This window comes from Alternaria infectoria (assembly GCF_024043175.1).
Source record: "Alternaria infectoria strain BMP 0036 chromosome Unknown scaffold_31, whole genome shotgun sequence".
Lineage (NCBI taxonomy): Eukaryota > Fungi > Ascomycota > Dothideomycetes > Pleosporales > Pleosporaceae > Alternaria > Alternaria infectoria.
The window spans coordinates 104,922-243,652 of record NW_026250720.1 but is presented as its reverse complement, the minus strand read 5'-3'; the positions used below and the strand labels follow the sequence as shown (position 1 = coordinate 243,652).

Genomic DNA, 138,731 nt, shown 5'->3' with positions numbered 1-138,731 from the left:
ACTTTTATAGTATTAATATTATAGTATAGATTATAGAATACTTAAAATATATAGTAAGTTTATATTTTCTATGTATATAGACTTTTATTTATATAAACCTTGCTATTACTACTTATATAATTACTATAGAGTAGCTTTTATAACTCTAAAGACTATATAATAATCTAGTAGCTAAATAAAATAAAATACTAGTAATATTAAATAAGTAGATATATATAAACTAAATAGTATATAGTAGTTTAAATAAGTTAAAGTAAGTAGTACTTTAGTTACTTTAGAAGACGCTAAAAATATAGAAAGTATAGTATTAAGATACAAAGCTTATTTAATATAGTAACTAATATAGCTAGACTAATAGATAATTATATATTAGATATAAGTTACTAGTAATTATAAACATAGTTGTATATATATTATAGTAGAGCCTACGCTATTATTAGAGAAGTTCTAGAAGTAGTTATTATAGAGAAATATATAGTCTTTTATAATTCGCTAGTTCTTATTTTTAAAGTCTAGTATAAACTTATTCTTCTTACATAGATTATTATAGAGTAAAAGAGTAGACTATGTATTCTATAGAACTAGAAACTTAAGTTTAGACTTATTTATAAACTAAATCTTAATATAGATAGCTATATTAATTAGTTATAATAAATAGAAGTAGAGAAAGTATAATAATATAGAAAAGAGATAAGTAAGAAGATTAAAAGCTATTAAGTAAAAGTTATTAGCTACTTCTTAACTATTTATTAAAAGAATAATAAGTTTTATACTCTTACAAAATATATTATTTTATTAGACTTTATTAAGTATAGAGTATCTAAAATTTATAGTTCTAGATCTTTATAACTCTTATAACTCTATTAAAAATTAAAAGAAATATATACTATTAAACTTTTAAGACTCTTTATTAAGACTAAAAAAAATATTAACTTCTAAACTTTTTTAATTTTACATTCTATTAAAATATAAAAAAATCTAGTACTTTTAGACTCTTTAGCACTCTATAAAGAATAAAGAGAAATAGAGTATAATAGCTTAAACTAGGTATTTATATAAGAGTATAATATTATAAATACTTCTTAGGCTATATAGAGTTATATACCTTACTAATTTTCTTATACTTTAGTATAAAGCTTATAGACTAAGTAAGAACAGCTTAGCTACTTTAGTCTATTTCTTTATACTTCTAGTATAGACTTATAGAACGCTAGAAGCTTAGCTATTTTTACTCTTTTATTCTAGAAATAGCTTATAGATACTATAAACTCTATAGCTTACTTTTAATAACTAAATTCTATTATAAATATATTCTACTATATACTATAAATAAAGATATCTAGATATTATACTTATATTATAATTATATACTATATTACTTAGCTATACTATATCTCTGTTATAGAGCTAGTATATTTAATATATAATAGATAGGTATAAACATAATTATATAACTAATATTTAAATATCTTAGATTAATTTAGAAGCTCTATACTAGTATTAGACTTACTAGATTACTTTTTAGTATTAGTAGTTACGTAAAGCGCGCTTAAAGACTACTAGTTTATAAGCTAAATAGCTATTTATAATATATTATAAATATACGCCTAGTAACTATTATAATAGTAGTATAGTAAGAAGTGTTATACGTTAAAGATCTAGGCGTATATTAGAGATATTTAAGTTTAGATTTAAAGTAAAATAGTAATACGTTATTACTTAATTAGGAAATTATATAATTTTAAAAAAGGTACACTATAGACTCTATCTCTTAAACCTAGAGAGGTAGCTTAGGTAATAGATAATTATAATAAGAATAAAGATACGTATTTAGTATAAATTTATCTTATATATAATATCTACTTTGTAAAGCTTTTATAAAGTATATTTATAATAGAATTAGTAGCTTTAGACGCTATACTAGCTAGCTATCTAAGTATATACTTATATAAAGACTAGAATCTTAACTTATAATTATAAGCTTATAAATCTCTTTACTATTACTTTACTATATTTATATCTTATATAAATAGAAATATATAGCTTTTAATGTAAAAGTTTATAAACTAGAAAATCTCTTTAACTAAGGTACTATTTTATTAATATATCTATATAAATATACTCTAGATAGAGATATTAACTTTACTTAAGATATTACTTAAGTAAACTTATCTTTTTTATTATTACTTTAGTAAACCTCTACTTTTATACTTAGACTTCTAGTAAGTAATTATAATAAAAGTATATAACTTACTTTTTAACTTTACTTATAGCTTAATATACTAATATAAAAGTTTTATTTAGAGTTATTATAATATATTATATATATTATAGATTAAGTAGCTCTTTTTAGACTAGTAAGAATAATTTTAGACTTTTAAAACCTTACGCTTAGTGTTATATTTTTTTAGCTAGTACAACGTAAACTAAATTACTATTAGAAATAGCTTATTATTATATTTTTATTCTACTTATTTCTTAGAGATCTAGTACTACGTTATTTATTTCTAGATAGTAAAAGATATATATTATATAAAGCTTAATAAGATTAAGTAAGATAACTTATATTTTTCTTAGCTAGATAGTCTTATTAGCGTTAAAGATTAAGCTTTAAGCTTATTACTTTATTAAGTATACTAGTATAGAAATATAAGCACAACGCAGTTAAGTAATATAGTATATAGTTATAATATAAGTATATTTTTTAAATATCTTATTTTATAGTAAGTAGTAGTATATATTTTTTTAAAAGTTCTAGTAATTAAAACTAAGCTATAGAGAATAAAGCTTCTAAGCTCTATTAGCTTAGATTCTATAAAAAAAGAAAAATAAAAGAGTATTTATACGTTCTATATACTCTAATTCTAAAAGTATAAAAACTTTTAAAAAAGTATTTAGAAGTTATATATATATCTTATTACTCTATAGAAGCTCTATATAAAAGTAAGAAGTAAAAAAAGCTATAACTATAGAGAAATAGTAATAAATATCTAAGAACTTAAGTATTTAAAGCTATTTCTAAAATAAGGCTATAAAATAAAAAAGTAGTAAAGTATAATAGTTTATAACTCTTAGTTAGTAACAACTCTAAATTTATTACGTAATAGCTATTTTAAGATAGTAGAAGAGTCTTATATATATAATTATACTAGACTCTTTAGCTATAGTTATAAAAAGTAAAATTCTCTACTTACTTCTTGCTTTTTTCTTTTATTTTTCTTATCTTTCTTATCTTCTATATCTTCTATATCTTTTATATCTTCTTTCTTTCTACTTATTAATATAGTAACTATATTATTTAAAAAAGCTTTTATTATCTCTAAAATATATATAGACTATTTTATAACTACTATAACTAAGACTACTATAGTTATTACTAAGTATAAGTATAGTAAATTTAAGCTTATAAGCTATGTTATTAAAAACTAGTAGTTTAAAAAGATAATAAATTAAGTATACTACTATACTAAGCTAGCTTCTAAATTTAATATAAATTTTATATTAGTACGCTATATATCTAATAAATTTAGAGATATTAATATTTACTACTAAAACTTTATCTTTATTATACTTATAAGTAATTTTATAGCGCTTAAAGCCTATACTAAAGTATAGTATATATACTAGTAAAACTTTATTACTACTAGTAGAAGTTTTAAGTAAACTAATTTTTAGAAGAACTTTATATACTATAAAGTACTTATTTATTAGCGCTAGAATTAAATACTATATATTTTAACTATAGTAGAGAAGCTTTTTAAGATAAAAATAGAGATATTTCTTACTCTCTCTACTATTATACTACTTATCTCTATATTTTAAGTAGTTTATATATAGACTAGTAATTAATAATAATAATAATAATAATTATAAACTTATAATTAGGCTAATAATATAAGTAAGATAGATAATTTAGATAGTAAAGTAATACTAATAGCTTATTAATAAGCTTATAGTAGAATATGCAACTAGCCTAATAGACTATAAGTATATTTAAGATCTTTTTAGAGTATTTAGCTAGCGTATTAGACTATAAAGAATATATAGCTCTTTTATAGTAGTATAAATATATTACTACTACTACTAATTTTAGATCTTCTTAAGTCTTTAGGTAATTATAACTATAATAAAAGTAGTAGTAGTACTTATCTTTAAGAGAGATTATATATAATATAGTAGTACTACTAGATATTATCTATATAATATTAGTAGTAATAAATAAGTTAATATAGATTATAAGTCTTTATTATAAAAGTGTAAGAAAAAAAAGTATAGGTATATAGTAAGAGGCGTTTAATTCTATTAGGCTTAGTTTTATTAGCTTAAAAGTTTATTTATTTATTTTTTATAATATAGTATAATATTCTAAGATATAACGTACTAGGCTCTATCTCTAAGGCCTAGAGAGAAGCTTTAAGCTTATATTCTAGCTATAAGATATATACTTTCTAGTAAAAGATCTAAGTTTATAATAATAATTAGTATATTAATATATCTATCTTATATATTTTTAGTAGTATTCTTTTTACAATTAAAAGACTAGCTTATTTATCTAGAATATCTCTATAGTTCTATTACTAGAAGTAATATTAGTATTATAATTTATAGTATAAAAAGCTTTAAGTAATTATTAAACTATTTAAAACGTATATAACTCTAAAGTTCTTACTTAATTTTAGAAGTTATAAGTTTAAATTATATCTAGAGCCTATATAATATAGTAGTTATAGAGATAGAATTATATCCTTTATAGTACTTATTCTTTAACTAGCTAATAACTATTATATAACTATAATTCTACTAGATTCTAATAGAACTCTACGTTATCTATTATAGTTACTTTAAAATAAATTATATATAACTATAGAAAGTGTTTTATAATTTCTATTTTAAAACTACTATAGCTTTTATTACTTTAATAAAGTCTTTTAGCTAGAGTATAATAATTCTTAAGTTTAGCTAGAGTATTATTATTCTTAAGTTAAGTATTACAAAAGTTAGGTATTACAAAAATCTAGAGAGAGAAGTAGATTTACTAAACTTTTAATTTTATATATATTATTATAAACAAGAATAATTTATAAATTTTAATTTCTTTTATTAATTCTCTTACTAGAAGACACTTTCTAATTATATAGAAAAAGATTTAAGTACTAAAAAGCTTATATATTATACTAGAAAGTCTTTTTAAAGTAAAGCTATAATAATACATTACTTAAGACTCTACGCTACTTATATATTTTTTATAAGAGTAAAAAAAGATATAATAAAAAAATAGAATAAAGTATAAGAAATAGGTTTAGTATATAGCTTTTTTTTTTTTTTTTTTTTTTTTTTTTTTAGAGTCTTAAGCTTTTACTTACTAGAGTATATTACTATTCTATTATAATTCTATATTTTAGTAATAATAAGTGCTTTACCTTATACTTATAGACTATAATAAAGTAATTAAAAAAATCTATTTTTTTAGTATATAGTAAATAGTGTAATTTAAACTTATACTCTTAAAACTTTATATTTCTAATACTAAAGCTTTTCTATCTTAAATACTAATTAGATCTTTACTAGAGTTTTACTAACTAGAGCTAAATACTAACTTAGTAATTAGAGCTAAGCGTACTAGTACGCGCTACTTTAGAATAGTATCTTTAGCTAGTAAGAAACTTTATATATTTTATTATCTATAAGAGAATATTTATATAAAACCTAAGTATAACTTTATATATATTACGTATATTATATTTATCTAGTAGTAACATAATTTATTATATATACGTTATTTAACTTAAGTAGTAAAATTATAGAACTTTAGATAACTATAGAAAAATAAACTATAGAAATAGATAACTTTATAAGCTAATACTATAATATAGCTATAGATATTTCTATAGTTATAGAGAGTATAATTATAGAGCTTATTTATATATAAAAAGTAATATTTTACTATAAAGTTTTATTTAGTAGTAAAACCTTAACGCTATATATTAAAATAGTCTCTAATATACGTATCTAATATAAGAGAACTAAGAGATATATAACCTATATAAGTATTTTAGTAAGTACTATTATCTAGTCTATACTCTAACTTAAAGAGGTCTACTATTATCTAGGCTTTTAGAATATTTTCTAGCTAAACCTAAGTTATTTTAACTTAGTATATTATCTTATAGTATATATTATTATAGGTATTTAGTATATTAAGCTCTTATAATACTTAGAATAAAGTATAAGTAAAAGAAGCCTTTTATAATAGAAGCTAAAGAACTTATATACTATAAAGTAGCGCCTTACTAATAGCTTTAATTTAAAGCCTTAGTAGTAGTAGTAGCTAATTAAGTCTACTATAGCTTACTAAAGTACTCTATTTATAAACTTTTTAAGCTTTTACGCTTAAGTAAAGGCTATTATTCTATAAATATATAAGACTATCTATAAACTTTCTCTTTTAGAATACTTTCTTTAGATTAAATTAGTTAACTAATATAGACGCGCGTGCGTACTTATAATAAGTAATTTTAATAATATATAGTAAAGAATAATAATAAAGAATTAGAGAAATAGATATAGTAGATATTAATATAGAAGAGTAGATTAGTAGAGTCTATTAGTAAGAAAGAGAAAGAGATAACTAGTATTATTATTATTATTAGTATTTACGTAGTTATACCTATATTATAATAATATAATTAAACTATAAACCTAAATACTAAGTACTAAGTACTAAGTAATAAGTAAATACTACTACTTCTATATACCTAAAACTATAGTAATAAAGCTGTAGTAGTAGTATATAGCTTTATACTAGTAGAGTAGCTCTTTTAGATACTTATAATAGCTTCTAGAAAAATAGGTATTAAATAATCTTAGACGTAAAAGTAGCGCGTTAAAGTAGATAGTAAATTATTTATAAATTATAGAAAAGTCTAATTTATTTAAAGTAAGTAAGCTTATATAAAATAAATAGAAAATTATCTTAAGACTTACTAATAGAAAAAGAGTATAGAGAAAGATATAAAGAATAAAAGTAAGAATTAAAAGCTTATTTAGAACACTAGACAAGTAAGAAAAATAGGTTTAACTTACTATTTACTAATAATAGTTTCTAGTAGTTTAATCTAAATAAGCTATAAGATAAAAGATAAAGATAAGAGTATAAATATATAAGAGCAGAGTATTACTTACTAGATATAGTAGTATTTAATTTATCTATTATCTATAGCCTATCTTATTATTTATTATTACATATATAAAATAAAATAATTATTCTTTCTTTCTAACGTAGATTTTAGTATATATAAGATTATTATCTTACTAGTCTAATTAGAAGATACCTTAATAATACTATAAGTAGAAGTAATTATAGATTTAATTCTTAGTCTACTTAATAGTATTCTTTTACTAATTATAGAGCTACGCCTTTTTATATACTAGTAATAGATCTAACTTTCTTTTAAAGTAGCTAGCGCTATAGAACACTTAGTAAACTAGTTAATCTCTTCTAGTAGTATAATATCTTATATATTATCTATAGTTATATATTTTCTAGAAGAAATGTTAATTTTAATCGTATTTACTTTTTTAATTCTAGTTCTAGCTACTTCTATCTTAGCTATAGCAATAATAATGTTTTATAGTAGTTACTAAATTATTAGTATTTATTTTAATCTTATTAGTAGATTTATATAAAAAATGTTTACGCGCTTTTTACTAGCGTAGATACTACTTTAAATTTAATTAATAGATAAGCTTATATAAACTTATAAGCTTAATCTTTAGTATTATAAATAGTAAGACCTATAACTATAGAGATTTTAAAATAAGAGAAATAAGATAAAAGTAAGAATATCTAGATAGAGTTTAATTACTTTTATTCTAAAATTAAGAAAAAAGGTTATAATACTAATAAGGCTTAATAAATAAAGAGTATATAATCTTAAGAAATAGTTAAGCTAGAAGTAAGAAGTATAAGTAGTAAGCTAGTATTTATTATCTTATAAGTATGTTTTAGATTAAACTTTAGGTATTATATCTTAGAACTTATATTACTTATTTTATTTATATTACTAACTAGACTCTTTTAAGAAGCTTTTTCTTTTTTAAATACTAAATAATATTAGATAAAGTATAAAAGATATATTCTACACCTTTATTAATAGCTTTTAGATATTAATAGAATTACTTTAGAAAAAGGTATTAAAGGTTCTAGATACTAGATACTATATTTAGTTAAGGTATAATTATTAATAACAATATTTAGCTTACTACCTTTTAGTTTTATTAAAGTTAAAGCTTAATTTCTTTTTAAGTATCTTTACTAGACTTAAGTAATAGTAAAGATATTTATAGAAAATCTTACTTTTGTATTAAGATCTTTAAGTATCTTTCTTATTAATATAGAAAAAAAAAAGTTTAGAAAAAAGTTTAGAATTATATTAAAACTAGATAACTACTTTATACTTTTCTAAACCTAGATTTTATATCTTCTAAAAGTTTCTTAATCTAAAGCTTTTATAAAACCTTTATATTTATAAAGTAGAGTTTAAAAGTCTTAGTAAAGAAAAAAAGAGTTTAAGTGTTTAATTTTTAGATAAAAACAAGTTATAGCTTATCTTAGATAGCTATAATAATACTAACGTTAGTAGCTTCTACATTTTCTTACATAGTACTATTAGTAAATATTTATTATAGTCTTAGAGTTTTTCTTAGCTATATATATAATTCTAGCTTTCTAACTCTATTTAATGTTTAAAAACTAGAAATTCTTTAATTATAAAATTTACTTTTAGAAATACTTCTCTAATAATAACTACTTAATCTTAGAATTTTTTATTATATTGTTATAATAATAGTATTAAGAAGCTTTAATGTAAGTATTACTATCTAATTTAAGTTACTTTAGTTTTTTTTTTTAGTAATTACTAAATACTCTAACTTTAGTTTTCTATTTAAAAGAATAGCAATTTTAATTATATTTATATATTTTTATTACTTCTATAAAAGTAGCTAATATCTAACTTTTAATAAATAGACTTTTTGTTTAAGTCTTTTTCTAAGATTAATACTTAAGAGATAGAACAGTAATAAACATCTTAACTATATTAACTCTAATTATCTAATTATAATCTATAAATTATAGAATAGTATTTCTATAGAACTTTTAAAAACTAAGATTAAGAATAGAACTAAGAATTAATTCTCTACTAGTATATATAGAGCTAGTTACTTAATTTACGTTTAGAAACTAAGAGAAATAGATAATTTTAAGCTTCTTATACTAATTATAATAAGATAAAAAGTAGTAGCTTCTACTATTTCTTCTATTTTTTTAAAAATAAAACTTAATTATTACTTAATTATTACCTAAGTAGACTTTAACCTTTATAATTAGAATTTATAATAGTTAAGATTATATAGATTTTAAGCTAGTACTAGAAGAGAGTAACTTATACTTAATTATTAGTCTTTTAGAGTAAAATAATTTTTAACTATATTACTAGAGTCTATAGCTAGTATACTAATTGTAGTAATATATTTATCTAGAGTAGACTAAAACTCTAAATCTAGAATTTCTATATAGTAATCTTAGTATATATAAACTATTTTAATACTATATTTACTAAGTTATACTATTAAAAAAAGATATTTTTATTCTTTATTTACTATATATATACTACTTTAGTAGTAAATATAATCTACTTAAACTAAGTAATAGTAATAGAACTCTCTTTAGTAAAGCTTAAAAACGTATTAAAAGTAGTAATAACTTAGCTATAAGACTACAAAGCTATATAAATTATAAATAAAGTAAAGTTTATAGTATATAGAATTAAAGTAAAAAAATACTTTCTAGAATAGATACTAGTATAAATAATAGATAGCTCTTAGTAAATATCTTTAATAAAATTTTAGAGCGTAGAATAATATATACCTAGCTAGTAGTCTTCTCTTTAAGTTTAAGTATATAGAGTTTTTATACTAGCTACTTTACTTCTTTAAACAAATATATAATTAGATATCTTAACTTTTTTCTTAAAATACTTATATATTCTTTCTAATAGTAATACCTATATTTACTAAACTACTCTAGTTATAATAGCTATAAATAAGCCTTTACTCTAATTTTATAATTAATTATAAAGTAGTACTTATATATTATGTATTTCTTATTCTTAAACGCTTATAGCTAAATAAAATATCTAAAAAAAGCTTTATTTTTAGTACTAAAAGACTCTATAAGGCTAGCGCAGAATCTTATTAGCTATATACTTACTTACGTAAGTAATTGTATTACACCTTACGCTATATATATAATTATTTTACTTCTATCTAATTATTCTACTTCTATCTAGAGTATTACGCGTTTAAGAGTAATAGATTAATATAATATTTTATATAAGGTTACTATAGTAAGCTTACAAAACGCTAACTCTCTAGGCTATTTAAAGTTTTAATATTCTTTAGTAGTAAGCACTACTACGCTAAAATACTAACTTCTATAATTATATTATTATAAATAGCTAATTAGATTTTATAAGCTTAACTAATTAGCTCTAATACTTCTATTCTAAATTCTTTAGATATAAAACTCTATTATAGAGAATTATACTAGTAGTATAAGTTAGTAGATAAGACGCTATTAGAGCTTTTTAAATAGCTAAAATAGCTTTTTATAACTACTTAAAGTAGTAAAAAAGTATAGTAAGTAAGTATAGTAAGTAGTTCTAGCTTTTAACTATAGCTTATAATAATTAATTTAGTATAAGTATTATTTATAAAGCTACTAAAAAAGGCATAGTACTAAAATAGTAAAGAGTAAAACTTTTAATATATTTTATAATTTCTTATTTCTTATCTACTATTACTTTCTAATTATATTCTTAATTATTCTATTAATAATATTTTCTATAAAGAAACTATCTTAACTATTTATAGAATATCTAAGATACTCTATAATACTACTAAAAGTATACTAGTACTATGTAATCTTATAGATATTTTAGAAGACTATATTAAGATATTTTATTTTAGTTTAAAGAAGGTCTAACTTTATAAGTAGATTAGACCTATACTTTTTACTTTTATTTTACTTCTTCTTTTAAACAACCTTTATAGTTGTTAAAAATATAAAAAATCTAGCTATAAATTATAAGTATTAAAGAATTTAAAGTTTTTAATATAATAGAAAAAAAAATTAAGATCTATTATAATTAAACTCTAGAAGTAAGCCTTAAAGAGTAATCTATGTTCTCTAAAGATATAAAGAAGTATAATTTTATATACTCTAAGAGTTAACTTAAAATAGCTAGACTTAAAGAGTAGACTAGTTAGATTTATTTAATAATTTATACTTTATATAGTAATAAAAAAGCTTAGAAAAAGCTATATATATAAAACTAACTAAGAACTTAAGAATAACTTTAGAACTAAATAGGTTACTCTTATAAAATAGTTCTAGAGGTTCTTATAGATTAATATAAATATAATAGTAATTTTTAATCTTAAGTTATAATAGGTAATAATAGTTAATATAATAGTAAATAAAACTAATAATATTAAAGTAGGTCTTTTATTTATATATAGTTAGTATCTACTATAGTTTTATTACTATTAATATATATATATTACGCGCTTATAGCGCTTTATTATACTTATAGCTATAAATATACGCGTAAGTAAATATATAGTTAACTTAGAAAGTAATAATATTATTTAAAGTCTTAGCTAATTACTTACTTTATTTACTAATAATAATAATAATAATAAAAATAGTAGTAGTAATACTATAATAACTTTGCTTTATCTTACGTAGTAATTACAAAGTCTATAGTAGTAGTAATATTATAATAATCTAGCTATCTTATATAGTACTTATATATACGCTATAGCCTAGTATATCTTATATTACTTAGCTTTTCTTTTTAGTATTATATATGTACGCGCGCACTCTATCTAAATTACTTTTTTTCTTATATTATTCTTATATTCTTTATTATATTATCTATTATATTATCTATTAATATATATTATAGACTACTATAAGCTATTACTATAGCTTTTAAGTTTACTAGGTAATACTAGTAACTTATAAAATTTTATAACACTAGCTATATTTAACTTTAAGTTACTAGTAAAGCTTACTACTACTAATTTCTTTATAAAGTAGTAATAAACTTCTAAAGCTTACTTATTTATATTTTAAGTTTAGTTTCTATATTATAAAAAAAAGTATTCTTTTACTACCTTCTAAACTTTAGTTTTTTTTTATTAAAGTTTTTAAGATAGTTATATTAAGTATAAAGTTACTTTTTACGCTAATAACTTTTTTACTTTAAGTATATTACTTAACTACTAATAATAAAAAAGAATACTAAACTTTATAGTAGTAATTATTATAGTTATACTATTTTATATAATAACTTATATAATAAGCTTATATATTCTAAAATAGTATATAGTTTCTTTTTTATACTTTACTATAGTATTATAAAGTAGTATAACTTATTTAGTTTAGTATATAGCTTTTCTTTATACGCTTAGTAAAGAGTATAAAATACTAGTCTTAGAGACTAGTTTAATATTAGCTAGTACTACGCTATATATATTAAGAGAGTAAGATATTCTTAAATATTAGCGTTAATTAAAGGTCTTTTTAATAAAGAGTTTACTACTAAATTAGTACTAGTATATATAAAAGAGTTTGTATATAAGTTAAGAAAGTAAAGTTTTATATATAAAAAGATATTTTATATACTATTTTACTACTATACCTTTTATAGTAGCTTTATAAAGCTTTAACTATAGCTATAAGTATATACTATAGTTATAAGCTATAGTTATAAGTTATAGTAACTAGCTATACTTTCTTATTACTATTATTATCTATATAGAGCTAACTTATCTATCTTAAAAGCTATAGAAGTATTTAGTACACTATTTTACTACTACTAATAGTCTAGAGTATAGTAGTAGGTAGAATAATAGTATAAAAAGGTAGATATCTTTTAGCTTTAAACTTAAATAGCTTATCTACTATAGCTAATTTATACTATATTTAATTCTTATATAGTAAGATACTTACATTATAGTCTATAACGTTTTTAAAATTAATAGTTTTTTTAGAACTTCTACTAGTAGTAATAAAGTCTAGCTAGCGTATATACTATACTTTACTATACTTTTTTATAGACTAATCTATTAGTAAAATAAAAATAAAGCTTAAATAGTAAGTATTAGTACTTTTAGATATATTAGATATAGAGTATTATACTTTATTATATATAAATTAAACTTAAAAAATAACCTAGTATAATAGTATACTTTATATATTACTTCTTTAAACTAGTAAACCTTTATAAAATAGTTTATAAGATTACACTTTCTTATTTTATACTTAGAAATACCTTTAGTAGTTTTAGTTATAGTTAATATAAACTAGTTTATATTTATTATACTAATAATAAAAGCTTCTATAGTTAATTTAATAATATAAATAAATTAATAAAAGATATAAAAAGTATAAAAGAATATAAAAGCTATAGAAGATATAGAATATAAAAAAGAGAAGAGAAAGATTAAAGAGAATAACTAGGTACTTTTACTTTTCTATAACTATAGCTAAAAGGTCTAGTATTATTATATATATAAGACTTTTTTACTATCTTAGAATAGCTAATATATAGTAGATTAAAAGTAATTTTACGTAGAGCTAAAAGCTTTAAATTACTATACTTTACTACCTTATTAATCTTTAACTCTATATTAGAAATAGCTTTAAATACTTAAGTTTTTAGAGATTTATTACTATTTCTCTTAAGTTATAGCTATCTTTACTCTTTACTTTAATATAAAGTTTCTAAAAAGTAATAAGATATATATATAACTTATAGATAAACTTCTAAAGAAATCTAGTATATATATTTGTTTATACTACCCTCTCTATTATTCTAAGTTTAATATTTAGCTTTTTACTTTAATACTTATATATTAAATTATTATGTTTTAAACTTTAGAGCTTAGTTTAAATTTAGAAAACTTTTAAAAATAATACACTACTATATACTATAAAATAAGATATTTATAAAATATATATATATTATACTTAAGTGCTATATTACTTTATTGTGTTATACCTATATTTCTATACTAGTATATCTAATAGAGTAGCTAGTATTCTACCTAGTATTTCTTAAGTAATAAAGTAGTTTTACTATAGTAAATACTATATTAAAAATTTACTTAATTATTATAGTTATATACAGAAGGTATAAAGTATTTTAAATAATAGGTTTACATTAAAACTACTATATAGATCTACTAACTAAGTTATATTACTTTAATATTATAGTAGAATATTAATATAGAGTAGAGTAATAAAATATAGTATAGTAACTCTAAATAGTAATTTTAATATTTAAACATTGTTTAAATACTTTACATTTATAATAATATAGTAGTAAGTATTATTAGTAAAACTTTCTCTATACTATTTTCTATAGATTTAGTACTTTAATACTAATAATAATATACTTATAAAAAGTAATATTAAGGAAAAGCTTCTTTAAAGAACTTAGAAGTAAACTTAAAGCTATAAAGCTCTAGAAAAATTAGATAGTTTAAATTTTAAATCTAAATAAGCTTTAAAAGCTAAGTAAATATTAATAGTAATAGTAAGTAGCGTTTATTAGTGAAAAAGCTAAAAGCTAGAAAGTAGTATAGTACTAAATAGAAGTTCTTATATTAGCTATAAAACTAAGTAGATAAATATATAGTTATAACACTTAAATATAAAGGTTAAACTCTTTATAAAGGTTAATACTATAGTTTAAAGAATAGCTACTAAATACAACCTTTTATATAAAAGGCTATAGACTTAAATTTTCTTTTTTAGAAAAAATGTATTTTTCTAACTTCTTACTTTAATTACTTTAATTTAAATTACAATCTTAACTAAATAAAAATAATATAAAGTTTTAGTTTTAATAATTTAAAAGAGAATAAAAAAAATAAGAAAAGAGATAGAATAGAGAAAGATTAAGCTAAAAAAGAGGATAGTATATAGAATTAGATTAGAAGAGACTTAAATAGTTTTAGTATTTAAAAATAGTTTATATCTTAATTTCTTTATAATTTTAAGTTATTAAAATAGAAATCTATAGGTAACATTATTTTTTCTAAATATTATCTACTCTAGTATTATAAAGACCTTTTTAGAATTCTTTAATATAAAGATTAAAGATTTTTATTAAAGTTTATCTTAGCTTTTATTTTTTCTTTATATTCTATTATATATATAATTATTCTTATCTACTTACTAAGTAGCGCTAAGGCTCTAAGCCTTAGCTTACTTAACGCTATACCTCTAAAAGTAGATAAAACTCTTAGTTATACGTTTCTTAGTACTAGTAATAGACTTTACGTTTTTAGAACTAGTTTATAAACCTATAGAATAAATAGTTTACTAATAAATTAATAAATAAAGTCTACTTACTAAGTAAGATTTAAACTACTAGAGCTTTGTTGCTATAAATTTAGATATATAGAAGTAGTAGTATTTTAATAGTAGTATTTTAATAATAATAATAATAATAATAATAATAATAATAATAATAATAATAATAATAATAATAATAATAATAATAATAGTAACTTATCTCTTTCTCTTTCTTTTTAATACGCTCTACTAGTTACTTTACTTATCTAAGCCTAAACTATATATTAAACTCTTAATTTCTACTTATTAATATATTCTTTTTTAGCTTTAGCTAGTTATTATTATAAGCGTACGCTTTAGTTAGTTAATTTAATTTATATATAAAGATATAAAAAAGCTATTTATTAGATTATTTTAAATAGGCTAGAAAGAAAAAAAGCTACTTTAGCTATATACTAGTAATACTAGTATTAGCTATATACTTAAGAAAACTTCTTCTTCTAGTCTAGAAACTTTTAGCTCTTAATGTCTACTTTTATAAGTATACTATAAAAATTACTTTTTTATTTATAAAAGTATACTAATTTTAACTAGTCTTAACTACTATAAACTAGAAGCCTAGCTTATTTTTTTAATAACTAGTAGTATTTATAAACGCTTGTTTCTAGTAATATAGCTAATAATTAACTTTTAGAGATTACTTATAGTACTAAAGTAGTAAAGGTTTAGTATTAACTTATTATAAAAGCTAAGATTAAAAAATAGCTATACTAGCTAAGTGCGTATTATATATATTATTATTAACTAAGTTCTTAAAGTATATTATAAAGAGTAGTAGTGTATATATATACTTATTATAGTAAATTATTATTAATACTTAGAGTTATTACGTTATTATTTTTAAATAATAAAAGAAAAAAAAAGAAAAAGAAAAAGAGTTATATAGAATTTAGAAAAGATAGAAAGTAGTATAAAAAAGAGAAGTAGTATAGAAAAGCTAAAAAATAGTTTAAAATATATAGATTTTATTTCTTATAAATACTTATTTACCTAGTAAACTATTATATACTTTTGTAATATATACTAATAATTATCTTCTAGTACTACTATATTATAACTTTAAGACTTTTACTTACTACTTTTTCTCTATTTTTATTTACCTTTACGCGTTCTATTATAATACTACTAATTCTACTTTTATCTACTATACTTTAAAAGTATTTTATATAATAGTTTTTATATAATATTTTATAGCTAAATTAAAAATTAAGATAATTATATATAAGTAGTATAAAGCTATTTATAAAATTAAGGTATAGCTCTATATATAGTGCTAAAATTCTCTATAAAACTTAGGTTAAGTGTAGGCTCTAAAGGTCTACGCTACTAGCTAGCTAGCGTAAGCTTTTATAAGCTATACGCTTACTTATATAAGTAATTATATTATATCTTATACTATATATAATATATTTACTTCTATCTTATATTATAGATACTCTATCTTATACTATATATAATATATTTACTTCTATCTAATTTACGTAATAGATTATATATACTTACTACTATAGCGCGCGTATAATTATTCTAAGTTTTAATATTTCTTACTTACTTATAGTAGTAAGCGTACGTAATATATTATATTAATCTACTATAGTAAGCTTATAAAACGCTAACTCTCTAAACTATCTAAAGTTTTAATATTTTTTAGCAGCTTACGCTACTACACTAAAATACTAATCTTTATAATTACCTTATTTTAAATAGCTAATTAGCACTTATACTTCTATCTTATATTAACTACCTATTAAACTCTACTTTATAGAGAATAATTACTAGGTTATTAAGATTATCTAAAATTAAGTAGAATAACCTATAAAGTATATATAGGCTTTTTTACCTATATTACTACTATAGTTACTAATTAATATTTTAAAGTATTTTATTAACTTATAGCTTTTCTAAACTAGCTTAGAAGTTTAAATTACTAATATTACTATATAAAATACTAATCTTTTTTACTATACCTTTATTAATTAATAAGTATATAGTAAAGTACTAATTATAGCTATAAATATATAAAATAATTATAAAATAGTAGTATACTTAGAAGAGTAAAAGCTTAGAACTCTAACTAGAAAAGGAAAAAACGTAAGAATTTAGAATTATTTTCTTTAAGATTAACGTTCTAGCTTTTTAGAAAACTATAGACTTTAGTTTTAGGTAGTATAGCTATTTCTATTTTTTACTTTAAAATAGATTACTATACTTATAATAATTTATTTTATACTCTTTTATATTAAATATATAAAAAGTAGTTATATTTCTTATTTTAATAATCTCTAGCTTTTAGTATTAGAATTATTTCTTTTAGATAAATTATGTATATTTAAAATTCTAGATCTAGTTATATAATATTTACAAGTACTTTCTAAAATCTAGTACTAAACTTAAAATATTCTATATTAATCTAGCTATATAAAGCTTAGAGATTAGATTTTTATTCTTCTTTTAGAAATATATGTAGAAAGTCTAAACTATATTTATAAATTATCTTTTTAGATAAGACTTAGATAGAGTTATTTAATATTTTAGTAATTAAAACTATATAGATATTCTACTTTAAAGATATTTCTATAATTTAATACTATAATTATTAAGTTAAGTATTAAATTATAAATCTTACTAAAAGTATTAATACTAACTTTAGATTTTTCTTTCTAGTCTATTAAGTAGTTTTTTCTAATTCTTAATTAGTTTTAAATATATTTTAAGCTTTATTAAAATATTTAATCTTGTTTTTTTAATATATTAAGTATTTTAAGCTTTCTATAAAGTTTTTAAAAATCTATTAAAATTAAAATTTTAACTTATAATTATTTTTAAGAAAGTATTTTTCTAATTTTTATTTAAAAGATAAAGCAAAAAGTATTTTTAGTTTTAGCTAGCTTAAAGATTCTTTTTTTTTAAAAATAAAAAAAAATTCTTATTTACTAAGAAACTAGTATAATTAAGTAGGTAATAGTAAATAGATATAGAACTAGTACCTAAGAAGTTCTAATAATTAGACTTATTTAAGTTCTATAAAGAGATAGTAATCTATTAGTAAACTAATAATTTTATAGTCTATAAACTAGTTCTAGAAAAGTAAAGTCTATTACTAGTATACTAAAAAATATATAACTAAAAGTTTAAGTACTCTAAAAGTAATTAAGCTAAGGCTTAAGGCCTTAGTACTACTATCTCTAAGATAGTTAAAGCTTCTAAATTTAGACTAGCTATAGAGCTATTCTAACTCTAAATACTTTATAAAAGAATTATAATATAATTATATATACTTATTAGCTTTTAACTAATAGAGTAATATATTCTAAAGCTTTATAGTTAGAATATATATACTATAATCTTTCTTAATAAAAGCGCGCTTCTTCTATTTTATAAGTTACTACTTTTAGAAATCTAAAGATATATAACTATACTTATACGTATATTAAATAATTTATAAGTCTTTTTAGTAATAATAAGAATAAAACTAATCTTTTACTAGTTATATTACTTTACTACCTTACTAGAGCTCTACTAAGTTACTTTATTATTATTTAATTACTTTTCTCTAAATTATATTACTATTACTTTATAAGTTGTTTTAAGATTATTATAAAAGATAGTATTATAGTAAATCTTATAACCTTTTTTATTATTTTTATAACTACTACTATTATATATACTATTAAGATCTACTTTACTTATAATATAGTATTTACTAAAACTATTAATAGTTATTATTTTATAAGTATTTTATAAAAGTATATAAAATAGATTAGTTTTACTATTATTTCTTACTAGAACTTTACTTTTAATAATCTTATTAATAAGATATAGTACTTATTTTATAACTTAGATTTTAATATTATAAATTATTTAGTAGCTAAAGCTCTATATATTACTAGAATTCTAGAGAATTCTAGTAATACACTAATAATTAAGTACTCTTTACTATATATATAGTTAAAATAGAGTTAAAGCTATATCTTAGCTATATAATATAAAGTTATATTTACTTATAATAGTACGCTTTAAAGCAGATTCTTAAGAAAAGTAATAAAATATAAAATAATAAGAATAAAGCGTTTTTAAGTTATCTCTAGTAGATAGATATTATTATATAGATAGTAGTAGTATTAAAGTTTTACTAAAGCTATTAAGAGTATAACTATAAGAAAATTATTATTATATTATAGTTATTAGCTACTTAAAGAATAAAGATAATATTATAGTTATAGTTAATAAAGAATAAATATAGTAAGTTTTATTAGTAGTCTACTTATTACTATATATTATATTATTTCTAGTTATTTCTAGTTATAGTATAAACTAGAAAGTTATATAGATAAGTATAGAGTTAGTCTATAGACTAGTAATAACTTTATTACTATAGTAATATCTAAATTAATATTAGAATTATCTAGTAGTGTAAGGCCTAAGGCCTAATATAGCTTAGTAGAACGTACTAGAGCTTATTAGACTTAGATCTTACTATCTATATATATATTATCTTAGACTAAGAATACTATCTTAGTTATTTTTACTTTTTTAGGTTATATTAGTTTAGTAGTCTAAGACTAAGTTCTTATATAATAACTAAGATAAACCTTTTCTAAGTTTAGAGTTTAAATCTCTACTCTAAAAGAGTAAAGTCTAGTATTCTTTTTAGAGATTTATATATAGCCTAAAGTAAAAGCTACTTAGAACTAAATTAGTAGTTCTAGCTAATAGATAAGCTTCTATTTATATATATAAAGCTGCTTTAAGGCTAGTATATATATATCTAGCTAGAGATTTAGCTAGAATCTAAAAGAGAAGATAGTATAAAGCCTAAGACCTAATATAGCTTAGTAGAATATACTAGAGCTTATTAGGCTTAAATCTTACTATCTATATATATATTATCTTAGACTAAGAATACTATTTTAGTTATTCTTACTTTTTTAGATTATATTAGTCTAGTAGTCTAAGACTAGGTTCTTATAAGTAGCTTTAAAAGAGCTAGTTTAAAGTCTTTTAATATCTTTTAATATATTTTTATATCTTTTTACTATAAAAATAACTCTAAATTAGACTTAAGATACTAAAAGAGATAGTAATATATATTTTATTATTTTATAATTACTCTACTTATAAAGCTATATATACTTAACTTATACTAGATAAAAGTCTAGCTACTAATTAGCTAATAGAAGTAGGTGTTCTATTAGCTATAAAATATAATTATAGTAATTATTACTATAATTATAAAGATTAGCGTTTTAGATAAAGCCTAGACTAAGTCTTAGTAAGAAATACTAAAACTTAATATAATTATATAAGCTAATATAACGTATTATATTAACTTACTATATATACTATAAAGTATATTATTTATAATATAAAATAGAAGTAAATACTTTAAATAAAAGTAGTATAATAAGTGTATAGTATAAAGTATAGTCTAAAAAAATAACTAGTGTAAGCTTTAAGACTTATATAATAACTAAGCTTTACTAAAATCTAGTTACTACTTTTTAGTATAGCTAGAAAGTAGAGTAGCTTAATTCTATCTAGAATAACTTTAGATTTTAGATTTTTATTACTCTACTTATAGAGCTTTTAAAATTATTATAGATAGAATAAAAGTATATATATTAATTAGCCTAACTAGAAACGTATATAATTAGTTATATAATTCTATAATTATAGAGGTTAGCGTTTTACACGCGTATAGAGTAGATTAATATAGTATCTTATATTAGACTACTTTAATACTTTAGATAGAAGTTAAAACTTTAGATAGAAGTAGTGTAATAAGTGTATAGCGTAAGGTATAGCTTAAAAGATTAGGCTAGCGTAGACTTTAAGGTCTACGTAGTCTTATACTTAAAAAAAAAATCTAAATACTACCTACTAGCAAAGCTAGAAAGTAGAGTAGCTTAGCTTTATCTAAAGCTACATAGAATTTTATAATAAAGAGATAGACTCTAAAAGTTTAAGGTTATATACTACTATATATCTACTTACTTATGCTTTGAGATCTCTCTACAGTGTGTAGCAGAACGAGTACAAGCCGTCGACGACCGCAAGACCACCGCTCGAGTTGTTGCTACCTAGCAGGTGTCTTTCTTCCCTCTCGCGTAGCTCTGTCTGTCTATAAAGCGGTTCGCTTAGCGTAGGCGACACCGTAAACCTATCCTCGACATGTTCTAGCCAAGCCACAACTGAATCTGACACAATGAAATCCAGAACGGAAATAACGCTATCGCGGCGATACAACGCCTCATCGTCTGCCTCGTTGCCCTCGTCTTCCATATTTTCACCAGCCTCCTCTTCTCTATCCTTGCCCTCATCTTCATCCTCGTCTTCTTCGGTCGAAGCGACAGGTGACACGAGCTCTTCCTCGACACCCACCTCCACCACACTCCATACCCGATCATCATCCCTCGTCCACGCCTCAGTCCCATTCAACGGACTGAACGGCGTTTGGCCATATTCCTTCAAGCAATCGATCGTAGCCAGTTTAACCGAAAGCTTCACGCCAGGTTCGCTACGCACGGGTGGAACACTTGGTATCTCGCCACTAGGCCATAGCTTTGGCAATGCTGCGGCGAAGGTCTGCCAGGCACGTTGTTTCCCATTTGCAGCCCACTTGTGACGGTAGCGCGTGAGGGTTCCGGTTAGGCCGTTTCGGTAGATTTGGTGCTCGATTAGTGAGATGGTTTCGGTGATGGTTGTTGGATTCGGGAATGGTGGACAGGATGGAAGGTCAATAGATGACCTGCGGACGCGCACCAACTGCGTTCCAGCAGGCCGACTTCTTCTCGATCCTTCCCCTTTCTTCCCGTTCTCTTCCATGCCCATAGTGCCCTTCTCTTTCCACTGTTGAGCACTCCACGCCGGATTCACCACCGTAGGATCGCCCCACTCCCCCTCCCTCGCCCAGAAGTAATAATGTGGTACATCGCACCCAGGAAACCTAACGAAGAACAAGTTCTCCAAACACTTCTTCGCCACACCGTCTCCAGCCAGCTCACCATACCCCAAATAAGCAGGCACATAGCACATAGCCAACGGCCGATACTGCGACGCTTCATACACCTCCGCCGTCATCTTCGCCTTATTCCTCTGCCGTTGCGCGTGGCGTGCAGCGCGATCGCTAGGGTCACCATTGCCTTTCCCTTTGACGCGCAGCAGCTTTCTGTTTTCCAGATACCACTTGTTGTATGTATCGGCCAGGACTTTCGTTTCGTTTCGAGAGCCAAGGTGAAAGTACATGTGGCCGTTGCAGCCCTGAATGAGCGTGCGTTGAGCCCAATCCGTACCTCTCTCGACAACGGCTTTGCGGAGCGGGCCAAGGAGATGGCCGTTACGCGCTGCGGATCGGACCAAGGGGTTAAGGATGGGGACGAAGTCTGGGGTGACGTTTGGCGGGTACTTCGCTCCTGGCAATATGAGCTTTTGCTTGCTGTACATCGTAGTAATCTTCAGAGGTGCATAAGGAACGGGACAGGGCAAGGGCAGCGGGCACCATCTTTTGTAATCCCAACCCCCGGGTTTGACGGATGGCATGGTCTGGTTGGGCCATTCGGAGAGGCGGAGTCTGCATCCAGGCTCGTAGATCAGGTCTACTGGTGCAGCACTAGACTCTGAAGAACTGCTATCCCATGACTCCTCACTGAGCGCCTCACCGAATCTCTCGCGGTTGTACTCGTTCCCTGCGTCTTCACCGTCTTCAGTGTCGGGATCACTCACAGTGTCGTCACTGACGCTTTCGTCGCGCTCTCTCCTCTCCTCTTTCTCTCTTCTTTTCTTTTGCTTAGCAATGAGCTGGGCCTTCTTCTCCGCAGCCTTTCTCTCCTCTTCCTTCTTTGCCTCCTCCAGCTTCCTTTGCCGAGCAATACGGGCGTCCTGTTCAGCACGCTTTCGATTCTCGTCGTCGTGTTTCAAGGCCCAAGCCATCTCTACCTTCTTCATATCCTTGCGGTAGATACTGCGCTCCTTTGCTGTTTCGACTAGCTCTTTGTAGTTCAAGTTGTCGTAGACGGAGTCAGTCTTGTTCTCATCGCGTACTTTGTGCGTACCGCCACGTCTGTGTGATGAGCCTTGGTGAGTCTCGTACGGCTCTGCAGAGCCGTGGTACGGTAGCGGGTTACGCCTCTTGGCTTTGCCTTTTGGCATCGTGGTGGCGGTCGTGTAGTGTTCAGTGGAAAATGTACAAACGGGTAAATGCTAGTAATCCTAGAAAAGAGCATGGGTTACTAAAAGCGCACACCATGGGAGAAGAATGCCAAAGTGATGCTCGAGACATTGCTGCGAGTGCAACTTCAAGAGATCACATGTATTAGCCAAGCTAGTGTCTTTAACGAGTCACGGGTCAAAGACATGCGAGAGGTCTGCTTTGTGAACATGACTTGGCTTTGTCTCTGTAAGCATCACCAAGCATGGTGTCGAGTCGTTCAAAAAGTGTCACAATGCGCTGCACAGCTCGATTATACATTCGAAACAATTCATTCGTAGGGTCTAGGGTATCTCACTACAGTATGTTAACTTACATGCTTTCAAGTTGATGGGAAGATGCTTACAGTTCCGACTTCTCGCCATCCTGCTTCCGTTTCTCTGCCTTGAAGTCGAAAAAGCCCTCTAGCTCCATCCACTCCGCAGTGAAGGCCATGACCAGCTTCGTCCAGTCCTCTACCGTATCCATATCCAAGTGCTCTCCGTCGTCTTCGATAGTGTGCCACACATGCGGGAAGGGCGTAGGGATCATATGCAGAATCTCGACGCCGCGAGCCATGAACGGAACATGGTCGTCCTGTACGAAGCCGCCCATGAACTGATCATTTCCCTTGTTCGCGTCGGGCAGAAACGGACGTTCGTCGCGAGGCTTCTTGTTCTCGCGCTTTGCCATCTTCGACTCGTGGTTTGGGGACGACTTCATTAAGCCTAGCTTGCGCAGGCGTGCCTCAGCAGTCGCCATGTGCTTATATGCCCAATGTGTCGTCTTGAAGTATGAGGGGACCTTTGGGCCTTTGGAGCCAAGGAGGTCAAGTAGTAGGAACAGATCGATCGAGTCGAGCGGGGTGCGATATATCGATGATGCGACATGGAAAGTCGACTCCCAGTCCTCAGCGAGGGCTCTGTTGTGCGTCAGTAATCGATCGCCAAGAAAGATTCGGTGAAGCATACCGCGCGCCATAAAGACTGTCGCTGTCGGTCCAGCTCTTGAACGCCTCCTCGCCGTCCAGCAAGAGTATTTGCACACCCTTGTGCTCCACGTCGAAATCGTCGGGGTCGGCCGCCGCCCACTTCTTCGTCAGCGCCGCATCGATGCTGCGCGCTATATGCAGGATCATGGCGCATGGGGCCGCGCTGTCGGTCGCCCCAATGAAGCCTGTCGGCGTGTACTTGCTGTCGTAGTGGGCCACGAGAGCCAATCTCGAGACATCTCCCTCGGAGCTACCCGGCGGATCGCGTGTCGCAATAATGTTCACGAAAGGCACCTCCTTGCCCTTGCTCACCGGCGTCGTCGACGTCGAGTTGTGCATTTCCAGCCTCCATTCCGGCAATTGCGACTTGAAGAAGTCTAGGAAATGTTGGCGCACGGCGACATTGCCTTCTGTTCCAGAGACTCTGGGTACCAGGATTGGCGCCAGCAAAGAGCCTTTCTTTATGTCGAAGTCATCGCCCGGTCCCGGCAGGTGCTTGAGTGTATGGTCGCTGAGGCCCTGGTAGGCGTATCCGAGGGACAAGAAGGAAACGAGCGACAGCAGCGCGAATGCGAACAACATGCTCGCGACTGGTCACATGAAGAACCTCGACAAAGTTAAAACACTGCAACAGATAGCTCACGACCGAGAAAGGAGCATGACGGCGCCGGTCGTTGAGTGGGCCGCTTGTAGCTGGTCGAGGGAACCGTGGCATCTCTCCGGACATGAGCTTGACCCGCTTCGGCTAGAGTTGCCGCGGCAAGCCGATCATCGCACGTGACACCGTGACATTTCGACAAGCACCATCGCAGCCCATCCACGTCCCTACACGTCCGTACGGCTTCATTGCTGAGTAAGCCTCCCGCTACGTCGGACATCCAGCGACCCAATTTCGCGGTCGCGCAGCGAAGGGATCCAGCGCATCGAGGCCCGACGAAGCCCACACACGTGTGCAATTTTCTTCACAGCCGTTGACCGCAGAAGGCATGCAGCCACGGCTTCTCGCCTTTGCGGCTGCTTTTCGAAGCACAGCGCCCACACTTAGAGGCACACGACCAGCCGCTCAAGCTCGCCTCAATGGATACATCTGCCGGAGTTGCCAGCGAAAATTTACCACGATACGCAGAGATCCCACATTACCATTACAACGGGGAAAGAAGCCCAAGTCGGCACCCGAACCAGTCGGAAAAGAGAATGAGAAGAGTATGTTATGACTCGAACGTAGTCGGACGACGAACAAGAAGCGACCATCGTTAACGAAGATTTCCAGTGTATGCGTCAAGACTGCTGATCTACGATGCGGGCGACGCCAGAACGACATGGATATCCTTCTGGAAAGCAATGGCCTTATTGCAGTTTGGCACAACTCTTGTCTTCGGTGTGCCTCCACTATGGAACAACGAGAATCAACCTGATGAGAGAGTACGGAAGATGCAGGCCATAACCGGTAAGTGAACTTTGTCAATGCCTGGTCAACTATCATGATTCGAATCTCTTCATCTACACCACTTTTCTTGCCAAATGCACCGAACCTATTCCGCTCTCTCGTCACATCGATGCGCTCCGGATCTGGCCTCATCACATTTTGGGATATATCATCCACCTCCTTGAATTGTCCGACCGATTCTGCGCAGGTCCGAAACAGCACTCATCACGTGGTGGCGGCATGATGTTCCCTTACATACCCCTTCAACCACAACCTCGTCTCGGAACCAAAACAACCAAAAGCCACACGTATTCTGTGTTCATCTAGTTGGTGTTGCAAGAGATCTAACAACCTCCAGTCGGCATCCTCGGCACCATCCCCACCCTAACCCTCGCCTACCTAACCGCCCCCTTCGTCCACCAAGTCTTCCTCCAGATCCCCGCCACCGCCAACTACGCCCGCCGCTCCCGGCCCGAACTCCTCCGTTTCGCCAGGAGCCTGCGTCAAAACACCGCCGCCACCGCAAACACAAAGCTTGAATTCGTTACTTTGCGAATCTTCCCCTTCCGCAAACACACCACCGCTTTCCTGCACGAACTCCGCGCTTTGCCACCCAAAAAATTGCGTTTAGCAAACATCGAGTTACCGAAGAGCGAGGCGTGGGTTAAGAGGCAGAGGGAAAAGGGAATCTTTAAGCGTATGCTGGAAGTCATGAGTGAACCACGGTTCAAGTTCTACGTTAAAGAGGGGCGGTTGTACACGATGAAGACGGGTGTACCGGGCGTGTGGGAAGAGGTAGCGGTGAGGATCCAGGAGCAGACCGTTGAAGAAGCGGAGAGGGAGAGAATAGAGCGGGAGAATGGGAAGCGGGGTGTTGGGGCGAGGAAGGAGGTGCCGAAGAAACCGGTGGTCACGACTGTTGCGAGGCGTAGTGGGGGTGAGGCCAAGGTCGCGAGGCAAACTACGAGGAGGAGAGATTTCATGTCAGAGTGAATATCAACCTTGAGGCTTGCGATCCAATATGTCAAGATAGAACGATTTGCTAAGCGAAAGAGTATATACAAGTCGTCCGTTCCCGATAGCCCCTCACCCAACTGGTTTGCTCATTTCAACAGGTCTACTGAAGCATGAATTATGCCTGCTCGAGAACCTCTGGCTTCTCCTTCTCCATGCTACCCTTGTGGAAGTCGGCGACGCCGTCGTCATGCACGAGGCCAGAGCGCGCGAGAAGGTCGGTAAGTCCGACTTCGCGGTGAACCTCGGCCCAGCGCTCCTTCTCGCGCTCTGCGGTACCGGCAGAGCCGAAGAGGGTGTCCATTTCTTCCTGGGAGGGTCGTTAGCAGAAGCTTTGCATGCAAGAGGTGAATTGGGAACTTACGAGAGAAACGCCCTTAGTCTCCGGGAAGAAGAAAAAGATGAACGCAGCGCCCATGGCAGTGAAGATACCGAAGAAAATATAGGTGCCATAGCGAAGATGCGTAAGCATATCCGGGGTGACTTGACCGACAATGAAGTTGTTCATCCAGTTGGACGAAGCACCGAGGGCGATACCATATGGACGGTTGGACATGGGCCAGATCTCCGCAATGACAATCCAAGCACACGGACCCCATGAGTAGCCGAAGAAGATTACAAAGAGCCACACGAAGACACAGGCAGCCCAACCAGCACCCTGGTGGCTGGCCCAGCTGTCCTCGTAGCTGGCAGAGATACCGGCGATGATGAAGTGGCAGGCTGCCATGCCGATGGCACCGCTGACGAGTACGGGCTTACGACCCAGTTTGTCGACGTACATGACCGCAGGGACTGTGAACTCGTTAGCGCGAGGAAGTCATGTGGTATCTCATGGTGAGAACTTACTTGTTGCGAGGAACATGACAATACCAACAACACCTGTGGCGAGAAGGTTGATCGAGTTGCCCGATAGCCCAAGGTCTTGGAAAATGCTTGGAGCATAGTACAGAATGGCGTTGATACCCGTCTAAACGTTGGTTCATCAGTCAGTACATATCTTATATGCAGTCCGCACGTAGTCACTTACCCATTGTTGGAAGAACATGGTGAGCGTGGAGATCAGGACACGCTTAAACATGCCCCTAGTAGTGAAGAGACTGCCGATAGCAACAAACTGCAGCTTGAAGACCGACAACGCGCTCATGTCCTGGAGATGGGGGAATCGCTCAGCCAAAGACTTCTTTTCGAAGAGACTTTGAGCGCGGATCTCGGCATACTCAAGCTCGATGAGTTCGTGCTCCTGAGGGAGGCTACGAAGATTGGCGAGTACACGGCGCGCCTCTGCTTCACGGCCGTGATGGACGAGCCAACGGGGAGAGAAAGGCATGAAGATCATACCAGCACCGAGAAGCACAGCGGGAGCCAGTTGCAGAGCGAGAGGGAGAAGCCAAGCAGCCTCCTTCTGTCCATCTCTCCCGGTGCCACCGATGTAGTTGGTGCCGTAGTCGATCCAGAAACTGATCATGATACCCAGGGTAATGCTCAATTGCTGAAGACCCACAAGCGCACCTCGAACTTCGGGAGGTGCGATCTCGGCGTTGTACATGGGGACAATCATGGACAAGGCACCTACACCCATACCGGTAACGAAACGACCACCGAGAATAGCATTGTGGCCTTGACCGGCGGAAGCCGTGCATTGAACGACGACACCGACCATGAAGACGGCGACGCTGACGAGGATGGCGTATTTGCGGGAGAGGATCTCAGCGATGAATCCAGAGTACATTGTTCCGAACCATGCACCGAGTTCGAGGATGGATACGAGCCAGCCCTGCTTGGAGGAGTTCCATTCGAGTGTTTCTTGATTCGCGATGTAGTCACCCATGTCTGAGCATATGTAAGTGACTTGCCTGCAGTTGTAGTGGCGAGACGTTACTTACGTTCCTTGAAGGAGGGCATGGTCAGAACACCAGAGAAGACACCCTGGTTGTAACCATACAACAGTCCTCCCAGGCAGGCAAAGCATGCGATACCAAACACTCTTGCGTTTTTGACCAGGGCCATGGGCCCCGATGCGCCTGCGAGCGCTTGACGGCGAGCCAGAGCGGCCACCTCAAAGTCGCCGGCACCACCACCGACTGGAGCCATGATGACGACTCGAGTGCGTTCGTGGGTGAAAGATCGAAGTAAAGATCGTCAAAGAATGGGATAAGGCACAAAAGTGCAGGGTTAGTCAGTAAGCTCTTCGCGAAGCCCTTGACAGTTGAATCCCAAGATCAGGGAAGACATGGGGAATGCAGTCCTACATATGCATTTCCATTTCGCTCGGGCGGCCACCCAAGTCAGCATACCATTGTCTCGGGTAACAGGCCTACACGCTGAGTGGTTGATGTTGCGAAGCTTTCCCATGGCGGATAAAGAGACGGTTAAGCTCCATGGCACCAACGCTTATTTCGGGCTGCGGCAGCGATTCAAGCATTGGTGGCTGTCCTGGCATTGGCGCTCCATTGCTTGTAACGTCCCGCGAGGAAGTAGGCTAGAAGCCACTGACGGCTGGGCGCACTATTGACAAGAGTCGCGGAGGGTGGAGGCGACGCGGGGAGAACGCGTTTGGGCGCACAGATGCTGAGCAATCACGGCTGAATCGACCGTTTTGTGAGATCGTTACGTGTTGGAGCTGGCACGAGACCGACCGCCTTTTCAATCTGATGCCTCTGTCTTGCGATGGGCTGCTTAAGATGAATGCTATTTAGATCCGAACTTCTGGTAGAGTAACAAGCTCTATCGTCGAGCTTGCATGCCCAGAGGCATACTGAGCAGCCACCGCGCGTCGTATAGATTAACAGCGCGTATCTGCCGGTCCGCGGACGCCCATGCCGCCAGCCCCCGCCTCTTCAAGTTGGCAGCCCATGAGTGTGGAGACTCCACAGCGGGATGTTAGCGCATCGTTTGCATTTTGCCTAAATGCTCTTCCCTCGGCGTTCACATGGTGCGAAGGATCACGGCGCTGCGGCACTGCGGTAAGATCGGAGCCTTTGTCGCCAGGTCAGTCACGGGACGCGATCGAAGGGTCGGTTCCGACCTTCATTTCCGTGACGATTGGATGAGCGAGATTTGGCCGTGGTTTAGAGCGGGCGTGTAGAGCTGACGACGCGGAGATGGCCACATAGATTGTGGGTTGAAGCGTTCGGGCCCACTGGCTGAGGATGCAGCCAATCACCATGAGGTCAGTAGAGACGTCATGCACTTGCCGACCTCCGATGCCATCGCCATCGTCGAGAGTGCACAGCTTCCCGTTCACATGCCCCAACGCCACCTCATCGCTAAGCTACTTCCAGGATTTTGACCACATTCTGGAACTGAGACACGCAGCACCAAGGACAACAATGTTGTGCGATGCTGCAGATTGATTGCGGCGGTGCGCTAGCCCGAATGCACGTCTGTGGCTCAGCAGTCTGCCTTCCCGCGCCTTCCTGCTTTCTCATACTCATCATCCTTTCCATCGCACTGGTTGGGGCTTTCTTGTACGTTTAAGATCCTTCGCCCCATCATTCGTCGACTACAGTCTAGGTCTTGTTGTGTGGCATATACAGTCACGAGCTCTATCCCCATCTCTGGCATACTCGCCTTAGCTGGTCTTGGGGCTTCAGCTTTGTTGTTTACCAGATTCCGGAGTTCGGCACGTGTAAATTGAAGAGCAGCCTTGTTGAAGGCGAGTGGGGCAGCTTTAGCGATCTTGAACAAGTGTCTTTCGAGGCTCTGCTTACCCGTTTTGTGAAGAGCTTGGCCGTCTCTGTATCGGGTTACATCGCCCCCAACGACGCCGCAGGTCTGAAGGCGCGCCAATCTTGGAGCAATACAACCAGGCTCTAGCCAGCACTCACAGTTGAGGCCATCTCCTGTTTTCAAGGTCCTTCGCCCCATCTTCTGGCGACTGTAGGCAGGGTCTCATCTGGTTGCATGGTTACGTCGCTGATATCGCATCCGAAGGATTCTCCTATACATGTGCAGAGTCACGGCGCTTAAGCAACTCACTGGTAACACAGAGACACTGTCGAGTGGTGACAAATACACCGAATGGCCCCCTCGCCGCACGATCGCATCAATTGAATCATCGGTTCGTCAAGAAGGAGGCGGCAGAGCTCTTGTAACACTCTCGGAAATGAAGACAGTCGACATATTCGACCCATTCTGACACAATCGTTCAATCCACATTGGCGCATATTGCTCATTTTCTCGCCTTCGAAGACGCGGCAAAACCTTCTGTGTGAGACCTTCGACCAAAACCGCGACGGTGTCGGTCCTCCGTCTCCATATCTAGTTGCATCGCCCCCAGAAACGCTACAGTCCTGACGTAGCGCCCTCATTGAACCCTTACGATCGGCCTACCATTGTTAATTAACGGCGGCGGCGAGGGTCTCGGGTTGAGACCTGTACAGCTTCTGACGTGGAAACCCTCAGTGGCCCCGATCGAAGTGCTTTCATCTTGGTGAAGGGGTGCAGTAGACCGGTAAGCATACGTCCAGTTCTCAGATATAAGAGCCATGTTTGGCAATGTATCTCTCGCATCCTCAGAAACATCATACTTTACAATCCACACTACAATCATCAGCACCCATAGATCACACTCACGACCTGAAGACGGAGATGAAGCTACTTCAAGCACTATCTCTCGTACTGATTCTTCGCAGGGTTCACGCATCCTTACCCTACGGCCTTCCTGATCTTGGTCAGTGGGGCCTGATGAATTGCTGGATGACTGATGACTAATGAATGTGCAGACGAAGACCATTTGGTACCCAGGGATCTTCAACCACCTGCTTCTAATCCTTCCAGCACCGGTATCGTTCCCTCTGGAGCACCTGTATCTTCGCTAGGAACCGTCTTTTCGACTTTTCTTGGCACATCGACGACGTCTTCCACCAGAGTTCACCCGTCTTCAGGCACAGCGCCGGTACTTGTGAGCTCTCTCGTCATCCCATCGACAGCAACCTCTTCCAACTCTTCGAGCGCTTCTAGTCGCCCTAGCTTGAACAGTTCTAGCGTCGTATACGCCAGCACGATCAACCTGACTGCAACGAGCCAGCTTCCCACTGTCGCACCAACCACAGGTGGGATAGCTCCCAATTCCTCCTCTACAACTCTATCAATTGGTCCTCAGCCATCATCGTTTGCCTCGTCCGCTGCTCGATCATCCGCTTCTCAAAGCTCACAAGGTCTCCAAAGCTCGCAATCCTCGAATTCGCTCTCCACCTCTTCAACACTAGCGCCATCATCGTCGAACTTTGCGCTACCTTCGTCACTTACATCTGCCACGCCCACCCCGAGTCTTGTAACGACCACTATCACGGCTTCCAACGGTGCACCAAGCACAGTTGTCATCACTGCCAGTCAGCAACCTCAGACCAGCAACGTTGGGACCATGTCTTCGAACCAGCCATCGCAAGCTTCTACTGCCCCTGCATCTCTTCCATCTGGTACTAGTCTCGAAGCTGTCATTGGTGGCATTGGCTACAGTCTTCCCTCCTCGGATGAAGACTCAATCGAAGTAATGCTGCTTGATGGCTCCGTTGCACAGCTCTTTGCCGGCAAAATCATCATCGGAGATCAGACTGTGACCTTACCCTCGGACTTGAGCAGCGAGACCACGCTCCCTGGGGGTATCAGCGCCAAGCCTGCCGAAGCTACAACACCTGATGACGACGATAACAACGACGGCGGTGGTGGTGGGGTCGGCGGCCTTTTCGGTGCACTTGGAGGCATTGCAAGGGGTGCGACATCCGCGCTCGGCGGAGCTATCGGCGGTGTGGATGCCGTCACGTCAGGTGCCCTGGCATTTGCTGGAGGGACAGCTGGTGCTATCTCCGGTCCACTTACAGGAGCCATTGGTGACACCGGCAAGTTCGTTTCCTCTTTGAACGGTATTCAGAAGTCGTTCCCCGGAAACGAGCTCACGAAAGGTGCTTTCGACACCTTCACCAGTGCCCATCAACTCGCTCGTCAGTCTTTGAACTGGATGAAGTCGACGCAGAACTTAGCTCAGAACTTTGACGACTTATCATCCGACGTCCAATCCAAAGTCATGTCGGGCGCGGGCGAGTTCGTAAAGGCTGGTGGTACTTTAGCTCGGTGCAAAACCGCCATGGAGGCCTTTCAGGACTTTCCTTGGGAAGACGCCGAAGTACCTAGTCAGACAGCGCAGCCTAGTGCGACAGACAAGCATACCGAAACTGCCTCGACGCAGAGTACCAAAGGGACTTCCACCACGCAGATCACCTCTCTGCAGTCGACTACAGACATGGCCTCCACGACACAGAGCACGAGCTCTACTGTTACTTCGAGCCAGACATCGTCATCTAGTAGTGAGACGCCGACACCCACAGCTGATCTCAAACGAGAGTACATGATTTCTTCCAAACATGGCACGCCTTGGACAAGTTTCAAAACCCTCATTGACAACCTTGACGGAGGTGAGGGATTCTTGGCCAGATTCGACAGTATTGAAAGTTACATGTACGTCACCATGCTCAACAGTACGCAAGCAGCAGAGATAGCTGATACGAATGACTGGATTGAATGGATCGGCCTCAACACGGGCGGAGTGCCGGAAGAAGAGCTAGAGGACTTCGCAGAGGAAAGACGAGATTCCAGTGTTGAACCTGTACAGTGGTACCATATCGCTAGCAAGCACGATACGCCTTGGGAGAAGTTTAAAGCCTTGATCGACACAATTGACGGGGTCGAGAACTCACTGGTTAGATGGGACTATATCGGAAGTTATATGTACGTTGCAAAAATGACAGCCACGCGAGCAAAAGAAATTTCTGAATCCCATGACTTCATCAAGTGGATTGGTATCAACGATGGCGGAGTGCCGGAAGAAGAGCTAGAGAATCTTGCAAAGGAAAGACGAGCTGTCGGTGTAGCGCAGACTGGACAAAGGTCGCTATCAGATACGCCAAAGCCGCTCAGAATCCCTGCATCGACGATCTTGCATCCCGAAACCACATCTGGAGATGACCACCATATTCCGCCGAATGACGTGGTTTCGTCGAAAATAACTGAACATTGCGGGAATGAACTACCAGCAAGTATCGAACTTAGCGAGAGCTCTACTGCCACTTTCAATCGGACTTTATCATCCAGTAGTGAGACGCCGATCGCGACTGCAACAACCGAGCAAGAGTATGCGATACACAGCAAGGATGATACCCCTCCCGATGTATTCAAGAGTTTCATCGACGAGCTCGACGGAGGGAAAGGACACCTATATATCTGGGAGGCTCTTGGTGGGCAGCTGTACATAACTTTACTCAACGCTGCACAAGCGAAAGAGCTGCCCGAGAATCACGACTTCATCGAACATGTCTTTCGCAACACGATTGCGGAGGCTTTCGAGGGTGACGAAGCATCTCAAGTGGCGCAATCTGTACAAGCCGGAAATAATGCTGACTCAGTAAGTGGTCCACCAATGTTATCTCGTTTGCTCACATAGTCAGGATGAACGCACTGTCGCTCGTACAGTCGTCACTGTGGCCACGCCGAACCTGCTGACATTGGGCGACTTCGACTTTGAGCGGCATAGAGACGAGAACTTCTGGATCGGCGAGCATGGAACGATGTAAAATGGCCATGCGTTGTTCATTGTCACTCTAGCTTCACTTTGGTAGTTGCTTCCCCACGAGATCATTGGTCATATACTGTCTCATAGCAGGCACTCTTTCAATTCCATCCTACAATACCCTCCGCCAAAGTCAAAGGTTGCTGTGCTGACCCTGTCATGACCGAGATCCTTCTTCCGATAATACCTTTGTCGCCAACGCCGAGGTGCAATTTCTCTGGTAGTTGCATGAAACCTCTTTGTGGCGACTCTATTTCAAAAGAGTACAAAGCATCCAATGTACCTTGTTGCGTTGACGAGCAGAGATCACCGTCACAACTAATAGCATCGTCAGCATTGTGCTAGCCCTTTGGATGGACGCAACCGTGACGGACTGAACTCACTGTATGACCAGCCGGTGGCTATCCTGTTGCAAAACGTCGTCAAGCCCTTGGCATTCAACGTTGGTCCCGCATTTTGAGAGTGAGTTGGTAAAGAATAGAACCATCTCTTGGTCTTGATGTGTGCGTGCTAGGTGGGATGTTGGTCGCAGTACTGCTATCGAGCCTCCTTGACTGACGCGCGTTGAGCTGCCGTTGCACATTGCTAGACTCTGGTGAAGGAGACCTGAAGGATACAGAGAAATAACCTCGGCCTTTCAACAGTAGAAGAGTGACGATGGAAGAGCGTAGTTGGGTGAATGGACAGTGTGTAAGTATACGAGTGTAGGAAGTCAAGCCTGAGATCGATCGGCGCCGAGGGGTAGGAAATTGCGAGCGAATGATTGTCGATGGTAGCAGAGGTGCAAAGGCTTTGTAGTCTACGCACTGTTTCAGCGGCATGTGTTGCAATGTTTGAGATTTGAGAGTGAATGCGTGTCTTTGAGCAAGTTTCGGAAGAGTACCCGATTGGTCAAGCTCGGGCGCTAAGATCCACCATGGTGCTCTTCAGTGAAGGTACGTATGTATGTCAAGTTGCGATCGCAAAACCATCATATCATTCACATCGTTTCGTGCTGTCCCTACATGAGGTCTCCGCCCGCTTACATAGAAGCCTTGAGAACGCTGAAAGCATCGGCGCGCGATCCTCGGTAACGCTCCTCCGCCGTCTTCCAGTTGATGACATTCCAGATGTTTTTGACATATGCAGCTTTGCCGTTCTGGTACTGAAGGTAGTACGCATGCTCCCACTATATGTCAAATTAGTCGCCTGTGGCCTCAAGGGTCGAAGAGCCAGCAACTCACCATATCAACACCGAAGATCGGAACTTCGCCCTTGCCAACGACAGGATCTTGGTCCTTGGTCGTCACAATGGACAGCCTCTGCTCTTTGCCCATGTCGGTCTTGACCAGCCAGCCCCAACCACTTCCCTGAATGCCGAGCAGAGCGGCGTTGAAGGCTTCCTTGAACTTGTCCTCGTCACCCCATGTCGCCTTGATCTGCTTGAGCAGCTCAGGTGCAGCGGAGCTCTTGGCCTCATCCGAGCTTGCAGGTGCGAGGTTCTGCCAGAAGAGGGAGTGGTTGATGTGTCCGCCTGCGTTGAACTTGATTCCCTGTTGTATGGAGACCTGCGAGGTGATGTCCGAGGTAGAGACAGCTTCGGCCTGGGTCTTGAGAAGACCGTTCAAGTTCGTGATATAGGTTTGATGGTGCTTGCTGTGATGCAGCTCCATGATCTGGGCGGAGATGTGCGGTTCCAATGCCTATGAACTATGAGCATACTGTGCGTGGGGTAATAAAGTCATCTCAGGCTATACTAACATCGTAGGCATATGGTAACGGAGGAAGCGTGTATTGGGGTGCAGACATGGCGCCAAATTCGAAGGGCTGTTGTTCTGAAGCAAAGACTGTGGATGTAGAGAGAAGAGGAAAGAGAATGGTTGGGAACGTCGATATGCCCCGCATCCTGCCTGCCCCTCACGCAATCGATACGTATAGAAGCCGGGTACGTTCGTCAGACTGCCAGGTCGTCACCAACAGGGTGCTCTGGATGTATGCTGCCCAATTGGGTCTAGTGCACTAGAAACTGCCTCAATTGAGCGCGATGCCACTCAAATGCTCCACTATGTCTGTACTGAAATCGAAACACAGGTAGACGACGTATAGACCGACGTTGTATCAAATTTTTGTAGCAATACCTGCTGATTTGACAGAGAGAAGAACGCGCGATGGCCAGCTACAGGTAGCTGTTCAGGTGTGAATAGCCTTAATGGCGAGGCAGCAAACAGGAGGCGATGCCAATGCTCGCATTAATGACGGATTAAAGTTAGCACAGCTCTTGTTGCGCAACTTGACGGAGATACGATGTAACGACGGCGCGGTGTTGGGTGGGAGATGAGGTGAGGGAACGGCAGTACGTGTTGTTCCGGTCGGACCTCGGGGATTCCGAAGTTGACGCCGTTGTGAAACACGATCTAAGCTCGGTTGAGCTTAGCTTGATGTCGTGATCGTCACAAATCGATTGATACTGCGGACGAAGAAAGTAACTCTAGTGCGATGGTTGTACCAACGAGGCTACACATGCCTCTCGTTGGTGAGCGATATCGCTACAGCGGCAGATGCTTCAACACATGCCTTTGTAGTCCCTCCTTCTCAGCTTCAACTGCGCATTCGCTCGCAGTCCATTCCTCCTGTCTCCTCTTTCGGCGTCAACATCCCTGTCTCCAGCTAACAGCATCTGCCTCTTTATAGCTGCTTCACTTTCCGTCGTGAGAGTACCACACCTGCACCCATACCTCATGCGCGACATTCTCGCTCTCTTTCTCTTCTTCCACATTTTCCTGCCTTTTTCCCAGTCAAACTCGAAGCTTTTCGCCTCCATATCCTCTGCGACTAACTCTATTACTTCGTGCGGGTCGGTAGGGGCATGCATGTGGGTGAAGCGCATGTGCCTGGTCTCGATCGTGCTACAACCCAGTGCCCTCATTTGGTCGACGAAACGAGGAGGCGGTGACTGAGCACGATCACACCGATCACGGGCCGGCGCCCTGTGCTTTCTGGGTTTACCGATGGCTTTCACTTCTTCTTCACGGGCAGGACTCTCCCAACGGTCGAGCATGACATATGCGTCCCGCCCCAGCGTAACAAGTTCGCCGTGACTATCACTCTCGAGGAGCACAAAGCCGCCAAGTTTCCGTTGGTCAATAAACGGGTTGTGTCTCTCAGTGCACATCGCCATGCTCGGACTGGACTCGATCTGATCGCGTTGCTTCTCAGTGAGCTTGCCCGGAAACTGCATCAAAGTGACACTCGGCCAGGATCGAGCTAACCGGGCGCCTCCAGAGTAGCAACCGGGCATGTCATACTGTATGATCTTTGTTTTCACTACTGAGGATGACAGCAACTCCAGCTTTTGATGGAAATGGCGATGTCTGTCCATGTCGACATGCGCATCGTACGCAGATTTGTGGGTCCAGGATATCCATAGGTATAGTTCAGACGGCTGCTCTAGGACGCGACTCCAGTCACACTCTTGTACCCCGTCACACCTCTTCAGATCAATGAGAGCCCGAAGCACGGTACGCCATAGTTGATTGGACTGTGAGCTTGCGTAATGTATGCTTTCTGGCGCGGTGATTGTGATCCATTCGCATACATTATTGGTGATGTCGAGATCGCGTGTGTCGGACATTGTTGAACGTTGGCAATTAGGCTGGTGTCTGAGAAAGCTGTTGCAATGGAAAATGTTGTCAGCTGCATGGATACTTATGCGTGCGCGAAATGTTTTCGCAACCGGTGGTACCAAGGTACACGCGTGCGTTGGTACCCGCGATCGTGAGCAGTTTGTTCGCTACCGGAATCGCCAGCCAATCAGGTGGTAGCTATATGTGACTCGCATCTGTAGTACGCACATTTGGACCTCATCATTGGATGGAAGCCGGCCTAGGTCTTCAGCTCGAAAATCGTCACCTATGTCACCTCTTATTCCGAAATAAGAGTCCTGGGGTCGTCTCATCGAGCGTTTGAGCGTTAGCCAGACTTTTTGTGAGACATTGACAACTGTAATACCAGGACTTCTATGAAAGTACGTTCTACCCATGCCTTTTATCCAACTAAACGGATTGCCATTGATATTGTTTCGCCTATTGCGGCGAATCAATTGAATTGTTCATTTCCAATCTGACGCACACATGCTGGAAAAGAGCTGAAGTGATGGTTTGGAACGACATATTATATTCACATAAAGCTATCCTTGTGCCACTTGGCTACATCAGAATGAAGATATGGAGGTGACTGATTAGGTCAAGGACTTGAAAAGACGCATCGACGTGAGGTTGCATCGCGAGAAGTAGACGAATTGTTCAAGAGAGTCAACACGGCAGATGCATCGCTTCCAGTGCTAAAACAGTCCCCCTTTCACGGTGTGTTGCTCCGGTGACGAGCTGATCCGGCGGTCCAGTCCCAGTAGTCACCCTCCTTGAAAGGATTAACGCTGAGCCAATAAGCGAATGCAGCAAATGCATAGGGCTCTGGTGCAGTCGTCATATCTTCAGCGGGCTTCATTTGCGAATTAGGCGGCGGATTAGCGTATTTAAGCACATTGAGCGCTCCGTCTGGCAAGATAGTTAGATAATTCCTTCAACGCTGGGATATTGCATGATACATACATGCCATCTTCCATGCGCCTCCCACTTCAACTTCATCCGGTGTAATTTCGGAGCCCATGACAGCATGCACTGCCTCGTGCAGGAACGTCAAGACTGTAGGCTGACGATCTGAAATTTTGGCCAATGGCGTCACAGGCCCATTTGTCTGGTGGATCGAATGACATGAGAATTCTTTAGTCGTTTGAAAGGCGGAAGGACAGAATGTGACCGTCAGTCTCTTTTTGTTCGACTGTGGAAAGCGTGTTTCGGGACCTTTGGGCGCGTATTCGTACGTGAGACCCAAGATTCTGCCTGAATTACACACGTGTCGATCTCCGGTATCTTTCGAGACTGGGTACTTTTGGGCATGATAGAAGTATGACTTCCAAAGCGGTATCCAGTAAGCGTACAGCTTCCCTGATAACACCGCCTCCATTAGCGACGCGATTCCAGGCTTTGGGCATCAGATGTAGTGCACCACTTACAATCTCTACCCTTAGGCACTTGCAGATCGTTGATCTCTCCGTCAGTTGTGGCTAGTGGGTAGTCGTTCGAATCGTGTATGTTCAAATATCGTTTCTTTCCAGAACTGTCGACCTCGTACTCGATCTTCCCTGTCGACCGATGGTGTACATAGTCTGTTAGCGAGTGCCAATCGGAACCGCAGAATATGTAGCGATCGGGCTTCTGGACTTTATAGGGGAAGGTCAGCTGGTTGTCAAGCATTGCTTGAAGCTTGTTGAAAGTGTCTATCACAGTTGCTTTTTAGCTGTGTTCAGAAACATAGAAGGTACTATTGTGGCTATGCTTACCCCGAATAAGGAAGAGCTTGTCCAGATCATTGGTGACGACCTGATTTGTCTGGGCGTCAAAATGAATGCCAAACCATGCTGATAAGCTTGCGCGCAACATTCGTCCCTCACGATCAGTCGCATGTAGCCTCGTGTTGTCTTGAAGAACCGAATTCAGCGGCACGACCAAAGTCCTCGTATCTGTCCACCATGTGCGCAGCACTTGCAGATAGGTGTCAGTACTGTCTTTGATAGTTCTGTGACATCCTTCGAGGGTCCAGACGTCGGTAATGACGGGATGTAGTGCTGTGGTCACCGCGGAAAGATTCCATAAGGCTTTGGCATCGCCCCATGTCACCTCCAAAGCACTGACAGCCAAAAACAGAAGTGAAAGAAGAAGTAAAGGCAGTAGTTGCCTGCTGGAAGAGGCCATCGAATCTTTAGATAAGTTTATGACAAAGGACAAGAAGTAATGGAACTCTGAGGTAGGAATTTCCTGGAGAATATGATGCCGGTGTATTGCGGGGTCTTTGTACTTTCGCACCATTGGATCGTCTAGATACGAATGTGTTTCTGATGATTTCTGCTGGTAATATTAAGATACTAATCATTTCGAGCTCTGAGGCGCATAGTGTGATGATACACCGACGACCTACTGTCAACCAAAGTCTTAGCAGTATGTGATGGTGCTTCTTCAACAAGCCACAGATATAAGCGCTAAGACGAGAACTCCCTAGGCACCTCTATGACTGTCTTGATACCTTGGATTATGTTATTCGGAAACCAAACCCATTCCAATAGCTCAACCACATCTACATATAGTCGCGAGGCATTCAATGTACGTTCCTCAAGCTCTCTTATTTGAGAATCCTCTGGCTTGATACTCAGGTTTCATGGCGTTAGTGACTGCTCAAGAAATATCGGCGTCACAATCCTGTCAGTGAGTTGCCGTGACATCTCGATAGCAGCTGGGCAGTTCTCGTGTTCCGTCAAGGCGACCTCAGAGAAAACCTTGAGAAGCACTTAATCAAGACCTGTGTATGCACACTGGCATGCGAAAAGTGCGTTTCTACGAGACTTCCCAAATGAAGTGCTGTCGCGCTCATAATAATTCTCAATCCGATCTTCATGATGTCTAATAAAAGTTATCGGAGTGCATGTGGCTCATTTGCCTCGTGTTACCGTAGTGCATGAGTAACACCTGTGTTTTGACGCTATGGAAGATTTCACATCGTACTCTCGAGTAAAAAGCATGCTTGTCGATGATTGGTGTCGTCGTATGTGATCATGTGAACGGTACAGCAATGTACCCAGTGAGCATACAAAGCTGGTCGAAATGATCGCACCCAAAGACGTAACTGGACGAATTGATAGGTCACAATTGACGGTACCTAGCTTGTTTTCGATTGCGAAGCAAGTAACTGCACTGGGTCTCTAGGCAACGCTCTTTCGACTCTTTGAGTTTATGGTCGTCCTCTGTTGAGAGCTCTGAACATACGAGTGTTACTCGTGTCGCGACTGTGGACCTTGATCTTAATGAGCCCAAATAGAACTGGTCTGCTCTGGTACTAAAGCGCTGTCTGACTGGTGATAACTATCGTACCGACCCCTCACATGCTTCGGCGAGCTATCGCGCATCAGCGACTAAGGGGATTGATAGAGTGTATCTAGGTAAGTTGATGCAAAGGTAACATGATGTTCATGATTTGCACTGTGAAACACTATCTATGTGACGTGACCCACGCTCTCCTCCGCGCTGAACGATACCCACCTAGGTAGACAGTCAAGTCACGAACCTCTATATTAAAATCAAGGAATCTCATCTATCTAGAGGACACACTGATGCCAGCTCTGAGGAGATCGAGACAGTCTCTCGCCGAACGGCCACCATGTTCACGACTCGCTTGCTGCCGATTTTGACAGCACTGTTGCTTTGCCATGCACACGAGCAGGTGCTTCCAGAAGCTTTGACTTACTTTTCGACATCGTACTTTACTTTCACCACGGATGGGCTGCCAAGTCTGTCTCGTTTTACCATCTTCAGTAACTCCTCTTCGACTCGCCATTCTCCCAGCTCGACCCCCACTGACAGTTCATACACGAGCCTTAGTTCGACTGAAACTTCATCGGAAGGCTCCATACTCTCGTCGGTATTCACTGACCGAACTTCAATGAGCTCATCTTCCGCGCCCACGGCCTCTCTATCGACAGATCTCTCCACCGTTTCGAGCTCGACGACACTATCGACGTCGTACAAAGAGGGTCACAGTTTAACCAGCTCAGACGCATTGATAATATCCAGCTCGTCCACCTCGACGCCCGCTCCCGCATCCTCAACGACCTCGACCTCCTTCGATGCCACTAGTACAGTAACGAGCTCAGTGCCTATACCGACCACCAAAGCCTCAGCGGAGATTAGTTCGACCTAAAATAGTGGCAAAAGTGGCTCTTCAATGCAAGAGTCGTCTGCGACTAGCGATTCAGTGTCCACCAGTGGAGACCACTCGACCGCTGCAGATCTAACACCAACGCTTTCAGCATCCACTTCTGCTATCACATCCTCCGGAGACGCTGTGTTCTCTACAAGCTCTCATGGCGCCGAAGGGAGCTCATCTATACTACCCGGAATCGTTACTACTAGCTCGATCGCTCTAGGGACCGCGACCTTGGACTCATCCGCCACTGAAGCGCTTATTAGTGCTCGCGCGCTTCAAACATCAATCGACGCGCTGATCGAGCAGCTCAGAGGGAGAGAGCAAGAGCAAGAAACCGAAGATGAACTCGATACTCTGTTAGCATGGGTGTGGGGGTTCTTCGCTAAATTGCGACCGAAGCCTGGTGACGACGACGACGACGACGATGCCACATGCCTGTCTCACAACATCATTACCGCACTATTTCGAGCCACTCGATGCATAGCCGATACTATCCAGGCTATAAAGGCGCGTATTCATGTCGTTGGTGTTGATCTCAGCCCCGAGTTAGATGGCCTTTCCAAGCTGATCAATGGTGGTCATCCAACCTTACCTGGCTACCCGCCGTTACCCGACAATCCTGCGCCATCACTTACACTTCCGAGTGCATCAACACCCACGGGGCTATCGTCGTCTACTTCGTCGAGCAGCTGCTCTCAAGTGACTGCCACTGCATGCAGTGCCCTCTGTGACGGAAGCGGGCAGTGTTCAACAACGTGTACATCAACGTACACAGGATGTAGCGTGACCAACACGTTCGCCGCATCGACTGTCGAGTATGCCTATGGCGCATTAATGACTGGTACCCCAGACGATGATATGAGTGCCATTGAGACTCACTCGCCTCAAGAAGCCCGGCTTATTTACGACGGGGCCTACGTCATATCACACGTCAATATCACACTAGTCATCTGCGCTCAGCCCTTCTACCCTCAGGGCAATCCCGATTTTTGGATGACCCGGGAAAGCCTGCAAATGGCTAGGGACGCCTTTTGCTCGTGGATGTCCAACCACAATGATGCCAACAGAGTAGGTATAGAATATCCTTGGTCCGCTCGTGTGGAAGATCCGATCGTGATCTGTAGATCTGAGTTACTAGGCTCAGATTGCGATGAGAATACACCACAAGGCGCATGGTCTGAGGATCTATGCAAGTCTACCATTGATCGTATCATTGATGGATGTAAGTTTGTGTTTCAATCGTCTGATAATGCCATGCTTACCCATGTCCAGGCCACACGAGTGACAACGGCTTCCACCACTGGAAAGCCGGTGGCTATTACAACGATGCATGTGTTCACCTGGGCATCGAGCGAGGTACTTGGGATGGGTCTCACGATAGCTGGGCAGCGATGAAGAGACTAGGCGACAAGTACAGACCTCGTGCTCTGTGTGGCCACGATAAAGAATGTACCGTGGATGCGTGTCGTGCTGGGTTCATCGGGAAGGCTAGGTGCCTCAATGATGTTACCACGGATTTGAGTAGATGTTATTGCTGTTCGGGTTCGGAAGAAGGCAAGGAATGCGTTATTGACGTCGAAGCGTGAGGGTAGTTTCTCGGAAAACGCTGTCCTTTCTTTATCGCCATCGGTGGTCAGGTTAGTCAACATGTAATTAGAACATTCGACTCGCATTTTGTTCCCGAGATCTGCTTGCACATTCTGAACGCTCGTATGTGATATGTATGAACATAAAAGAATTGCCTTCAGAAAGCTTCCGTTTGACGTGCTGCCGATAGCCTTTGAAGATAATGTCTGTTAGGCGGTGAATGACTGTAAAAGACCACGGTCGCCGACTGTTTAACCCTCTCCCTAATGTACACGCCTAAAGTCGCTCGCGAAAGCGCTTTAACCTAGAGCGTAAAGCCTAGAGGCGATTGTATAAAGCTATGCGCTTAGCTTATTTTTGGGCGCCTCCTAGATTGTTCAAGCTCTTGTGTTGACGATACTTCTCTTTTCGAGAGGACCTGATTGTATGGGTGCATATGGATTTCGGAAGTTGTGAGTCGCTCGTTGCGATGGGTCCCTAGATTGTTAAAATACCCGGAAATAACTCCGCTTTGACGTGCAGCCGATGGCTTTTGGACACGGGTCTATTAGACTGTGAGTGCCGCTAAAATACCACTGCCTCCGACTTCCCACATCTCTATCCTCAACTCCCCGGACTCCAAGGCTGTCCAATAGCCTTCCTAAACCCCCCTTCAAACACATCAATCGTCTGATTCATATTCATCCCGCTCGCAATCGCCAGTTGCAGCATAATCCTCGCTTGAATAGGATGCACAAATCCCGACTTCGCAAAGGTCGGTGTCCGCGCCGGACTAGACGGACCATGCGGACTGCGCGTTCCAACAACGACTTGAAGCCCTTTCTCCAGCGCCTCGGTAATCTCGTCTCCGCCATTCGGCACACCGCCGTTACCTGTGCCGGCAATGACGACACCGTCTGCGCCGTTGGCATGCGCATCCAGTAGCAGCTTGCCATCGAACTCGCGGGCCGCGTAGAGTATATCCACTTTCGGCAACGTCGGATACGTCGGATACGCACTCACAGTCCCAATATCGAAATAATACTTCCACAGCGGCTGACTCGGCGTATTAAAGAAAACCGGCAAACTGTTGATGAAAATACCCAAATCACCACCAGACGTAGGACCAAAAGCATCCGGATTAGTCGAATGCAATTTCGTTACCCAATACCCAGGTATGATGCGTGCGTTGAACGCTACCATAAGTCCTCTATTCCTTGACTCAGGACTCGCAGCCAACATAACCGCGTCGAAGAAATTCGCTTCTCCGTCCCAGGAGAGGTGGGTGAAGGGTCGCATGCTGCCTGTCCCCACAATGGGCTTCCCGCAGTTGACGAGTGAGTCCATGAGGAAAGCTGTTTCTTCGAGCGAGTTCGTGCCGTGCGTGTATACAGCGCCTACGATGTCGCTGTCGGGTGAACATAGCGCGTCGTGTGCGAAGCGCGTCATGTTCATGACTAGAGCGTCGTTTGTGCCGGTGGAGCCATCGTCTTCTGTGGTCCAGTTGGACACGGCGAGTTGCGTGTTGTTGAGCAGGTACGGGTTGCGTGCTATGATGTCTTCGCCTGTTTGGCTGAGCTGCCCGTATTGCGTGTCGTCGAGCGCGCCGTAGATGGAGCCGCCGGCTATGGTACCGCCGGTGAAGAGGACGCTGGGGGCGGTTTAGATGGGAATATGGGTGTTGGGATTTTGTGTTGCACGTACAGGACTTTGGGGAGACTGCTGTTACCGCCTAGCCATGTTAGACCGAGTCGTTCGCTAGCGGTTGTTGCTTGACGGGGTTGGGAAGCTGTGGGTGCGGCGTTGCCGACCACGCTCAAAGAAGCAGTAATTGCGATATTGAAGAACCGCATGATGCTTGACGATCAACAAAAAAAAGACCCAACATTGTACACTTTGTACTACTTGTACCTTTATACTTTCACCCATCCCACTCTTGCCGTCGCCCAACTCCTCCGCTTACATCCGCGGGCATTTTGATCTGACATATCGCCGATGGCGAGCCGTGTCTTCTCATGTAGCATCACGACATCGTGCATGTTACTGTCTTGGCCATGTATATATGAGGAAGGTGTGAAGCTTGTGCTGCGAGTAGTCATGGAGTTGTTACCGTTCCTGCGTTATCGTCGAGAGATGGGCGAAGCTAGGCTGTATCAAGGGCTGGGCAAGGCCCCACGTTTGCCAAGAGCGGGGTCGGTAACTAGAGACCTCGTTGCGCCCTCTCGTACTAACGAGAACGTCGGAGGTCTAAGGTCTAAGGTCTGCTGTTACCACGACCTAGACCGAGAAGGAGATGAAGTTAGGGCGCTGCGAAGACTAGGTTATTTCCGGGTCTCTCAACAAGCCGAGAGGCGCTCGAGTGGAAGCTACGCGCAAGCTATCGGCATCACGTCAAGGCAACTGGACAGCATTGAAGTCCGGTGAGTTGAGGATTGAGATGTGTTGTTAGATATATGATATGAGTGAGATGGTAAGAGAAATGGTAAATGAGATCTGACCCTCCATCGCAAGCCCTCGAAACTCTTGGTCTAGATCACAACTCTATCTCCATTACACCAGGGTTCCCAGGAGGAATACTCACGTGCGAACTCACTTCCCCTCCTCCCACCACCTCCCCCCATCCCACCCCTTCCCGGCACTCTTCCCCTTCCCATCCTTCTCACTCTCATGCTTATGAAAAAACGCAAACTCCTTCCCAATATCACTCAACCCATCCCCCGCATCATTAACCAACATACCCTTACCCGGTCTCGCCATGAAATACGCATAACGATGGATATCCTGCGAGTTATCCATCCACGGCATGACGTCGTCCAGGAACGCCCTGATCTCGTCGTCGGTGCCTTCGGCGCGGAATTCGGTGACCCAGATGGGGAGGCCGCGGGCGACTTTGCGCGCGTTGGCGATGTGGTCTTTGAAGTTTTGGGCGGAGTTGGGGAGGGTGTTGTACCTATGCGAAGTATTTAAGTATTGGTATGGCTGAAGGAGTTGGTGGTTCTGTAGAGGGTATTAGAGACTCACCAGTGGATGTTGATGAAGTCAATGGTACATCCATCGCAGGCTTCTATGAACTTGGCTAGCCAGCCCAGACCTGTGGTATCAGAGGCTGCGGCATTGGTGACAGCGGGCGAACCGAGATACATCGCGCTGTTGAAGTTGGACAACGGTTCCATGTGTTTCTTCCAACCAGCAACGGCGGTGGGGACGTCGATGCAAGAACCGCCTGCGTCAGGACTTTTACTATCATCAGCACAACCTCCAACAACCACACCTGTTCTCACCGAAAGCAAAGACTGTACTTACATGCAGTTATCCGGCTCATTAAACCCCATCAACCACGTCGCGAACCCATTATCCTCGAAATTCTTCCTCGCCATCGCCTCGGCATTGTCTTTCCACCTTCCCGTATGATCGTCGCGCAGTGAATGCAGCATGGGGATGAAGCGGAACCAGGCAGGTGAGAGGGCGGATGAGGAGTCCCAGTTGAAGCGCCAGGTTACGTGGGTTCCATCGCCTTGGAAGAGCTTGTTGTAGGCGACGTCGTTGTAGGCTACGCCGCGGCGTTCGTGGGCGGGGGTTTGGGTGAGGGGGTCGTGTTTGGGCTTGCTGCCTTGGGTGTCGGCGGGGGTGTCGGAGGGGAGGGCGAGGGGGGTCGCGGTAGTGAGGATGGCGAACAGAAAGACTAGGATAAGGGCGAGGAGTTTCATGGTGGGCGAGGAGATCGAGGTAGAGACTGGGTGGAGAGAGGGAGTGGTGAGCTTGGGGCAATCGATGGTCTTGAATGGTGGTGTGAAATTGACGCAAAGGTAGTAAGTGAGTGGATCTTGTGAAGGGGTTCTGTGAGAGAATGTGGAGGAGTAGATATATTAGTATGTGAGCAGATTATAGGTCGATGGATCACGCTCGCTGGCCTAGCGCTGATAACGCCTTCGCAGAGGTAAAGTTGGTAACTTTGACAAACGCTTGAAGTAGAGCTCGGTCACGACCCGGGTGAGTAGCCGAAATGATTGACCTAGAGAATTCAGGCTTCACTGGCGGGCGGCGGTGCGAAGGCGGTGGATGCAATCAGAAGACTACCAATGCGATTGTTCGGGGGTGATTAGGCCAAGACGTGTGGCTTAAAATGTATTTCGTTCGTTTGTTAGAAGTCGCGAAATGACAATGTTGAGTGGAAGATGACGGACCGCTGTCTCTCCTTCACCTCACTAGCGCTTGAGCAGTGTAGCTCGCTGTCCGCTATTGGCGGCGCATGCCCAGGTCCGGAGTGAAAGGTGAACCACGGTGATTGATCAAAGTGAGGAGGCGTGCCAAAAATCATCGAGGCGTCCAAATATTGGTATACACATGAAGTACATGATACATAGCTCTATGCCGAGCTTACATCTTACCACCAGTAAGCTCCTCGGCCACCTTCTTGACGCGCTCTTTGGCAAGTCCAACACCCTCGCCGCCCTTGAGCTTGTTGAGCATATCGCCGACGCCCTCTGGTAGCGGTCCATCCCATGGGCTGAGACCGTTCCTGCCGTCTTCTCTTGGGCCCATGACGCCCCTGGCGTCCCAAGCAACAGGCTGCTCATCAGAGCCGAAGACCTTCTCTATCGCCTCGTCTAATTGTTGTTCGTCCACGATGAACTTCCGCGCGTTGGTGTATAGATCGTGTAGGCGGGAAGCGCGGATTTCCTGTATCCGGGCTACTCGGCGCTGGTATGCTCGGCTCCGGGCCTTTGTGATGTCGGGCCGTGGGGGCAGGCTGTCGGTGAGGAAGTCGCGAATGCCCTTGGCGACAGATGTCTCAGTTAAGATGTCGACTTCGCGCCGTGGTGCCGTAGCCAATTCTCGCCTCTTCGCACCGATGGCCTGGATCTTGGCCATGTACTCGGCCTCTGATGTGACCTTTCGCTCGTGCAGCGCCTTGACACCCTCCTTCAGGTTCTCTCTCCGCTTCTCCGCCAGCCTCTGCTTGTATAACCGGTAGTCGACATCCCGGCTGTATGGTCCGGGGGCCTTGACTTCTTTGGGCTCCTTCGTACTCCGGTCGAGGAAGATGTACGACTCCTTCGGGTGCTTGTTCCTCGTCTTGAAGACATCTCTTGGGATGGGGAGGTGACCCTTTACTGCTGGCTTGGCTGGGTATGTGGGCTGCAGCGGCTTCGGCACGTCGATGTAGTTTGGCGACTGCGGACCGAGGGCGAGAGCGGAAGGTGTGGAGGAGAAGGCACGCACACACAGGCTGCTACTCCAGCCATTGGCGGCTGCAGAGGGTCCGACGGGTATCCTGGGCGGCATTGCGGTGGTCCTGCCTCGTGCACTGGAATGCGGCGATGCGGAGGTGCGGCGGTCGTGTCGTCGCGCCTGCTTCGAAATTGTCGGTGCCAAGCCCCTTGGCCCCACTCTGGCTAGCTCCCGCCTCTCAAAAAAAGTTGCCCATGCCTCGCGAACTCTACTCTTCACTCTTCCCAACCCGCCAACACCACAGGAAGCAGTCGCCATGGGTGTCCAGAAGAAAGAGTACAACCGCAAGGAGCGCGAGGGCAAGACGGGCGATGGCATGGGAAATGTCAAGACCAAGGGCGCCAACTTCTACCGGTATGTCGCGCACTCTTTTTGCGCCAGGGTCTTTGTGCACAGGTATACTGACAGTTTGTTAGTGATGCGAAGAAGGTCAAACTTCTCAAGCGCCTCACAGGTGGCACAGCCGAGCGCAATGCCAAGGGAGACATCACCAAGGCCGCCGTCTACCAGAACCGCGCGGCGCCTGTCGCCCGTGTCGAGCCCAACAGGAAGTGGTTCAACAACACGCGAGTGATATCGCAAGATGCCCTCGACAGCTTCCGCTCGGCCGTGGAGGCGCAGTCCTCAGACCCGACCACGTTCCTGATGAAGCGCAACAAGCTCCCCATGAGCTTGATCGAGACACCAGGTCAGATCCCAGGCCTCAAGCAGCACGCAGCCAAGATCGCTGTTGGCAGCCAGCCTTTCTCAGAGACATTCGGCCCCAAGGCTCAACGGAAGCGCCCGAAGCTCGACTTCAGCTCCATTGAGGATCTGGCTGGTCGCACAGGAAGCATGCACGAGACCTACGTGGAGCGCCTCGAGAACGCCAAGCTGCTCTCGGGCACGTCTGGTGAGGCAGAGCAGAACGAGTCCTTCGCCGACAACCCCAACGGCGAGCTTACGTCTGCGCGCGAGTTTATCTTCATGAAGGGCACGTCGAAGCGTATCTGGAACGAGCTGTACAAGGTAAGCTTTCAAGCATCACCTCTCACAAGCCGTGTCTAACATACCCCAGGTCATTGATTCCTCTGATGTCATTCTCCATGTCCTAGACGCCCGCGACCCTGATGGCACCCGTTGCCGCTCCGTCGAAAAATACATCCGCACCGAGGCTCCCCACAAGCATCTGGTCTTCGTCCTCAACAAGGTCGATCTTGTTCCCTCCAAGGTTGCTGTAAGTACACGCCCCCTCTTCACCCCCTACACCATCCACACCCTCCTTAAGTCAAGGACCTTTTCCTATTCCATGAATACGGTTCTGTTACAAGTTGGGAAGAGCAAAAGTGGCTCGCTGGCCTAAGATCGTCTTGATCGCGGGTCGATTGGCAACCGTCTTGGTTGCCGATCAATAGAGTCACGCGTGATTTGTTTGAGTTGAGGACCGTCTCTGCACTAGCAGCTTCATGGCGGTACTCTTAGTAATATTTCGCACATTCCGTCATCGCCGTACATTATCATGTCAAGTTGATGACTACGCACTGACACTTGACAGGCTGCATGGGTTCGTCATCTCAGCAAAGAGTTCCCGACACTTGCTTTCCACGCCTCCATCAACAACAGTTTCGGTAAGGGTTCTTTGATCGCCCTTCTGCGCCAGTTCAGCTCTCTCCACAGCGACCGTAAACAGGTCTCCGTGGGTATGGTTGGCTACCCAAACACCGGTAAATCGTCCATCATCAACACTCTGCGGAAGAAGAAGGTGTGCGTCGTCGCGCCCATCGCCGGTGAAACCAAGGTCTGGCAATACATTACCTTGATGAAGCGCATCTACATGATCGACTGTCCTGGTATTGTACCACCAAACCAAAACGACACCGATACGGATCTGCTGCTCCGCGGTAGTGTACGTGTCGAGAACGTCGAGTACCCAGCACAATACATCGAAGAGGTTCTGAAGCGTGTACAACCGCGACATCTCCAGCGAACGTACGATATTAAAGATTCAGACTACAAGGGCGATGCTGTCGCTTTTCTGGAAAACTTGTGCCGGAAGAGTGGTCGTCTCCTCAAGGGTGGTGAAGCTGACATTGACGGCGCTGCGAAGATGGTTTTGAACGACTGGATAAGAGGAAAGCTTCCTTGGTTCACTCCACCACCATACAAGGAGGGTGAGGAAGCGGTGAGCGGACCCATCAACGCGAAACGTGAAGGCAAGCTTGGTGAGATGAGCAAGAAGCGAAAGCGAGGTGGTGAGAGCGAGGCCGGTGAGAAGGCTGGTACGAAACAAGACGAGTCCGACTACGATAGCGACTTTAGTGGTTTCAGCGACGAAGACGGCCTGCAAATAGATGGCGAGGATGATGATGAGGAAGAGGTGTCCGATGACGACGAAGAAGGTGGCACCACACTCGAGGCTGCCGACGATGAAGAAGCCGCCGACGTCGATGCGGAAAGCGAGGACGATGAGGTGGTGGAGAAAGAGCTCGCTGCCATAACATCGGCGCTTTCCAAGGCGAAGAAGCGGCAAAAGACCACGTAAGGTCAAAAAGATAGTTAGTTTATGATTCAAATGATACCCCGATATTACGATGTCTCAATCATGAAACAGTCCCAACCATACTCAACCTGTCAGTATCGACCTTCTTTTCATCACCCCGTGCCTCAACGTCTTATTTGTGCGACACGATTACAAACGATCCTATCGTGACACAGGCAATCCTTTGGTCACACGTCACACAGTGGTCCGGATAGGTTAGCTGGTGGAGTGGCTAACGAAAAGATGGAAGGATCACAAACCCAGGCACAACATGGGTCATCATGCAGCCCGCCGCCTCGCCACCACGCCTCGCGGGTGCCACCTGTCAGCAGTTCGGCAGACGTTCGTCCGACGGATGAGGGGCACGAAGTACTACTAGCATCCCGACAACTCGTCGCGACAATCAGACTGCAAGGCTAGTGTTCCCTATTCCTCAATCATCACAACGCTCGATTTCCCCAGACTTAACCATGGCCGCCAATCCAACTCCAAGCAAAGCTGCTCTCTCCCTGCTCGACAACATCGCTTCCCTCAGCACCGGCTTCAAAAATGGCGAAAGCGGCGCAAGAGAAGGCTTACTAGACGCATGCCGTAGCCTCATCGCAGAAGCCAGCCACCCATCCGAAAACATGCTCCACATACTCTGGGCGCAACCCACCCACCTAACCACCCTCTGGCTAGCCGTCGAGATAAACCTCTTCCAAGCCATGCGCACCATCCCAAACACCGGCGCCAGCAGCCACTCCATCGCAAAGGCCTGCTCCAAAAACTGCTCCAAAAACGTCGACCCCATCATCGTCGCACGCATGCTGCGCCACCTCGCCGCCATGGGCACGATCCGCGAAACAGGACCCGATACTTTCGCCAACACACCCACATCCCGTGCTTTCGCCGAGCAAGCATACCAAGACTCCATTCTGTTCATCGCAGAAGACTTCCAGCCTGTGCACCACTCCATGAAATCTTATTTCTCAGCCAGGGACTGGAAGTGTCCTGACAGCGGTCTTGACGCGCCGTTCCAGCACACTTACAATTGCAAGGGGAGTCATTACTTCGAGTACATGCAGCGCCGTAATCCTGAGATGGGGAGGAGGTTTGCGAGTATGATGGCGAGTTGGAGTAAGGGGAGGCCGAGGTGGTTTGAAGGGGGGTATTATCCGGTACAAGAGAGGTTGGTTGAGGGGGCGGAGGCGGGGAAGACTTTTTTGGTTGATGTGGGAGGTGGGAGTGGACATGATGTTGAGGGGCTGAGGGAGGCGTTTGAGGGACGGTTACCGGGCGGGTTGGTGTTGCAGGATAGGCCTGAGATCGTTGGGCTTGCGAGGCTTGGGCATGGTGCGCAGGCTATGTCGCATGACTTTATGACGGAGCAGCCTGTTAAGGGCGCGAGGGCGTACTATTTGCATTCTATCATTCAGGACTGGAACGACGATGTTAACACGGAGATTCTGAGAGCGATTGTGCCGGCTATGACGAAGGGGTATTCCAAGGTTCTTGTTAACGACTTCGTTGTGCCGGATCAGGGTGCGCATTAGGTGCAGAGTAAGTTCTCTATTCTTATTGCTTAATAGTGTAATAGTGTAATAGTTTGCTAATGCGTAGTAGAGGTTGTTCCTTCGCGTTTAGCCTATATAAGATATATATAAGATACACATTTACCTAAATATAGATTTTATTACTTAATAGCTACTACTATCTTAAACTATTTTATTTTTTTTAAATAATTTATAAACTATAACTATAAAAAATATTATTAATATAGACTTTCTAAAGCTTATAGTTAAAAATAATACTTACTATATATTTTATTTTAAAATTTATTAGCGTATAGCTAGGCTATTAAAGTTAATAAAGTAGACTTTTTACTATATTTTTCTTCTTTTTAAAAAAGCTTTTTTTTTAAAAAGTATTATTTATATATATAGTTAGCTATATTTTTAGTAAATAGTACTACTATATACTTTATAAATAAATAAAAAGAATTAAGTTTTTTAAAAGCTACTACTTTTTTTAACTAATACTAGTAGTATTTTTAAACTTAGCGTATAACTAAGTTAAATTCTTAGTACTTTTTAAAGTATTAAAGAAAAAAAAGTAAGTAAAAATATTAAAAGTTAGTACTAGTACTTTATAAAAAGTAGTTATAGTACTTTAAAAAGTAGCTTTAAAAATAAAAATTTAAAATACTAATATAGTTATATAAGTTATATAAGTAATAAAGATACTAAAGTATAGTTATATTTTATATTTCTTTATAGTTAACTTACTTTAGTATATAATTCTAAAGTTTAGTTTTTTTATTTTATTTATAGTACTATAATAATATAAAGTAAAATAAGCTACTTATAACTTTTAAAATATATAACTACTATATACGTAAAGGTACTTCTTATTAATAAGAGAGATCGCAATCCTTAGAGTCTAATGCGTGGTAGCGTGTTTGGACTGGGAGCTTATGGCTAGTCTTGGGGCTAGACATTGGACGGAAGAGGAGCATTGCAAGATGTATGAAGGTGCGGGGCTGAAGATGATGGGGGTTTGGCGGCATCTACATAGTTTGGATTCGTTGATTGAGCTTGAGCTGGCGTGAGGACAAGTCGAGATTACGCACGATCGCGACTGATGATCTGTGGGAAACATTTCCGACCTCAATGTTCCCGAAGTTACTCTCCAGTATCTAAAATCGCTTCAACCACTTCATACGCCTCTTTGACCATGGCCCTAGTATCTTCGTCCAAGCTCTCCTCATCCGTACTCAGATCCCACAGCCTCTTCTCCCACAGCCCCCACCGTTCCGGTGTCAATCCATCCTCTCTCGGCCATAGTTCAGTTGGATCATCCATCGCCGGCCCCCAATGCTCCCGCAGCTTTGCATGATCTGCATTCCACAGCGCCCAGCCTCCATCGCGCAGCCACATTGCCGCGATCCGAATATCCAGCGCGCGTACCTGCTCAAGCGATATGCCGTTTTCTTTTATCTCAAGCATCGGAGGTGCTTCATGTTCCCGTTCAATTCCGTCGCGGCACGCCCAAAACACCATCATAGGATCACCCACGCCGGCCTGTTCGTCGTGTTTCATCAGCTCGACTGAGAAGATGCACATGCGGAGGTACAGTTGATCACCAGGGACGCTCAGCTGACTTTCAGATATGCCTTTTTCGGGATCTGGATCGCGCACGCCGTCCCAGTTACGCCAACCTTGAAGAATATCATGTGCATCTCTCCAATACCATTCAAAACCAGGTAGCTTTGACCAGTGTATTTGTCCGTCTTCTTCAGTGTCACGGCACAGCCGTAAGACTTTGGGTTTAGTAGGTGGTTGCGCGCGAATGGCGTCTAGAAGTGTAAGATGAGAGTTGTAGGGAGGCGGACAGAAGACGACGTTGTTGAAGATGGCGTCCCAGAGCTCCCATACTGCTTGATCAGCATCGTAGCTTGCGGCGATGGCGTCGATGATCTTTTCCACAGAATGACCGAAGAGTAAAGGGTAGTCTCTTGCTGTCAGAGCTTCTTGAACGAGGGTGTTGAAGCGGTTTGGCGGGGTGGAGCCAGGAATATCGAGGATAGACGTCATTTTTGATAGGGTGCAGACTGCAGACTAAATGCAGATACGATTGGCTCGGGATACTGCGTAGCTTTTGGCTAAGGAAGTCAGTCGCGACAATTGAGGCGAAATCGAGAGTGCATCAGGTCTTTGGGTGAGTATGTCATACCTAGGTATTATCCAGGTCGTGGGCCTCCAGGCAGCCGCAGGCACGTGACTTCGGACAACCATGGTTGGGGCGCCCGATGCCGCTTCGGTGTCGTCTTCGTCTAGTAATTCGAATGTAACGGGAGCTTTTACAGGATCCACGATGGACAATAACATGAAAGCTGGTATTCAACAGGGATACGAATTGTATGCGGTGAGAGAAGTGAGGTCTGCCTAGCTATCATTGTCCTGCTATCTGGTAACACCTATTTTCAACCTTATGTTCGAGCTAATAAAGAAATGTTCATACAATATGGAAGACTGCGTTCCATGCTAGATCCCTTCAGAATCCGAGCGCGTGTTCTGTATTCATCTGAGCCCTCCGGCATCTTTCCACTCGGAACAGGTCGGATGGCCGACGATATTGCACAACCCAATGCCCTCGTGGACCTTGACAGGAGTTGAATCTGCACCACCCCAGCTGGTCTTTTGAATCCACTGACCAGCTTCTGTAGACATATCGGCCCGTATATAGTTGGCCAGGTTAACATGATTCCACCAATCTTGCGCTCGAACGGCGTTGCATGTAGATTGATATGGGAAAGGCAAGTTCAGAAGTCTTTCTGGATCTGGATCGGGAAAGTTCGCGTGCTTCGACCATGAAACGTAGACCTTAGGGTGATCGTTGTTGGTCTTCTGATGGAGCATGTTGTCTCCTATCTCGCTGGGTGCGACGGTGTATAAGTCCGTCCACGCATTTGCCCACCATGAGCCATGCCCTCCAAGTAGAAGCGAGGTTGGTGTCCAGTCACCCCTATCGTCCCTTGTAATGGAGACAATAACGTTCTCCCAGTCGCTGCAAAGCCTGTCAGTCCAATCATTTCAAAGTTAGCCGGGTCATCGGCGAACGTACTAAGGGTGTCCAGTTTGAACAAAAAACCAATACGCGCCGTCCTTCTCGTAGAAGAGATTGTAGGACACGCGGACCTCGTTGTCGCTACATCTGTTGTACGTATAGTACACCGGAAAATCAGGCGATTTGGTGCCTTTGGGAGTGTCGGAGATGCGGCATCCGCAGTTAACGTTCGGGTAAAAGCATGCACTGGCTCCCGGGGTTTGGTAGTCTGGCGCATAATTGTCGCCATTGTTCTGATTTGGTCGTCCGCCAAAAGCCCAAGTTGGCAAGCACCCGGGATAGCCCTGAGATTCGGCAAACATCCAGATAGGTGCCCACTTGTCAGCGAGGATGGCTCCCCCAGCGTTGAGCATATCTTCCATCTGAGCATCCGTGACCGATGAAGCAGCATGAGCAAATGGAGTTAGTACAGCCAGACACCCAAACATGAGCCGAAGGAAAGCCATGATGTCAAGAAACGATGGCAAAAGATGGAGAGTGTGACTATGCGCTACAAACTATTTGATGGTCCCAATGCACCGATTATATGGTTTTCTGCAGGCGCTGTGCACAGCCCGCAGCCTTGCGGCTTACTCTAGCCTCGGCCCTCAGTGGCGTCACTAAAGGTCCTTCAACTTTCTATTTTGGCTACACCTCATGCAAGGCTAGGATAGATGCACGAAAAAGTCACAAGAATAGATTGTGGCCCCAGTGGATGTTAGTTCTACGGCACGTGCCGTGCGGCACTGGCTAATTTTGTCTTGACCGGTGCGCCAGCCTTGTGAACGCCATAACAGCTGCGGGTCTTTCCACCTTTATGAATCGTATCATACGCAGGCTCAAACTGTCTTCGTATCTATATGCAGATCAATATTCGAGTACACGATGCTGAATGGTCTGTCGTTCACCCTTGCCGGTTGCGATATGCCCGGCACCTTCAGGTGTACACGTCGGATATCTTGGCACAGAGATGTGGCGGCTTATGGACGGAAGGCAGACAGCCTAGCTCAGGACCAGCTGCCGCTTATAACAATCCCCCCAAGATTTCAGACTCTGCCTCGTGCTGTACAATTCACCAGTACGTTACAGTATGAGCTTCACTTGGGATCAGTCGACGCCTAACATCCCCATTCTCGGTAGCGATGAGATCAATCTGAACGCTTACAAAGTCGCCGCTGAAGACGATCTGCAATACACAACATTTCTCAAAGATCGTGCAAAGAGACAAGATCAGGCATATGTCAACAGTGTTTTCCGGTTCTTCTCGCAAGTGCACTATGGCTTGCTGACGTGGATCATGTCCAGCTGTGCCAGTGTCGCAAAGTGGACCGCGTTCGCCCCTGTCATCTCAAAGCGTCTGGACCTATACACCCAAGCACACCATGCGCGTGGCCAGAAGCTCGTTTCCGAGAATATCCGTATGATTTGTTCCGATTTACCAAAGCCATCAGACGTGGTGATAGAAGTTATGGATTTCGCACCCGGCCGTATGGAGCTCACGAGACCTAAATTTGGAGAAGTCTCCAAGTGTAAGCCTAGACATAAAACCTCGATAGATATGTAGGACAAGATCAACTGACCCGATTGCAGGGAAAGAAAAGCCAAACTGGGCTCAAGTGCGCTGGATGTGAGAGCTCATCTGTTTCCACTGTGTCGACATTGCTGATAGCAAGTAGTCATGTTCCGTTTGGGCGTGGATGGCTATCCAATGTAAGCATGAAGAGCTGTTAAACTCTAGGGCCCGTGTTGTCTAACCACAACAGTTTGTTGAGGATGAGATTCTTTCCGGTGGGCCTCGAGGCTTCCCGTTCATGAACGCTGGTTTTCCCGAGTTCCCTTACATATCGACGGAGTCCATGACCTTCTGGTCGAAGTCCAAATGCCAGCGCAGGAGAGCCTTAGTATCGTACTTCTCGACACCGATATCACAGATGACCCGCGACATTGGCCAGTATCTGCTGGACAACCTGTGGGAAACAAGAGAGCTCAAAGATGCTGTCAAAAACTACCGCGGGCAACGAGGTCGGCGTCCGACTAGCTTCTGGGCGTTGTCCTTAGCAGAGATGCCGCTCGACTTGGATGAAGCTCCAAACTCGGCCAGATTAGCAGACAGACATTTTGGGCACCAGGAACGTAGTGATGAGCTAGTTGACCAGACCTTGTCGATGCATCCATATTATCGAAATGCTCGGCTCGTACGCTCTAAACTGTCGATGTTTCACCGACATGACGGTATGTAGCCATCTTCTCTAAACAATGATCAGAGCGTGGGCACTAACATGTCAAGTAGGCTTTTTGCTGACTTCCTCTCAACCGCTTGGTGTGCAATATCTTCATCGAGACTGGTTTGAACCATCTATCGCAGCCCCGATGACCGAGTATGCGAAGAACACATGGGCTTGTATGGTACCACAGGCATTCCACCATCTGTCCAAAGGTGTTGAAAGCTGGTATCGGCTCGATGAAACTTGGCTCTCCATATATCTTGCGACTGAGATGTGCATGCTTCCCTCCAGCCGCCTTGGTGGTCCAGGTCTCAACCCAGAAGAAGCGTACTTCATCATTTTAACAAGATACGTGAGTATACTTTGTCAAGTCTTGGATGGACCTTACTCATGTCTGCTATACAGAAACAAAGAAGTCGATACGAATGGAACAACCGAACAGCAATCGACCTAGTCAATGGGCTCGTCGAGCTGAATGATGAACTACATAATTGGCAATCGTTACTAGAGCAGCAGCAAGGCTTCCTGGAGCGTCTTCGCAGGGACGCTCTAATTCTTGAACAACACTATAAAGCCAACCCGGTGGATCCTGGCCTGGAAGGGAAAGGCGAATCCCCAACTCAAAGGGTGGATCGGGCGCTCAAGTCTGTTGGTATTCGACGAGCCGAGATGGACAAAATCTTCCACGAGTCCAGCAGAGTTCTAGAAGCGGTAGGTGGTCCTGATCCCTCCAATCGCAGTACCCGAATATTGACATAGAGTTTTGTGCAGATCTTTCGACTCCGTACGATTCAGCAGAATGAGCTCGCAGTCAGTGCAGAGCGATCAAACAAAGCTGTCGTAATCTTCACCGTTGTTTCATTGATATTTCTTCCATTGTCTTTCCTTTCTTCGTACTTCGCTATCATACCCCAGTTTGCTGCCAAAGACAATCCTCTATCTGCAAGTGTGTTCTGGAAAACAAGTGTGCCGTTAGCAGTAGCTATCTCACTTCTGTCAGCTGGTATAGCATTTCGACACAGAGTCTTCCGAGCAGTATCATACTTTCTGGGATTGAACAAGGCACCAAAGGCGCATGATGCACAGAAAATGGTTTGATTCGAGCAAATAACGCTGTCAGTAAACAGTCTGCCGGTGTCGTGTCCAGTATTACCTCAGCCTCAACAGCAATAACATACTATCCTCTCTTGCGCTATCAGAACCGGAACTCTAGTGATTACAGTCTTAACTACCCCACTTCCGTGTCTCGACTCGAAGTATCGTCTCCATTGGACAAACATTCGTCACAGACTCGCAATTCTAGTCACGTTAATCGCATGAAAGCTTAGAGAGACATTGAGCGTACCTTCACTCTTTCCAGATTCTTCTTGATGGCAAAGGTAGGTCCATCAGACCAAACCTTTTGACCAGACACAGTTCCTTGCCTCTGATCCTCGGATGCAAAGGCTGCATCGCCCCAATGACCTAAAAATTTGAACCACCTAGTGGGTTGATACCTCGGTCTCAGAGCCGTGATCTCCTGAGATGATGCAGAAAATGAATAAACCACCGCATTGAGCGAAGGATTCCATCGGTACCCTTTTGAGGTAAAGTCGTAGATTACGGAGTTATCTGGCATGATGTATCGATTTTTCCTAACTTTCTCAGTGGGACTCCGCATTCATGGCGCAGCTTACGTACCCTGCAATCGCGTACAAAGCGTGCGTGCCTCGACCAGCATAGATTACGGGCTTCTTCCCAACTTTTTCTAGCGCATCGTATGCATACAAATTACCAGAGGAGTGGCGACTAAGATATACCGAATCAGGAGATCCATTGCGGAATCTCACAACAGAATGTTCGAGATCACCTACGTGGTTGCCGAAGAATTCCGTTGAATTGGGAATGCGTGGTCCAGCATTAAAGTTGTAGAAGTAGAACGAAAACATGTCAACGACGTCTTCAAGAAATCCATCTCCATTCAAAATCTGTTTCTTCACAAAGATCGTGATGACTCTGGCTGAATCAACTCTGTCATCGTTGGGTCTCTGTCCATGTAGCCATTGGGGGTAGGTTGTCGGGTCGTCTCTTGCGGTCAAATATACGTTTTCACCGGAGCCGCCGTATTGATTCAACAGGTCCAAGTTATTCAGACAGAGGGGAGTATTTAGCGGTGGGCTAAAGGGCTTGGTTCCGTTCATTGGCATCACGTGCTCGAGGCTGCCAGCGTCAGATCGGAGTCTGTCAGTGACCCGTACCCGATCACTTACAAAGCCCCAAAATCACTCGGAAAATATTCTTCCTCTTGGTCAAGGTAGATGAAGGGTGCTTGGAAACTTAGTGTCATACGTCATCGAACAACGCTCAGCCTGCTCACCATATTCAAGCATTTCCGGGAAGCCCGTCTCCATATTCACGCTCCTGCGTAGTGCTTTCTCGACACTACTGACAGCTGTTCCAGCTCCGAGGTATAGATACACCATGAGCAGAACGCTCAAGGCCGCAAGCGCACGCTTTGTACCCATTTCAAGGATATGCGCTTCTAGCTCTTCCTGACGTCATTAGCCTCGTCTAGCGTACGGATATCGACATGCTGTTAGTTGGGATGGCGTACCGTTGATTCAGAGCTGATCTGGGTCTTTCAATCACAATTGTAACGCGCCGTACGTGTCTGCAACTTTCGGAGTTGAAGGTTTGTAAATATCGAGAAGAGTGTTAAAGTCAAGGCTGTAGCTGCTGTGCGATGCAGGTTTCTTAGCTTGTCTGCGTGAGGCGCACGCGCAAAGCCTGGTTGGCTGGGCCAGAAACGCCTGTGATTGGCCAAAGGTGATTTCAGTGATGACCATATCTCGACGTTCTAGAGACACAACTTATCCTCGCTTCAAGTTTTCACATGCAGGCCCTGTACACTACAATCAAATGAATATCAGAGTTGCTCTTGCTCTTTTTGGTTAAAAAATTCTGTGTTGAGGCAGACAAGGCTATGCCGGAAACTCGGCAATGTCATATTTCTCATCTCTGCCTCCCATAAGGTATGTGCATGTGAATGCTATAGTTCTTTGCACCTCCTCCAACCCTCGCACTGCGGCCTGCTATGATGCAACATTCTGACACTGCTCCTACACTGCAAGTGTTCATTCGTATCAAGACGTGGCTACAGCTAACGCCGTTCCTTCTCGGCCTCCTCCAACTCCACCGTCCAAAGATGAAACTTTGACCTCGCTCTAATCCTCGGACCAAACCGAAAGAACAGCCACGGCACTGGCGCCATAACCAAAGCGACGACCCCCAGCGTACTGCTAGCCCATGGTGTCCCCATCTTGACATACATCTGCCGCGCAAACAGCGGGAAACCAGCCGTGAACAAAGACCGCATGACGGCATTAGCAGCCAAAGCGCTTGCGGAGAAACGACCGTAGCAGTCGGTCAGGTATGCGTTGGTTCCCAAGAAGAGCGTGACAAAGCCAATGCCAAAAGGTATGCCAGAAAGGATGCATACGACCCAATGCGTCGGCGGGTTCGCGGTCCATCCGAACCAGAAGAGCGCCACGGGGATGAACCACGCTATGATAATGAGATGTGGCAGTCGCGCCTCTGGCTTTGGTCCTCCAAGCTTCTTGACCCATATGCCGTGGATGTCGTTAATCCAGGGTGAGCTCGCCGTTGCGATCGCCATGCCGAGTCCGATGCCCAGGAAGGATAGACCTGCAATACCCTCGCTCCAATGGCGCGTCTGCCGGAAGACTACTGGGTAGGCGGTGAAGTCGAGATACAGTATACCCCAGACGAATGCGGAGTAGAGTCCCAGGACGAATAGAATGGGCTCTGTGAAGAGCATGAGCCATGGGCGGGTGAGGTTGGTAGAGTATTGCTCCTTGAAAGATTGGCGTGGGGGCTTGATGCCTGCTTTTGCCAATTTACGTTCTAGCAACGTTGTCGTGTATGTCTCGGGAAGGAAGAAGAGCATGGCGGTATACACGATCGCGGCAATGATAGTTACGACCCAATAGAGCCATCTCCAATCCATGTACTGCGAGATGAAACCTCCTGCCACCGGCCCTAGGACTGGACCGAGGGAACTCCCCGTCGTGAAGAGTGCGAATGGCACCGAACGATGGCTTTGAGGCCAGATGTCTGCTAAGCATCCGCCGCTGTTGGTCACAACGGGTGATCCAAAGAAGCCGCTGAAGAACCGAAATGTCAGTAGAGCGGCAAGGCTAGGCGATAGCGCACAGCCAATGTTGAAGCAGAGGAAGAGGAACATGGTGATGCGGAAGACGATTTCTCTTCCCAGTGCTTCTGAGAGCGGTGCGAATAGCATTGGGCCCGAGGCAAATCCGACCAGGAATGTCGTTACTCCCAATGTTGCGACGGTTGAGGAACATGCGAATGTTTCGGTGACACCTGGGATTGCCGCGGCGTGAATACTTGAGCAGAATGTGATGTTCGCCGTCATGAACACGATGACCATCGTCGCCGTCCATTTCTTTCGGGCGGGCCAGTTGAACGGGTGCTCCTCAGGGTCGAGCTTGATCTGGGAGCTTTCATCTTGCATGGCTTGAACGTTGAGCACTGTCTTCTCGGCTAGTACGCAACTGGCAGGGTGAGAGCTGAGACTTTCGGGATCTTGACTAATCCTGGCGTCTTGCTGCATTGTGGACGACGAAGAAGAATGAGAACGAGAACGAGTGCGATGTGATGAGAGATGAACTTGGCTACACTTTGGCCTGGCTTCATCTATGGGTCCAGCTCATGAGAGAAACGTTCATTGGGTATGGCAAAGCTGTCAGCGTCAATCAGTCGAGATGATTGCTGGTCTGCCAAGCTCAGTATACAATGAGTCATATCGACCGTGGCGTTCGTGGCTTTCATGTTGTATAGCGTGTGACTGGTGGACATGGCGAGGATGTTCAGAAAGGTACCAGAGCTCTGCATGTCGTGATACGCTCAACCGGATTGTAGGCGAAGGCCTAGGATCTTGGCCTGGCGGTATCAGACGGTGACGCGACAGTTCGCTTCGATCTAAGGCTTCCCGCAAGTGATTCGTGGTCCGAATAGGCGACGGGTTGGGAACGTAGTTTGCGGGTGATATCGCATGTGCAGACTGAGAGAGCAGCAGCACGGTACTCGGTGCCGATGCGTCGAAACGGCATACCCGCGTCGTATTACAGGCTCCAATGACGGGCGCTGACTGGACCCTGTGGGGTATCTGGTGAGAGAAGCATGCGGAGAAAAACAACAGACGAACGTAACGGTGCTGGGGCAGTAATGTTCTCATTCCAACGTGAACTAGCTTCTGTTCCATATCCTGGGGATTCAGTGCGCCCTTACTGTGCCTCAAGCGATCGCCAAGGGCTGATTCTAGAACGGCCTTTGGCTAAGCGATCTGTACGATACCAAATGCGTACATGAACATTGGTGGAAAATCTGCTGTGTCAAGGTTGTCAACGACGCCCTGCGACAGTGATGACAGCCTCGTCTGATCCTACGTTGACATGAAGACAAGTAAGGCGCAGGGTGGAAAGTCGAACAGCCAACCGATGTGGGAGGAATGGCTGCGTCTGATGAGGCAGTTATAACTGACCGTTGTATCGCTGCTAGAGACGCGGTGAAGCCTCCTCGAGTTCACACTGCGATCGCAAAGACGTACCGCTCCGAGCAGTGCGTGAAGGTCGCAGTGGTTCTGCATCCGACGAAGAACTAAGTCTCGTCGGCTGTTATCTATGAGATGCGGTGTTCAGCTTCAAACGGCTCCACACCGCACCGCTTATTCGGGCTGTCTAGGCTGCAGTAGGAAGAGCCGCGACGCGGTTATCATCAAGCTCATCGATTGGGGGCGTCAACCCTGTTCCCGATTCTGGTAAAATATAGCCGTAGCCCTCTTCATGGCTGATGAACCAGCGGAGTTAGTGGTCTCTGCCTTCGAATCGATTTCCCCAGCTTCGTGCAAGTACTTGGGTAGGCGGTGAGTTCACAGCGAGTGCAAACAGGGCGCTGGTTGGGTGGAATCGGTCACAAGCCCCGGCTGGATGAGGAAGTAACGCTGAACCATGTAAATCGAGGACTACCGGAGTCGCGTCGCGTTAGGCAGTTATTATCGGAAGGAAGTGCGTCCTTCGTACGCAAAGGTGAATCTTCCGACGCACCGAGGGTGGCATCGGTCTCTTCGTTTACTAGGTGTACGTGGGAGGCCGCGTCAGGTCGCGTGGCTTGCGGATCGTTGTGCCGTGTGCCTTCGAAGTCATAGATGACCATAATTGTGGGAATGTATCGTCGGACTCGTGCGTACCCAAACATGTCTTCGGCTGCTACGTTGGGGGTTGGCGGTGTATTCCTCGCGGGTGATACGCCTCTCGGGGCTCGGGCGTCGTAGCTGTAGCTAGGGTCGGTACCGCTAACATTGCGTCGTTGTATGTCAGAGTCGAGATTACATATTTGCTCGCGGAAAGCTTCGGAAGGGGCGATATAGGTCTCAGATCCTGTCGCGGGTGCTGCGATACATGTGCCGTTGTAGTTGAGAGAGCGTCGCGTTCCCTTGGCGTTCGTCATCGCGAGGAGCTCGCACGCTAATGATGTTCGGTTAGCGCACGCAGCTAGCGAGGAAGGGCTCCTTGAGCAGTCGACGGTCGGATGCTCCGTGCTCGAAGAACCATTTAGCCTGGTTCAGCAGACTCAAAAAAGAGGAGTTTGCGTTCTCTTCATCTGTTTCGGCTTGCGAGCAGAGTGCGGGACAGGAAAGTGATGCGACGTACAGCTACCTTAGATCCTCTTTGTACTGTGCCGTACACACGGTTACCTAGGTACTGACAGCTACCTCTCCATCATGCGGTTTCACAGTTGACCTACTGATGTGACCTTATATAACTCTACTTAGCTCGCTCCTGCATAGGGCTACATAAGACGGCGGCTAACAAACAACTATCTTATCGGCAAAGTGAGGTGCAAGGCGTAGCTTCTAACACCCGAGTTGTAGAAGGGACGAGTATATCTAACAAGAGAGTAGCTAACACGTAAGCTAACGTATAAAGAACTGTTTTAGTGAAGACAGTTCTATATATATCATATAATGCTGTATATATACGCACTACTGTGTTTTTAGTATACTTCCAAGGTTACGTTCTTAACGAGATCGTGTAGCCTACAACAGTGTTTGATACATGTTTACGCGATCGCAACCTCAGGTCATAGATTGACAGTTTGCTCGATTTACATAGTGCTCTGTCATCAACATCGAGGGCCTATCAAGCGATGATAATATCGACGCGCTCCTTCACAGATCCTGCCAAACAATGCAAACATGCTTTTTCTGGGAGAACGAGTACCTTTTTGCCGGTCTGTACAGCAGCGGCCGTCGCCCCCAGACGCGCTTGCCAGTTGCTACAGGCACGAAAGATTGCCATCCCGTTTGGAGGATCTAGAAACTCTTCCCAGCAGTCCACTGCTGTCAAGCCCCAATCTGCAACATCGGCTGCCTCCTTATCGGTAGCATGCGTGCATTTCTCGTTCACGCGAATACTGGATCTGTTGAACATAGAAAGGATGTCCAAATCCCCTATGTTGCGGCCGCGGTCATCAATAGAAATGAGAGCCTCAAGAAGTACCACTTGCCGATCGCGAAGTCCCCGGTTCCCCACATACACAGCATCTTCCGACTCAGTGAATGTAAGATGTAATGTAGTACCCCCAAATGAGTCTTGCAACTGACCATCAAATGCCATGTGATTTATAAGCTTCCAAGAGCGGACGTCTGGACTTGCGAGGCGCGGATCTGCAGGTGGTATTAGTAGGCAAAGCTCTGAGCGCCCCAGGTTGCCAAACACTCTTTGGATCGGAGCATCCGCTGTGCTTGCTGAAGGATCTACAAGGAGCTCGCTCGCGACGTAGATAGATGCTCCGTTTGCCAGTGCCATAACTGCGTTAAGGTTCTTCAGTGGGATATCAAATTCGCCAGAGTCGAACCACGCTATGCAAGAGAAAGCCCTTCTTATTTGAAGTCCTCTATCCTCCTGAGCATCGTTGTAGGGCTGGCGAAACTCCTGTTCGAGCTCAATACTCCCCTGCCTGAAGATCGGCCCCAGCCTTTCAGAAGGCTCGCCATCTTCGTCGCCATGATAGACGGAGACATCTGAGTCCTGCTTGCTGGTATCTGTCATACTGAATTGATCTGATGGTAGATCTTTCTGAACGGATGATCGTTCGACTGCTTCGTCTTTATGCCACCACATGCCTAATGCATGTTTGCGAGTGGGTAGGCTTTCGGGTTCGATCGAGTTTGCCCAAGAGACACCATACATGGTGCTGTTGATGACTTCGATAGAGATGGTAGAGTCAGGCATTGAATTGTAGAGATTAGTCGCAAATGTCAATGCGTTTAATGAGCGAGCTTGCTGCTCAGCACCTGCCACAGACCAATGAAAGCAAGAGGTCCAGAGGTCAAGGCTTGCCGGATCAAACCAAACGGAGTCTACTACAGCTTCCATCTCTTCCATTGTCGCAGAAGGCATGTCTGATGGGCTTCTTGAATAGGTATCGTAGGTCGGCGTTTCTTGATGCTGGAAGACAGCTGCGATTTCGCCATGTCCGAGCCATAGCCCGTATGTTGTTGGATCCGGTTCTCCACTCCTTCGAAGGATGAATTGAAATTCATCGACATTATCCAAACAATCTGGGTGTATCAGAAATGCATCTTCGCCCTCATCTGCCAGTGCTTGTTGACGACACTTATTGAGACAGCCTACACAAGTATGCTCAGGAGAACAATCTTTTTGGCATTCGAATTCCAGTGAGTCATGAGGTCCCGGTAAATTTTCGCACATGCTCCTATCTTCATGGCAATTGTCGGTACACCTAGTGCCATGTTGTTTGCAGATACATTCGCCCAATGCCAGGTCTGTGCATCCGCAGCCTACAAGACTATAACAGCTAACGTTGCTCTCATCGTCTTGATACTGGCCAGGCGCAAAGCGTTGATAGCCTTCACTATATTGGGCTTCTTGTCCGATAGAGCGTTTCTGTGAGGTCCTTACAGACGGAAACACAGTGGCATACTGATGACCTGTGCTGACTTGGGAAGACTGATTTTTGTAACGGATTAGGAGCTCGTGGCCTTTTTCCTTGTTGCGGGATTCTGATGCACGCCGAAGAATTCTGATACGTTCTTCGATGTTGGTCAGGCAGCGGATTAGAACGTGAAAATATTCCAAGCCGAACATAGCGGGAGCGGTGTAGTCGGTACTATAAAGAAATCCAGTGCAACGTCTGCTTCCAAGTCTCAATAGTTTGTGGTTCTGTGCGTGCGATGATCCACTCGAGTCAATGATACGACAGGCTGAGTCCGCAAGGATCTTGAACCATGTTGGCACAGTCGTGCCGAGTCTCTGGTAGGCATCGTGGAGCCGAACGATGAATCTGCAACATCTTTCTTCATCAGCGCAGATGCGACTCCAGCGTGAAACAAATGCTCCAAGGAAGACGATTTGGAACTCTTCTATAGTTATCCTGGATGTATCTGAAGCGAGAATGCGTTCAGTGATGACTGGGGGTGAGTAATACCGCATGCGAGACAGGGGTAAAGACCAGAAAACACCCTCTCGACCACCAATAACGTCAAAAGACGAGACGGTGAGCAAGGAACGAGCCATAAGCTTATCCCCTGAATTGAGGTCCTTCGCGCGATCGGATATGATCTGCATATTGGGATACAAGTGCCATGCCGTTATCGCCAATAGAATAGCACCGTCCTGCACTCTTTGCGGCGTGCCGCAAACGAGCCGCTCCATGGTGTTCATTCCGGATGTCCACGCTGCAACAACGCTCTCGTATGGTTCCTGGCTCGTATTCACCGGCTTCTGGATATTGTTGATGATCAGCATGAGCTGTGTCTGATTCAGACGTTTGGCGGCATCGGCAGCTTGTAACCACGATCTGGCGCTGGCATCCCATGCTGATAGCTGATCGCGGGTGAAAAACTGCTGCGCTGCCATTATGGAGGGAATTTGGGTCGCAGATGAGGCATTATAGGCCTTGAATATCTCTTGTTTGCGTCTTTCCACCAATTCCACCCACAACGATGTGGCTTCGGCCGGCTTCCAGATTCGCGCCAGCATGCATGCTAGTAAATGCATGGCGATTGCGTGCTGACCTGAGGTGGCGGCCGCCCAAATTGATGTGCCATCAGCACCTGCTCGATCGGCGAACATGCCAGCTGGCAGCGATACCGAATTTAGCTGTCCAGATATCTCGGAGACGCGTTTCCCATACACAGCTGTGAGATGCGGTATGGGGGGAATCAGAGACTCGAACAGAGCCCCAAGGCACCGGGCTGTCATATGCTGGACTCCTTCTTCTGCCTCGTGGCGTCGTCGTTGGGATAACACATCGCGCAACCCATGGAACTCAGGCGGAGCTTCCACTTTCATGAGCGAAAAGTTGAGGTTGAAGTTTGCGGCAGCTACGGTAAGTTCGTTGGGTACCGAAAGAAGAGCTGTGCTGAATTTGCTGATTGAAGCCATAGCGTCTGCAAATTCGGGGTATCTGCATGCACGCCTGTACAAGATAGTTCACTATTGTCTGGGTTTCATGTCATGCTAGCTGTAGGATCATAGAATAAGTGGCTAACTTATAGAGTTTGAGGGGCATTGCAGACTTCTGAAGAGAGGAGAAGAGAAGGCTGAAAGCTCGAGGCTGAAGGCAGGCTGAAGGCAGAAAGCAGGGTTCGGGGGTGGGGAAGAATGCTGACTGCATGGAATCTGTACACGTATGCGCACGCGCTCAGCCGCTACGCTACGTTGGGCTGTGCACTTCTGTTAATCGCACATACTTAAGAAGCTTTCGCAGGCGTTCGGGTACAGGATTCAAAGTGGAAATCTCATTTCTTTGCTGTGGCGCTGCTATGGATATCACTGCCTACCTAGGTAGTTGCATGCGACCCGGGGTGCAGGCAGGATGTCAGCATTTTGATGAATATGGACAGCAGAGTAGTTGCAGCAAGCGCTGCAATACCGTGTCCGTGGTCACAATGTGGGAAGGCTCGAGCGCGAAAATCAGGAAATGACAGGTGAAGTGTCCCAAGTTCGTAGCGTTCGTTGGAAGGTGAGGGGACAGTACCTAAGCGTGCAGGCCTTCGCAGCCTGCCCGCGGGTGGATGGGTTCAATGATTGTGGGGTTTGGCGCGCCAAGCCTCCTATCGATATGCGATTGTACCAGCGGTCTAGTACCTAGGCACGCGTGCGCAGGAATTCGCCGCACACTAAGCTACCTAAAAAGTAGAGAAATAATAAAAGTACTTTTCTTTAATACTTTATAACGTAATAATATAATAATATTATTAAATTTTTAAAAGCTATAACTATAAAGTATCTTACACTCTTTAATTCTGCTTATCTAAAATTTTAAATTTAGAATATTATTATTGCGTTAAAAGCTTATAAAGAGAAGTAATTTCTAAGTATACAGCGAATTTATGTACCTGCGTGCTAGGCACCTAATGTATTAAATTCCCGGGACTTCTAATACTACTGTTTTTCTTGCCTTATATTGCTTTGTATCTATATATTTTTTCTAAATTCCTAGACATAAGAATATAGAGAATTACAAGCTCTATCTTTATAGTATTTTACTTTATTTTATTCTTTTGTTGTTGTTGCGTTAGAAGAGTATAAAAGAGAGGTAGATTTTGCTGTCCTGCTAAAAGAGCGCTAATTTGGTGAGGCTGGAGTCCCGCCAATTTCGTACATCGGGTGCTAGGTATCTGTGTTGTGTTTTCCCTCATGCAGCCACAATGCTTCTTTGTGCCTATCGCACGTAAGACTAACGCCTGAGTGTTCGAACGAGCGACCCAGCGCTCCCCAGAACAGAGTCAATCCTGGAGGAGAGCCTGGCTGGACAGCGACGTTACAATGTTTGGAAGACTATGCGTCTCTCACGGATGTAGCGAAACGCCTGCAGCTGCAATTACTTAACAAGTAAGCCAGGACGAATATGTCTTTGTTGAAAACAATTGCGCAACGGCGACCTAGTTGACGGGTATGGCCTAGTAGATGTCTCGCGTCGCTTGAGAGTGCAGATTCGCCAACCACCAGCAATACAACGATGTAATAAAGTTAACAATACGATTGATATCAATCAACAACTACATCTACGTCGCAGTACCATTCCCTACCACCGTCCCATTCACACCCCCACTACTAAAGTACGCGCAATGAATCAAATACCTCGACGTCTCCGCACTAAACCCCTCCAACGCAACAGCATCAATCTTGCTCAACGAGAAAGCGCCATTATTCATCTTCGTGTAATCGCTCAGCGGGATCCTCAGCACCACCGGACTCCCATTCATACTGCCGTACGCCGCCGTCGCAACACTAAGACGCTGTATCGCCGTCTGGCCATCGCAGCCAAACCCGCCGCTCTGCAACTGCACGTTGAAGCTCGCGCCTGCACTCGCCGTGACGTTGAGAACGAGGTACTGGGATGTGGAGACGTCGGCGCAGTTTTGCAGCGAGTACCAGTATGAGCCTGTCACACTAGGTTGGAGGACTAAAGCGCCATCCGTGACGACGGGTGCGACTTCCATGGTGCCGTCGTCGCTTTGAACGTAGCCGTGGTTATTGCGGTTTGCGACGCCGGGTGTGCAGTAGTTCAGCCATGCGTCGTCGGGGCAGTTGCATGTTTGAAGCGAAGGCGTGGCGGCGACGTTGATCAAACTGATACATCCGACCTTTACGTCCACGTCAGAGGGGTTGAACGCTGAGAGTGCGACGCTGTCGAGTCTGCTGGTGTTCATGCCGGAGAAGTCGGCAAAGGGGATCTGTGCGACTTGGTACGCGTCGGCGCTGGTGAATGTGACGAAGGAAGTTATGGGGACGGAGGAGGGGGGCGAGAGTGTGGTGCACTCTTCGTCCGTCTTCCAGCGCATGGTGACGCGGAATGTGGTTCCTGCGGGAGCGGCGACGGAGAGTTGGATGCCCGTCGCGTTTAGTGTGTTCGCGTTGTAGCATCCGCTGTTGTCGAATTGAGAGTACCAGTATGAGCCGCTTGTAGAACCCAAGACGAGAGAGCCGTCGCCGTCAACAGAGTATGAAGCGAGAGAACCTTCATCGGTCATTTGGCCGAGGAGTCGGTTGACTCGCGGGACTTCGGGCACGAATGTGCAAGTGTTCAGAATAGTACCCGAGCACAGCGCGCAACCGGGGCTATTCGCCGGTCCTGTGAAGACCAGGGAGTGGATGCGATAGGTCGAGCCAGGCGAGTTGAAGCTGGTCATGACGAAAGACTGGAGGTATTCTTGATTGAAAGTAGCTGGGAAACGCGAGAATGGGATCGTGAGCTGTGTCGATGCGGCGTTGAAGGTGATCGGAACGTAAGACGTGACTACGTTTGTGCCGCAACCATCAGTGCCGTATCTGAAGCCGATGTTCGCGGTCGCATCTTGCGGGCCTGAGACAGTGAGGATAATCGCGTCGTAAGAGCTGTTCACGGCTCTGCATTCGGAAGGCTTGGCGAGCAGCGAGTAGAAGTAAGATGTCGCGTCTTTGGGTACGAGGTCGACGTATCCGCGGCTAGTCTGCTTGTACGATTGCATCGTTCGGTCGTCGGAGATAGCCGCACCCAAAGCGTTGGTCTGCGTCTTGAACTCGTTCGGATCGCAGAAGTTCAACACGACAAAGCCAGTCGGAGCTGGGCAGCGTGGGCCGGCGCCAATCGTGGAAGGTCCGCCAAGGAGCGAAATCCATCGCATCGTGAAGTTGCTGGCGGATGAACCACCGTTGGGCGTAAAGTTGCGTAGCGTAATGCGACTGACGGAGTCGGTGTTGATACCCGAGAATGCCGTGAGGGGAATAGTGATGTTGGAGAAGTTATCCTGGCCTAAGGTGGCGTAAGACCTGGTGTTGACAGTGGTAGTCTTACCATCGCCTGAGCTCAATACCACATCGAAAGAGCCGCCAGGTGGACCGCGCGCGTTCAAAGAGACACCAGTGTAAGCAGTAGCATTCAAGGTAGCTCCATCGACCATGGTATCCGTGTAGAAGAACGAGTCTGCGCTCGACGGCAGCAACTGCATTCTTCCTAGCTCGGAAAGCTTCGCGAACGTCATCGAGTTGTTGTAGTCGGTCTGACCAAAGATGTTGTTGATACCAGTGATCCACCGATCAACATTCTGGAACGACTCGATCGCAAGGCCTGGGGTACGGTCCTCTCCTGGTGCTGTTACACATCGCTTCTGGATCTTGAGATTGTCGATGTAGATGGGTGTCTGTGCTGGCGAGATGTTGCCGATGCGGATTCCGCGGACATGCTTCATCTCTTGTCCCTTGAAGTCGGCTAGCGGTATGGTGACAGTATGGTTCGAGCCATCGGCAGGGGCGTATCTGGTAACGTCCAAGTATGTTGCACTTGGCTGTTCGAAGTTGCACCCAGTGTCGTACGAAACGAGCTGCACGTAGAAGGTACTTCCTTGAGGAGCGACCATATCGAAGTACAAATGAGTGTAGACGGTCGCGTCGAAACAGAAGCGTGAGATCTCAGTGTAGTATGAGTTCACGCCACTGTTCGTAGTAGCGGTGAGCTGCAAAGTACCATCGACGTTGTTTGACGAAAGTCCAGTCGCGGCCGTCTGCAACAAGAGCAAATTGACGTTGTTGCTGCCAAAGTAGAGCTCGAGGAAGTCGTCAATCATCACGTCCCATGCTATACACTCCGTATCTCCAATCGGCTTTGGCGTAAAGTCAGGGCATGTGGAGGCGGTCGCGTTGCTGGCTCCGACAGCGAAGTAGAGCGTGTAAAGTCCCTTTGCCGTGTTTCGAAGTACGACCGCGTTCGTGGTCTTGTCGTAGGAGGGTTGCTGGCAGACCGAGAGAGAGCCCGAGGCGGACTGTATAGCATAGTTTTGTGGAACCTGAAGAGTAAGTCCTTCCGTGCGGCCGTCCAACCGAACTGTCATCACCGCAGATGAGTTGTCCGCTGCGGTGATGTCTACAATCGCGCGATCTCGGTTGGTCCACCAGTTGGCCATGCCTGTCTGGTTGAAGAAGACTGCATAAGGACGCACCCTATCGTGGAGTGCGCGCTGGATCTGGATCTTATCGAACAGGGCGTCCGAAGGATGAATCAAGATGTTGTAGTGTCCGCCATATCGTGCCATCTTCTCAATGTACTTGATCTGGTTCGCAAAGTCTGAGCCTGGGAAGTCCGCGCTGCTCATATTGCCGTCACCGTCAGACCACTGGAGTGGGAACTCGTAGTAAGGAAGCTCCTGGAACGACTCGCGGTTATGCGTGACCTGGAAAGGCAAGTGGGTCAAATGCGAGTTGCCTGCGCATGACGAGCCACCAATGATGCCGTTGGCGACGCAATGTGTGGCTTGGTATTTGCTCCACGCAAGATTACCAGGACGGTAGGTCGTCATGTTGTAGCCTGTCTTGAACTCATCGTGGAGTATGTGTCGGATCAACCAAGCACTCACGCGGACCTCTCCCGATGCGGAAGCACCTGATGTGTAGAAAGAGAGACCACTGGTACCTCCCTTGGTGCAGACCTCTCCATTGGTGGGTGTACCGTCAGCATTGGGTCCGCACTGGTGGATAACCGGGTAGTAACCGGCATCAGTTCCTTCGATGAACCGTTCCTGAAGCGTGCCGTAGTCGAAGCCCGCGGCATTGGGCGAGTGACTGACAGTGTGGCTACCAAAGTCGATGAACGGGTTTCCATCAGGAGCCGTTCGGAAACCACTGATCTGGTAGATGTAGGGAACGCCATACTGGAAGTACGCGGTCTCGTAGGCATCGGTGATGTACTTGGTATGAAGGTTCAAGTTGCCCGCGGCACCTCGATCTTGTGCAGCAGCCGCAATACCCTGGCCGTGTGGATACGAGACGTAGGTGTCGATATCCCAGGTAGTGGTGAAGGCGAGTCCTTTGTTGTAAGGAACAGACCACAGACTCACGAAATGAGGACTAGTGGTGACAATGTTCTTGATGACGCGAGTTCCAATGTCATATCCGGGATAGTAATGTCCATCATACCATGGCGAATACCCGCCGGCCTCGGCTTGAGCCTGAATGTACAAGTATCCAAGGTCCATACCGAAGCTGTATACGTATCCACTGGCGCCCGACGGCTGGTGCTTGACGATCGCTGCGCTGGTGGCGGATGTATCTGCGCTGTCGACACCATCATTACGGACCAGATATTTACCAATCGTTTGGGAACCGTTGATAGGCGTATATCCAACATTAATAAGTCCTGTCTCGGTGTAGTTCTCAAAGAATGGCATGTTGACATCGTAATACTCGGCAAAGTCGAAACCTTGAAGAGCTTGCGCCGGTGTCTCAGTATTCGTCAACTGCAGGACGGATCGAGCACCGCTCGTGTCTACGGTTGACGCAGAAACACCAGCAAGAGCGTGGAGTGCGGTAGGTACTTGGTTCATGAAAATAAGCCTTCCACCCTTCGCCACGAAGGAGGTCAAGGTCGTGACATCCGCAGAGCTCGGGCTGTAGCTCACGCTCGGAGAGGTGTAGATGAGTAGATTCCGGCATTGCGAAGAGATATTGAGCGACTGAATGACCTTGACTTGCAGACCGACTGTCTTGAGAGACAGTGTCAGAGGAAGCCTGGGCTGGTGTTAAAGATTGCACATGTGCGTGTCTGGTGAGACGGGATTTACCAATTGGGGTCTGCTTTGTAGTTCGGGAGAAAGACGTTCAGCCCAGAGTCCGGTCCAGCGGCGTGTCTGTTATTGGGAACTTAGTGAAGAGACATCATGCCATGTCCTTGATCTTCTTACCTTGATTGCGATGGTACAGTGGCTGGCTGGCTATCTTCACCCAAATCTGGACTCGCACCCCCAGGCTGCGTGAGCTTGTAAATGTCCGGCGAGCTGAAAGCCTGACATATCTGCAATAGAGCAAACAACGGCAGAAGAAAGAATGAACGCATACTTGATGCTTCCCTTAGAAAGAGAGGGGTAAAATCCGCAGAAGAACGTAACGAAGAACAGAAAGTGCAGAACCCGACCTTTTGGTCAAAGTTCCCAAGACAGAAACCGACTAGAAGCACGGGAGAAATCGCCTTATCCGAGCCCGAATACCCAAATTGCTAGCCATGCTGGTCTAAGGCCGCAAACTTCATCAGGGCGAAATCTGGGAGAAATTCGTCAACCTATCCACTTAGGGTTGTTCTAGCAGGGCACCAACAAGCGACTACGGCACCATGATCGCCGGTACCTGCGCTATTAGCATGCATCTAGGGTAGGAACTCGTGTTCATTGAGTTTGGCGTGGGCCCCAAAGTCCGCACAGACGCTGCATCTCCATAAATAACGAGTTCTCTCGTAGACCGAGGCGCCGGTTTCAGATTTGGCAGCGGGAGCAACGATGATGCGTCGAAGCGTCATGGCGAAGAGGCGAACACAATCGGTTTGGTCGTGATTGAAATGCCCTTGATGATAAAAAAGGAGAGGGTTGGGTAGAGAGTATTGACTGCTTGAGTAGCGCTTACTAGCACCGATGCGTACTTACGTCATTTTCGAACCTTCGCGCCCGAAAAAGGAAGTAACAGGCCTGGTTCCTGCTACACGTACATACGAACAAATCTTGAGATACGAGGCTTTTGCACTCGCTGCATTGCCACAGTCTAGCTGGAAGTCGAGAAGCTATGTCGAGGATGAAACGAGGGTACCGCTTCGGCTCAGCCGGCTTCCCGTTTTTCACGGGAGTCCAGGCCCGTGGATACGATCGGGACTTTGGGAGGTGCGCACAAGGCAATGTCTCGAACGCAATCTGGCGGCATTCTCGCGTGGGTACACATCAGTCATTGTTGCTGAAAGGCCGGATCATCGTCCCAGGTCTGCAAGCTTTTCGGTACCTGGTACCTGTCTACCGAAGTCTGAAGAAGTTGGGCTCAACATGTCAGGCGGCGAACTCAATGACAAGTAACTGCCCCATCAATATACAACCTTTGGTTTTTTATGAGGACCATAGCGAGGTGCTGACTGCATCAAACCTCGAAAGGTTATTGTAATCAATCCTGCACGTGACTCCTGCCAATGCCAAGCCGCTAGAAGCCCTGCCTCGCGTGCCCGTCGCGTGTGCGTGTCCCGCTGTAACATCCTGCCGACCCAGCAGTCGATACAACCCCACCACCGCATTGCAGTAGCCATGTGGTACTGCAGCGTAGCCCCAAATGTTCGATTTCATTAACTGAGACGCACACTACGAACCTCAATCGCTCCTTTCTGATGTATCGAAAGTGCAACGCGCATACCTGCACCTAGCCACGACCAAACCGATGACGAACCTATCAGCGCTCCCAGCCACCAACGCCTTGCTTCGAAAGCATGAGACGCGCGCACGCGCATTATACACTGTAGAAGAAGACGATGGAGTACACACGAGTTGTATGGCTTGGAACGATATCTGCCCGTGCTGCACGCGCTCTAAAGCTGAATGCCGTACCACCAGACTGCTCCGTATCCTGCTTCGTGCCCTGCGTACTACGTAGCTGAGCCACCATCATTCCTATGTTCGGAGCCCAGGTACATGCTCGGATCCCTAGGGACGCCGACTCAATCCTCAGATCCTGATGCTAACGTAGATCTGCCGATGCGCGCTCGTGAAAGTATCTCCTCGGTGGAACGCAAGGTCACACTGGCTCGACGAACTCTCTTCCTGACTAGAATACAAACAGGAGTACATTACTACACTAACGCGCCTACGGCTTACTCAACTGCTCCTTCCTAAAAAACTTAAAGAACCCCAACGGAACCACCAACTGCGCCGCTAACCCAATCCAGAACCACGGCTTACTCAACCCCTGCAGCACTCCCGCCGAGAAATCCGGAAACACATCTCCAGGCCCATTCGCATTGGGAGCCGTCGCCTTCGCCAGCATCGTAACGAGCGTACCGAGAATCTGGGCTAGGACAAGCGACACGGCGATATGGATCCGAGTGAGAGTCTGCAGGAGCATCATACCAAACCCAACACCCTGAATCGCATCGAGAAGCCCAAGCCAGAGCCACAGACTGCGGCCGGCGAGCGCACCGGCAACGGGACCGCCCGGCATCCAGGGGACCCAGTTGCCGATGCCGGAGACGCCCCAGAGCATTTGGGCCCAGCGGGGTGCGCCGAGGCCGATGGCGAAGATGGGGAGGAACCAGGAGTGGCTGCCGCTTAGCTTGGCGAAGAGGAAGAGGAAGGCTGCCCATATCACGACGAAGAAAGCGAGGACGAGAAGACCGACTGCCCACTGTGGTGCTGCGTGGGAAGACCAGAGGTACGCCCAGCTGCGTCCGTAGGGTGTGCTGAGGAAGTAGTTCTGCAGGATGATCATGACGAAGAACCAGCCTACGAGCTTTCGGCGGAGGAGGGTTTTGTAGAAGGAAGGGATCTTGCCTGGGGACTGGTGGTAGTATGATGGTAGAGATGTGATGAGGAGAGCTCCGATGGTGAACATCAGACCGGCTATTGGAAGCGTGATCATGGCGGCCTTGGGCGAAGAGGTAAGCGCATTGCTCGCATCCGAGTTTGCGAGCGTGCTTCCCCAGTAGAACAGTGCTGTGATGTAGAGTTGCTGGGTTCCTTGGATCATGCAAGCGCGGAAGATCCAGGATTTGATCGGCGCGCCACCTAGATCAGTCAGCACGAACTACACATGTCGAGAAGAGCAAGACTTACCTTCATCACCAAAATTCAGCGCGAAAAATATCGACCCGCTAGCCGAAGCAGAAACATACAACCCCGTAGCAACATTCTGCACCCAGTCCCTCGCGACCCCGAACTCCGCGAACGGCGCAACACCCACGAACAGGAACGCAGCACCATATACTGCGAAAGGCGTGGAGAGAACGAATTTGGAAGGCAGCGTACGGAACATGACCCACCAGACACAGGACATGACGATGAAGATCGCACCAACAATATACAGCTTCTCCGGACCCTGACCCTGAGGCCCAGTCAAAAGAGTAATCTGATACGAGTTCGCCGCCATGATCTGCCCGAGCGCAAGGAGAATGGAGTAAATGGGCCAATCGCCAATCCGCGTTTGCAACCAGCGCTTCAGCAGCGACGGGCGCTGATAGTTCGCACCGAGAAGGAATTCGTCCACCTCACCCGAGGGCCGTGGCGAAGCTTCTTCGCTATCATTCTCGCTTTCCTGCATGGACGGAGACTGGTAGTGCGAGTAACTCGAACTCCGACTGCCGTTACTGTGCAGACTCTCGCGGGGCCACGCAGGACGCGGACTGATACCCAGACCCGCTCGGCTGTCTTGAGAACGCGCGCGATCGCCGCGACCCAGTCTCTCTGCGCGCATACGCTTGAACCATTCTTTCTCGCTGTCGACGAGGAATTGCTCGACGCAGAGGTCGTTTTCGGAGGTCTTGCCGCTGAGGCTGCTGAGCATGGCTTCGAATTTGGTGTAGTATACGCCGGTCTTGTCTTCGAATGTTGGGTCTACTTTCTGTAGGCTGAAGTCTGTCGTACTGGCATTCTTGATGGTGCTTAGGTCGAGAGCAGATGATCGGTTGCGTCGGTGATGCGATGATCGCACGCGCATTGGGAGGCTACTTGGGTCAAGGAGGCCACTTGTGGGTGGCGATCTTATCAGCATGTCGTCGGTCTCGTCCTCTGCAAGCGGGCTGCGGGATCTGCCACGTCCCCGATAACTCGTGTCGATAGGCGGCGAATCTAGTCCGTACGCACCGGCAGTGTTGCCTTCGAGAGCTGCTACGGCGAGCCGGCGCTCAGACTCACGGTAGTCAGCTTCTGCTTGCTCTCGGCTGATGAACATCTCTTGGTCGTGCAAAGACCCTTGGCTCGAAGTTATCGCGCCTTCTGGGTCATACTCGTGGATATCTGGTGTTCTGGACGGCGAGCGCCGCTTGTGCACCTGTGTGATGGCATCACCAGAGGGATTCATCCTTGTTTCGTGCCCCGGTCCAGAACGGACACCGAGCGAGAGACCGCGACGAAGTGTTGTGGAGTAGTTTTCAGGGTCATGCACTTCGGTGTCGTTCTCAACAGGCGTTTCCTCGTAATTCGATAGCCTGTCAGTACTAACAGCTCGAGACTGAGGAGGGAAGAAACTCTCATCGGGGAACTGCAGCGATGTTTGCGAAGCCGCAGCCCGTGATCGCGGGCGAAAGATGCCCTTGGATGCCGAATCTTTCTTCTCGTTGTGGATCTTGATGGCGGTCTGCTGGAGAGTGTTGAGATCCTCCACCCACTTCGCGACCGGAAAGCGCTGTTTCGCGGATCTTGCTCTCATAATCGCCCTTGTCTCGGTCTTGGACTCCAGAGCGTCTTCGATGGCAGACTTGAACTGGTGCAGCATGTGTTTGGTGGTTGTTGATTCGACCGTAAACCACCAGCCAGGCATTTGTCCAAGGCCACCGACGCGAGCACCCACACCAAGCGCTCCTTTCCTTCCGAACTCGACAGCGACTAGACCGAAGGGCTCATCGCGGGAAGGGATCAGGGCGAACTCAGCGCCCGTGAAGATGAAAGGCGGAAGTGCAGTGAACTCGGGCTTGGAGAACACGCGTCTTGGGTATTTCTCCATCATCTTTCCGAGCTTGAGAGCTGCAAACTTTCCGTAGAGGTCGATGACGGGACCTATGCAGATGAGCTGCACATTGGAGTGCTTTTCGAGGACGGCAGGGAAGACATCGGCGATAAGATCGACACCCTTCTGGTTACTCCACCGCCCAACAAACACGAAAAGCTCAGCCTTAGGATCCTCCTCCAGACCAGCCCACTGCTGAGCCTGAATCCTCAAATCCCCACGACTAGCCTCATACGCCGGATCAACAATGATATTCTCGTTCTCCTTCTCCGGCTCCCAAGGCGCGGTGTCACTAGGATCAGGATTCGGTAGTCTGCCAACTTCCTTCAGGCCCCAGAAGATAGGGTAGCGAGCGTAGGAACGTTTGCCGTATTTGTTAGACACACCAACAGCGCCGAAACCACGTTGGTGGATGCGAAGGTAGCTTGCGCCAGCGTGCAAGAGGTTGAAGACTTCGCCGAATTGGACGTACTTTTCGACGACGGAAGGCTCGAGATTGTATACGCGGCAGACTTCGTCGCGTTCCTTGGGTGTGCGCATAGGCCATAGCCCTTGGAACTCTGCGTTGTGTAGTGAAAGTGCGCACGGAATCGTCTTGCCCTTAGAGAGCAAGTACAACGGTGCTGCAGCGCCATGGTAATCGTTGATGTGGTACAGATCGATAGGAAACCTCTCAATGGTCAGAGCGATGCAGGCGTTCCAAGCGCTGTAATACACAGCCGAGTCCAGATCATCCATACGGGGTGGGTAGGGCTCAGTTTTGGTCTGCTGTCGAAAGATCGGCGCATCTAACAACACGTATGTGATGTTATTGAGCTTGTGATACTGGACCTGAATCTCGTACTCAGTATCGAGAATGGTCACCGTCATGGGCTCCGCTGGTTCATCGATGGGATAGTCTACCCCACCGACACAAGGAACGACCCAAATCAAATCCTGGTGAGGTAGATTCTTGCCCATGAGCTGTGCCATGACACCCAATCCACCGATCTTGATCTTGATAGCCCAGTCCTCGATATCGTATTCCATGGTAGCGATAAGAATCATAGGCCTCTTCTTGCTCGCACCAAACTTACCGATAGCCGCAGCGGGCATGGGAGACGAGTCACGCGACCTTGGAAAGCCGAGTCGCGGAGTAGATCGTTTCAGCTCGACAACATCGTCAGACTGGATACTTTCAAACTTGTGACCACGACGCCAAAAGGCCAAAGATGCGAAGAAAGCGAGACCCTGCGCACTCACACCCGTCTGGTTGAACTTGACACCATAGAAGGCACCCTTGTAAATCCAGATACTGATTGCAGCTGTCACCACGGGTAGAGACCAGAGAAGAGCGAACATGATCAGTTGTATGAAGCGATTGCCTGTGTAGACAAGCTTGTATGCCAGGGTCGCATCGTCGATCTCAACGCGATACGCCAAGTACGGTCGAGGTGGCAGAACAGACATATTGAGCACGTTCTTTGCGAGCGAGTCTGGAGGAAGTCTGTCCAGAACGCCGTCGTTGTCAACGTCGCCAAAGACGAAGCCCGCGTCAGGTTTACCGCCAGGATTCATGCCCCAGACGTTGACTTGGGCCACCGAAGGCCATTCAGTCATGATGTGCAGCTTCCACTTCCCATCTTTGCCGAGGCCGAATGAGCTGTCGATACCGGCATCGAAGCCAAATTGGTTGTACAGCCCGTGGGCAAAGAGATGTGGAAAGCGTCTCGGTCTGCCCTTGTAGTTCGTGTCGGTGTGCTGGATGTGATCGCTACTTCCAGTCACGCGATTCCAGTATTGGAGAATAACGTGCTCGCCCTCCCATCTTTGACGTTTGGTACCGGACCAGGGTTGCGTCTGAAGGTCGCTGTTCCCGCCTTTGTAGTCTTCCCACTGGCTCCAGGTTGATCCCCAATTGGTCGAGTATCGCCACTTATTGGCGCCTGGGGCGACGTGCGACACATGCAAGCCCTTGGAGTCCTTCTTGAGTGTGCCGGTAGTATAGTTTGCGATACGAGGGAAGACCATAGGGTTGTTCTTAGCTCCGATCCGGATCATGAAGCGATCGTTTGCATTCGTGAAGCGCTCTCCATCCTTGGTAGTGGCGTTCTTGACGGTGACAGTGTGAATGCCGTGAGAGACATCCTTCAGAGTCGCTTTCCAGCTCCATTTAGACGTGGAGCCACCGACAAGATTCGATACTAGCGACGAGATATCAGCACAGTCGACAGTGTCTTCGTCAATTGTTACGGAGAAGTCATTCTCGGTATCAGATGTAATGGCGAGGTCCTTGGTAATCTCATCGCAATCCATCGCTTCGGAGAATTGCAACTCAATGTCAAGTGAATCCCTGTCACCCGCCTCTTTCGTCGACTCAATCTGAGCATCATGGCCTGGCGAGAACTTCGTGATGACGGGAATAGGATCTAGCCAGCTGGCCTTTGGCACATACGCCCTGAAGTCATACGCCTTCATATCGAGCTTATCGACGCAACCATTGAACTCCTCTGAGCCGTCGATACCTAAGGCGGTAGAGCTGTTCCCAAGTTTGATCTCATCGTACGGAGCGAAGAGGTTTTTGACTGTTGTTCCAGCGTCAAATGCGGATATGAGTGCCTTATCCTTGTCTTTGCAGTCGAACTTGTAGCTGACATCGCGATCTTCGTTGGAGTAGACAAGCCAGATTTGCGATGATTCAGTCCCTTCAGTCAGGTTTTGTACATCCGGGTACTGATTCCTCATGACACTCCACATGCCGAACTCCGATTTCGTTCCATTCGAGCCTGGCAGTTGCACCAAGCGAGTCTGATTGGAGAGCGATTGTAGAAAGTAACCGTCGTTGAGGACCGGATACTGGGTACGGCGGTGATACATGTTCTTGATGATGTTGTGAACAGGATGCGAAGGGTCTCGGTGATCTTGGCTAACGGTGTCGTCGTTGCAGCCATCAAGTACTGCTTCGAGTGGCATGTCGTAGTATTGCGAGCTGCCGAGCCGGTAGCAACCGTGGTTTTGCCACCCTTGTGCTGAAGAGATCGGCTGTCGACCGAAGATGTAGTTGGCAGCAGTGCTGTCAAGGATGTAGAAAGCCTGTTCTTCGCCCCAAAGAAGTTTTGGAATACCTGGCATGTGAATTGTGGTGACGAAAAGGCCGAGCAGCATTCTCTCGGTGCCTTGTTTGATAGCGGGCCAACGGAAGACATCCTGATGTTGTTAGTACTTATGATAGGAAGGTGCAGAGATTCTGGAGAGAGCCCACCTGGTTCGTGACTCCATACATGTGCCGCGGATCAAATTCCCCACTCTCGGCGTTGACGAAGTCGTTAGTGGTGAGAAGTGTATTCCAAGCATTGACAAAGTTGACGGGAACATCGTATCCTGCTTCCAGATTGCCGTCTAATCCAAGAAAGCGGGTAAGCGATCGATATGTGCTGTAATGAAACGCAGCGCCATCCAACGCCTGTTTGCCATGTGCTCGCAGGAAATACTTGTCATCCGAGTTGTTCGTCAGCGTAACGGCTTGAGTGATGTTATCCGGAACCTGATCAGGTTGCCTTCCGCGCCCAAGGTAGATGGAGGCAAAGTTGTTACCTCCAGTGATCTCGCCGGGCATGAAGAAGTTATTCTTCCCATACTTTCGCGCGCATTGCCGGACGAAGTCGCCAAACTCAGCTTGCGCTTCGACGGTGACTTGTGTAGCTTTGTCGAATCGGAAGCCATCGATATCCAGCATCGCTATCGTGATGCAAGAAAAGTGTTCGATTTTTTCTCGGACCGAAGGTACCCATTCTCGTAAACGGTCTTGAACGGATGCGAACTTGGATAGCTGGCGCTGCCAGTCGGGAAATACACCGAACGCTTCAGTGTCACCATACTGTGAGAAATGGGTCGTTAGTAGAGCTACTTTGCTTCTCGCTATCGATTATGTAGCATACCTGATCAAACTCGCTGTCATAGCACCCGACAAGCCTGCTAAACGTCTTGTCCGAATCCTTCAACACCGGTTGCCCCGACTCGTTCCAGAAGTTTGGGTATGCGCATGTGTCGTTATACTCGTTCCCAAACGAGAAGTCCAGGTACTGGCGGCTCGACTTCCACTGCACTTTGTGTTCTTCCGGACGAAAAGGTGCTGTCTCGTTGAGGAAACCCTCAAAGCCAAGAAGGTCACCCATGCTACACACGCGATTAGCTAGGGTGATCGGGTGTTACTTGTGTAACGTTACGTACGTCGACATTGTGTGATCCAGTATCACATACATCCCCCGCTTGTGAATGGCGTCGACAGCTGCTCGCCATGCTGCGATATCTCCGTAATGCTTGTCGAGAAGCGTCAAGTCTAGTGGCGAGTAGGAGTCTGCCTTCCATGGATTGTTGATGAAGGGCGAGCCGGCGATGTAGATGCCCTGTATGTCTCAGCTCGAAGTTCATGAAGCAGTAGACTTGCTTACCTTGATACCCAGTCCTTGAATATAGTCCAAGCTATCTACCAACCCCACCAAATCACCTCCATGTCTCAGCTGATTGCTCTGCGAGTCCTTCTCATACACCGTCCCGTTGATATCATCGTTCGTCGGGTCGCCGTTGACAAATCTATCCAGAAACAGGGTGTAGAATGGGAATCGCCAATTCTTTGGTGATGGGTGAAATGTGTGGTCTTTCCATTCGCCTGAGTAGTCGAGGGGGTCTATAGCTGCTTCGTTCTCATTAAGATTGTACCCAACAAATGCTTTGTCGAATCTCAAGCAAGAGACGACGGAGACTAGAACTAGCTGCAAGAGCGTGAAATGCAGCATATTGAACGAAAACGCTAGGAGAGCAATTTGGAGACGGATGCAGCCGTAAGCGGCGCCATTCGGAGACCTTTATCTCGATGACCACGAGTGCTTAAGGAACAGCCTTGCGCACATCGGCGAAGGGCACAGCGGTGTTTGACAAACTGCACGCCTCGACTCGCTAACGCCAGCCAGATACCGCAGTAAGTGCAGTTGCTGTAAACCAAAAATAGCGGTTGCGACATATCGTCTGAGTACATCGGTCCCGCTCTTGATCACCGCATGAGACAGAGCTCAGCCATCGGCGTGGCTCTGGCATGTGCATCGTCTCAGATCCTACTGGTCGGTTACCGAACGTTACAGCGGTCTGCTATGGTAAGGCAGTTGCATTGCTGATGATTGCCGTCATCATCTGATGGAAACCTCAGACTAGTTTGCAGTGAGACTCCTCTAGAAGGTGGTGTGATGAACAAATGTCAGAACGTAAAGCTGCAGAAGGGAAGTGTAACAGATGGCTTAAGGCTGAGATGGCCGCTATCGGTTGGTCCAGGAGTGAGTGAGGTTGCACAAAGATAAGCGGCGTAAGATGCTTATTGGGACGGGGAAAGTCAGACACCGCCGACGTTGCACATGCTGGCTTGTCAGCAACGGCTTAAATTACAGCTGAAACAGATAGACCTGGAACTCTGGCCAGTAGCTGAAAGCTTGCATGAAACTTGCCGTATCTTTGAGCTTGCGACCGTCCTCAGCCGTGGCAACATTCCTCATTCGCGAGCGCTGGCAAACAACTTCCGAAGGATTGAAGGCGGGCGCCGGTGCGACGATATTGGGGCTGAAGATTGCGCTCGTCGCTCACTAATCAATTGCGAAGATAGAGTCGACGAAAAATAAAGCATGATGCGATGAGGGTATTCTGCCCTGGTACTGCGATGGCGCATAGGAAGTGCCGGTGAGGGGAGCCTGATGATGAGATGAGAGTAGCATTTGGCGGGCAGCCTGCAGCAAGCCATCACGACTTTCGCAATCAATGCGATGCCCATACCCCTTTCTAACTTCCGATGAGAGCGATGGTAACACAAGATACTGGATGTGTGTTGGATGACAGCAGTTGGAGGCCGCTGGGGGTTGGAAGGAATTGGTTGCAGTCGGGCCGACTCTCATCGCACTCAACCGCCTCGTCGCTGCCTGCTGCTGCCTGGATGATCATCACGCCCGCCTTGGCGCGGTGTGAGTATATGTTTACCAGCACTACACATGTAGAACTTGATATGATCCCATATAGAACCAAACAATGACTACAGCAGCAGCTCCAGAGCTCAGACGTTCAAAGCGCAAATTGGACGAGCAAACCGCCAACCCAGTCGCCAACACCAACCGTGCATCAGTGCCCAAGAAACGTGCCCGTAAAGCCACAACATCAGACATCACACCCATACAACCACGTCCAACCTATGACACCTTACCGCCCTTCCTCGCCCTCCCCCGAGAGCTACGAGATGAAATCTACAAGCACGTCCTAGAATCCGACAACACATCAACGCTCAAACCCGGGGCCCTTAACATAGTCACACGCTGCGGCCTCGCCGGAGTAAACAGACAGATCTGCGACGAGTACATCGACGCCGTCCTCTTCCACGCACCCGTCATAACGACCACAGTGCGCAACCACAACTTCGCACCCGTCGTTACGTTCCTAAACCGGCTGTCGCAGGCTCAGCTGAAGAAGCTGAGTAACGATGGACTTGAGGTCGCGGGGGCATACGACAATCGTGCGGTGCCGATGCGCAAGATACGGATTGTTTTGTCGTATACCGCTGGTGCGAAGGATAGCCATGCGCAGTTGAATCGCTGGCTGGACAGGTTCGATAATTCTGATAAAAGGGGGTTGGGGATTGAGTTCGAGTATGAAGGTGATGGGACTTGGCATAAGGGAGGGTACAAACAGAGACCTAGGCCACGGGTTGGTGCGAGTAAACGGTGGATAGAAGAAGCGCAGAAGGTTAGAGATGGCGGTCGTGGTCGGAGACGGAATGGGTGGTATGCAGTTTACGGGCGGAGGTGCTGAGAGTCAATGTACTTCTGGTGTCGGATCGCGTTGTCGTGGTGTTGTGTGAGCTGGAGAGTGAAATCTGTGGAGGAATGTTCCTCACGTGATCGTGCCATCAGCTTCTGTATCCCACCTGCACCTGCCTGCGTGCATCTAGATCCGCAACCTCATCAGCAAGAACCTCGTGTATGCGCCGCTTTACCCGCAAGTTATCTGAACCAAGCAAGCCATCCCCTTCCACTTCTCTTCGCAATAACCCAGCGCACCTATACACACTTCATAGGTTCCCAAGGTTCGCTCCCGCCCGACCCAAGCCAGAGCACCCACGCGATCCAAGACCCGACGCGTCGCTGTCACTCCGTCTTGACACCGCTAGCCCCAAACTCTGTCGGCGAACACACTGCGCCTGCAGTAGTCTTCTGGCAGAAGCTCAAAGGGCGACTGCATCCTCGTATATGTACTCAATGCTAGCTCCGGGCAGCGGTAAATGTAAATGCTCGAAAGTCTAGAATCTGCGATAACAGCGACGAGATATGCGCAAGACATGACATGCCAGAACTCTGCAGCATCGCAAGATGACGTGCGTAAACTCGTCCTTCACGCTGCGAAACAGGTCGCCGGGTCCGCCGCACCGTGCCACAACATCCCAATATCGTGCGGCGGCGCCGCAAAACAACACAAAAGGGGCCTCCGGCGCATGCGCACTCCTTTTTCCCACGATCCTTCTCTGTCGGCACATGCACTAGGCGAGATACACAACACGTGGACTTCCCACGGGACAGTCGCTCGATCTAGACTTCTTCGCCCGCCCTGCATATATTATTCTTCTGTTAACGAAAGGATATTTTATAGTTGACCAATGAGGGAGGAGCGTAAGGTGGCATGAGTATATTGCATCGCATATGTTTTTTTTTTGTCGAGATTGTCGAAATGTTCCGTTCCTGCCGTGGAAATCTCTAGATCCCGGGTAAATGGTAAACACAGCTCAGGTGCATATTGGACAGTAGTCGCGGAGCTCGTGGCGTGTGTGCCTACGGTAAAGTACCTAGGTAACCTCCGATGTTCCGGACACATCACATCCCCCAAACTCCGGGTGCGCCTGTTACGCGAGCACCATCGCCCAGCTCCACCGCCAGCAACGCGCACATAGATTACCCCCGCCCCGCAGAAATATGTCGTGCCTGGTCTTCTGCCACGAGGGCGCGCACGCGGGGAACCGGAGTGCCATGTCGTACTTCATATCTAAATTGATGAACTCCGACCAGGGCACCAAAGTTTGGAGCCGAGCTAGCAAGCTTGCTCGCTTGACAGATGCCGTGACGAGTAGATTGATGAGCAGAAGGAATTGCTGTTTAAGAACAGACTGGTTTGTCTTTTGTCGATCTGGACTGGATTCTGCTGTGTTACTTGCTTCTTCCCATTCTTGTTGGGTTTTTGGGTCGATCATAATACGACTTCGGGACACTTTTTGCATCTACCGTCGCTGTTGAGATTCCTTGCTCAATCATTCGTTCGGCACTTGCATCGTATTCTCGAAACACCATGAAACTCTCAGCTATCATCGCGGTTGTTGCTGCGTCGGTTGCGCTCGCGTCGCCTGCTGCAGTACGTCCTCCCATCCCCCCATCTTCATCCTTTCCTCCCATCTCCCACCTCCCCCGTCTAACCACCAAAACAGGTCAGTCTCAATCGATCCGTCAAAGAAATCAGGAATGCAGATGGAACTACCGCAGCGGTGTCTTGCATCGAGTGTCCCTGCGATGGCTTTCTTGGGATATGCAAATGCGTACGTATTGACGATTGAAGAATGGCGATGAGAATGGGGATAAGGACTGATGATGTTAGATTCCGAATGGATGCTGCTGCATTACTTGAGCATGAAGGAGGGATGATGGGCTGGGTGGTTGGGTGTTTGTGCATTATCGGCGTTGAGGATTAGTATATACAACATGGCGGAACTGTTTTACAAGTACAGGAAGTGAGGATGATGGCTGAGCGGAAAGGGAAGAGGAGGATGCTCGTGCATAGTATAGATACCTTTGTCCGTCAAAATCATCAACTGCATTCGCGTCTCAAACTTCATCTCCCTTGCCCGACCTCGACATTCTTCTCCGCCTCCTCCCTCTCCTCCTCCCCCCTAACCCACCTCCGAAACCCAATCGTCATAATGCCCCCAATAGCCACCTGAAAAGCCTGAAAAATTATCGCCGGAATCTGCATCTTACTCTGATCCACGGGATCAATATTAATATACATAACGCTCGTCAGCGGAACAACCATCGCGAGCGCCTTAGCCGGACAGCAATAACAACAAGCAATCACATCTTTCTTCGGGAGCCACATAGTAGCCGCTACAAAGCAGATGGCCAGCCAGATGAAGTAGAGCGCAATGGTGATGAAGACGATGAAGATGATATTGGAGGGTTTAACGGCTGAGAAGGCGCCGGAGGAGAAGGCTTGATCGAAGGTCTGCCACACCATTGTTAGGAGGGCGATGGAGGAGAGTTTCAGCAACTTCCACTCGAAGAACACCTTTCTCGTTGTCTTGGGAAAGAGGCGTTGGACGATTTGCCCCAGCAGCATGGGCAGGAAGAGGGAGAGGCCGAGTTGCATGAAGACGCGCTGGTATATGCCCGCGTAGCCAGAACCGCGTTGCAGGACTTTGCTATACCAGGATCCGGTTGAGAGGTACATCTGCAGGATTATGGGTGTGAGGAAGGGACAGAGGAACTGGCCGATTACCGATTGCACGACTGTGAGGGCTGCGTTGCCGTGGGCCTGTCTTGTCATGACAACATTACTAGACATAGTAGTCGGCGCACTGCCGACAAACAGAAACCCGATCAAGAGCCATGGATCCATGAAATCGGGGTCCCGGGCACATAGGCTGACGATGGCGAAGGTGGCTGCGGAACAGACGAGGTAGCATTGGAGTTGCACGAAGATGTGCAGTTTCCAGCGCATGTAGTTTGCGAGCATGACCCGCGTGTCGAGGGTGCAGCCGTTGATGAAGAAGATGACGGATACGGCGAGGTAGGTGATTACGGTTCGTTTTGTGCGTTGCTGCGTGGCTGGGACTTGGACTTGGGAGGAGAGGAGGACGACGGTGCCCATGGCGAGGAGAAACCATTGGTCTTTGATGAACCATTTTAGGACGGAGAGGGCTTTTGCGCGTTTGGGTGACTTCTTCTTGGGTGTTGACTTGTTGCCTTCTCTTGTGTCGGACGTCTCAGCTTCGAGGGGCTCACTAGCTTTTTGAGAATCGAGAACTGGTGGTCCCGTGTTGATCGAGTCCATATTCGTCGCTTCTGCAACGCGCTCTTCTGGTATCGTCCCTTTGTTGCCTTCGATCGAGGACCGACTGGATGGCGCCGCCGCTATCCGCAGTTCGATCTCGTTATGTTTGTCCATCGAAGCGACCATTCAATGTGTCCCTAGATAATCAGTCACAACACTGAATCTTGCATGCACGCGTCTTGGCCTTGAGATATGTGACTCTTCGGTAATACAACGGGCCTAATCATGTAGCCGATTTAGCGCATGCCGACGCGGGAAGTCTACCCCAATGACGCGTGGGCGGGTGAAGCCGGGATCCTGCCATGCCTTCGCGACGCGACTTCTGTGCATCGTGAAGGACGATACTGGGAAGCCCATTTCGATGACAAGCTCTTTGTAGGTTGAGATGAGGGAGGAGGTGGTCGCCAGATGACGATGCGGCCCGGTTAGTCAGCCTGAACAAAGGCATCATCCCCGCCATTGACCGCGGCGTGGCACGGCGCATACATACAGTACACCACGCCGCCCTTCGCTCTCACAGCATCCCATCCACCCAGGCTTCTAGCCACCCGTCACTCGCTTCCCTCTCCCAATGACCTTCCCCCATTCCTCCGCCGCCGACGCCAATGACGACGCCAACCGCAAACTCATCTGGGCATCCGTCTACCGCACCCTCCTTCAACACGCCCACCCCGACGCGCGCTTCAACCACGACTACATGTCCTTCACCCCCGACTTCCGCAACTCAGCCACCGCAATCTCGCGCCTAACCACGCTCCCCTGCTACAAATCCGCCGCCACCATCCTCATAACCCCCGACAACAGCCTCGAGCACCTACGCTGCCAGGCGCTGAAAGACGGGAAGAAGGTGCTCGTCGCTACGTACAGACTGCGCAGGGGATTCGTGCTGTTGCATCCCGGGCGTATAGCGGAGACGAAATACGAAATCGCAGCGTGTCTAGACGGCATGGAGAAACCTGGGATAGGGCGTTCGGTGTCGCTGGCGCAGATGCGGGATGAAGGTCTCCGGGTAGATCTGTGTGTAACCGGGGGACTGGTGTTCAACGCGCAGGGCGTGACGATCTGGGAAGGGCATAATCTGTTTGAGATACAATATGCGATGTTATCGGACCTAGGTGTTTTACGTGCGGAGACACCTGTTGTGGCGGTTGCGCATGAGTGTCAGGTTGTTGATGAGGTGGCGCTGGGCGTGGAGAAGGTAACACCGGCGAGGAAAGGAGAGGTACAGTGTGATTTTGTTGTTACGCCGGATAAGTTGTATGAGATTGAGGGTGCGGTTAAACCTAGTGGTGGTGTGGATTTTGATGTGATAGATCCCGAGGGCGTGGAGAATATTCCGCCACTGCAGGAGTTGAGGGGGATTAGGATGATGGAGGGGATTATGCGGAAGGAGGGGTTTGTGGCTGGGAAGGAAGAGAAGGCAGATGAAGAAGGGGAGGGTGGGGGGAAGATGAGTGAGGAGGAGCAGATGGGGGTTAGTATTGTGGAGAAGCTGATGCGGAGTTATAGGGCGTAGGGAATGGAGATTGTGATGATGGACGTATGTGCGAGGTAGGTCGACAGAACGTTTGGAAGGGATGATATTATTAGGCTGTAAGACTGCCTGTACAAGACGAAGCGAAAGTAATGTATACGCTCCAAGGGGGATAAGAACATCAAACGCCAACGCAATGGAAGAAGCCACATGCCACCTCCCTCCATATGTTGCTTATAAGAACTTCTTCTATTAAGCACACATATTTTATACCCTCTCCTTCCAACACTCCACCCCCGTAACCCTCCCCACCCTCCCCCCATCAACCAAAACCCTCTCCCCACCCATCCTCACAACCACCCCTTCACTGCCCCACCCCAACCTCGCTTTACACACCACCTCCGCATCATCCCTCTCTACTGCCCCTCCTTGCAGATCCGTACCCTTCTCTACTCCGAGTATCTCGATGGCCTGGACGTGTTCTGGTCTTGTGCTGAGATCGAGGGAGACATCGATGGGTATATGTATCGACCATGCGTTGTTGGATGTTGATGTGGATATTTGTGGGTTTTGGGATGGACCGAGTGTGTAATGTGAGGGTGAGCCGATGAGGGAGAGAGTAACGAGGGGTAGGGCTTCTGAGTGTTCAGGCAAGGGTAGTGGGGAGGCGGTAGTAAAGGCGATGAGGCCTGCGATCGAGAGAACGGTTTTCATATTGTGCCGTATTGATGTGTATGTGGTCGAAAGTTGACGTGTCGCTGTAAGCCGGTCTCGCAGTGCGTTCGTTTGAAGCGTTGAGTGATGCTCGGTCCGAAGATGTCTGATATGGTACGTAGCACACAGCGTGCGCCGTACCACGCACTCACCTTCTCATATACAACACCTCCCAACCACGCCGCAAAGTCTCCACCCCGCGCGAAACATACTACCAGTGGCACAGCCGTCCTCCAGCGGTTGCGTAATCTCAATCCACCAAAGGGAAACACCTACGCCACAGCCGCTGTCACCCACACGGCATTCCTTCGGCGGTGCAATGCGGAGAATATTCTGGCCGTCGTGATTGGGGCGGCTGCGGGACGTAGCCGCTAGGATTTTCCGGGGGGCCTTCGTGTTGGTGAGTGGGCGGGCGCGTCGTGCCTTGATGTGCGCCCGAGACTGTGCCGCATTGGCGCATGCTATGTACATATGCGTGATATGCATTCGCATGCATGCATAAGACAAAAGCAAATTGCTTATCGTGGGAAAAGGAGGGCGGAGGATGCGAAGAAGCAATCATGATGGTTGTCGCATGGACTTACTACTCCAAGAAGCGGATGCTTGTGTGTGTTGTGCTATCTGGAGATAAGAAAGTGATGATGTGCTGCAAAAGCAAAGTTGTGTTCTTGCTGGGCACATGGCAATGCCCTGCCCGGAAAGAAGGGGATATCTCACTCCAGTTCGACCGTAGCAGCAATGCAACAGTGCATCCCGATCCCCTTCGGAGTGGGTGTACTTGAATTAGAGGGTCATGATGTTCATGTTATGCTTCTTGTGTAGACCGTTTGTGTGTGTATGGAAGCCTCGTTCTGGTACAGCTTACAAGATCGGCAGTTCATTTGATGATGGGTTGCCGTGTCTTGTTCGGGTTGTGATATTCGCCTCCTGATTTAGCAGCCGTGGCAGCTGCATCAGAAATCGCATTCGGACTAGACGGCGGCTCGGCCTCCAACATGTCCGCATGTTGAATGTCGCCAATATTCCAGTATATCGACGACGTTTGTTGCAGTACATCACCTGCCTGCTTCGGTTGTTAGGCCTCTAGCAAACATTCATTGAGTCCCTGGTTCGAAGGCATGTTGTCCGCCATCGTGTACACGGATAACAGGACGTCGGACATAAGCGCGAACTAGACACCTAACCCGCAAGTTCATCCGTTACCAGCAGGTACCGACTCACATTTTAACCAAAGTTTGTTGCCATGACTGAACCTTGCGAGCGTCGTCCAGGAATGTTCAAGATTTTCACTCAACCCAGTCAACCATAGGATCGTTGCTCCCGACTGCAAGGGTTGCACGAATGCGGCGATGGGGCGGCTCGACGGTGGGTTCAACAGGCCAAGGGTATGAAGACTTCTTCGTCGCACTCGCAGGGGAACACCGTTTTACTCTCCGCTCTCCAATACACGGTCGCCACTTTGGAAGCCGGAGTTTTTCCCCAGGAGTCTGCTCCGCCGGACGCCTAAACCTTCGTTGGGAGGCCTGGTTGAGCGTTCCTCGGCAGTTTGAGACGAACTTACCAAACGGGAAGAACGTTGAGCTGAGACCAACTGCCTTGGAGAGGACCGGACGGGCGTGGCATCGGGAGATAAACGGTTGCGGAGTTGTTTCCAGGAATTTGGAAGTGCTGTGCTACCCTGATGCATGCGACGCTCATGTCGCCATTGTTCTGTGGATTCGGGGCCCACATGTGGAATTTTGATCGCTAGGATGGTGCCTGCGAGACTCATCGACCTGCCATCCAGCGTTACCCGCGTTGGCACTCAATCCCGATGCCTGTTTGTCGAAATATTGAAGCAGTTGTCGTCGGACAGGCAATTGACAGGCGTTCGGACGACTAGCCGTTGTTGTATATCAGGTCCCAAGTCCGGGTTTCAGTCGCGAACTATGGTTGTTCGTGCGACGGACTCTGCATCTAGGGGACGACAGTAGCGCTGGCGATGATGCAAGTTCTGAACTAGATCCAGGTGCTCCAGTGCCTACAGCAAGTGCCGATGCCCGCGACGACGAGTCAGTCCGCGCACTAGATACTCGTGAAACCCTGCAGACTCAATGTGAGGAAGCCGAGGCACCTGATTAGTCTGGCGACAGTCTTGACTTATACAGTTGAACTTCGAAAGCCACAAGATCTATTATCGTGGAAAGCCTGGCGGTGTCGGCGGACTCTCGCTCTCGCAAACCTACCTGTCAGTGGGGCTCCACGCAGGTTCAGGAACCGCCCGGCTAGCGGTTACAAGTTCCCGTCTTTAGAGGTGCAGAGCACTTCCTGATCGAGAGAATCGGCAGTCAGCGTAGAATAGCTGAAACCAACGGTTAAAGAGATACTGCGCGATGATGCAGCCGATCAGCGGCAGCAAGTGGCAGCTCCGAGGAGTCTGTGAGGTTGAGTGTTGACTCTTTGGCTGTCAGTGGGCGTCGGAGCTAGCTGGGAAGCGGAAGGCACGGAACACGAAGCCCTTGCGAGATTTTCGGTGACTAATCCCCTTCTCGGCTAGCCTTCACGTGGCCGGTGAACATCGCGAAACTCCTTCGAGCGGGACGCATCTAGGCACCACCAAAAGCAGGACAGAACAACCACTGCCGTTCCCCAAGCCGCGCTTTTGGGTTTCGCTACTGCGACCTGCCTTCCAGCCATGGTGGCGTCCCAGCCTATGCGAGGTACAAGTCAGCCATGTGCACGAATCTGCCCAGTTGCTGCACATGTGTACGCTGATCTCCTATCCCCTCCGTCATGTCCCTATTTGAGTTCAATGAACAATTTCGTTTGCGGCAGTCAACACTACTGCCGTCAGCTTCTACGCGTCCCGGTGTGCCCTGTCAACGCATGAACGACTTCGCCAAATCCATAGTCCCGTGTCCGAGCTCCGCGGGACAACGACCCTGTTGGTAATGGTCGCTCCTTGAAACGGACCAGACCCTGGAACGAGTCCTGGGAGCCCGCCCGCAGACCCACTTCACTCGTGGCGGCACCCATTATGCGGTGTCTTCTATAGTCTCCACCCTGCTTATTCGGTCAAGTGTCTAGCTGCGTAAAAGATCCTGAGCCCCCCATTACCGACCGAACGGTGTGCTCATTCTGGGGCTCCTCCTCGCTGTATGAGTGTCCACTGCTTCGTCAATATACCACACCACAATGGCTATTCCCAACAGAGGCCCCGAGCTGCTCGCAGTCAACATCGCCTTCGTCACCACTGCAGTTCTGGCTTGTTGCTTGAGGATATATGTTCGCCTCTGTATGGTCAAGGCATTTGGCCGAGATGACTATTTGATGGTCCTCGCAACTGTAAGTGTAGATTAATACGATAACTGGGTCCCGATCTGACTAAGTCCTCAGCTCTTCTTCATTTCTTACACCACATCGTCTTGCATCGGCATACACTATGGAACCGGAAAACATCATCGTGACCTGCCTATCGAGGGTGTCCAAAACGCGAAGCATGCGTGGTACTTTTGCTATCTGTTCTACTCCATCTCCATGATCTGTTCGAAGCTGTCCATTGGATTCCTTCTTCTGCGGATCAGTATTCGAAAACTACACACGTGGTAAGCAATCGAGCGAACTGGACCTGTGACAACGTTGACTAAGAATACCAGGATCATCTACAGTGCCATGTGCGTCTCGATCATCGCTGGAGGCACTTTCTTCTTCGTCTGTCTCTTCCAGTGCTACCCAATCTCGTACATGTGGGACCGCACTTCGCAAGAAGGAAAGTGCGTCGACAACACAGTCATCACCGCTCTCGGCTACGTCTACAGTATCTTCAGTATCATCACCGACTTTACCTTCGCTATCATTCCGGGGTTCTTGGTATGGCACCTGCAGTTGAAGAGGAGGACCAAGGTTGCTTTGATCCCGTTGATCACTATGGGGTGCATCGCAAGTGCTGCGGTCATCGCGCGCATGCCTTTCGTTCACTACTTCAACTCTCCTGACTTCCTCTGTATGTCTCCCTACCGCTGCTCATTCACTGGGTACTAATGCTGTCAGGGTCCACACTTGACATCGCCATCTGGTCATCAGTCGAACAAGGTCTCGCTATCACCGCCGGTAGCCTTGCAACGCTCCGCCCATTATTCTTCATCGCCATGCACAAGCTCGGTCTCTCCACACGCCCAACTGGAGCCTACCGTCCGTCCGCATACGGCATGTCCGCCCCCTTACCCGGCAACGCCGCTGGAAATTCCAAAGCCGACAAGCTCCGTCCCGACATGTACAAACTCTCCGCCACCGTACAAACTCGCACTTCCGACGACGAACCCGTTTCGAATTCGAATAAATGGTACGGCGGAAAAGCACCACCAAACTCGAAGAAAAGTACGCGTGTGGACAACTCCGACAACGACAGTCAAAGGAGTCTGAGGATCAAGAGTGCTCGGAGCAGTGCGGAAGAGGACCATTTCCAGAACGGCATTATGGTCTCCAAGTCATTTTACATCACGGATGAAGAGCGGGGATCGGTTTTGTCTGCGCCTTACAGATGATGAGTTTCAGCAATATACCCACTTTCAACGTTTTCCATTTGTCATCACGAAGACATGCGATGTGGCTTACGTCGCGAAGGAGATATTTGCCGCGTCGGCAAGCTCCTCTTTGCTTCAGATCAAGCTGAAACGGAGTACCGTGAACGAAATGACCTCAATGCCGTCTCCGAACGGCGGTGGTGATGGCGTTCACACACTCATAGTCGTATTCCCAGCCGCTATCATCAACGACCCAGATATGTCTAAGCGCCGCAGTCCCACCACCGTGGTCCTTCCACGTGCGCGAAGAAGCAAACCCCACAGCCGCACTCCACCACCAAAAAAGCCCATCGTGAACCCGAAAAAAGTATGCGAACGACCTGCCTCGGCAATCGCAGTTACCGAGCACTGCGAGAGAAAAAAAGGCCAGGTTCCGTCTGACTCTCTGGGTTCGTCTGGAAGGCACACCGCCCCACAGCGGCTCGCGTCTAGATTATACTTGACTCGAATATACCACGGCAGGTACCACGGCAGGGAAGCGACGACACCAACTGCCGCATCACGGCTCACGGCCTTTGTTCTTGATTTCTTGTATACCCCCATCCCTGTACATTAGCAAAGAGAAAGAGCGACATGACATTTTGAAATACCCCTGTATATACTAGTAATTTACTTAATAAGAAACGCTGAGAATATTAACGCACGTTGCGGAATCGATTTGTGACATGGGTGGTCTACCGGATGTTGACTATCTAGATATTGTAATGACGTCGACAAAGATATCGCGATGCGCTACCTCAAGGCTAGCTTTTTTGTCTCGAAACACTACGCTTGCCGCACTTTGAAAAGGAAGGGAGTTTGTCGTTACCAAGTCCACAACTGCCGCAGAGCCTCAGACCACTTCAGCAGGGGAGGGGGAGTAAGCTTACGTGCAGCGCCATCATTCATCGCTATGACATCGCCAGACATTGTTCTGACCGCCACTGTCGTCTCACCATCACGCCATGTACCGGCATCATCTTTCCATCTCCCCTACTGATCCCATCCCTCCTCTACCACTACCTCCCAGTCTCCATCGCAACCACTTCCAACCCCAAGCTTGCCGACACCACCCGACCGGTGACCGCCGCACCACCCCTCTAACAACCATCCATCTACAAAGTCTCCACAAAAGAACCCTTTCAAATCACCTAGACTTACGAACGGCGGTTCCTACCGTTCCGTCTCAATTGACCTATCATCTATCGCGCTTCCCTCCCTAACACTACCATTACCACTACCACTACAGTAGCCCGCCCAGACCCCGAAAGTCCGAAAGCGCGAAAGCGCGGAAGTGCGACAAAAGGCCCGATTCACAGCGATTATAACGCCTAGCTACTGGATTAGTGTATTAGTGTACCACCCGCCAGTCTGGCCTCAACGCGGGACCTAGGCCGCCTAGCCCATCTAGCTCTTTAGGATCATCGCTAAGATCATCGTCAGCGTCTGAGGTGCGCACCGGCTAGACTAGATGAAAAGGTCCGATGGTGTGCTGTGATGGGATGTTCAGGAGGGTTGGGCATGCACGCAGGGAGCAGGGAAGAGGGTTGTTACTGCAGCGTGTTACTGTAACCTGCGTGGTGGAGGTTGGTAGTATAGTGTATCCAAGGTGGCAAGTGAAACCACAATGACGCCAACGAACTAGATGTACGCAGGGAACAACGAACACCGACGGGGTCGATAGGCAGGGAGCCAATCGGCCAGGATTAATCATCTGAACGATCTGTGACATGCCGAAGGCTGAGAGGAGCATAGAGTTTTAGAGTTCGGTGGCTGGGTAGCCAGCCGTTGAGAACGAGGTTAGTGGGTTAGTAGGTTAGGTAGGTTAGGGAGTTGATCGTGCATGAAGGCGCTAGGAAATCAGGGTATCGGGATAGACATGAGCGAGTGACATGTTTGGGAGCTGGGAGTGACATGTTTACACGGTGCACTATGCAGAATGTACCCCGTGTTCAGGCGGAGTTGACACCGGTGACGTGCGGCATCTGCCAAGTGGTGAGTGAGATTCACAACGTAACTCTCTCCGTGTTTCCACGAATGGGCATGATTACTCATATGGAAGTGAAAGCCAAGATCCAAGACATCGACACGGCAGGGAAACGAGATGAATCTGGGTCAACGTTGGGAAAGAGGGAGGTCTGGAACACGGGTGCAAGAGCTTGGAATCTGGGTGGCTGAGATCGTGGAGTAAATTGTATCGGAATTTATAGCTATTTCAGTCTACATCCGGAACTAAACAATGCGCTCAAGTGCAGCACGAGCAGTCATTGCAGCTCGAGTCGCGGATAGCAGGCGGCGCCGCGCACGTCTTCTGCGGTGTATACGGCAGCGTTGTAGTAGCAGGCGGAGGAGCGTTAAGCGTAGATGCCTTGACCAAAACCGGGATAGCAGCACCAGTCGAAAGACGGAATTCGCGATGGCCAAGAACTGGGGTTTCGTTAGTACTGAGATGTTGGAACGACATTGAAGAGACGGTGACATACCACGAAGCAAACTACCAATCTCGCCCGAATGCGAGGAGATGGAGATATAAGTACTATCATCATTGCTGAGAATATCATCAAGCACAGCTTTTGAGCGAGCATCCTGATTTGCGCGCGGTTCAGCGAAGAGTTCAGTCCAGTATGGGTCTTCCTCTGCGAAACCCTTTTCGAACTTAAAGCCAGGGAAGTTCTTCTTGATGAACGACTTGCTGTGGCGGCGATCGCATGTATGCGCGCTGATACCCTCACGCAAAAATTCCTTGACAACAGGCACAAAGGGGTTCTTTTTCGGCAGCTTAACGCCTTCGAAAGTGATCTTCGCGGTATCGAGACAGCGATACAAGGGACTTGTGTAGAAAGTCTCAGGCGGGGTGATCTTCTCGTCTTTGATGAGGTGGCTCCAGAACTTGTTGACTACCTTCGCTTGCTCGATGCCATCGATGGTGAGTTGAGCGTCGGCCCAGGTAACAGTGCCGTTGCCGTCGAGTTCAGACCAGTAGCAGTTCCAGGCTGGGGTGCCGAAGTAGGATTCTGCGGCGTTGTGGAAGCCTTCGCCGTGGCGGCCCATGAAGAAGAGAGCGTAGCGTTCATTGCGCGGTGCCTTCTTGTTTAGGGTGGAAATGTAGTGGGCGAGACGCTGCCATTGGGTTGAGTGCTTGCGGTCTGGGCAGGAAGAGTCGCTGGGGTAGGTCCGGTTGATTAGACCGAAGTTGCTGGTGAGGAAGTTGAAGGTCGAGGGGTCGGTGGAGGGCTCGTCTTGTTGGAAGATGCCGGTTACGACGGTGTAGTTGATGGATTTTGCGTGGTGGTATGCGCTGACTGAGGATGCGGCGGTCAGAAGACCGTATAGAAGCGATGATGCAAGCATGATGGCGGATTAGGAATACGATTACTGCAGGTAGATACAACGCCTGCTGTTTGGATGAACGACGGTTCCCGGCTTCTCTTTAAGACGTACATGATGTCGGACGTCTTTGCTCCGATTGTACAGCGGCGGACATGGTTGGAGATGTTGATGATGTTCACAGCCAATCATTGACAAACGTGATTCGGCTGCATTGCCGGACGAGGCTTAACGCATAGCGAAGAACGCTGACCTTCCTGTCGCGTCGTTGGCCAAGAACTAGCTGCGATGGGGCAATGAAGATCAAAGACCCGGTGGAGAAGAAGCGTGTCGTATGGCATGGCCGTGATTGGAAGGGAATGTTCGTTCAAGAAGTTCACGATGCTGTGAAGGACGCACTTGTGGTCCGTAGACCCGGTTTACGGTGCCATCCAACTTCTTTTGGATGAGATGGAAGATTGGAGGATTAGACCTTTTGAGATGCTAGACTCTCCAGGAATCAGGATGGGCAACCTGGTCGTGTTCAATGACACGGTCGGGAGTTTGCCGATGTTCTTTCTAACCAGCTCCGAGTGAATATGTGAAGCGTCGTAATCATGTTGGAGGAAGAAGTTCGAGTGAGGTTCAATGTGATTAAACTGTGCGCAAGTGCAAGAGGTGTTGGAATCTCGCAGGAAGGTGAAAGCCCGCCATGTGTGTGTGTACCTGCCAAGGCCATCGGCTGCACCTGCCCTGCAAGAGCTGAGCCGCGGCCCCACAAAAATTCCAGTTGTAGCTGTCGCGAAATGCATTCAACCAACTCCCGCATCATCTTTAAGCCCAAGATGTTCGAGAACTTGTGCGCGCTCCCGGTGGAGCACGACATCTTTGTGCAGGCGATCCACCCAGAGGAGCCTATCATATCGGTTGGCTTGGCTAGCGGCCATGTGCAGACCTTCAGGCTGCCCTCGGGCGCAAGCGACGACGACGACAATGACGAGACGATAGCTTCCGAAAAGGGCTTCGGCACCATAGACAAGCTCTGGGACACACGGCGACACAAGGGCAGCTGTCGGACACTCGGATACAGCGTCGATGGCACGTCGCTTTACTCGGCAGGCACAGATGGCATGATCAAGGTCGCAGACTGCATGACTGGCCAGGTCACGGCCAAGATCTGTGTACCGCTGGATCCGTGAGTACAACAGACACGAGCAATCACGTGAGCGACACTGACACCGACAGCGCGAATGGCGGCATCGATGCGCCTACCCTCGTCTACGGGCTCTCACCGCAATCCCTCATCCTCACCACCGACTCGGGCTCACTGCACATCTACGACATTAGGAACCTCAAGGGCGGCGAGAAAGTCTCCCTAAAGCCCGAGAACACACACCGCCCCCACGACGACTACGTCTCCTCCCTCACACCTCTACCGCCCACGCAAGCGAGTACCAGCGGCTGGGCCAAGCAATGGGTCACAACGGGAGGAAGCACACTGGCCGTCACGGATCTGCGAAGAGGCGTCATGGTCCGGAGTGAGGACCAGGAAGAAGAGCTGCTCAGTTCGTGCATCGTGACTGGTCTACCAAAGAAGGGCTCAAGCGTAGGCGAGAAGGTCATTGTGGGTGCAGGCGACGGTGTTCTAACACTCTGGGAGCGCGGAGTCTGGGATGACCAAGATGAGCGCATCATCGTCGACCGCTCTAAGGGAGGCGGCGAGAGCCTCGACTCCCTCACTGTCGTACCAGACGGCGTTGGACCTGGCGGAAAGCACATCGCCGTAGGCCTGGGCAACGGAGACATTCGCTTTGCCAAGCTCGGCCCGAATAAGGTTGTCGCAGAGCTCAAGCACGACGAGCTGGCCAAGGAGAGCGTCATTGGTCTGGGTTTCGACGTCACCGGCCGCATGATCAGCAGTGGTGGAAAGACCGTCAAGGTCTGGGGCGAGCAGACCTGGCAGGACGTGGACGAAGACGACGAGGAGACCACTAACGGCAAGCGAGATCACGAAAGCGAGGACAGCGACGATAGCGATAAGGACATGGACGACAGCAGTGAGGACGATGAGCCCAAGCAGACGCGCAAGAGGAGAAAGAAGGGCAAGGGCGGACAAGCCAAGGGCCATGGCATCACGCAGTTCTTAGGACTGGATTGAAGCGGCAATATGTGGTGACTGGTCGTTCAGCTGAACGCTGACTGTGCTAATCCTGGAGAGCTGCTCATCGTGAGCATGCAGCGAACGTATGGTTGAAGCAAGGTAGAACTTCGACTTCATTGGTAGCGCTACAAAGGTACGCGAAGCAGCCAATACATGTCTTCATAGCACTTCATTAACGCCAACACAGTAATATAGAGGAATTACTAATTCTCATACACTTGTTGTTACCACCTCCTGCCTCTGTCGCAATTGCCCCCACTCCCAGTCGGGCCTAGTCCCAAATGTCGTACCTGCTGAAATTGCCACCTCACTTCCTTTCTCACGCCAGCAACACCACAACACCATGGCTAATCCTCAGAAATCGTACCAGCATATCGAGCATGCCTCGACGTGTCCATGCGCGACGAACGCGCTAGGTGCAGTGCTTCCACCCCAACTCATACCGCCGATATCGCTTACTGACTTGTCATGCATCAGATGACTGCAACTGTTTCTTCTCTGCGCTTTCCAAAACATCCATCTTCCAGGCTGCTAGTTTTGAAGGACCCGGCGGCGTAGACGGTCAGCTCGATGAGATCGCTCAAACTCACATCCACGATTTCGTGGTGCAGAAGTGGAGCCAGCGTGGCGATCCACCGCATGAACCACCATCACAGCTCTACCAGTCTCTTGGAGATGGCGAAATTCGCGTCTTGGAGCTGCATCCTGGAGAGCCCGGAGGTCCGCTGCGAGGCACTCTACATATCGTCAGCATCGACTTTTCGCACCCTGCAAGAGAGGAGCAATACACCCAGCCATTTGACAATCCAGCAAACACAAGCAGGAGAACCTTGACGTACACCAGACATACCAATCATGCTGTTTCACTCACTACAGGCAAGCCGGTCTGGTACACTGCCCTCAGCTACGTTTGGGGTACACCCATCTTCGAAGATACCATTTCTTTCGAACATGGCCAGTTGAACATCTCCGCAAGCCTGGCGGGAGCTTTGAACCACTTGAGATCGACTGAGCATAGCGTTGTCTTGTGGACGGATCAAATATGCATCAATCAGCCCGACATTGCGGAGAAGGTGCAGCAGATCCCGTTGATGGGCTTGGTCTACACACATGCTACAAACACGCTCATATGGCTCGGTGATGATGGTGAAGAGGACTCGGCTCTTGCGTTCGATTTGATGGAGACTGTGTTCGTGCGGCTGCAAGGGACCGATGCGCAAGTGACGCCAGCGGATTTTGAGAGATTGGACTTTCCATCTGGCCTCGATCGAGCATGGTGGGCTGTTCGTCAAGTCTTGCGCCGCCCCTGGTTCGGCAGACTGTGGACTATCCAGGAAGCCGTGCTTTCGAGACAGCTATTCGTCAAATGCGGCAAGGTTGAGGTGTGCTGGGACGACTTTGCTGCGTGGTGTCATGATCTGGCAGAAACGCATGTGCTCAGCTGGCTGACTAGTAACGCTGAGCTGGATGAGAAGTACAACACGAAAGCAGATGTCAAGAAATTACCGCCACACGGTGCTGGCGTTGTAAACTCGGTTCAGGCAGAGCGCGTACATGGCCTGACAATCGTTACGAAAGAAGCATTACTGACCATTCTGGTTTCTACACGTTATGCGCAAGCGACAAACCCCAAAGACAAGATCTACGGTGTGCTGGGTATAGTAGATGCCAACATCGTACCCGACTACAATCCCGATGTTTCTGCGAGAGCGGTCTATCACGAGGCCTGTCTGACAGAAGTACCCGATCGCATTTACGAACTGCTAAGCTGTGTCGATCACGAACACCCGCTTCAGCCGTCTTGGGTCCCGGACTGGAGCACCCCACGCGTAACGGACGTGCTTGGCTATTCGACGAGATCTTGGGCTGTATACTGCGCGGGTGGTAGGCCCGTCACAGGCGCGCAGCCACCCAAGGCTATCGTGAGCGAGGATAAGCAAGAGATCACTCTCAACGGTAAAGCATTCGACACCATCACTATCCTAGGCAGTGTTAGCGAAGACCCAGTCCTGGACATCGATGATCCGCAACGGGTCAATCGTGATCTAGCATCCTACGCTGAGCTTATCATGGGCGCTGGTCGAACACACACATACCTTTTACAAGGTAGTTCAACATACGACGCCTTTCTACACACACTACTGGCAGGACGCGATGGCTCTGGCGTGGCACCACCTGATGCGGATCACAGCGAGGTATTCGGACTCATCTTAGATGCCACGACAGGCAAGAACCTTTGCTTACCTGGTCAGACTATGAGCCAGCGGCGGCAGAAGGGTCACTTCAACCTGGCCAGTCTCAAGACCAGGAAGCCGGCAAAGACCCTGGAAGACTTGCAAACGGCGTACCGGGCCGCGTTGAAGATGCGCCGCTTTGCTGTAACCGAGAAGGGCTACTTTGCATTGGTGCCGAGGGGTGCGCAAGTCGGTGATGGGCTCGCTGTCTTCGATAGGGCATGTATACCTTTCGTCATCAGGAAGCAGCAAGTCGAAGGAGTTGTTGAGAAGTTTGAGTTGCTTGGTGAAGCTTACGTCCATGGCATAATGAAAGGCGAAGCGATGGCCAAGGAAGACATTGAGCTTCAAGACATCACGCTTGCTTGAGCGCATCCTAGGCGGTCCATCTTCCCGATAATCACCCATACATCGCGATCCGGTCGGCACTTTCCCACTAGCGCCGACAAGTCAACCAGGTCACAAGCAAGCCTCTTTATATGGGGCGGCACTCTATCCTCGGGGGGCTTGGCGCCTTCAATTTACGCACGGCTAAGCCATTGGCTAAGGACAACCTCGCTTAGGACTTCTAAGAACATTCGACACACGCTCTACATTGCTTAATATAATCGCGTGACAACTCCAGCGACACGGCCTTTCTCATCCGGGTTTTGGCTGGTATAGCGTTGCGGTTTCAGGCCTTTGCCGCGGCGGCTCGCGATGCGGTTGGTGGACGCGAAGGAAATGCTCCGCTCATCTGGGGTGCAGAATGTAGGCTTGTTCGCATCTGGAAATGTGTATGCGATATCACCAAGCATGCAATATAAGTAAACCTTGGGTCTGGGTTCAGATCTTGAACGTCAGGGCGAAGACATTGTTTATAAGTACCCCGGCTTCAGCAACGTTAAATCATCAACCACCTCCACTCGAACCAACATCAACCATCACAATGAAGCTCTCCACCCCACTCGTTCTCGCTGCTGCAGCCAGCTCGGCATCCGCCCACACAATCTTCGTCAGCGTCAACGGCGGCGCAGTAGGAGATGGTGTCCGCGTCCCCTCTTACGACGGCGTACGCACCCCAAACCCCCAATCCATCCCTTCCCCCATCTAACTTCCACCCAGCCCATCAACGACGTCTCCACAAACGACATAGTCTGCAACGGCGGCCCCAACCCCACCGCCAAAACCTCCACCGTCATAACCCTCCAAGCCGGCTCCACCGCCACCCTAACCTGGCGCCACACCCTCACCTCCGGTCCCTCTGACGTAATCGACTCCTCGCACAAAGGCCCCGTAATGGCCTACATGAAGAAAGTCAGCGACGCCAAAACCGACTCCGGCGTCGGCGGCGGCTGGTTCAAGATCGCTGAAGACGCGTTTGATGGTTCCAAATGGGGTGTTGATCGCTTGATCGCCAATAAAGGTGTTCAGACGATTACTATTCCAAAGTGCATTGCGCCTGGGCAGTATCTTTTGAGAGGAGAGCTGATTGCGCTGCATAGCGCGAGTAGTAGTATGGGTGCGCAGTTTTATATGGAGTGTGCGCAGATTAATGTTACGGGGGGTGAGGCGAGTAGGACGCCGAGTACGGTGAGCTTTCCGGGGGCGTATAAGCAGAATGATGCGGGGATTCTGTTTAATTTGTATACGGGGAGTAAGACTTATAGTAGTCCGGGGCCGGCGGTGTTTAAGTGCTAGACCGTAGAGTGCGTAGAAGAGGATATAGTTACATCGCAGCCACAACAAATATAGACTCGTTAAAAAACTTGATTCCAAAGTTGAGGACCGTCTTTCTCCCAGCAGATTATGTAGTATAGCTGCAGTTTCATCCGCGACTCCGTCTCACTCTTACTCCGACCCTCAGGCGAACAGATTAACCTTATCGTCTTCACTCTTAACTACGTACACCATGTCCTTATTGAGGAGCATGATGGTTGCATCGTAGTTATTGCCCTTGAGAATCGCAATGCTGCTTGACTTGTTCTTCCTATCCGTGCCCGCGGTAGGCACAACGGGGAGCTAGTTGAAGGGGACCGTGACCTTGAGGTACTGCGGGGTGTTATTGATGTCTTTCTAGTCGGTGTAGCACTGGTATAGCTGGGATGTGTAATTGAAGTTGTCGGCGAAGTTGGTATCGGGGGTGGCGTAGCGGTACTTCAGAGTGGTCTCGCACGCATGCAGTCACTTGGCCAGGAACATCGCACGCACTTCTTTCAGTGCCTCCATGTCCTCCGGGAGCGAGAGAATAGCTGCGTATAATTGCTTTAAGGAACGAAGCTGTTGGTCTTGTTGAGATGACACTGCGTAGCTTGCGCATTGCCAATCGGGTATTTGGACGATGTTTGCTGCGACGGGCATTATGCGCTCTGTGGAGTGAGAGGTAGGAGTAGACAATTGTCCGTAAGTATAGAAAGACCGAAGTTTCGTGGTAATTAGCCGAATACAACTTTAACAGGATCTCTAGAAAGAAAAGCTACAAAGAAACAAGGCGGAGACATTCTATTCCAGCTGAAGTCATGGTACTCATCGTATCTATTGTATTTCTCAACTATATTCACCACGATCTTGATTAACGCTGGGGATCTAGTAGTCGCCATCAATACAAATATGTTACCACGTCAGGCTGCTCATATATCCACTGCGTGCACTTCTTGTAGCTGGGCATCCTCTGAACCAACCGCCCGAATGAGAAACTTCAGAAGTCCTCTAATAACGACGATTACTTGCAATACAACGAAGACTGCTTTCCCAAATCTTTTTAGCTTTACTTTTTCGCCCTCGGTGAAATGTCCTGTAAAGTTAGTTTGGATTGGAATTCATAGTTTGTGAAGATAGGGAGCACTCTTTAATCTTACCTTTACTATAGTGCCGATCTGTCTATCAGACACAGAGACTGCTTGGTGTGGTAAAGCCGCTTATGAGGGCAATGTCGCGTGTGTTTGCAAAAGACTAGAATCAGAGGTAATAAATGAGCGCATTTATGTACGGCAAAGTGAGCACAGCCTCCCGAGGTCATCTTGTCCTCACGACCTGCCACCAATATTTGCGGTTCCTTATTGCTTTACAACCCCGTGGGAGCCACAGCCTACAATATCTTATTGTCAGAGACATATCTAAAGATTGATGTACGAAGTCAGTAATGTCTCACAACATTCCGTACATGATTATTACTTGTAGTCCATAAAAGTGTTTTCAATAGAATAAGGAAGCTTTAGTCACGGCTTTTGGTCGTCAATGAAATCCAGTAGAACTCACTGTTAATGTCGTGTGTTCTCCAAGTAAGAGAAACGTTCCCTCATGTCCTTGTACAGAGCACTCCTGCCACCTTGATAACCCACCGTCTCCAGCCTACACTAACTTCACCGTCCATCTTTGCCAATTAGCAGCCTCAAACCTGTAATAAAATTGTGCCAAATCCTCCTGCCGCCAAACAGGTAGCCTCGCTATCCCGACCCGCTGCGCAACCTGCGCTTCTCTGTCAACCCACCTGAGCATTAGTAAATTTATATACCTCGAACAGTCCATCCACGAATCTCCTTTCAAGAACATACAGAAGTCATAAGGCGTCGACTCGATCGAAGAGTGCTGCATTCGTATCACCTCATTCTTGTTGCCACAGTCTCGATCAGGAGACTTCTCTTCTCGATCACTTATCTGGCCAGGACGACTGCCACAATCGACATTCTTGTCAAGAAAGATTGCTGGGTCATTGAGATTACTCCGAAACGCCTCCCACAAGAGACGTCTAAACTGCGCGTGGGTGATACAAGCGCCTTCCACGACAATGTAAGATCCTTCCAAGACAGCACCGTAGATGTTGCGTTGATCTTGCAACAACATCAGCTGCTCAACCAACTTCAGATGGAACTTCGTGGCCCAGTTCTTAAAGTTGTCGAGATAGACGGGCAGGCGTGGAGCATTCGGATTAGCTTCTCGGAAGTGATGAGACACCCCGCCTTTCATACTGGCCCAACTCCAGCTAGGTGCTGTGTATACAGGAGGCGAAGAGAGGAAATCTGTCGCTCGAATCCAGTTGAGCGTAGCTGATAGGGGCGCGCTCCAAAGTCCGGCCAGGTACGTTCCAAGTTCGCCGCTATCGTTCAGCATTCTTGCGACACCAGCGATGGCGTGCAGTTTATCCGTTGGCACGGTTAGAGAACGGCGTGAGTATTCGCCGATGCATTGATTCCAGACACGAAGTCGAAGTAGAGAAGTCTCTGTGAGTCCGAAATGTTTGGGATAGTTGCGAGGCGCGGTCTTTCTCTGGCTCAAAGCCTTAGTGACGAACGGTTGTAGGTTTGACTTCTTGTACGCGATTTCAGGAGTGTTAGACTTCCATTTGGGGTCGCGCTCTGTTGATTCAAACGAAAGCCCTTCGGCACATTCCCATATTATTTGCCGTTTCGTGTAGTGTAAGATACGGGGTGCCAACATTCGTTCTTGCGCTGTCCAGCCACGTGTAGCTAAGACGGAGCTTGCGATATCTGACTCCTCAGAGAGAACTTGTTGTCGTAGGTAATACCTCTTATCTTTACCCAACACGGGTGAGTAAGGTGCATTGCGAATCGTTAGAATGCCTTGACTGCTATCCTCAGCCTCAGTCGCGGAGATCATGAGAGCTGATAACCCATAATAAGAAGCCATCATTCCTGCCTCTTGTGCCCAGTCTTCAGCGTTGTCTTGTATGATACATAACGCGTCAATCCAGAGATACCGAAAGCCTAATCGCCACGTGATCTCAATCGCGTCTCTGAAGTTTCTTGGGAGCGGCTCGAGTTCGATGGCATCCTGATATCGCGTGAGCAGCGAGTTTGTGAGTTTTTTAAGCCCTTTAGTACCCCAACAGTGGGAGAGTATGACGTATTGGCCCAATTCGCCGTTGGTAATGCGCAGTCTTGGTGATATGGAAGCATTGATAGGTATCTCGATCACTCGCTTGGGAAGTGCAACTTTTGTCTGAATGGAGCAGCCACGGTGCTTTCTACAATCGTGTATCCATAGTGCAATCGTATCGAAGCAGACACTGTCACGAGGGTCTCGAGGCACCGGTCGAGGATGAAGTCCGTACGGGTTGCGGCCTAGTTGTTGTTAGATCTATGCACTGATAGTCTCCAACCGCCTTGTGGCACACTTGTCTCAGATTCTTCGCTACAGATCTCGAGATTTAAATCACCCAATGCATACAGCGTTCGGCTAGCTGGCGCTCTTGTACCCAGGCCTATCGACTTGTCAAACATGATCGAAAGACCTGATAATTCGGATACCCGCTCGCGCCAACGATCCGAGGTTTGGAGTACCTCAGCAAAGAATGCGCAGCCACCGCAACCACCTCGGCCGGCACCAAGACTGTGAGACTTAAGAAGCAGCTCGTCGTAGGAACCAAGGGTCTGGGTTTCGCAAGCCCAGTGCCATAGCTCAAGTCGCGAGCAGACGCTACACAGTTCCATATTCGATATTCATAGGCCTTTGAATGGGGTCGGATACGATCCAGGAAGTAATGATAACTCAGGGCATGTGGCGACTTCTTGGATCAAGTGCTGCTTGATTCTTGACCTTGCAAGGCTGCCCGGACGGATTTTGAGAGCAATACGTATCAAAATGCGCCTTCGAAATGCGACCACAAAGTCTGTAATGTGTTTGTGTTTGCAGAAAGCAAAACGGCTTCAGGAGGCACACCGTCGCAATCTGGGGGTATCTAGGCGTCATACCCGCCTAGCTCACCCGCGGCCCCGCCCCGCGCATGTGCTGAGACCTCGGGACCCATCAACCTCACCCTTGACCACGTCCTCGCGTCCAGTCGACACGAACAGCGTAATATTGAAAAGCATCGCGCAACCAAAGAGTGAACGTCAACAGCCCTGGAGAGCTAGGAAGTGGGCACACCAGAATTTTCGATGACTACCTACCTAACCAGGTACCCAATGAAGTAAACCCCAATTTCCCGCAGCGAAGTACTACGATACATGGTGTACGCCCTCTCTCAGTATAGCCATTCTTTCTTGCTAGCACCTGGACACTGTGGGGTACCATAGTACCCACTAGCAATTCACAAGTTGATATCGACAAGGCCCAAACACCCAAATTATCTAGAGCAGCCATCTTGACCACAGCCAGAATTGAGTGACGCGCATACCATTGGTCTACACCAAACACGCCGAGCGGGAACGCTACGCTCCTGCTTGTAGTATCGTTCTGAGTTTGTGCGCTCATGCCGTCCGCTCCAGCTCCTTTTTTCAGCAGATATGTACTGTTCTGGGACTATCAGCTGTCGCTCGAGATTGCACAGGAGCTGAGGTATCAGCCGGTTCGCCTACGGGCGGCGGTTGCCGTCCCACGTGGCGGTCCCGCACGCGCCAACGACGCGTCCCCGAAAATAACAAACCTCCCCACCCTTCGCTTTCGCTTTCACTCAACGCGACGTACTCACGGACTTTACTGCATCTATCTTTGTTTCAGAAAATCTGTCAGCATGCCTACCGATGCTTCATATGCCGCTCAATCTGCATTATCTCGATGTGTATCGCCTGTGTGAGTCTCGCCGACGGCGCGCTGTTCAGCACGGTCCACGGCAAGATCACGACGTTTGTTTCAAACCCCACGTCCTGGTCGAAAGACGGCAAATGGTAAGAATGCGTTCAACACGATACGAGCCTGGAATGGCGCGTGCAGCCTGGTAGAATTACAGTCCACCCATCGACATACTACGCGAGAGGTTTCGAAGCTTTGTTCCTGATTGGGGCCAAAATGCTACCCAGATTATTGCGAGAGGATGCAGTTCGAGGTCCTTGATCCGTTTCCCGGTCTTTCGATCACCGGCGCCAAATCTGCTTTCAGCAGCTGATTTCATGGCCGAAGAGACTGACTTCTAGATACAGTCTCATCGGAGGGTCGTTAACGATGAGCTCTCATACCCTGTGGTTGTGGTAGGATGAGCAAGGCAACCACCTGCGGCTCTGCGGCACGGGGCATGCAGCCACCAAAGATCCAAAACTCACAAGCCTCATGGTTGCGAATCCATCTTGTCCTCGAGTCATTCGTGGATGTTTGGGAGGCGATTACACCTGCCCATCATGGTAATACGTCTACGCGGATGGACGTTGCCGCAGCCCATGCGCTTCTGGTATCATACCACTGCAGCGACTGAGACTGACTTCACAGTACCCCAAAGGTTTCAGCGAGATGGGTAAGTGTGGTGGTCGCAGGCAATGCACTTGACTCCACGAGGCTGAGGGTATAACTAGCATGGACTCAGCTTCTGCTGGCATCAAACGACCCATTCATCTCATCCATCTCATCCACTTCATCTATACATTCTTGCATTTTCCCATCGATCACGCCACCCAGTGTCTTCTCAGAGCTATCATCATGACATTCGCTACTGAAGATCTTAGCATCCAACCAGGCGGTCTGCCGACACCCAAGTGTGGGTATGATACAGCTCAGAAGCCCTGCGCTACGTTCCTACCCACACCGGTCTCAGAGAAGAGTAGCCGCGGTGTGCTATCCGTACTAGACCCTAACAAGATCTCCTGGGTGTCACCAGCATCGACAGTATCGACTACGTCGTCTCCGGCAGGGTTCAACGACATGTGGGATTTACCCGAGACGCCCACTAAGCGGACGACCAGCGCTTCTCCACGAAGTATCCTGACGCCTTTCACACCTCCAACACCCCCTGATTCTTCTAAGAAGCTGCTTTTCACCCCCATCTCCAAGCCTATCTTCGGCGTTGGAGTAACTCCGGCGATTCCGCAGCCCTTTTTCCAGGAAAAGGTGACAGCGGCACAGGATGACCCTTTCCAACCGAAGTTGTTCCGAGGCGTCACCTTGGTGCTTGAAGAGAGTACGTCGAGACATCTTGAAGCTGATAGCGATCACATCTGACTAACACGTCATAGTCTCCAAGGCAAGCGTCGCAGCTGCTACCGTCAAATATAACAGCAACCCCACGTTCGTGTTCACGCAGAATACCAGTATCAGTACACGAACACGTTCCAAGACAGCCCCCACCACACCAATCGCTCCAGCTATACATACCGCTATTCGTGAAGAGACAACCATCGTTACATCTCCCCAAGATCGCATCCATCCGCCTTTGGACAGCAAGTTCTCGAAGCTACTAGAACAACTCGTCCCACACGATCTTCATGCAAGGCTGGCCAGCGCTCCGGGCTACTGCCCCGCGTCCCTCGTAAAGAGCCCCTCTCAACGATGCAGTCACATGGCAAAGCCTCAGGAATCGCGTCGTGATGTTGTTAGCGCTGTGAAGGATATAGCGAAGTTCAAGAGACAAGAAGACTACCGCCGTATGCTACGCCGTGTCAAGACGATCGTGCAGTCAGTCATGTGCAAGACGCATCAGGGCACGGCGTTGAACGAGATTGAGGGTGGATCCAGGATATCGCAACTGCGCAACAAGCTTGAAGGCAGGGTACACATGACGAAACAAGATCAATCGACTTTTACGCGATGGGTCAACACGATCAGTCACCTTGAAGCATCTACGAATCACGCTGCGCGACCCACGACCACTGTCATAACATTTAAGCCAGCTACACAAGTCAAGCGGGCAACAAAGCCCAAGTTCAGAGTGTCAACCACTGAGGCAACTGTCCACTTCTCTTTCTCATGCTCATCGGGCTTCACACCTTATCAACCAAAGAAAGTCCGGGAGCTCTCCGTGTTCTCTGCACTTTACGAAAGAGCCGCTTCTCCATTGGGTGCCAAAGACCTGACTCCGGGTCATGTTTACCTCTTCTGGGACAAGGCGTATTTCGGCATCGTCAAGATCGGGTACACCAACGATCTGGCTACGCGGCTCAAAGGCTGGAACACAAAGTGCAAGCGCAAGCACGACTATCACTCCCGTATGGAGAGTCAGGTGGTGATGCCACATGTTCATCGCGTCGAGCAGCTTATACACACTGAGCTGAAGGAGTGTAGACTGCGAAGACAATGTGAAGGCTGCGGTAGGCTGCATGAAGAATGGTTTGAAGCCAGTCAAGCGCATGTAGTCAAGGTTATGAAGAAGTGGCGGGAGTGGATTCTGCAAGAGCCTTATGTGCGGGACGAAGAGTCGGGGGAGTGGGTCCTCAAGCCTGAGATGTTTGCTTCTCTCGAGCAGATGTGTGAGCCTCTACCCCAGGATGCGGCTACCCACACGCCGAGGAGGAAGAGTGCAGGCATGCAATGCGGCTCGCAGAAGAGGAAGAGCCCTCGGCGAACAATGTAAGAGCAAATTGTGGTCAACGTGGCGGCGACTAGTCGCTGTAGGGCGAGGTGAAGGCAGGGGAAAAAGCGTCACCGCGAGTTCGCTCTCACCTTGAACACAGCCTCGAAACCCCCACTGCGCTAGGGTAGTATAAAGTATCGACTCCGACTTGCAACTGTCTTTCCTCTTCGTTCTCACACATCGCTTGATATTATTGTCACCACTCCGCCCGTCGCATCAACATGGTCGCACACAGTATCTTCGAAGCAGCAAAGCTCGTCCGAGCCCGCTACGCGCCCGCCACCGCCGCCTCGCAAGGTGAGGCTTCCGGTCACATCGACACCGGAAGAGTCACGAAGACCATCGTTCGAAACCGCAGCCGTGTCGCCGGCAACTACGCGAAGACACGAAGCAGCTACGGCAGCTTCCAGCCGAACAGCATCGACTGGGCAAGCGAAGCCGATTGGCTGAAGCCATTCCTTGGTACCTCGCCGCCGCGCAAGGACATCATGATGCTGAGCTCGACCTTGAAGCCTGCCGCCAAGATCGTCTATATCTTGAAGCATGAGCTCGCAGATGATGACGCCATCGCTCTGCTCGCTGGTTGCGGTATCAGCGATAAGTCATCCGATGAGTTCGCTCGCGCCAGAAAGCGGACGAGGGACTATCAGTCGGAGTTCCAGGCCGAGGTCATGAGCGACTTCATCTATCCCAGGGTAGCCATCGTCATATGCGAGTGGAAGGAGCAGGCTGCAAATGCTGATAAGGCCGTCGAAGACCTCACCCCGGTTGAGCTCGAAGCTCTTTGGCAGGGCGACTTCGACAAGGACCCGGAACGTATGGCGGCCGCGATGTGGGGAGACGTCGGCAAGAGTATCCCTTGGGATAAGATCTACAACCTCGGGTTCGGTACCGCAGAAGTCAAGACCAAGTTGCAAGCTGTCAGGGACATGTTCCGCGCCAAGTATGTCTTCGCTTGCGAGCAGACGCTCAGGATGCGTTACTCCGACCCTGCTACGCTTGAAGACGACGACGATGCGCTTTCCTGGATGACTCCGGCTGTAAGTTCCAAGCACATCATTGTTATGACTTCGGTATGCTGACAGCAATAGCAACGTTGCTATGCCAAATGGCGCGGCTTCCGCCACGAAGAGCGCTTCACCGATACTATCGTGGGCTATGCGAGCCTTCCGGTACACGGTGGACCTCCGAATGATCGGAGGAAGCAGTCAAGTGCTATTGCAGTCCCGAAGTTGAGTGAGCACGATGCGGCGTTCATGGCCGCACTCTTGAACAGCGATTGGGAAGGAGAAGGCGAGGAGGCCGACGAGGAAGTTGACATTTTTGCCGATTGAATATACCCTTGGCGCGATGTCACAACTGTGTTTGGGGACTACGACAGTGCTATGGAGAACAACTAGATAGCCGTTGCCTAGTTCTGGCAAATACGAAGGGATTGAGGGTGCACTTGCCCCCGCTGCCGAATGTACTTCCCCCCTAGCTAATGACCGTGTTCTTGCCATGTTGATTTTGATTGTACCCTTCTTGCCTCACGACACCTTCTACATCGCACCATCGACACGTTCTGGCTGATGTCAACCAACATACATCGTACCCAGAGACGACGTGGATATCGCAGCCCATCGTTACCTCACCACACACGTATTATTTTACCGCCTCCGTCCCACATCACTCAGGTGTCTTACTTCGGGTACGCACCATCGAGGGTACGTGTCTCAGTGTCCCTCCTTGCTAACATTTCTGGTCTAGAAACACCACGACGACCCCCTCCGCAAGGTTCGGTTGCGCCATGACATGAGCATCGGGGACTTCAAGCTTGCGATAGCGCAACGGAATTTCTCGAAGTCATAGGAAGACCAAGAGGCCAACGTCGTCGCCATCGCTGCCAAATTGATCTTCACCAAAGGTTCGACATGTTCTTTCAGGCGGGGACAAGATCTGGATCTCCCACCGTATGACCGGAGTTCGCATGCAAGGTACGGTAGCGACCTTCGGAAGTGCTTGCCTCTGACATAGCACCAGATTGACCACGCCCCGTCATTTCCCAACACAGCACACCTTTTCCCATTGCAGAACTCTTCGTACCGAAATTCGATACAATACTACCAATATGTCCACATCATCTCCAAGCAAGCGCGTCGCGTCATCGGAGAAGCAGCCAGGAGGCTCCGGGAAAAGGTCCAAAGACGAAGACTATCCGTCCCCGGACATTTCCCCGGTCGAGAACAACCCAAACAATAGGCCATGGGAAAACAAATACGATGCTCCCGTGATACGGAGCGAGGCAACTCTCGCGGACTTCAAAGCCGCGATAGCGGAATGGGATTTCCGTGCGTCATTCCGAGACCAAACCGACGCAGCAGTCACTTGCGCCTACGCACGCATGTTCACCAGTGAACCTCGTCCAGAGTCAACAACTCGTGACAATTTCCTATTGTCACATATGCTTTTCTTCAGGCTGTTGCAAACCTTGTACTTCTTTGGGTATTTATGACAATCATAACGCGTTCTATCTATGCTAATGTTAACCTGCCTGTTATAGTTGCGCGAAGTTTATCCATCGTCCCTTTCACTACTACTATGGAGTCCGCTACTGTCCGCATCGATATCAAGAACATAAAGCAACGCCTTATCTCCCTCGAAAGGCCGGGGAAACGGTTCTCCACGCCGCCGCAGCTCCGAAGACACGGTAGTCAAATTGCCAGATTGGCTCCAGATTCCGTTCGTGAGGATAGTCCCCGACCTCAACATAAAAAACACGTACGATCGAAGATCACGACATGGACGTATGCTGATACGCATTGCGACAAACACCTCTTTGGAGAATACAATAGCGCCACCGAGACCGAGATTCATCAACGTGCCGCTGTTGTAACCTCTCCGCATCCCCATATGATGCGGAAGGACGGTACGCTGCGTCATCGTATACGGTAAACGATTCTGAAAGACGGGAGCATTGACCTCTAGTCTACTCTCCACAGCTTGTTGTTGCCGGATTCCGCCAAAGGTGTCATTGAAACACCCTGGTTGCCATGAGCCCTTCTCCATCGGAGTAGAGATCTTAACATTGGACGCGAATGACGCGAAACACCTTTTGCGCGGCAACCCCACGTATGGAACTATCGTACTATCACGGTCTCTGGAAGGCAGAAGAGGTGAGGGAACCGCTGTTCAGTAACGCAAACACGCGATACAAACCCCCAACTCTCAACTACTATTGAACAATTCTAATATCCAATTTCCAAAGATCAAGCGCACACCACGCAGACATGTCATCTCCCACCGACACCGAGCGCCAACACAAAGCCATGAAGCGCATGGACCATCTTTACGCGCACAAGGACGCACCTTATTCGAGGAAACATTGAACACCTTGGAGCCTACATGGACGTTGGGTCATCTACTTTGCATGCTTTCATCTTGATGTAGGCTGTAGGCCTACTCGTGCTTTTCTCTGCACGAGGTCGATGGACTTTCCAACGACACAACAATACGCGGTTTCAACAAAATCCGATGGCGCTTCCCATCACATAAGCACAAGCCACAGCCAGAAAGACCCACCACGGAAGGGGGTTTCGAGACGGAGTACGAGCAAGATCTACTTGCTGAGTTTAAGGAACTCATCGACCTTGACGTACACAGATGGGTCGGCATGGTCCAATGGTTCGATGGCATGCCGTTTGGCGTCGCTGGGGACTCGGGGGCATTAGATGCCATCGAAAATTCTGTAAAGATCCCATTGGGGTTACATATTGGATCGCCGCATGAGAGCATTCTGGAAAACACAAGTATGTTCTTGTGTCTAGACGCATACTTCCTGGAGGCACGTCTGCTGGGGCTCCGCTTGGAGTGTGCTTCTGAGGAGGACGAGGAGTCAGAGGAGTCAGAGGACGACACATGACAAGCGGTGGGCAGAAAGAGCATCACGAGTACGATGTATAGTTCTGAAGTAGATATTTGCATACACTAGCACAGTATCAGGATGCTTGTAGTTGCCAAGCCGAGATTCATTGCGTTCCTTGTCGAAATATCGGTTCCTGAATTCTCAGTGTTCTCAGTAAGGTTGGATCAGGGTGCTTTTTGAACTATCGTCTCAACGGCCTCGGTCCCATTCTTAGACCGCCTCTCTGGCTCCTTGCCATTGCCGGATGTGCTGCTCGTGGCTTGGTCGGATGCGCTGCTTGTGTCCCGGCCGGATGCCTTCGCCTTGCCCTTGCCCTCGATTGATCTTGGCGGCCTTCTTCTCATCCTTGCTGTTGAGGCCAAAGACGCGATTGCGGTTGCGATCTTGGGTCTTGGTGACCTTGCTGGTGGTGACCGAGTTGGAGGACGGCGCGGTGCTTGAGTCGACTTGTGGCTCGCACGGCGCCATGGACGGTCGGGGCAGTGGCGTGGATGATCGAGTCTTTCATTTTGGGGTTGAAAGTGTTGCGATGGGTGTCCTGTATGTGGTCGCTGCGGCTATCGCGCGTTCCGAAGTGGTAGAGAGATTATGAGACCTCGGGCCAGAGATGTAATGTCTTCTTCAACGGCCCGAATTCCAGTTCAATCGTGAGATAGCAGCAGCCATGTAGTCGGCAGCCCATATCATAGAGGTATGTTTCGGCACGGTCGAAGTGCTCGGCGGGCAGCTCCCTCCATTCTTTGAACTTCCAGATGGCGCAGAGTTCTTTGATCTGGGCGTACGATGGTGATTTAGGCGTCGGGCGCGGTGGTGGTGGGTCGCGAATTCGGCGCCCGCGAGTACCGTCCGCTCGGATGTGGTGTGTTGGTCGAGGAGGCGTAGCGCCGGTGCTGGTCTGCGTTGGAGTCGACATAGTGGGTCTTTGTGGAAGCGACACAAGAAAAGGCGGATGTTTGGGTTTGGTTGGCAACTTGTTCTGAAGTGCTGTTGTAATCCGCAAGTTTCAGTATTGCATGGGGGTCGCTATGTGTACATGAAGATCTGCTGGGTAGGAGGTTTCCGTGGTTGGGTATGATTCTAGCGCGTCACGCTACCCTGGTTCCGCTACGACGCATAGGGCGAATGAGCCAGTCACAACCTTTGCGATCCCAACGAGATCCATATCTGAAGACCCTCCCATATCAAAGTCGTCGAAAAAAAAGACAAGCACGAGGGGCGCCGTCTATCGCACCTGGACTTGCGCACGCGGCATGCGTTGCATGCGGGAGCAACGCGGCGACTGTTGATGGTCGATGCGGCCGTGTCCGCGGCTGACTCTGAATCCGGCGTGGCCATGGTGCTGGTGAGAGAGACAGCATGGTAGGGAGCGTCTGGACATGCCGCTTTATTATGCACAGACGGGATATCACGTGCCCGGTTATTCCCGTCGTCTGGGGCGTGATAGCGTCTACCTAGTGCCAGGTAACCCGGGGTAAACGCGGCACACCACCTGCATTCAGCCACGCCTCGAGCCAACGGTGCTATCACGTATCACGACACCGCCCAGGTGATGAATTCCTCGATACCTAGGTACAATCAGCGGCCCACCTACTGCATGCTTGCATCGCCTGTCCATCGCTCTCCACGATCGCGCGTCATCGTTGCGCTAAAGGCGTAGCACAAGCACCATCCTGTACACCATGGCCAGAAACATGAACAGCGACTTTCACGTTGCCATTGTCGGTATGCATGTCTGCAAACTAACCCACCTTGTATCCCATGTCACTAACAGTCCCCCTAGGCGCGGGCATCGGTGGCCTCGCCCTGGCCATGGCGCTGCACAAGAAATGTGTTCCCTTCACCCTCTACGAGGACGCCAAGGAGTTTTCAGCTGTAGGGTATGTCCTTATCACCATGCCTCCCACCTAGGCTTCCTTTGCTTACCTGATCAAAGTGCTGGTATCGGCTTTGCGCCAAATGGCATGCGAGCCATGGATCTGATTGAGCCTGGATTCCGTCCCTTGTATGAGAAGATTTGCGTAGGGAACAAGGGTGCTGACAAACAAGACATCTTTTTTGAGGGCATGCTTCTTAGTGAGGGGTCGGGTATGGATATTTCCTGTGCTACGTCACTTCTCGATGTGTCCATTGCTAACGTGCTATTGCAGGCAAAGAGCAAGCGTGGTATGGCAAGTCGGCTTGGGGCCATCCTGATTTCGAGCGCAAGTCTGTATGTGCTACAACCCATCGCCATTAACACGAGTATTGCTAATCGGCACCAGGCGCATCGCAAGACACTGCTTGACATCATGACCAGCTTCATTCCACGACAAAATGTCAAGTTTAACAAGCGCCTCGTCAACATTGAACAGCTGCCATCCAAGCTTGTCCTTACCTTTGCCGATGGAGAAGTCGCAGAAGCGAGCATTCTTGCTGGCGCTGACGGCATCAAGAGCACAGTCCGCGAGCATGTCCTGAAGCCGCAATTTCCGGACCAAGTAGCGCCAGTCTACGCTGATGCGTATTGCTACCGTGCTGTCATTCCAATGGCTGATGCCGAAGCTGTTCTGGGCGATCTGACCGACGTAGCCAAATTCTACTTTGGCCACAAGCGCTGCGCAGTAACTTACCGTATATCAGAGGGAAAGGTAAGTCAGTATCCATGTCCAAGACCAAAGAACTGTCTCCGTACTCATCGCCATGTCTTGCAGGAGTTCAACTACCTTTTGTGTGTCACAGATGAGCAAGGCTGGGACCTGGACAACGCTGTTACAGAGAAGGTCTCACATGAAGCCATGATGGCCGATTTCGAGGGCCCAGGCGTCGATGACCGCTTCCGCCAACTTTTGGCCAAGGCAAGCCCAATCCGATGGGGCTTCTTCCACCACTTGAGGACCTCGACATATTACAGAGGCCGTGTGGCTCTTCTAGGTGATAGCGCACATGCGTCGCTACCATTTCAGGCAGCGGGCGCTGCTCAAGGCGTCGAGGACGCTCTGGTCCTTTCGAATATATTATCAGAGCTTGTCAAATCATCGAAACAAGAAGCAGATAGCGACGCAAATATCGTTGCTGGTCTCAGCGCGTACGACTCGGTACGAAGGCCACGCGCCCAGAAGCAGCTGGAGCAGGCAGCTGAGGTTGCCCGTATGCTATTCTTCCAACACGAAGAAGTAGGGGACGACATGAGCAAAATCTTGCCTCGCCTTCAGCAAGGTCGGTTTGATTGGCTTTGGTTTCACGACGTGCAGGGTGACGTAGACGAAGCCTTGTCGAGAATGCCAAAGCGGGAGTAGCCGCGTTAAACCCGCTTGTTCCGCGATGCGCTAGCCCGATAACAAGCCCAGCAGTAAGTGCGGGGCAACACGGGTAACACTGACAGCTGGTAATGGGCGTGCTGGACTCTGCGACTAGAATCTACACACAGGGTGCATCTCCGGCTTCTGGTTACGAAATTGGTCAAATGACAGGCGCCTGAACTCACTGCTGGCATTTTACTCCAACCCAAGCCAACACTCGCCATCCTCGGTCAACCCACGGCCCTCTACAATATGTCAGACACTTCAGTACCCTCTCGTCTGACGCAGCTACCACTAGGTGACGAGGCGCCACGATACACTGCTTCCGAACTACACTCCTACTTCCAGCGCATCCGTCTCCCCCAGAAATATCTGAACACACCTCTACTATCAGACAAAACGCTAGCCACAACCAAACAACACGGCCTCCCATTCCTGCAAGCTCTAACCAGACACCACACCAGTCACATCCCCTTCGAGAACCTCGAGCTCCACTACTCCACCCACAAAACCGTCACACTCAACCCACGCGACCTATACACCAAGATAGTAACCCAGCGCCGCGGCGGCCGCTGCATGGAAAACAACACCTTCTTCGCCACCGTTCTGCGCTCGCTGGGCTTTCATGTGCGCAATTGTGGCGGCCGCGTGTCGCGCGCCATGAGCCCCTACCCAGAAGTGCGTCGGCAGCAAGCGTCCACATACGATGGATGGAATCACATGCTGAATCTCGTGGGATTCGATGCGGGCTGGTACGTGGCAGACGTTGGCATGGGGGCCATGGGCCCCAATCTCCCGTATCCCTTGCAAGATGGATTCGAAACGACGAGCATTGCTCCCCGACTCATCCGCGTCCAACGACGCGCTATTGCAGAGTCGTATGGAACCCACTCCAACGAAATGTGGTGTTACGACGTTTGCTATAACCCGAGCGACGAGGGTGACGATAAGTGGACGCCGGTTTATTGCTTTACGGAGACGGAATTCCTTCCTCAGGATTACGAGATCATGTCGTGGTTCACATCTACGAATCCGACATCCTTCTTCACCAAATATGTCACCAGTACTAAAATGCTCATGGACGATACCAGAGAGAGGATTGTGGGGAGTGTGACGCTTTTTGAAGGCGGGGTTAAGCAGAGTATTGGGCTTGATCGCGAGATTGTACGGGATTGTAAGACGGAGGAGGAGCGGATTGCTGCGCTGAAAGAGATTTTCGGGATAGAGCTGACGGAAGAGGAGAGAAAGGGGATTCTACAAGACTTGAGATTGGGTTAGATTAGTCGATGTAATAGCTCTTTTCCTTCTATCAGCCTCTCTAGATTCTCTGCTGTCTCTTCATACCACGTCGTCAAAGTACCTTCTTCAACGTACCCCATATGTGGCGTGAGTAACACCCTGCTCTTGCCTTTGACATCCCAGTCTTCGCTACGCCATGGGCTGTCAGCTGGAAGGGGCTCGATGTCGAACACGTCGAGAGCAGCGCCACGTATGCGTCCCTGTCGGAGCGTGTCCAGCAACGCAGCTTCGTCGACAAGCGGGCCTCGCGAAGTGTTGATCAGGAGGCCGGTTGGTTTCATCCACCCCAACTCCTGTGCGCCGATGATACCGCGTGAGCGTTCGCTGAGGACGTAGTGCAGACTTACTACATCGGAAGATGTGAAGAGCTGTTGTTTGGTGACGACTTTGAATGTCTTCTCGTTTGCGTCGGTCATGCCTCCGCCTGTCACAGGCAGCCCGCACTCTTTGGCGAGCTTGTCGGCTTTGTCTTGCGTCAAGTTCGCACTCCAACATACCACCTTCATGCCGAAAGCTAGAACGCCAACTCTTGCGACATGCGCTCCAATTCTTCCCAGGCCGACTAAGCCCAATGTCTTCCCTTGCAACCCCATCGCGAGCTCAGTTTGCCATCCAGCCGGAACACCCTTGCCCTTAACAACAGCATCATCCGCAGCGACGTTCCGTGCAAGCCCCAATATAAGCGCCCAAACATGCTGTGTCGTCGGATGCCCACCCCCCTGCTTGACCGGCAGCGACCGCGGAGACGTACCACTACCCTTCCCATCCGTCCTGCCCTTGCCAGGCGCGGCGCACACCGTGATGCCCATATCCTTCATTGTATCCAGATCCCAACTCTGGAAGTTGCCGCCCGTCGCGAATATAACCTTCAGATTTGGCAGTTGGCGCAGCAATTCGCCTGGAAACGGGGTGCGTTCGCGCATGGTGGAAAGAGCGGAGAAGGGTTTGAGGCGGTCGACGAGGGCTTTGCGGTCGGCATCGGATGTTTTCGGGTGCGCGTATGACGGTAGGGTGTCGGTGAATACGGTTGTCTCGACTTTTGAAGGGTCGATGTGGGCGAAGTGCTGGGCTGCTATGTTATGGTAGTCATCGAGGACGGCGAGCTTGATGGGGAGGGAGGCCATGGTGCGTCTAGAGAAGTGTGAAGAAGAACGGGTCAAGAATTGGAGATGGCGGGATAAAGAGAGACGTTGGAGGAGCATGGCGCTGTGGTTATATGATGCATCACCGCGTACCGCAGGTAGCTATCTCGGCACTTGTGTCGGAATGAACTGAGGGGTTCATTGGTGCCTGAGTCAATTTATACTGCTTACTGGGATTCATCGGAAAAGCTCGATTGGAGCTGCTACTTTGCCGGTGACACCGAATCATGTTGGTTTTCATTGCGCGGAGGAAATGCGCGGCTCTATTGTGGCGCGTAGACGACGGAAATGGTGTTGGATATTCGGATAACGCTGCGTGACGTGCCGTGCTAGCTTACTAAGCCGACCTCGGGAGGAGCTCGGCTTCGGCGCGCGGCTTCCTCGTCACTCCATCCTCCATCACCTCTTCAACGCGCAGAACCTTCGAATCACGTCATGGGAAACAATACTGAACCACGCGCTACATCAAGCTCTCAGACTATGTGTGATACGTTCCGGCTACTACTGCGAAGAACGCCACCGTTACTGTGACGAGCTTGCACTTTACGAGGCATTGACATTCCACCAGCACATGAAGTATGCGCTTGACATGGGCGGCGAATAGTATAGCCACCATTCGCGCAATACTGCTTTGCATCTTCACAGCTGTGTTTGTTCACTCGTTTTATTCCATTGACTTCATTCCAGGGGGCCGCGTGCTTCAAGATAAGTACATATCACCAAAGCTCATGCTCGTCAATGACAATGCATCAATACCGAACCTGGTGCACTAATTGCATCTGTGTTTCCTTTTCTTCTGTTCTTTCTGCATACTACCGCAGCGCGGCATCAACATGAAACTCCTTGTCAGCATACTGACCTTATCCCTGGGCACGCATGCTCTGGCTTTCGATTTCGCTCTAGCAGCTCCTATCAAACGCGGCGCGCGTGCGACACCTACCATAACCAAGACGATCTACCACACGGAAGTGCGGAGACTATCTACAAGCTTCAAGGACCACCATGTTAGGAGCGAAAGCCTGGGGTTTTACTCCTCTGCATCTATCTCTGATGAGGTCTCCGAGGCTATTAACGGGGACACCGCGACATCTATGGCAACAGCATTCCTTTGGCCGAGGGGAGCAAGTGGACAGAAGCCTACGATTTCGCAACTACCGGTCACTGGCCTACCTGTGAGTTTCAACGCGAGGCAAGTCGGCTTCGTACATTTCGACGATGACACCAAACGCGACGAGACCCTTCATCCCGGACCAAACATCGTGAATAGAAGGAACACAGGCCTCTACCATATCAAGATCGACCTCGCATCTGAAGGCTATATTTCAGTGTTCATGTCCAACAGCACAGCCTCCGCGTTCTGCAAAAGCGAGGTAGAGCTGGACTCGGAGGGTGGGCCAAAAGGAGAGCTACAATTGGCTGTTCGAAATTCCACAAAGGTCGTGGCTATACCTGTTCACCAAGAAGCAGCGGATAGCTTCTGTCTCCACTTCAAGAACGCGGAGGGTGTCGACAGTCCATCGAGTGGCAAAGTTCCTGGGAGCTCAACAGCAATAGCTTCGGTATCAGAGGGCAAGATGTCGAAGGTTACCCCCAGCGAGACAACGTCGGAGAGTGTGTCGAAGTCATCCAAGCACGCGTCTACGGTAGTTACTGCTTCGGAGACTGACACTGATGACTCGGCATCAGCAACATCCGCGACCTCGACCGGCAAGACCACATCTTTGAACACATTCGATATTACTCATGAAATAGATACTTCGAAGTCTACGAAGCATGTGCCTCCGGAGGCAACAGTCTCCGAGCCAGGATCTGTTATTTCCGAAACGGCAGAGAGCACGAGTAAGGCCACACCTAAGGCCTCGGACACGGAAGACACGATCAGTGACTATGAGACAACGAAGTCTTCTAAGCACAAGTCCACGTCAGCAACAGCTTCGGACAGTGACTTGGCCACTTCAGAATCGGCGCCCGATGTATCCAGCAAGCACAAGACCAAATCCACAGCGAGCGGAGCCGACGAAAATTCGTCAAAGACGGCCGAAGCTTCAGGTACACCAACGGTGTCAAAAGCTGCGAACGCCGACCCTTCTGCACCCGAAGAGAGCGCCCCACATTCGACTAAGGCAAAGTCAAAGATTCCTGAGGCTACCGAGACTGAGGAAATGCCCGAATCTGCAACATCGGTCCAGGAGTATCGGGGTCCAGCTGTAGACCCTGCAAACCCTGCTGACCTAGACACATCCACGACGCCCAAGGCCACACCAGCCGCTGTTCCTGTGAGCACAACTACGGACGAGCCGTTCACTGAAGCAAGCATCAACTCGTTTTACTCGTATATCAAGAGCTTTGTAGAGACTGCTCCAGACGTAGCCTCAATCGCAGGCAGTACTGATCAGGCTTCGATCAAGACTACCGACTCTGAGAACGGGGCGTTGCGACGTGGAATACTAATAGCGCCAACGCCGGCTTTGATAGGTGTCAGGGCTAACACTGATCCTCACTCGACGTATAACAGTATGACATATACCTCCGACTATAGCTGGAAGGGTGCCGTCTCTACTGCTATAGCTTCCACTACGGCATCGAGTAACGCGGCGATCGGGAGACTGAAACCACCTTCCCTACTCTGGCGCATGTGGTACCCCGCGACTACCACCAAAATCATTCATTCGAGAAGCTTCAGTGGGCCTGGTGAAGAGCCTGAGCAGGAAGACGAGGGGTTTTTCAATATCGATGTAGAAGATGATGGGCCTACGAGAGTCAGTACTGGTACTGATGGAGTGGAAGAGGAGACAGCTGTTGCTACGAAGTTTGCGCATAAGCAGGAGGATAAGGATGGGGATGATGAAGGTATTGATGTGAAGGATGGAGACGAGGAAGAGGAAGACGGGCTACCGGTTGATGGAGAGATAGTACCTGACGAAGGAGCTGAAACTGATGAAGGAGCGGCTGGAGATGACGAGACGCTCACGTCTACGAAGAGCAAGGCGTCACATATCAAGACTGCAGCGGATGAGGAAGATGACAGCGCGCCAGCCACCGACACATCTATGGACGTTCAAGAGAAGGTCACATCGACCAAGAAGAAACTTACAGATGGAGGTAATGACACCAACCCGACTGCCACCGCATCCGAAGACGTCGAAGAAAAGGCGACATCCACCAAAACGAAACCTGCAGATGAGGATGATGACGCCGAACCAACTGCCATCGCGTCCGAAGACGTCGAAGAGAAGGCCACATCCACTAAGCTGAAACCCGCGGAAGATGAGGACGAAGCCACACCAACTTTCACTTCATCCAAAGATGTCAAGGAAAAGGCAACGTCTACAAAGACAAAACATGCAAACGACGACGAGGAAGCTACAGCTACTTCCAAAGCAACCGATGACGCCCCGCCTGAGGATGACGATGAAGAAGAGTCCCAAGACGACACATCTGCTGATGACACCACCACAAGCACCTCCCACAAGTCCAAATCCACCAAATCCGCAACCTCCAACTCCGATGATGACGCTGAGGAAAAACCAACTGCGACCTCCACCTCCAAGTCCAAATCCACTCACAAATCCAAAACCCCAATCCCCTCCCTCGCTTCAGGCGTCTCCTTCGCCTTCCCCTCCAGCACGTCTCCAAACCCCAACCCAAACGCCGGAGCTATACCCACACCACCCCCAATCCCAACAGGCACCGCAGCGTCCCTCCCCATACCAACACAACCCATAATCTGGGACCCAGACTGTCCTCAGATTTCCACATCCACTCTAACCGCGCCCAACGGCGTTACCACAACACTTCCGATGACCGTAGGACTGGGGTGTTGGCGCACGTTGCCACAGGCTGGCAGTGGAGGGAGTGGGAGTGGAGGGGAAGGTGGATTTGGAGGGAACGAGACGATGACAGGAGGCGCGAATGGGCATATGATCAAGAGTAAAGCGTGGAATATCCTGAGTGACAGGCAGAACGTGAAGTTGGGCGTGGTGTGTTGGTTGGTCATTGGGGGAATTTTTTTCCAGTGAGTCAACACCCCAAATTTTCTCTTTGATATCACGCTACGAGGTGCTGACCTATGCTATCGCTGCTCAGGTGGTTTGTAGGCCAACTACAGTTTGTACGCGGGGAATGGCATCTCGGCCGGACGTTCGTGTGGTACATCCTCGGTATCGAGCTGCTGGGTATAGGAAGGAGGTTAGTAGAACGAGCCGAGGAAGCGCAGAGGACATGGGAGAAAGCGGAGAGGGAGAGGGAGAGGATTGAGAGGTTGGCTAGGTTGGGTGGGTAATACTGAATTTGGTATTTGAGTTGTTTGGGGGTGGTTGAGGAAGGGGCGGGTGGGCTGAGGGGATGGCTGTTGCGTTAGGGACAAGACGCTCACGGTGGTTTTGTGATGGTGCGATGCGATGCGAGTTGTGTTATTTTATACGTATATACAAAGTTCTACACCATAATCAATCTATACCTGGGTATCATATGCAAACTATCCTCAGACTCCGAACAACGCCCCTCCCCCTCAAGCGAAATTGCCCTATCCTTCCCTTTCTTATCAGCCAGCCCTTACACCAACTCTCCTACCCAGCCCTAACAGATGCAATCGTTTGTTCCTCACATTCTCGGAACAAAAGCAACAAACGACTGCATCTACTCATACTGAGCAGCAGTGTTGGAAGAGATGTCGATTGTTACTCTCGCCAACGAAATCCTCTTCTCTCTTCACCGCAGGCCCTCACCCTAACTCTCATACCCAGCTCAAGTAAATGCGCCAATTCCCCCATACCCCCTCCGAAGTAGCGTGACATTGTCAAGAGAAACATTTACTTGGCAATGCCACGCTACTTCCCAGAACGTATGGAACGAGCGACCGTGTTTACTCAAGCTGAGCAGCAGCGTTGGAAGTGGCACCAACTGTTGGTCTCGTCAACAAGATCTTCTCTTTCCTTTGCCCTAACCTCCCACACCGACTCTCCTACGCAGCCCGAGTATATCCACCAGTTACCAGTTCCCCCATACTCCCTCGGAAGTAACGGGGGGTTTTTCAAGTGAATAATTCAGGTCAAAACCCCCCATTACTTCCCAGAACGTATAAAACAAAGAAGCGGCGAAGGAATGACCGATTGATCTAGTCTCCCCCACCGCCCCTCCACTAGGGTGGGTGGGGGAGGCGGAGGGGAGGCGGAGGGGCGGTGGTGGAGGTAACGTCTTTCGCTTCCTCTTCGTGTCAGTTTCCTAGATGCCACTCTCGAGGTTTGAATGACATGTACGCGATACGGTGGTGGAATCTCCTATGTAAGACAAGGCGAGTTTCCTTTAAGATGATCTGAGGTCACTCGTCTTGTCCCACATAGGAGGTATGACCACCATATCGCGTACACCCCATCCAAACACCCGAGCGGAGATTGATGCAGGCTGTTGACTCCTTCTCTTGCGTTTCTCGCACAACTCGCCACGTACCACCCAACCAACGTCTGCCAAGCTCTTCAAGTAAGCAAAATCCTCGCATCTTCATGCATAATCATAACCTCCTCATTCTCAAAACTATACTTCCGCCTCACAATTTCAAACACAATAAGCCCCGCCGCGGTACTGGGAACCTGCTTAATCGTGCTCATGAAGAAGTCTCTATAGAGATACTTCCTCCACCCGCCCGCCCTTTTCGCTAAAACCTTGCACTGAGCAAACGTTTCTTCGTAGGCGTGGTAGTAGCGGCGAACAATATGACTAGGCTTGTTGTTTTGGTGGGCCTGGAAGTCCAGGGCTTCCAAACGCCGGTAATGGACGTCTTGGATTTCGGTCAAGGGGTGCTGGATGAGTTGGGAGGTGATGGATGCGGAGACGCCGGCGAGGAGGAGGAACATGGGTTCGAGCATGTAGTGGGGTCGGATAACGGGGCGGTCGTCGTGGTCTTCTTGGAGGTAGGGAATTGATTTCTCGAGGAGGGTGTCGCGCGTTCGACTTCCGTAGTAGCGGCTCACGAACTCGAGATAAGCCTGGCTCTTCACTGTTTCGAAGGTGCCGAAGAAGACGGCGGCGCCGAATGCGTCTTTCATGAATGAGAGAGACCACCCCGCGAAGATGCCTTGGACGCCGATGGAGCGCAGTTTGTGTCCGGCATAATGCCACATTGTTTTGTGGCGGCCTTCGAGGATGTCGGCGGTGCGGAATCGGGTTTGCAGGGCGTCGAAGGGGGCCGCGATGACGGATTGGCATGAGCCGCCGATGAAGCCTGCGGCAAAGGTTATAGATGGGGGAGGGGGAGGGTAGACGCGTTTGGTCTGGTAGGACGAGGGTTCGTGGAGGGCGGAGAGGGAGTGCAGGTAGGCTGTGTAGAGGACGGCGCCGATACTATCTCGATATTAGTACGAATGTTATTATGTGGGAGAGAGGCTGCATACCAAGTATTTGCCATCAGCGGTGGCAGCACCTGCTTCGGAATAAACCCCCATCCCTCAGTCCGTATCGCATGCGCCAGGACCGCGGGCGTAGTCATCCTCCACGACCACTTCGCATCCGCAACAATATGTGGATTTATCGCCCTCGCATAGCTCATGTAGTCGATTCTCCCCCTGAAAAAGGCTTTGACTGGTGCTCGGAAGTAGAAGGCGACCATCCTCGCAGCCACGGCGCGCATACCAGCGGCCTGCACACCCGTCGCTGGTGCCTTGTTGGGGGCCTGCGGTGCGTCGGGCGTAGTTGTCGTGGTGTCATTGGAGGCATCGCTTCGGAGAGAGACTCCAGCGCGAGGACTGGAGCCGGTCGTCATCGCATAGTGTTGGTGGTTGTGGAGGTTTGCAGACGCATGGGTGGGGTGGTGAGGGTTTTGAGGTGGATGAGGCAGCCGCGTGGGATGGTCACAAGATGGGAGTGACTTTGGACGTGACCAAAATGTGGGAGTCTACAACAACAAAAGATGACCAAAGTATGTACAAGAAGAGAACGTGACGTGGAAGAATGTTGCCTAGGAAGATGTGGGGTTTATCAATGCCAGCTGTAGGGAACTTTGCTAGGTGAGGTTGGCGCTAGTATGATTGTGGAGTTGAGAGGCGCACGGGCCCCCAGCGCGTACCTCGCGTCGCATCATCCTTTCGCGACTTTCTCATCGCTGCCTTCTCTCTCCCACCTTCTCCCTCGCAGCTACGCCAAACCGCCTGGAGGATATCTTCAGCGCATCCTCAACCATGGCGGAGAACGACATTGTCATCGACAAGGCGCTATTCCACGAGCGCCTCAACGCCCTCGTCACCAAGTGGAAGGCCGACAAGCGCTCAGGCGACGCTATTTTCCAGGGCGCAAGCTCTATCGCGACCCTTGTGGGCAAGGCGAGCGAGCCAGGCATCTATTTGAAGCCGGCAGCGTTCCAGGTAAGATTGCGCATATCGACATGTGATGAACGGACAGTGAGCTGATGAGACCCAAGCTATGGCTGCTAGGCTACGAGTTTCCCGCGACGCTCTTCATCCTGACCCCCGACCTGCTCCAGATTGTCACTACCAAGAAAAAGGGTGAGTCTGCGGCCACTACTTGAGTTTGAGCACATTCACTAATGAGGATAGCTTCCTACCTCGAACCGCTCAAAGGTGGCAAGGTGCCGGTTGAGATTCTCGTCCGCGGCAAAGACGCCGAGGAGAACAAGAAGCAGTTCCAGACATGTCTCGAGACGATGAAGAAGGCGGGCAAGAAGGTGGCGGTGCTGAAGAAGGACAACGCCAACAACGCCTTTGCGAACGAATGGAAGGCGGCCTTCGACGAGGCTGGCTTCAAGGAGGAGGACCAGGTCGATCTGGCCTCCATCATGTCCAACGCCGCCTTGTCCGTCAAGGATGAGAAGGAGCTGGTAAGTCTGACCTCACAACTCCGCACTGGCATTATTGACCTTTTAGCGAACCATCCGCGACGCCGCCCGCGCCTCGAGCGCCCTCATGTCCAACTACTTCGTCGAAGAAATGTCCGACATCCTCGATTCCGAGAAGAAAATCTCCCACCGCGCCCTCGCCGACAAGGTCTCCAACAAGATCGACGACGCCAAGTTCTTTGAGAAGCAGAAGCTTTCCAAGACATTCGACTCGATGCAGCTCGACTGGTGCCTCCAGCCTACGATTCAGAGTGGCGGCTCATACGACCTCAAGTTCGCGGCCGAACCCGACGAGAACAACCTGCACGCGGGCGTCATCATCTCCGTCCTCGGTCTGCGCTACCAGACATACGGCGCCATGATCGGCCGCACATTCATGGTCGGGCCCAACAAGGAGCAGGAGACTGCCTACAAGCTTCTTCTGGCGATTCACGACCTGGTCATCAAGTCGATCAAGGACGGCGTTGTGGCCAAGGACGTGTACAACAAGGCGCTCGCGCATCTCAAGTCGAAGAAGCCCGAGTGGGAGAAGCACTTCCCCAAGAACCTCGGTTACGGTATCGGTACCGAGAACAAGGACTCTTCGCTGCTCCTGAGCGGCAAGAACACTCGTGTCCTGAAGGACGGCATGACCTTGGTAGTTCAGACTGGTTTGTCAGACCTGGAGAACAGCAAGCCGCAAGACAAGAAGAGCAAGAACTACTCGCTCGTCTTGGTAGACACCGTCCGTGTCAGCGCCGGCGACTGCGCAGTCTTCACCAAGGACACCACCTCAGATCTGGACGCTGTCTCGTTCTTCTTCGACGACGAAGAGGAGGAGGCCAAGCCCAAGGTCAAGAAGGAGCGCCCAGCTATCGCCCAGACGAACATCACCAAGACCCGCACACGCCATGAGCGAACAACAAACCAAGACGCCGAGAAGGAGGAGCAACGGCGACAGCATCAAAGAGAGCTGCACGCCAAGAAGCAGGAGCAGGGTCTTGCCGAGTACAGCGAGGGCGCAAAGTCGCTGAACGGCACTGAAGAGAAGAAGTTTAAGAAATTCGAATCTTATAAGCGCGACAACCAGTTCCCCAGCTCAGTCGCCAACTTGGAGATCGTAGTCGACAAGAAGAACCTCACAGTCCTTCTTCCGATCATGGGCCGACCCGTTCCCTTCCACATTCACACCATCAAGAACGCATCGCATACGCCCGAGGCGGACTTCACATCTCTCCGTATCAACTTCCTCTCACCAGGTCAGGGTGTTGGCCGAAAAGACGACCAGCCATTCGAGGACCCCAACGCACACTTCATTCGTAGTCTGACCTTCAAGTCGCACGATGTCGACCGGATTGACCAGATCACCAAAGACATCACAGAGCTGAAGAAGGACGTCGTGCGAAGGGAGACTGAGAAGAAGCAGATGGAGGATGTTGTAGAGCAAGACAAGCTTATCCCGCTTAAGACTCGCAAGCCGCACATGCTCGACCTCATCTTCATCCGCCCCGCGCTCGACGGCAAGCGGATTCCCGGAAGTGTCGAGATTCACCAGAACGGTCTGCGATACGTCCACGGCAACGGCACAGCCAAGATCGACGTCCTCTTCAGCAACATGAAGCACCTCTTCTTCCAACCCTCACAACACGAGCTCATCGTCATCATCCACGTCCACCTCAAGAACCCAATAATGCTGGGCAAAAAGAAGACCAAGGACGTCCAATTCGTCCGCGAAGCCACAGAAATGCAATTCGACGAGACAGGCAACCGCAAGCGGCGCCACAAGTTCGGCGACGAAGAAGAATTCGAGCAAGAACAAGAAGAGCGCCGCCGCCGCGCAGCTCTCGACAAGGAATTCAAGAACTTTGCCGAGAAGATCGCCGACGCCGCCCGCAACGAGAACGTCAGCGTCGACATCCCTTACCGCGAGTTGGGTTTCAACGGCGTCCCATCCCGCTCCTCCGTCCTCGTTCAACCCACCACCGACTGCCTCGTCCAACTCACCGAACCCCCCTTCACCTGCCTCACCCTGTCTGAGATCGAAATCGTCCATCTAGAACGTGTGCAGTTTGGTTTGAGGAACTTCGATATGGTGGTTGTGTTTAAGGACTACAACCGGCCACCCGTCCACATCAACACCATTCCCGTCGAGTCCCTCGATCCCGTCAAGGATTGGTTGGATTCTGTCGATATCCCGTTCACAGAGGGTCCCTTAAACCTCAACTGGGCCACCATTATGAAGACCGTAACCTCAGACCCCCACCAGTTCTTCGCGGATGGCGGATGGAGTTTCCTATCCAACGAAACCGACGACGAAGGCGACGGCGAGGAGGAAGAGGAGTCGGCGTTTGAGGTCAGTGAGTCGGAGTTGGCTATCTCGGATGAGTCCTCCGACGAATCGGACTTTGATGAGAACGCTTCCGAGGAGATGTCAGATGAGGGTTCAGAAGACGAATTTAGTGAAGGCGAATCTTGGGATGAACTCGACAAGAAGGCGGCGAAGAAGGATAAAGAGGCTGCAGCGGATGCGAGTGAGGATGAGGGCAAGAAGAAGAGGAAGCGCTAGTATGCTATCTTTAGTCGCGGGGATGAGGGGACGCGTCCGGACCACATTGGCTTTGACGCGTGTTTCGACAAGTTTTATCAGAGGATTCTGGCGATGGATGCTCAAAAGATGTGAGCGCGGAAGTGGAAATTGGGGGTTTGTGTAAGATTAACTGCGTGGAAGGCGCGGTGATTGGGTTCAAACATGGCTACCGAACCGGGATTTCTGGGTTGAGAACTCCAATTAGAAGCTGGAAGGGTTCTTTCCATTGCATTGCGAATGCAGTTTTAATTTGAAGCATGCGACACAATTCCTCCCATGTGTTCTCATATTTTGTTCGTCTTTTATGTACGTTGCTACGAAAAGTGTGCTAATGACAAGAAGCAAGGTTGGAGAAGACGCGGTGGTGTTTCTAGTGTAAAGCTAAGCTGTTTGAGGCTGATGGATGGGGCTAGAAGACGCTTCGATCGATAACAGTCCCCGGATCAACGCTTCCATCGTCGATGGGCTCGCTGCGTTCAAGTTCCGAAGCCTCCGCCGATTTCCCTTTGCCCTGCTCTGCTTCCGCTAGTGATGGCGATGACGGATCGCGGTCAACCTTGTGCAGATGGTTGTCCCAGATGTGCCTGGCGAGTTCTGTTGAACGAACAAAACGCGGACCGGGATTTGAAGACGTGCTAGACTTCGCACATTCGTAGCACTTTCCAGTATCAAACTGCCCTATTTGTCCTTGATGCGTGTGGCAGTGATGGAGAAACGAGGAATAGTTTTCCCAGACGGTCTCGCTCTGTTCACACTTCCCCATGTTGCCTGGACATCCGGATCGGGGACCAGGCTTACCAGATTCTTCCTGTTTTTTTAGACGACGTTTCCGAAATTCCGCGGTGAATAGACTGTGAGCAGTGTGAGGATCGCGCTTGAGGTCGTCGGTTGAAACTTCTCTGGGGGAGTTTACTCGTAGATCACTTGGGATACGATCCCGTTGACGTGCCAATTGATGTCGTTTCGACCGTTCCGGTAGGTCTTCCTCTGTTACAATGGGTGAGAGATGCGCTGAATCAAGCTCCGACCCCCCAGAATCTAGAGCGGTTGTGGAATGGTCTTCCGTCTTTTGGTCTTCCGTGTCTGATTCCGTGTCGATCGGATCAACACTTCTGATTGATGCGCGACCTGTCTCAGACCGAGCCTCCGGTTCCTGCGGTCCTTTGCCACCTTCTGACTGGTCTGCGATACCAGGGTTCTCTATCTTCGACTCAAGGTCTACATCGGTGAAATTCGAAGTCGAAGGAATCGGATCAGTAGAGTCTCGCCATGGACCAAATATCGAGAGTGGCAGTGGACTTTTCTCCTCTGTGTGTGCAGAGCCATCATTTTGCGGCACACCATATTGTACACCTTGGCGCTCATCAAGTCCTTGGTAACTGATTACTGGTTCTAAAGATTTTGTAGCCGCATCAGCCTTCGAGAATTCTAGTAGTTCCTCCTCTGGTGTCTGTATTGGGAAGCGAAGAGCTGCAAGTTGTCGTTCTTCTGACTTCCGAGTGCCGATTGGCTGGTCCTCTTCTGGCCCGGGACGAGCTAGGATCGATGATGAGCCCATGTCTTGCCGTGTAGCAGGTTTTGGCTGTAACCCTTCGAGTGCTTGGTCTTTTCCTGGCTGATCCGTCACGTCGCTGCTGTCTGTCCCCGGGTTCATATTGCCGCTAATCGAATCGGAGGGCTTGCCGCTAGTCAGAACGCGGAGTTCGCTATCGGCGGACCCCAAAGTTTCTGCTAGATGCGGTCTTTCTTCGACTGAAAGTGGTACTGGGGCTTTTTCCTTGGCGGCATTTCCCTGAGAATGTCCAGGCCACGTGTAGGCTGGGTGCTGGTCGAATGCCGGGGGCTCGAATGGGGGCTCGACTGGATTCTCGTTTCTCGGAACTGCAGCCTTTTCCTCCTTTCGCTCTTCCAGATATTGGGTGAACGCAGGAAAGAAAAGCTGCTTCACAGCATCTAGATGAAACGGCTGGCGGAATTTGAGTCGAAATGCTGGCTTGTGAGAGTGGCTTCGCCGTGGCTGAGACTCTAATTGATCTGGTTGAGGGCGCTGTGCTCGGCCGTCTTCTTGTAGGGGCGAATATGGCTGCGGCTTTGACAAGTTGGTGCTATCCGAAGATGGTCTGCTGTTAGCTGGGTGAGGTGATCCAGGGTAGGGTTGAGAGTATTGTTCAGGTTGACCAGCCGCTTCAAATCCCGAGGGTAAAGGCGGTGCTGGATGTTGCGGAGGGTCTTGTCTTCCTGAGCCATCACCTCCACTATCAGCACCTGGTTCTTTTCGAGGCTCTTTCTCATCCTGTTTCGAGGAGGTCGCGGCCGTATCTTCGTCTGGTTCGAAGCAACATCTCCACGGTGGCCATGTAAGCACCTCAAAGACCAAATCAGGGAATGACTTATCCTCAGAATCGATATAGAGGCTCTGGAAACTCCAGATAGCTCGAATTAGAGTAGCGAGCGAGACGACGATAGCGATGATCTGACCGATCGAATAGACGTTGGAGCTAGGTTGGAGGTCGTACTCTCGAATAGTAACCTCAGCGACTACCATGGACGTGAGCGAGTACAATGCGTACGTTGTATAAGATAGTAATATCGTCGCAGGGTATTGTTTGTACAGAGGACCATACTGTACAGTGGCCCTTTTAACCCCACGTTCTGTATCCTCGAATTCCAGAGCCAGAGCCTCAGCTGAGTCTGACTTTGGTTTGGTGTGATCGCTCCTCAATATTGGATCACGTCCGTTCTTCTCGGACTTGTGAAACGGCTGGGTATTGTACATAGAATGGAAGGATGACTGGACCCACATGATACAGCGAAGCGTGTAGTAGATCCAGAAGAGAGAAATCTCGTTACCAGAGAATGCATCACAGTCGCTTAGTCTAGACCACCAAAAGAGGTCGAGACACTGGCAGTCTTCCGATGCAAATCCTCCTTTGATGAACTTGGTAACCAGTACCGGCAGAAATACTAACCCCATGATCTGAGCTGGGATGAGAAGAAGCACTTGCCATCGAGCAGCTAGAGTCTGTTTGGCAGTGCTGGGGATGTGGAGAGCGACGTTTTGGGCATCCAAGATAACTGCGCCAATCGCAGCATCGACGGATGTCAATGTCCCTTTGTACATCTGCACAACGAGTGCTATTGTGAGGGCCACATGCGTGAGTATCAAGCCACCACCGACTTCTTTTATTCCGGTGTCTCGTTTGTGGAAGTGACCGTAAATACTGATCAGGAGCAGCATGCCGATTTGTAACCAAATGGAAACCCGTACACCGACGCCACTTATGTCGGCATCCAGATTGGTGCTACATGCGTTAACCGTGGATCGATATGTCTCGCTCATACCCGAGAATATAGCAGATGTTATGATCACACTGAGGACGGTAGAAAGTAGCGGTACGACGGATCGGCTTATGTCAGGTTTGTCGAGAAATCGCTTCGCTTTGCTGACCCAGGATGTGTCATTAGCGTTAGGTTGGTGCCTCCGTGGCTGCTTCTCGTAGTGCTCTGGCGAGATATACACTTTCTTTCTGAAGAACACTATGTCGCTCACAACGCAGATGATCTGGAAAGATAGCCTGATTATGTTTGTCAGCGATCAATCTGTCAACACCCTGACAAACCGTACAACAGGAGGAGCGCCACCAGCCGAGGTCCCCATGCAATCGCCATATAATTTTTCAGATGTCGAGATTCTGCTCCAAGTGTGCGTGATCAGGTTATGAAGCTGTGTGAGTGGTTTTGTATCGATGCTGCAGATGGCCAGAATGATGGCATCGTCAAACCACAGGACATTGACACTTTATCTGTAACGAGCGCTGAGAATCTCAGCTGAACACAGCTGGATGCGCATGCATGCCTGTCGAGAGATGCGGGGGATGCATATCGTGTACAGCATTTGTGGTGTTATTGGGCCAGACGGAGCCTGTCGCGCACCTGTCACCAGCCTGCCGCCTTTCGCCAGCAGGAGGCTTCGCGTGGACACCAATACCGGTCACCATGTTATTGCGACACGATGTGAGAGCGCAATCTGCACTCGATCGAGGCGAAGCGAGTGGTATGATGTCGTGACGGACGTGAGTTGAACGAAGTCGCGAGGACGCGTTGCATGGCTCAGCACACGATTCAGCTCCCTGCACGAGCTAAGATTGGAAGAGGCTAGACCATCGGGTCGTCGGTGTGCCAAGAGTCACGTGATCTGGCTGAAAAAGCACACTGCCGCGACGCATCTTATCCCCTACTTTTGTAGTTTACTACACAGACCCCAAGGAGTGACATGTTGCAGCATCGCTTACAGCATCGCCTAGAAAATTGCGCAGACGAAGGGAGACACTAGCACGCGAGGAGTCCAAAAGCTTGGCGCCCAAGTTTGAGGTCGCTCGACACCTCGGCCCTATCATCATCATCACCACTACAACTACCACGTCCCTCTCTCAGTACCGCCTCAACGTGCCGGCTCTACGATCGATTGAGGATTTATGTCTGTCAGCTTACGGCAGATTGGCGTTGTCGCATTGGCATGAAACGCCTTCGGTAGAATGCACAGCCTTCTAGCTTATCTACCACTCGTCAGCAGCAGTCCCTCGAGGCTGTGTGTAATACTCACCACAAGCCAAGCAATCGATCAGAGACAATGCAGCTCTTGGATTCGCAGGGTAATTGAACCCTTGTCGAACGCAATGTTACACCACAGCAATGCAGCCCGCACGTGCTCAGCCTTCAGTCTGACCTCTCAATATGAATACACCGGCTTGTAGACGGCTCGCCCCTCGCGTCACAGCACATATGCTGGCATCATCGGGACTGTTCAACTCGCTTTTCCGCCA

General features: G+C 47.3%; 34 protein-coding genes across 34 annotated transcripts; 16 read left to right on the top strand and 18 right to left on the bottom strand.

The window, feature by feature from the left end:
- Window positions 1-21,502: 21,502 nt before the first annotated feature.
- Window positions 21,503-23,638, bottom strand: J4E92_010121 (uncharacterized protein; the record flags this gene model as incomplete). The annotated part of the gene is made up of 1 exon (XM_051501462.1): window positions 21,503-23,638. One exon carries the CDS (start codon window positions 23,636-23,638, stop codon window positions 21,503-21,505), a length of 2,136 nt encoding a protein of 711 aa, XP_051348391.1.
- A 400-nt stretch (window positions 23,639-24,038) lies between these two features.
- J4E92_010120 (uncharacterized protein) lies at window positions 24,039-25,248 on the bottom strand (the record flags this gene model as incomplete). The annotated part of the gene is made up of 2 exons (XM_051501461.1): window positions 24,039-24,597; window positions 24,647-25,248. The coding sequence occupies 2 exons, from the start codon at window positions 25,246-25,248 to the stop codon at window positions 24,039-24,041; spliced, it is 1,161 nt and encodes a 386-aa protein (XP_051348390.1).
- A 759-nt stretch (window positions 25,249-26,007) lies between these two features.
- On the top strand, window positions 26,008-27,085 carry J4E92_010119 (uncharacterized protein; the record flags this gene model as incomplete). The annotated part of the gene is made up of 2 exons (XM_051501460.1): window positions 26,008-26,113; window positions 26,451-27,085. The coding sequence occupies 2 exons, from the start codon at window positions 26,008-26,010 to the stop codon at window positions 27,083-27,085; spliced, it is 741 nt and encodes a 246-aa protein (XP_051348389.1).
- Window positions 27,086-27,224: 139 nt separating this feature from the next.
- On the bottom strand, window positions 27,225-29,197 carry J4E92_010118 (uncharacterized protein; the record flags this gene model as incomplete). Its single annotated transcript, XM_051501459.1, has 5 exons — window positions 27,225-27,416; window positions 27,471-27,898; window positions 27,953-28,073; window positions 28,134-28,936; window positions 28,990-29,197. 5 exons carry the CDS (start codon window positions 29,195-29,197, stop codon window positions 27,225-27,227), a joined length of 1,752 nt encoding a protein of 583 aa, XP_051348388.1.
- A 3,274-nt stretch (window positions 29,198-32,471) lies between these two features.
- J4E92_010117 (uncharacterized protein) lies at window positions 32,472-34,674 on the top strand (the record flags this gene model as incomplete). Its single annotated transcript, XM_051501458.1, has 2 exons — window positions 32,472-34,505; window positions 34,549-34,674. 2 exons carry the CDS (start codon window positions 32,472-32,474, stop codon window positions 34,672-34,674), a joined length of 2,160 nt encoding a protein of 719 aa, XP_051348387.1.
- Window positions 34,675-35,691: 1,017 nt separating this feature from the next.
- SOD2 (Superoxide dismutase [Mn], mitochondrial) lies at window positions 35,692-36,458 on the bottom strand (the record flags this gene model as incomplete). Its single annotated transcript, XM_051501457.1, has 3 exons — window positions 35,692-35,838; window positions 35,894-36,352; window positions 36,411-36,458. 3 exons carry the CDS (start codon window positions 36,456-36,458, stop codon window positions 35,692-35,694), a joined length of 654 nt encoding a protein of 217 aa, XP_051348386.1.
- A 2,547-nt stretch (window positions 36,459-39,005) lies between these two features.
- J4E92_010115 (uncharacterized protein) lies at window positions 39,006-39,263 on the bottom strand (the record flags this gene model as incomplete). The annotated part of the gene is made up of 2 exons (XM_051501456.1): window positions 39,006-39,202; window positions 39,257-39,263. 2 exons carry the CDS (start codon window positions 39,261-39,263, stop codon window positions 39,006-39,008), a joined length of 204 nt encoding a protein of 67 aa, XP_051348385.1.
- Window positions 39,264-44,651: 5,388 nt separating this feature from the next.
- On the bottom strand, window positions 44,652-47,734 carry J4E92_010114 (uncharacterized protein; the record flags this gene model as incomplete). The annotated part of the gene is made up of 4 exons (XM_051501455.1): window positions 44,652-45,678; window positions 46,621-46,977; window positions 47,049-47,261; window positions 47,331-47,734. The coding sequence occupies 4 exons, from the start codon at window positions 47,732-47,734 to the stop codon at window positions 44,652-44,654; spliced, it is 2,001 nt and encodes a 666-aa protein (XP_051348384.1).
- Window positions 47,735-48,404: 670 nt separating this feature from the next.
- Window positions 48,405-49,313, bottom strand: J4E92_010113 (uncharacterized protein; the record flags this gene model as incomplete). The annotated part of the gene is made up of 1 exon (XM_051501454.1): window positions 48,405-49,313. One exon carries the CDS (start codon window positions 49,311-49,313, stop codon window positions 48,405-48,407), a length of 909 nt encoding a protein of 302 aa, XP_051348383.1.
- A 202-nt stretch (window positions 49,314-49,515) lies between these two features.
- On the top strand, window positions 49,516-51,780 carry NOG2 (GTPase required for pre-60S ribosomal subunit nuclear export and maturation; the record flags this gene model as incomplete). The annotated part of the gene is made up of 4 exons (XM_051501453.1): window positions 49,516-49,613; window positions 49,676-50,267; window positions 50,317-50,475; window positions 50,794-51,780. 4 exons carry the CDS (start codon window positions 49,516-49,518, stop codon window positions 51,778-51,780), a joined length of 1,836 nt encoding a protein of 611 aa, XP_051348382.1.
- Window positions 51,781-52,247: 467 nt separating this feature from the next.
- Window positions 52,248-53,312, top strand: J4E92_010111 (uncharacterized protein; the record flags this gene model as incomplete). The annotated part of the gene is made up of 1 exon (XM_051501452.1): window positions 52,248-53,312. The coding sequence occupies one exon, from the start codon at window positions 52,248-52,250 to the stop codon at window positions 53,310-53,312; it is 1,065 nt and encodes a 354-aa protein (XP_051348381.1).
- Window positions 53,313-54,440: 1,128 nt separating this feature from the next.
- On the bottom strand, window positions 54,441-55,352 carry J4E92_010110 (uncharacterized protein; the record flags this gene model as incomplete). The annotated part of the gene is made up of 1 exon (XM_051501451.1): window positions 54,441-55,352. The coding sequence occupies one exon, from the start codon at window positions 55,350-55,352 to the stop codon at window positions 54,441-54,443; it is 912 nt and encodes a 303-aa protein (XP_051348380.1).
- Window positions 55,353-57,454: 2,102 nt separating this feature from the next.
- On the top strand, window positions 57,455-59,348 carry J4E92_010109 (uncharacterized protein; the record flags this gene model as incomplete). The annotated part of the gene is made up of 4 exons (XM_051501450.1): window positions 57,455-57,820; window positions 58,128-58,386; window positions 58,898-58,941; window positions 58,995-59,348. The coding sequence occupies 4 exons, from the start codon at window positions 57,455-57,457 to the stop codon at window positions 59,346-59,348; spliced, it is 1,023 nt and encodes a 340-aa protein (XP_051348379.1).
- A 2,380-nt stretch (window positions 59,349-61,728) lies between these two features.
- Window positions 61,729-63,337, bottom strand: J4E92_010108 (uncharacterized protein; the record flags this gene model as incomplete). The annotated part of the gene is made up of 2 exons (XM_051501449.1): window positions 61,729-63,216; window positions 63,332-63,337. 2 exons carry the CDS (start codon window positions 63,335-63,337, stop codon window positions 61,729-61,731), a joined length of 1,494 nt encoding a protein of 497 aa, XP_051348378.1.
- Window positions 63,338-65,809: 2,472 nt separating this feature from the next.
- J4E92_010107 (uncharacterized protein) lies at window positions 65,810-67,057 on the bottom strand (the record flags this gene model as incomplete). Its single annotated transcript, XM_051501448.1, has 1 exon — window positions 65,810-67,057. The coding sequence occupies one exon, from the start codon at window positions 67,055-67,057 to the stop codon at window positions 65,810-65,812; it is 1,248 nt and encodes a 415-aa protein (XP_051348377.1).
- Window positions 67,058-70,704: 3,647 nt separating this feature from the next.
- On the bottom strand, window positions 70,705-75,332 carry J4E92_010106 (uncharacterized protein; the record flags this gene model as incomplete). The annotated part of the gene is made up of 2 exons (XM_051501447.1): window positions 70,705-75,181; window positions 75,328-75,332. 2 exons carry the CDS (start codon window positions 75,330-75,332, stop codon window positions 70,705-70,707), a joined length of 4,482 nt encoding a protein of 1,493 aa, XP_051348376.1.
- Window positions 75,333-77,278: 1,946 nt separating this feature from the next.
- On the bottom strand, window positions 77,279-84,906 carry J4E92_010105 (uncharacterized protein; the record flags this gene model as incomplete). The annotated part of the gene is made up of 6 exons (XM_051501446.1): window positions 77,279-78,195; window positions 78,244-83,317; window positions 83,373-83,987; window positions 84,049-84,286; window positions 84,371-84,516; window positions 84,562-84,906. 6 exons carry the CDS (start codon window positions 84,904-84,906, stop codon window positions 77,279-77,281), a joined length of 7,335 nt encoding a protein of 2,444 aa, XP_051348375.1.
- Window positions 84,907-86,176: 1,270 nt separating this feature from the next.
- Window positions 86,177-86,870, top strand: J4E92_010104 (uncharacterized protein; the record flags this gene model as incomplete). The annotated part of the gene is made up of 2 exons (XM_051501445.1): window positions 86,177-86,795; window positions 86,839-86,870. 2 exons carry the CDS (start codon window positions 86,177-86,179, stop codon window positions 86,868-86,870), a joined length of 651 nt encoding a protein of 216 aa, XP_051348374.1.
- Window positions 86,871-89,011: 2,141 nt separating this feature from the next.
- Window positions 89,012-90,343, bottom strand: J4E92_010103 (uncharacterized protein; the record flags this gene model as incomplete). Its single annotated transcript, XM_051501444.1, has 1 exon — window positions 89,012-90,343. One exon carries the CDS (start codon window positions 90,341-90,343, stop codon window positions 89,012-89,014), a length of 1,332 nt encoding a protein of 443 aa, XP_051348373.1.
- A 5,248-nt stretch (window positions 90,344-95,591) lies between these two features.
- On the top strand, window positions 95,592-96,940 carry J4E92_010102 (uncharacterized protein; the record flags this gene model as incomplete). Its single annotated transcript, XM_051501443.1, has 4 exons — window positions 95,592-95,741; window positions 95,793-96,001; window positions 96,053-96,399; window positions 96,447-96,940. 4 exons carry the CDS (start codon window positions 95,592-95,594, stop codon window positions 96,938-96,940), a joined length of 1,200 nt encoding a protein of 399 aa, XP_051348372.1.
- Window positions 96,941-99,203: 2,263 nt separating this feature from the next.
- J4E92_010101 (uncharacterized protein) lies at window positions 99,204-100,309 on the bottom strand (the record flags this gene model as incomplete). Its single annotated transcript, XM_051501442.1, has 2 exons — window positions 99,204-99,385; window positions 99,442-100,309. The coding sequence occupies 2 exons, from the start codon at window positions 100,307-100,309 to the stop codon at window positions 99,204-99,206; spliced, it is 1,050 nt and encodes a 349-aa protein (XP_051348371.1).
- An 800-nt stretch (window positions 100,310-101,109) lies between these two features.
- On the top strand, window positions 101,110-102,422 carry JIP5 (WD repeat-containing protein jip5; the record flags this gene model as incomplete). The annotated part of the gene is made up of 2 exons (XM_051501441.1): window positions 101,110-101,459; window positions 101,510-102,422. 2 exons carry the CDS (start codon window positions 101,110-101,112, stop codon window positions 102,420-102,422), a joined length of 1,263 nt encoding a protein of 420 aa, XP_051348370.1.
- A 346-nt stretch (window positions 102,423-102,768) lies between these two features.
- Window positions 102,769-105,028, top strand: J4E92_010099 (uncharacterized protein; the record flags this gene model as incomplete). The annotated part of the gene is made up of 2 exons (XM_051501440.1): window positions 102,769-102,817; window positions 102,903-105,028. The coding sequence occupies 2 exons, from the start codon at window positions 102,769-102,771 to the stop codon at window positions 105,026-105,028; spliced, it is 2,175 nt and encodes a 724-aa protein (XP_051348369.1).
- A 559-nt stretch (window positions 105,029-105,587) lies between these two features.
- J4E92_010098 (uncharacterized protein) lies at window positions 105,588-106,339 on the top strand (the record flags this gene model as incomplete). The annotated part of the gene is made up of 2 exons (XM_051501439.1): window positions 105,588-105,710; window positions 105,764-106,339. The coding sequence occupies 2 exons, from the start codon at window positions 105,588-105,590 to the stop codon at window positions 106,337-106,339; spliced, it is 699 nt and encodes a 232-aa protein (XP_051348368.1).
- A 5,667-nt stretch (window positions 106,340-112,006) lies between these two features.
- J4E92_010097 (uncharacterized protein) lies at window positions 112,007-115,207 on the top strand (the record flags this gene model as incomplete). The annotated part of the gene is made up of 4 exons (XM_051501438.1): window positions 112,007-112,484; window positions 112,540-113,869; window positions 114,109-114,913; window positions 114,965-115,207. The coding sequence occupies 4 exons, from the start codon at window positions 112,007-112,009 to the stop codon at window positions 115,205-115,207; spliced, it is 2,856 nt and encodes a 951-aa protein (XP_051348367.1).
- A 2,050-nt stretch (window positions 115,208-117,257) lies between these two features.
- On the top strand, window positions 117,258-117,774 carry J4E92_010096 (uncharacterized protein; the record flags this gene model as incomplete). Its single annotated transcript, XM_051501437.1, has 2 exons — window positions 117,258-117,263; window positions 117,310-117,774. The coding sequence occupies 2 exons, from the start codon at window positions 117,258-117,260 to the stop codon at window positions 117,772-117,774; spliced, it is 471 nt and encodes a 156-aa protein (XP_051348366.1).
- Window positions 117,775-117,987: 213 nt separating this feature from the next.
- On the bottom strand, window positions 117,988-118,245 carry J4E92_010095 (uncharacterized protein; the record flags this gene model as incomplete). The annotated part of the gene is made up of 2 exons (XM_051501436.1): window positions 117,988-118,213; window positions 118,238-118,245. The coding sequence occupies 2 exons, from the start codon at window positions 118,243-118,245 to the stop codon at window positions 117,988-117,990; spliced, it is 234 nt and encodes a 77-aa protein (XP_051348365.1).
- A 1,290-nt stretch (window positions 118,246-119,535) lies between these two features.
- On the top strand, window positions 119,536-121,052 carry J4E92_010094 (uncharacterized protein; the record flags this gene model as incomplete). The annotated part of the gene is made up of 3 exons (XM_051501435.1): window positions 119,536-119,654; window positions 119,711-120,404; window positions 120,468-121,052. 3 exons carry the CDS (start codon window positions 119,536-119,538, stop codon window positions 121,050-121,052), a joined length of 1,398 nt encoding a protein of 465 aa, XP_051348364.1.
- Window positions 121,053-121,307: 255 nt separating this feature from the next.
- Window positions 121,308-122,333, top strand: J4E92_010093 (uncharacterized protein; the record flags this gene model as incomplete). Its single annotated transcript, XM_051501434.1, has 1 exon — window positions 121,308-122,333. One exon carries the CDS (start codon window positions 121,308-121,310, stop codon window positions 122,331-122,333), a length of 1,026 nt encoding a protein of 341 aa, XP_051348363.1.
- A 1-nt stretch (window position 122,334) lies between these two features.
- On the bottom strand, window positions 122,335-123,556 carry J4E92_010092 (uncharacterized protein; the record flags this gene model as incomplete). Its single annotated transcript, XM_051501433.1, has 2 exons — window positions 122,335-122,352; window positions 122,471-123,556. The coding sequence occupies 2 exons, from the start codon at window positions 123,554-123,556 to the stop codon at window positions 122,335-122,337; spliced, it is 1,104 nt and encodes a 367-aa protein (XP_051348362.1).
- Window positions 123,557-124,329: 773 nt separating this feature from the next.
- On the top strand, window positions 124,330-127,778 carry J4E92_010091 (uncharacterized protein; the record flags this gene model as incomplete). The annotated part of the gene is made up of 2 exons (XM_051501432.1): window positions 124,330-127,433; window positions 127,583-127,778. The coding sequence occupies 2 exons, from the start codon at window positions 124,330-124,332 to the stop codon at window positions 127,776-127,778; spliced, it is 3,300 nt and encodes a 1,099-aa protein (XP_051348361.1).
- A 1,192-nt stretch (window positions 127,779-128,970) lies between these two features.
- On the bottom strand, window positions 128,971-130,253 carry J4E92_010090 (uncharacterized protein; the record flags this gene model as incomplete). The annotated part of the gene is made up of 2 exons (XM_051501431.1): window positions 128,971-129,835; window positions 129,886-130,253. The coding sequence occupies 2 exons, from the start codon at window positions 130,251-130,253 to the stop codon at window positions 128,971-128,973; spliced, it is 1,233 nt and encodes a 410-aa protein (XP_051348360.1).
- A 415-nt stretch (window positions 130,254-130,668) lies between these two features.
- J4E92_010089 (uncharacterized protein) lies at window positions 130,669-133,887 on the top strand (the record flags this gene model as incomplete). Its single annotated transcript, XM_051501430.1, has 4 exons — window positions 130,669-130,851; window positions 130,908-130,992; window positions 131,044-131,324; window positions 131,371-133,887. The coding sequence occupies 4 exons, from the start codon at window positions 130,669-130,671 to the stop codon at window positions 133,885-133,887; spliced, it is 3,066 nt and encodes a 1,021-aa protein (XP_051348359.1).
- A 430-nt stretch (window positions 133,888-134,317) lies between these two features.
- On the bottom strand, window positions 134,318-137,803 carry J4E92_010088 (uncharacterized protein; the record flags this gene model as incomplete). The annotated part of the gene is made up of 2 exons (XM_051501429.1): window positions 134,318-137,483; window positions 137,799-137,803. The coding sequence occupies 2 exons, from the start codon at window positions 137,801-137,803 to the stop codon at window positions 134,318-134,320; spliced, it is 3,171 nt and encodes a 1,056-aa protein (XP_051348358.1).
- Window positions 137,804-138,731: the final 928 nt, after the last annotated feature.